Source organism: Poecilia mexicana, unplaced genomic scaffold (assembly GCF_051168715.1).
Source record: "Poecilia mexicana isolate PSO_F unplaced genomic scaffold, ASM5116871v1 scaffold_2, whole genome shotgun sequence".
Lineage (NCBI taxonomy): Eukaryota > Metazoa > Chordata > Actinopteri > Cyprinodontiformes > Poeciliidae > Poecilia > Poecilia mexicana.
In genome coordinates this window covers 23,849,903-23,994,081 of record NW_028263371.1, presented here as the reverse complement: position 1 = coordinate 23,994,081, position 144,179 = coordinate 23,849,903, and the positions used below count along the sequence as shown (strand labels likewise).

The window sequence follows — 144,179 nt, the reverse complement described above, 5'->3', positions numbered from 1 at the left end:
GTGTTTGTTCATGTTAACTGACTCATTTTCCTCTGCAGTAAAAATGTGAAGTGTGTTGGCTTTATAACATAGATATTGTCTGCCACTGTTTCATGGACACAAGAGAGAAGGAGCTTGTTGCAGCTGGGAATCCTGGGAAAATCCGGGATTTATCCAAAAGAGGATAAAAGACGCCTGGAGAAAAAAACCCGGGTTTGGAGACACCTATCATCATTCTGGGGAACCTTTAAAGACTCAGAACAGGAGTTATGACTGTAACTCGTCTCTTCATGTTGGCCACAAGTGCAGTAAATATATCATAAAGTATGTTAAATATGTGCAAAAAATATGTGAAAATCTATTTGTACAGATACACTGGAATAACTGTCCTGTTACATTGTTGTATTCAATATGTAGAAATTTCTATGTGATTGTGTGGATAAGATTTTTCTATTATTTGATTATTTTTTATTAATTTAATTGTGATCTGACCAAAATACAACATCTGTCTGTTCTGTCCAGAAATGATGACAGTAATGTGCAATGTTAAAGAGGGAAAATATATGTATAGGGATTAAAGAATATATCATAACAGTTCACTGGAGTTTAAGTCTTTCTTGACAATAATTATGATCCCAAAGCTTGAATGTGGTGTGGTTCAAAAAATCATTCTAATGTTTTTATCCTCATAAAGATTTTACTATATCTAGTAAATTGGTGGCACAATTCTACTACTAAACGTTGAAAACATGTAGCTTTTCCTAAATTAAATGTTCCAGATAAATCCTAAAGCACTAATTGATTTGGGTGATTTGTAAACTTTCAGTTTCATGAAATTCATGCTGCAGTTCAAGATTCCGCCACAAGAGGGAGACATCCTTTAGCCAGAAAGGTAGATTCTGGGTCCACGTGATGCTCTTATGGGCTGTTTGTTATTATAAATGATGATGTCATTAGTTGTAAACAAGGAGATGCTGCTGCAGAGTTTTTTTTTTATCTTGTATTTGTTTCCAGTTTTGTTCTCATTTCATTTTCAAACTGGGACAGACAAATCCTCACTTTCGCTTTTAAATATGCAAATCTTACTCACCGATATTTGTGACACTATTGGCCAAAATGCGGTTTATTTTTCTGTTGTCTTTGGACCCAACAAGAGACAAAAAATAAACGTGAACATGTACCATAAAGTGAAAATTTAAGTGAATGTGTTTGGAATGAGGATGCTTGCGGACTGGACTGCCCCCCCCCCTTCCCCCCACAAATTTTTATTAAAAAAAAGAAAAAAAAAAGAAAAAAGTTTTTACAATATTTTGAAATTTAGTTTATACTTTTTTTTTGACAAACTTCTGTTGTAGAAAAAAATGAAGTAAACTACATTTACAGCGAACCCTTGTTTATCTTAGGGGTTGCGTTCCGAACATAATCCGTGATAGGCGATATCCGTGAAGTAGTTACCTTTATTTTTTACAATTATACAGCATAATTAAATACTCTAAATTGAAACCAAAGAACAAAACCTGTTTTCAGATCAGGGGATGTGCGTGTGCATCAATCGGGCCTTAATCGGAGTAGTGTCATTAAAGCGTCTCCTCCAACCTTCCCCGCGAGATTCACAGCTGTATCTACGGCAGAGCGATGGATCTAGTCAAGCCTCCGGTCGGGTTCTGCTGCCTCTGGCCAGTTTTTTTTTCCAGCATTGAAAGTTTCAGTTTCCATCTTAAATGCCGTAATTTTATTGGCACTCAGGTAGAGAAGAAGCGCGAAGACTGTTTTTACCAATCCAACACATTCTCACTCCCAACTCGTCACATATTGACGCTTGGGCAGGTACCCTCGGCGTCACATATTGACGCCGAGGGTACCCCCTTCGCGTCAATATGTGACGCGAAGGGTTCTCTCATTGAATGCTGTACCGTTCCCTAAGCGTCCGATACTGACGACTTAGGAACGAATAAGATGACGTGTCTATTCTATTTTTTTTTTAAAAAAAAACCTTTATTTACAATTTATGTGCTAGTTTGTACAGGATATTAAGAATATTTACTGCAAATACATGTCAGATGTATCGGTCACAATACTTTAATTCGGTATTTAAAAATAACTCCGTAAAATATAAAACCGGAGGAGTTTTGTTGTGCTTGTTCTTAGCTTGATTTAAAAGCCTTAAAAAAATAAAATAAATAAAAAAAACTATTTTTGAGTATGATATCAATGATTTACACCAAATAAATTTAAGAAAAATTAAGATGTGTTTTCGTTTGTGATTGCATGCAAACTGTTCTGTAAACCTTTTAATATGTTTGATTGAAATAAAAATAAGGACGGATCCCACAAAAACCCAAGAAGAAGAATAAGCTGACGTCATCATATGCGACACTTACACTCCGGTGAGTAGAAATCTGCATCTGTCAAAATGTTTTTGTACTCTAAAACCAAAAATAACTCCAAAGTGTTACGTTATAAAATTACTGATGATAGTTTTAGGACTTAATGGCAGTAGGACTGTGATGCGAATGGTTGAATGGTTTGTAACATTTTTTTTTGCCGGAAAATATACGGTGGAAGCTAGCTAAATTAGCCTCTTGGAGGCTAATTGTTCCTGTACACTGTACCTGTGCTTAATACGTTTAATTAGCCGTGATAAAGTCACATAATAATGTTTATAGTCATGCTTGTTGTTGCCACTTTGTAATATTGGAGGGTTGCTAAAAACATCAGTGCCCCTAGGCTGTGATGATCTTTAAAGTTCTGATCCCTGTCTGAATACACTGATTGCAGCTAGGTCATTTACTTGAATTAAAAATGAACTTGCGTCAGTACAGGCAAATTTCTTTCCTCCTGTCTGTTATTTATTGCTGTTGCAAGCCAGATGAAGTGAAGTAAAGAGCTGAGAACCTGATCTTTGAACAGACAGAGAACATAGCTGAGGAGCAGCCTGGGATGCTTACTGAGGAGCATCCAATGATGATACCAGAGAACCAGGAAGAGACTGTGATAGTGCTTGATTTGCTTGATTTGGTTCCTGTTTCTCATCCTGTTGTCCCATCTCTCAGTCTTTTCAGAAGAAGAAAAGACCCAGAAGCATCTCTCCAGCTGCCTCTCCTCCCACTTCGTTTTGTTTTCTTTAAATTCATGCATCCAACATGTCAACCTCTTTAGCACGATTCGTACCTGTGGAGATCCCAGTTAGAATTTGATTGTCCATCAGAATGTTTGAGGATCAAACCAGGACAGGCAGTCACTGTGGTCATGCTCAATGGTATGACTAACAATTCTTTGAATGACTCAAAACCATAATATAAAAAAACGATATTATCAAAATTTAAATAACTGTCAACTTTGGCTGTGTGTGAGTACTTTGATGTACATATCCCAGAAGGGCCGTCTGACTCTATTCTTGAGTGGTTATGCTATTCAACATTTTGGTGTAACTGGTTAAACACACTTGAATCAAATGGCTGAGGTGCCACCTCATTCATTCTGCATTCAGATCATATGAAGTCCTGGTAACATCAAAATTAATTGAGTGAGATGTTTTGTCCCAGAGAAACACCTAAAACTTGAAAGACACCTAACCTATTCTTGATGCCTGGTATTTGGACACCTATGTCCTATTTTATGTTTTCTTTTTTTTATCTCTCATTTTAAATCACAGTTAAGATCTCGGCTGACAGCTTCCTGAAATGATTTTTGAGCGGGAAGCCATAATATATGAGTTGGATAAAATGTTAAGGAAGGATCCCTTCAAGTGTCAAGCTTGTACCCCAGATGTGCTTTCAGTTTCAGTGGATGGAAATTGCAAGTATTACCATTTAAAGAATGCAGCAAGGTATTGTAAAATGTGTGAAATATAACAATTCTTTGTATATGTTAGTGATGTTCACTACCTTTGGACTATAACACCTCATGAAGTGTATTTTATTGCTTTGTTTTCAGATTGGAGGAACAGGCTATATTTCAGGACCTTTTCATTGCCAAGGATGAAAACGTAGGAACATTTGTGGACTGTATACACTAATCAACCAAAGATGTAAGACTGCAGATTGTAAATGTATAATAACAGTAACCTTTTAGCCTGTAATAACAGCTTGCCTGACTGAATTGTATGCATTCTAGATTTTGTGGTGGGCAGCCAGGGAGATCTCTCACAGATCCAGCAGCAAACTGGATGAGGAGGCTTGGAGTTGGCGGTGTGTAGACATGGAGTGCTGCTTAGTGCTCTTCGAGATAGTATGAGATATTTGCATAAGCTTTGTTCTTGCATCAAAGGCTGGCCAACAGACAATCACTTTTTTTTCCCATGGATGTAACATGTAAGTACTGGCCATATCTTGAAAACTAGCAAAAAGCTGTCCTGAGCTCCAACACCTGCTTAAAATTAAGCCATTTCTCTCAATTTTCCATGGCAAAGCCCATGAATGTAAGGTAAGGAACACTGACCAGGCATTGTATAACCTTGCTGGTACATACTGCATAAACATCTTTGACACAGTTGATGTTGTTTGTGTATGTTTGTGCAGATACAGATGGACAAAGCTTGTGCCAAGGCTCATCGCAAGATCAGAAAGGAGAAAACATCTTAGCTTTAGAAGATGTTGGTCACTTGAAGACTGATACAGACACAGAAGTTCTGTCTTTGGAAGAGATCCTGTCCGGTGACACAACATTGCCATGGCAACAATCACACAGTGGTAAGTAAATATACACTAATATGTTTTATACTGTCATCATACCTGACAGATAATGTGACTAGATACTCCAGGTGTTGACCTCAACTTACAAATTTAAACTTTTAATGAGTTGATTTGTCCTTTTCATAAATGCATTTCAGACTCTCAGTCTTCACACAAGAACAAGGGCAATCGATGACATCATGATGGTAAAGAGACTGGAAGAGGAAAAGAGGATCTTTGTTGATGGACCATCGTTGGAAATCTCTGTCGTCCTATGAAGACACTCTAAAGGAGTTTCCCACCTGTTATCGGTTGGTAAATTTAAAAGTAGGTTTTTAAGTAACGCATAATCATACTAAAAGTAAAAGCATCTAAATTTTGGATTTTTATGTATGTTCAACTTTAAAGGTTTGTCCTGTGACCTAACTGACGAAGGTCCAAGAGGTCTCCAGAGCATCATCCTCAGAGAGCTGCAGCACCAACAGATGAAGCTGCAGCAACAGAGTATTATCTACAGCTGGGGAGCCCAAAGTGGGTCCTGGAGGCCCGGCATCCTGCATGTTTTAGTTCTCTCCCTGGTTTAACACACCTGCATCAAATGATGGCTTGTTAGATGGCCTAAGAAGAACATTGACAAGCTGAAAAGGTTGTTTCTACCACCAGGGAGAGAATAAAACATGCAGGATGCGGGCCACTAGGACCGACTTTGGACACCCCGATCTACAGACTTTGTCAGGAGCAGAGAGCGTTACCTTTGACGACGACTGCAGTAGTGACTGATAATATTCATATATATATAGTTTGCTCATAAGTCACAAAGAGACACCTTACAATTTGTTCTTGTGCTTTCATGTTTCCAAATGGGAAGTGTTTTATCTTGATTCTTTTTTTAAATAGTTAATTTGTTTGTGCCTTTGTACTTTCTAAAAGGGCTTATTAGAGCTGTAATTACTTCCACATGCATGTCATTGAGTGTGTTTCTTATTCACTTATGTTTCTGCACATCTAGTGTATTTTCTAGGTAATAAGAGAAATTGTAGTTAATTTAATAGTTTTACTATTTTTACTTCAAGTGGAGTAATAACACTTGTGCTTATGTTGAGCAGTTAAATGGCTACAATGCTATGTTAAGCAGTCCGAGTGATTCTGTAGACATCTTTTTGGATCTTCTACTTTTCTTTTCTTTTTTTATTAATATGTGCAGCTCTGACTTATTTCTTAATCCAAAGAATACACAAAGTGTGTACTGGTGGAACAATTTCTTATCCTTGGTCAATTGAATGCGGTTCAGTTTGTCTGTCAATCTCTTTATTAAAAAGAAATAAGTTAAATAAAATTTCAGTACTTGTCAACTGCCAACTCTCCTGACCTGAACCCCAGAGAGAATCTGTGGGATATTGTGAAGAGAAAGTTGAGAGACGCAAGACCCAAAACTCTGGATGAGCTTAAAGCCGCTATCGAAGCATCCTGGGCTCCATAACACCTCAGCAGAGCCACAGGCTGATTACCTCCACGCTGCATTGAAGGCTGCAAAAGGATTCCTGATCAAGTATTGAGTCCATAACTGAACACGATTATTTGAAGGATGACTTCTTCGGTATTAAAACACATTTCTTTTATTGGTTGGATGAAATATGCAAATTTTTTGAGACAGGGATTTTGGATTTTCATGAGCTGGATGCCAAAATCATCAGTATTAAAACAAAAGACCTGAAATATTTCAGTTGGTGTGCAATGAATCTAAAATATATGACAGTTTAATTTTTATCATTACATTATGGAAAATTATGAACTTTTTCACAATATGCTAATTTTTTGAGAAGGACCTGTAGACCTAGTGTTATTTATGCATGTCTAGGTTCAACAGTTGACATGTGAAAAAGGAAGCCGACTAAGGTTTGGTAGAACTTGCTGTCGGTGTCATTTAGTTGAAATGCTTCAGATTTGGACCTAACTTCTTTTTTAAAACAGAGCGTCCCAACTTAGTGAAATAATCTTAACATTAACTTGGTATTTGGATGCATTTACAAACCAAAAGGGGTAGACCTCTATTTCAACTACAATAATTAGATGGACACAACTTAACTTACATTTATGCCTTTTCTCTGCAAGCTTATGAAATGATGAAATGAACCACAGAGCCCTCAGGCAGATCATTCTTTTTCCACTAGAACAGATTTAGAGTCGGGCTACAGAGCTCAATTCTAGAGAAAATGCATCTTTGAACCATTACTTTCATAAAGCATTTGAAGATTAAGCCATCTCTACCACTCAATTTGAGATTAGTGATGGAATTAGGGTTAACCCTAACCCCAATCTAACCCTAGATTGTTTTTATACAGTTTAACATAGTGTTTCTCTAGGAGAAAAGCACTATGTCAATCAAACATAATTTAGATTACTATACTAATGTAGTTTAAATTACAGTAGACTCAAACTGATTCAATATTAATTTACTAAACTGTAATGTTTCTGGGTTTCAATCTGGGTTTCCTTTCATACACAAAATAAGCTGCAAACTTTAACTTAAATAATTAACCTTAGACAGGTAAACATGCTATTCAAAATACTTTTCCATAAAACTTTTTTTATGTGTAAATAATGATCACACTGAATAAAACACATAATAGCTTCACACAGTTCTACAAGTGTGTAGGAAACGAATCTGTTACACAGTTCAACCTTGCGTCATGCCTTAAAGACAACACACAGGGCAAACTTGACCAGCCTACAATGACGACCAGCTTGTCAGGCAAAAAGTCTTTATAAATCCCATCATGACTCTTTCTGTATCAAACGAACAGTTTCACTACATTTTGAAGTAACATTTCTGAGTGTATTGTTGACCTTGATCTTATTTGGCTACAGACAAATACGGTTGTCATCTTTTTGAAAACCTTATTACCCCCCACCTCCCACAACGTGCTGATAGTGTTCCTTTCTTCTCTTAATCAGTCTGCCGTACGATGGCTGCGTTCCATTTCAGATTCCCGCCGATCAGCCGTACAATTTCTAGAACCAACTATGCGGAGCTGGGATGCTTATAAAAAGTCTATCTATCACAAATGCCATACACAATTTTAAACACACAAAATATACATTTGCATTTATATATCTATATAGATATATCTAGATATAGATATATCTATATAGATATATCTATATCTAGATATATCTATATATAGATATACCTGTCCTGATATATATCTACAGATATATGTATATAAATGCAAATTTATATTTTGTGTGTTCTTCAAAATTGTGTATGGCATTTGTGACATAGGTTTATTAAAATGTGTTGTTCTAATACAGTCAGTTGATCTGGATATTACAATGTATTTTTATCATGCTCTTCATCAATAACTTCACTTAAAGTTGCTGTGTTTAAAAATAAGTACAGCATTTGAAAGCAATTTTATTATAACATTTTGCAAATACAGTCTTGATTGACAAAATCCATGACACAAAAAAGATATTAAAATAATAGCTTTTTGAGTTAAAAAAAACACTTCTAATTAGTTATATTAAAATCAAGTTGTGCTTATTTTCTTATGTATTTTTATAGACTTTACTTTGTACATCCACATCAACATTAAAAACACTCAAAAAGAAGTGTGTACAATACCATGTTTAAAGTTTTTAAGACTTTAGGTCATATTTACTGAACAAAATCTACAAACAATTCTGTTCTAAATTTCAAGACTTAATACAGGCACAATACCTGCCTGATGCAGTGACTCAATCAGCCTCACTTAGTCTTTAACAGAACTTGACAAAAAAGTGTCAGTAAACAGCCCAACATAAGCTGACATATATTACAACCATAACATTCATTTCAGTGAATGGCCGAAAACAATATTACACAGAAAACTTCGTAAAATGGTCAAACTGAAGTAAAAAAAGAAAGAAAAGAAATTAATACTTTGTAATGCAAAAAAGAAAAAGCAACATCATGGAAGGACTTGTTCGCTGTCTGAAGGAAGTGGCACTTGGTGGACAGCAACATGAGAGGATTTACTTGCAGGTTCCCAGGTATCATCCCAGATTTTTCCGCTAGAAAAGAACAACAATAAAATCAGGATGTGGATTTTTTGTGCTGTAAGGTTCACAAATCTCTCTTTCTAAGATGTATACCTGACTTTAAAAGGAGGTAATGTAGCCAAAATATTTTCTATGCCGACATCCACCCAAATGCCAGCTAGTACTTACATCTTGTTTTGTCCTAAATATACAATATTATCTTGACTTATTAAGTGTTAAATGATAAACTGACTGCAGTCATTTTTACCACTACACAAACAATGAAAATCTCTCGTAGTGCTTGAGTTTCTTAGAAAAGTCTAAAAATTAAAACAGAAAAAAAGTGACAGTTTCAGATTAAATGTGTGGCTTATATTAATTATAAAAGGCACAGTGTTAAATAATAAGTGTTGAATCACCTTTAAAAAGTCCAAACATCAAAATCAGCATTCCTTTGCTGATAAACGGCCTAATTTCGATATTTGGAGTTCTATCTCTATATTTCTATGTTTCTGTGCAAATGCTGACTTTTTGTATGAATTTGTTTCACCCAAAGATGTTGTCACTTAGGTGGTATAAGTATTACTGATTCATGTTGTAATGCCCGTTTTTGTCCTCATAAAAAAATAAAGACAAATATAAAGACAGAAAAGGAGTCTGGTAGGTCAGTAATTAAAGCCACAAAGTTTATAAGTAAACAACTGTGCTTATTTTTTGCAGACCACTGCCTCCCTTATCACCCCTCCCCCCATCTACTCATCTCCACACGTGGCAATGTCTCTCAGTGTATCTTGGCATGTTTGACTGGGGTGGGGATGTACTGTCACAGGGTGGATTAGTTAAACTTTTAGACTTACCGCATTAGTTCTACGCCCAGGGATTGATTTTGGGTACTACATTACCACCAACCTAAATAACAAGAAAAGGAAAAAAACAATTTTAAAAACAAAAGAAGAAATGAAGTCAAAGCGTGTACACTTGAAAACTAAAAACTAGTGTGGTGACTGTCATATTTTATAATCCTTCTAAACGTTACTCTTCTTTACATGGATTTACACATTTTCTCAAATTAGTTTAACATTAACTTTAACCACTTTACACTGGCCACATAAATGGAAACTAAGCCCAAAACAAGTTGTCTTTGCTTACAAAGGGTCTCTATAGGTTTTCTGTTTCTGTGAGAATTTTGACATTTTAGGGCTGGACTCCTTAAGTCACGAGTTCAGTTTTCTTCTGGGTTCGATTCTCGGCCGGAGGTCTTTCTGCATGGAGTTTGCATGTTCTCCCTCTGCATGGTGGGTTCTTTCCGGGTTCTCCGGCTTCCTCCCACAGTCCAGAAACATGACTGTCAGGTTAATTGGTTTCTCTAAATTCTCCCTAGGTGTGAGTGTGTGTGTGTGTGTGTGTGTGTGTGTGCATGGTTGTGTGTTCTGTCTGTTTCTGTGTTGCCCTGCGACAGACTGGCAACCTGTCCTGGGTGTACCCTAGCAACACTCCCGACCACAATAGGGACAAGGGTGTAAGAAAATGGATGAATGTAAAGAAAACAAAACTTACGCTTTCTCTTCTTATAGTCTACCCTGACTTAAGGAGACAGCATGGTCAGCAGGTGACATGAATGCAGATGTTGCTGATCTACGGGCTGGGGGGGGGGGGGGGGGCACGGAGACATGACCAAGTGGGAGGAGAGGCAGCTGGAGAGATGCTTCTGGGTCTTTTCTTCTTCTGAAAAGACTGAGAGATGGGACAACAGGATGAGAAACAGGAACCAAATCAAGCAAATCAAGCACTATCACAGTCTCTTCCTGGTTCTCTGGTATCATCATTGGATGCTCCTCAGTAAGCATCCCAGGCTGCTCCTCAGCTATGTTCTCTGTCTGTTCAAAGATCAGGTTCTCAGCTCTTTACTTCACTTCATCTGGCTTGCAACAGCAATAAATAACAGACAGGAGGAAAGAAATTTGCCTGTACTGACGCAAGTTCATTTTTAATTCAAGTAAATGACCTAGCTGCAATCAGTGTATTCAGACAGGGATCAGAACTTTAAAGATCATCACAGCCTAGGGGCACTGATGTTTTTAGCAACCCTCCAATATTACAAAGTGGCAACAACAAGCATGACTATAAACATTATTATGTGACTTTATCACGGCTAATTAAACGTATTAAGCACAGGTACAGTGTACAGGAACAATTAGCCTCCAAGAGGCTAATTTAGCTAGCTTCCACCGTATATTTTCCGGCAAAAAAAAATGTTACAAACCATTCAACCATTCGCATCACAGTCCTACTGCCATTAAGTCCTAAAACTATCATCAGTAATTTTATAACGTAACACTTTGGAGTTATTTTTGGTTTTAGAGTACAAAAACATTTTGACAGATGCAGATTTCTACTCACCGGAGTGTAAGTGTCGCATATGATGACGTCAGCTTATTCTTCTTCTTGGGTTTTTGTGGGATCCGTCCTTATTTTTATTTCAATCAAACATATTAAAAGGTTTACAGAACAGTTTGCATGCAATCACAAACGAAAACACATCTTAATTTTTCTTAAATTTATTTGGTGTAAATCATTGATATCATACTCAAAAATAGTTTTTTTTATTTATTTTATTTTTTTAAGGCTTTTAAATCAAGCTAAGAACAAGCACAACAAAACTCCTCCGGTTTTATATTTTACGGAGTTATTTTTAAATACCGAATTAAAGTATTGTGACCGATACGTCTGACATGTATTTGCAGTAAATATTCTTAATATCCTGTACAAACTAGCACATAAATTGTAAATAAAGGGTTTTTTTAAAAAAAAAAATAGAATAGACACGTCATCTTATTCGTTCCTAAGTCGTCAGTATCGGACGCTTAGGGAACGGTACAGCATTCAATGAGAGAACCCTTCGCGTCACATATTGACGCGAAGGGGGTACCCTCGGCGTCAATATGTGACGCCGAGGGTACCTGCCCAAGCGTCAATATGTGACGAGTTGGGAGTGAGAATGTGTTGACCAATCATACAGTCAATCAGGACGCAGAACACTGTGAAAAAAAAAAACTGCACAAAAAAATCTGCGAAGCAGCGATACCGGGAAAGGTGAACCGCGTTATAGCGAGGGTTCAACTATATGAAATAATTTATAAAAAGCAACTGAGTAATTTGTAGACTGGCTGTATATCTGAGTTTATCTAGGTTTATCTGGGACTTCATTCTCACGCCTGGCCTCATAATGCCTCAACATTGAAAAGATGGATTTATTTAAATGTAGCAGGAAGAAGCCTGCCTCAATATTCAAAACACCTGGCCCCTAATCACCTCATGATGGGTGGAGAGTATATAGGGAGACTCTCACCTGGTTGCTTATGCTGGCATTTGCTCACGCGTCGTTGAGGAGGTTGCTTGGGTAGCGTGCAGGTCTTAAACTCTAACATCAGTAAGTAATGTTTCTCCTTCTGCATAAGACCTACAAATTCAGTGTTTGACTTGAATTGTTTAAATCAATGGCGCAACTACACATTATTCAGGTGGATGCGAAAACATAAATCGGCGCCCCCTCACCCCTCTCTCCCCCGAAGGAAGGTTGAAGGAGCGTGGAAAACATACGCTCGCTCCCCCCCAGACGACGTTACGTGAAGGGTAAAACCCGTTAAATTTACCTCGTCACGTGCGCGAGGTGAAGGTGAAGAACATATTGGGAACAGAATTTCTCACAAGACAGGGGGAACAGAATTTCTCACAAGACAGGGGGAACAGAATTTCTCACAAGACAGGGGGAACAGAATTTCTCACAAGACCGGAAAGGATCCTCTAGTTTGGAGTGAAGTCATCCAGCTTTGGTAGGTGATGATGGTTTCCTCTGGCTTCCATCTTCTGTAAATCACCTACTAACCTTATGATTCAATTCCAGCTCTGACACTGCTGCAGCTCGCTGGAGACCCTGCTGTTTTGTTTCACTGTTTTCTTCTATTTATGTTTTGCTTAGTTTACTTTGTTTCATTGATTGTCTCTTTTTAACATGAAACGATAAAATGTAATTCATTTTTTTGGAAAAGTCTTGTTCACCTTGGTCACGAACCTCGAGCCTACTGGCAGTCTATTTCCTTGGGTGCAATTCCCAAGGTGTCGTCGTTGACAACTTCTGATCTGATACTCTGTGAGGAGCAGAGTATCAGATCCCTACCTTAGTGTTGCCACATAAATAAGACAGTTTAGTCAAACATATGCGACACTTAACCTGCAGACCATAATATGAAAGCAAACTAAAAGTCAGTTTCAGCTGAATTTGGATTCAGATCAAAGAGAAACTGACAAGAACCGGATGAAACAACAAAAATGAAAAATTTATTTTCTGATATAAGATCAAAATGGTCCCACACTGCGGAAACCTTTCGTTTGAAGCTGCTCCATAGTTGATGCTGTAAAAGGTTAAGAAATCGTTTGGCAAATCTATTGACAGATTCGCTTCCTTATAGACAGTTTGGTGTGTTAATGTAATTTCGAAACAGTTCCTGTACTGGTCATGTGACTTGCTGAAACCGATGCGTGCACCGACACGGGTTTTGGTCTATGGGCTTGATGCATGCGCCGACGCATCGGCGTTGCCGGACCCATCACTAGCACTTACTTTTATGCAAGTGATTACACTTTTTCCTTCACTTTCAGTTGTTTTTATCATGTTGAAAAGAAATGACACTAAGTTTTTCAGAATCTTATTTTTTTTCCTGTTTTGTACTTCAAGTATTCTGTTTTTCTCTTTAAGCTCTTGTTTCCTGTTTTATTTTGATGGTGGTGCTTTCCATCCTGTCAGTGTCACACCAGATTCCTTTTTGTAATCAATCTGCCTTTTTCTTCATTCCGACTATTTAATTTCCTGGTTGTTTCTTTCTAAAATGTGTTTCTGCTCAAGTATTTAAAAAAATAACTGAGTCCTGCAGCCTGCTTCTTTACTGCTCTTGGGTCCCTCATTCATCCAACACCTTGTATTTTCTCTAATTTTTGACCACCACTTCTGCATTATCACTAAGTGGACTTAAATACCAAGTCATGTATTTGATAATGGTATTTTCTTTTATCACATCGATTTTGAAGGTAAAACATTTTTACATGTCAGACAAACAAAAATAGTCTAGTTTATGCTATTTGAATAAAGACAATCCCATATCTGTCAAGAAATCTGTAAAAAAAAAGAAGTATTTTTAGATGGGAATGTGGGTTATGTAAAACATTTAGGGTTGGATGAAATTCACCGGTCATTTTATAATTGTTGCACAATATGTGCCAGGATCCTCTTTAATTTGGGTTAATCTTGACTAAATGAGGCACAAAATGCGACAATCCTTTAACTGTAATTGTGATTGTTGAAAAGAAGCAACATATTGCTCTAAAATACGCTTTAAGGTTCTTTGTCTTAATTTTTGTCTTCACCAACCATTTAAGTTATTTTGAAATTTTGTGGGGAAAAGTATCTTGATTTATGGTTTTTCCAGCACTTCAGTTATACCTTTTAAATCTACAAAAGTGCCATAAATCAATGAAAAACTGGTAAATATTTCCATATGTTTTAGTTTTTGATGCAAAAACAGCAACATTGTCAGTAACAGCCAAAATTTTGAAATTGGTGCATTCCTGGAGTAAATGCACCAATCTATATCCATCTCGTATATAGATGGATAAAAAAAGAAACATATTTAAGCAGAAATGTTTGTCTGATAGCCTTAATTTTGACTGATTATGATGAACTGTGTGTTTTAATCTTAAATACCAAGTCAAACCTAAATATCAAATTTATTTACAGACAAAGATGAGGATTTGAACCCACATCTTTTGTACCTGACATCTGATGCCCTAACTTGTGGACCACGCAAACTTCTATGCTTTTGAAGTTTCTTGTGGCACATTTATCTTTTCTGCCATCAATGGTGACAGGTTGAAAAAGCAGGTGTACTTTGCAAATTTGCAGCAGGATTACAGAGAATTTGCATGGCATCAGATATCCTACATGATGTCTGATTCCATAACCTGTAGATCACAGGATCTTTCACATGTTAGAACTTTGTCGTAGTGCATTTGTCTTTTCGGATGTCAATGTTGACCAAAGAGGTTGACAAAACAGCCAATCTTTCTGAATTCCTTGGAGGAAGCTGTCAAACTTAAATACATTTTAATTTCTTTGTTCTGAATACAAAAAGTTAGATGGCACGATGAAGTAAAATAAAGGTGCAGTTATTAGATTTGTACACAGTTAACTACATAAAACCCCACAACAAAGAACATTCTTAAAAACTTTATTTTTTAAACACAAAAATACCCACATTACATGAAAAGAAATATGAAAAAAACATGAAATCAGTAAATTGTCCCAATTCTCTGAATAAATAAAATCACAGTAAAAAGCACTGAAGTGACACATCGAGTCCTAAAGTTCTTTAGAAAACTCAAAATAAAACATAAAATATGGAGTTAAAAAAGTAAAACACAAAAACAAACTGGGAATCAATGAATATGCTGAAAGATTTCATTCTTTAGGGATTTTTTAATGACTATAAAAAGATAAAAATGTTAAATCTTTTTTTCTTAATTGGCTGGATGTTCCTGAAAACTAAAATCAGTGTTTCTGTGGGACATCCAGTTCTAAACTGGTTTCTGTGATGGAAGCTGAAGTTTTTCTTCAGTTTCCAGTAAAGCTCTTGTTTCCTGAGCCTGAGCTTTGAGGAACATTTTCCTGTCAACAGAAGAAGCAGCAGAGAAAAGAGGTTTGAAGTGTCTTTATGATTCAAAGCTGAACTGAAAATGATTCCCATGTTTCCATCTCAGACCATTTCTGGTTCCAGGATGAAAATGAATCGGAGAGAAAAAAGATCAACTTTCCAGTTGAATCCAGTTCAGATCAAAACTCCATGAAGCCTCTAAATCAGGGGTGTCAAACTCCAGTCCTCGAGGGCCGGTGTCCTGCAGTTTTTAGATGTACCACAGGTACAAAACACTGGAATGAAATGGCTTAATTACCTCCTCCTTGTGTAGGTAAGTTCACCAGAGTCCTGCTAATGACCTAATTATTCTATTCAGGTGTGGTGCAGCAGAGGCACATCTAAAAGTTGCAGGACACCGGCCCTCGAGGACTGGAGTTTGACACCTGTGCTCTAAATGGAGCCCAGTTTGAATCGGATCTTTATTGATCCAAAGAGACAATATCAGACACTAAATGACAGACATGAGAAAATAAACAGGAGGATCATCTTGGAGGTCAGAGGTCATCATCATGATCCAGTCAGGGTCGCTTTAGACTCAAACTGCTGCAGCTTCAACCTCTGAGGATCAGCAGGAAACGGAGACCGTTCTCTACTCCAATCTAAATGTCTTCCACCTGCAGAGAGAAGGATGGAGAGATCAGATCAGTGAGTGTTTCCAGCCTCTCCAGCAGCAGTCAGTGACGCAGCACATCCAGTAGATGTTTCCAGGCTTCAGTCAGACTGATCTCAGAGCTGTGACCAAGATGAACCTGATCAGTTGTTTCCTGTTGAACTGAGAGAACAAGCAGATCTGAGATCAGATCTGCTGCTGCCACAGTTTGATGAATGAGGACCACTGTCTCTAGACATGTTGGACGGCTAGACGCTGGACTTCCTGGAGACATGGACACAGCAACAACACTCATCTTCACATCAACACAAACACAGGAACACAGCAAGCTGCTGCTCCTCTGATTGGCTGATTGTTGTCTCTGTGTCCAATCAGGAAGCCTGAACCATTCTCCTCCCACTGAGAAGCTGCAGCTTTACTGGGAACACTGGAGCTTTGCTTTGATGCTAACCTGGTTTAGTTCAATATGCTGACAGCAGCTGGACTCACTACAAACATTTACTTACTTTAAAGTCTTTACAAGATCCTTCAGCTGCTGAACATCTGAATCCTTCAGGTCGTTATTCGTCAGGTCCAGATATGTCAGATGGAGGCTGTTGGACTTCAGAGCTGAGGCCAGATAATCACAGCTGATCTTTGACAAACTGCAGTCATGCAACCTGAATAAAGAATAAAAGATGTGAGCTGAAGTCAACAGGATGCAGGTGAACCAGTCCAACAGAACCAGTTAAAGATTCTCATGAATATTAAAGCCAACAAGCTGCTGCTTCAATAAAGACCTGCTGACTTCAGCTCTTAAATTCTGTCAGCTCCATCAATAGAATCTCAGTTTCTGTAGCAAATCATTCAAGATTCACACAAAACTAACAAGTCAGGAGGAAATGTAAACAAATGGAGATTAATTCAGAGAAATTCAACTATATTAATTAAACATCAGCCAGAAAAACATGAAGTCATGAAGAATATTTAATATTAAACTGACTTTAGGAGCTGAAGCACCCAGAACCAGAACCTGGTACTGGGTCATGTTGTGTTGGAGGATTTTAGTCAGTAAAATCATTCCAGGTTCTGATCAAAGTGTTGAAGTCATTGATTATTGTTTTGTTCCTATCAGATTCCAGGAGCTGGAATTCACTTTTCTAGACTGGGTTGAATGACCTTTGACCTTTACAGTATTTCTACACACTGGAGGTCTGAATGCCGTTTTGTTCTGACCTCAGAACAGCTGATCCAACACAGAGGGACTAAATTAAACTCGATCCAAATCCAGGAACAAACTCAAATAATTTATTAGAACACAAGATATGAACTTTGATCAATTATATTCACAGAAATATTGATAATTATATAATTATAAACCTCAAAGTTTCCAGTCTGCAGCCTTCAGTCTGTAGAAAACCACAGAGCTCCTTCACTCGAGAATCTCCAAGTTCAGTGATGTACAGGTCAAGTTCTGTCAGATGGGTCGGTTTGGACTTCAGAGCTGAGAACAGAGATGTCCAGCTGGTGTCTGACAAACTGCAGTCACTCAATCTGAATAAAGAATAAAAGATGAGCTGAAGCCAACAGGATGCAGTTAAAACTGAAATATGAACAAATAAATAATAAAAATGTAGAAAATTAATTTCCCTGAATGTAAAAGAAACATGATGATGCGGGGTCCCTTTAATGAGCAGCTGGCCAAGTTAAGGAGGCAGATGAGGTCAGAGGTCCCCCTTGAGGTTGTCCACAGGAGCACCCTCACGTGAAACCAAACGAGCTGAATAATCAACGTCTGCTCTTCCAGCAGTTCCAAAGATCAGCTCTTGGTCCACTCTACTGGTACCGCTCAATAATTACAACATGGAGCCACATTGAAATATTTACTGCCGGGCATCTCAGAAAGTCAAACACATATTTTAAAGAGATTTATCACACAGAGGAAAAGATTTCAAGATTTAATTTTGTTTTAATGATTCTGGCTGACAGTTAAAGGAAACCCAAAATTCAGTTTCTCAGAAAATCAGAATCTCACATCAGACCAGTCAGAAATGGATGTTTGAAGCACAAATGTCAGACTTCTGAAAGTTTGTCCCTCTCTGCTCTCAGTATTTGGTTGGTGTCCTGTTGTAGGAATTACTGCATCAATGCAGCGTGGCATGGAGGCTGTCAGCCTGCAGCGCCTTACAGGCTCTGTAGGCTGTCAGCCTGCAGCGCCTTACAGGCTCTGTATTAGCCGACTGCTCATTTTTTTTATGTTACCAGTTTTTGTTAATCTATTTGTCGCACAGGGGAAAATATGATTGTTTTCTTTTTAATTTTTTTGTTGTGCTTTGCGTGTTTGGATCGTTTTGTTTTTTCTTTGTTTTTCCCTTTAATGACCCAAATGCACTGGGTTGAAGGCGGCCGTTTAAGGAGGCGGAGCGCACTGATTGCGTTCCGTAATCAGTGCGCTCAGGTGTCAGCAGAGGCTGATTGAAGCCAGAATAAAAGGAGCCTGGATGGAAGGAGAAGAGAGACTGATCCTGTAAGTGACAGAGACGGTACGCTGCCGAGCGAGGGGCGGACGGAATCCGCACGCCAGGCGCAGAACACCGAGAGGTGAACAGATGGCCCAGTACAGAGGATCAGAGCAGAGGGGAACCTCTGCCCGCGCCTGTAAGTAGCGCTCTGTCTCGATCAGAGAGTATTAGTAGGAAATGCATCTCTCGATGGTGTCTTGGTGCGGGGATGCTGGCGCTTTCCCTGCTTCTTGGTTTTAGCTGGATTGGTCTGAAAAAGGGCGTGGCAACACAGAAGAGAGGAACAGTGCTGGAGCGTCGCAGAGTCAGCTGGGGATCGACAAGTGAACACATTGTAGACGGATCGCCTTCACCTGGAGCAGCGCCATAAATGGAATCCAGCTGGTGGCCTCGGATTGGTGACTTCTTTTAAGGATAATTACTGAACTTTGGATTTTATTAAGAAGAAAAGAACTGTTTTTGTCCCTACTGAAGAGTGACGTTCTTTGAAATAAAATATTCTAAATTTGATCGTTCTGCTGTTTGGGTTTTTGAGTTGTTTGCTCCCCCTTGTGTCAAGAACAAAGTGTGGGGCCATATTGGTCACATATTAATGTTTAATTCCCAGTTTTAACTGTAGCTCATTGCTAAGTATAACAAATGTAAACAAGTTTATTTCAATCCATCTAATTTTAAGTTTTATAGTATCCTTTACAGCTCACATTCTAAAACTTGATAATTTTCTCATTTTGTGGTGATTCCAGTTACTGAACTATCAACTAGAAAATACAGTCTTTTCTCTGTCAGATTGATGTGGGTCATTTAGTCCAAGTTCTGAATCCTTCATCAGACGCTGCAGAAGATGAGTCATTTTTAAATTCATTTTCCATTTGAACCACATGAGAATTTCAGTGAACTGATGAAGCTTGTTGCACACAAAGCTTTACAAAGGTAAGATCTCATTTCCTGTCCTACAAAGTAAGATGTGTGTGTGTGTGTATATGTACTGCTAAAAAAAATAAAGGGAACATTTCACTTTAATTTTGTGTGGCTCCAAATCCATAAATTTGATTTCCATTGATTTTTGTGTGATTTTGTTGTCAGCACATTCAACTTTGTACAGAACAAAGTATTCAATGAGAATATTTCATTCATTCAGATCTAGGATGAACCACATGAGAATTGGTGGTTGAGTGTTCCCTTTATTTTTTTGAGCAGTGTATATTTGATAGAGAAAACAAACCTCAGATTCTCCACTTTAATGTCTGAACTCTCCAAGATCTCAAGCAGAGGCTTCATATCAGAGTCTCCACCTCCATTTATGTAGATCTGATTTATTTCCAGTTCAGTCAGATCTGGGTTGGACTTCAGAGCTGAAGCCAAAACTTCACATTCAGCCTTTTGGATCGAACAGCCACCAAGTCTGATGAGAGAAGAAATAAATTCAGTTCTAATGAAATCAATCTGGATCATAAACAGATAAAATATAACAGTGATGTCATCATCTGATCAACATCTGATGTTCAGTTTACTGAGTTTGACCCGACAGAGAGTCTGTGCAGTTCCTGACTAAAGTCCAGGTTCTGGTTCTGGTTCTGGTCCAGGCTTCATGTCCTCAGACCTTCAGCTCAGTCAGATGTTGAAGATCTTCTATCATCTGTGAAGGAAAGTTCAGTTTCTCTGCAGCATCAGAGCCTCAAAGGAGCTGCAGCAGCTGATGAAGAGGCTGACTGAGCTGAATGAAGGAAACTACTGGAGATGATGGAGAGGAGGAGGAACTGCTCACAGCTCTGACAAGTCACACTGACTTGGACTAGACCGTTTGGCTCCTTGAGATCTTCCATCAAGCAGGAAGTGAGTTATAAATGAAGTGAGCAGAGCAGGAAGTCCAGCCTGCTGTGGACCTCTGGCATCTCTGGGTTTGTTTAGCCCATATCTGCTGCTGCAGCATCTAGAATCCTCCTCATCATTAATAATAGTAGTATATTCTATAGAAACATGGCTCCCAGCCAGTGGCGCAACTGCACATTATTCAGGTGGATGCGAAAACATAAATCGGCGCCCCCGTCAGGGTGAAGGAGCGACGCTCACCCCCCCTGAGGAAACGATATGTGAAGTGTAAAAGTCTCTACATTTACCTCGTTATGTGCGAGAGGTGAAGGAGCTTGAGGCGCGTTGCAGTGTATGGGAAAACATAATCGTCGCCCCCTCCAGACGGGGTTTTGGCGCCCCCTCTGGTGCATGGGGCGCAGCACCATAATAAGCCTCTGCTCCCAGCAGCAGCTTATTAAATGCTGCCCCAGAGGAAACTGGGAGCAGACCAGACACATGATGCTCCCAGTTGTGTCTCCGTTCATCTGCTGGATTTGATGCTTTAACAAAGTAGAAAGTGGACAGTCGTCAACCTGCTTCAGCTAAAAGCTGCAGATTGTTCTGGTCGTCCTGCAGAGCAGCAGCAGAACCGGTGCTGCTGCTCCTTCAGGTCTGGACCGTCCTCTGTTGGTCTGAGAGGAACTGGGACAAACTGGTTGGAAGAGGGACACATGTCTCTGCAGTGGTCTGTCCATCGTCTCAGAGGAATAAAGGTTTGGATGTCAGAAGAAATTGTTGCTAAACTCCTAAAGAGCTGAAGAGCAAAACCCCTGGAGGAGCGTTTGGGTCCAGCAGCATCTTCATGGTGAAGCAGTGAAAGTTCTCCAGAACTAAAGAGGCTGGGATGTCTAAAGAGTTGAAGCTCATGTCTCTACAGGTCTTCATGGAGGACAGCTAACAGCTTCAACAAAGGCTGCAGATGAAGAGTTGATGAGGAAAATGGTTCCAGCTCTGGAAGCAGAGTTCTCAGAGCTTTGGGAGGATCTGACAGAAACTAGGACTTTTTCTGGAACCAGACAACAATCACCACATTTTGGTCTCAGTTACAAACTCAGAGGAAACTAGTGAGAGGAGGAAAAGTTAGTTCACAAAGTTTCTAACTAGTTTCCATGACAACAGCAATGCAGGGGTTTATTTTAATGTTTCCATCAAACCTAAATAGTGATTTTATAAAAAATAAAGAACCTAGAAGGTGAATATGGGCCACCAACCCAATGAGAGAAGATGAGTTTAAAATTTAAAAAGCGTATCTGGTTGATTAGATTTTTCAGAGAAAACAGATATTTTTAGGGTTCTCAAGGTTTTATTTTTATTTCGATCTGAAAACTGAGAAGCAGTGGAATATTTTTATCATGATCAAAATGTGTAACAACCAAAAGTTGCAGCACCGCTGTCATGGATAAGCTGAATCTGTAGATCTTTGAATGATTAAAAGATGAAGGAAGTAGTTAAAGGCCAATAACATCCAGAATCAACTTGGTAGAAAGAAGAAGAAACAGGAGGACAATAGTGCTGAATCAGCATTCGTACAATGAAAACATCTGGACTCACCGAGCCTTTCTGCAGTTCCTCACAGCTGGAACCAGTCTCCGTCGTCCATCATCTGATGTCTTGTACTTCTCCAGGTCCAACTCATCCAGAACCTCTGACATCTGCAGCATGAAGGCCAGAGCTGAACAGTCAGTCACTGAGAGTTTCTTCCCTGAATCCAGCAGCCGTTGGAGCTCCTGATAAAATGAGACGTCGTTCATCTCCATCAGACAGTAGAAGATGTTGATGCTTCTGTCAGCAGAGATTCTATCAGTGTTCATCTCCTTCAGGTTGGTGATGATTCTCTGGACAGTTTCTGGACTGTTCTCTCTCTGACCCAGCAGCTCTTCTAAGAGTCTCTGGTTGGACTCCACAGTGAGACCATGAAGGAACCGGACAAACAGGTCCAGGTGGCCATTTTCACTGCTGAGGGATTTCTCCATAACTTTCTTCATGAACTCATCCAGAGATGTTTCTTTGTATTTTTCTCCCAGGAACGTCATGATGACCTCTGACCTCCTGCTGGTGAAGCAGTGGAGCATGTAGACGGCAGCCAGAAACTCCTGGATGCTCAGATGAACAAAGCAGTAGACTGATTTCTGGAAGATCACACTCTCTCTTTTGAAGATCTCTGTACAAACTCCTGAGTACACTGAGGCCTCTGTGACATCCAGACCACACTGCTCCAGGTCTTCTTGGTAGAACATGATGTTTCGTTTTTCCAGATGTTCAAATGCCAGCCTCCCCAGCTTCAGAAGAACTTCCCTCTCAGCCTCCATCAGCTCCTGTGAACTTGTCTCATGTCCTCCATGGTACTTGTTGTTCTTCCTCTTTGTCTGGACCAGCAGGAAGTGTGAGTACATGTCAGCCATGGTCTTGGGCAGCTCTCCTCTCTGCTCTGAGGTCAACATGTTCTCCAGAACCGTAGCAGTGATCCAGCAGAAGACTGGGATTCCACACATGATGTGGAGGCTCCTGCAGGTCTGAATGTGGGAGATGATTCTGCTGGACAGCTCTTCATCACTGAACCTCTTCCTGAAGTACTCCTCCTTCTGGGCATCGGTGAAGCCTCGTACTTCTGTTACCCTGGAAACACATGAAGGAGGGATCTGATTGGCTGCTGCAGGTCTGGTAGTTATCCAGATGAGAGCCGAGGGAAGCAGGTTCCCCTTGATGAGGTTTGTCAGGAGAACGTTGACTGATGACTTCTGTGTGACGTCAGAAACCAGCTGACTGTTGTTGAAGTCCAGTGAAAGTCTGCTTTCATCCAGACCATCAAAGATGAAGAGAAGTTTGCATTTATCCAGCTGCTCTACTGGGAGCTTCTGGAGTGTTGGATGGAAAACATGGAGCAGTGAGAGAAGACTGTGCTGCTCACCTCTGATCAAGTTCAGCTCCCTGAACGAAAGCAGAACCACCACACTGACATCTTGGTTCTCTAAGCCCTCGGCCCAGTCCAGAGTGAACTTCTGCACTAAGAAGGTTTTTCCAACACCAGCGACGCCGTTAGTCAGAACCACTCTGATGACTCCATGTTGATCAGGGAAGGCTTTAAAGATTTCATGGCATCTGATTGCAGAAACATGGAGGTTTTGGATCTTGGAAGCTCTCTCCAGCTGCTTCACCTCATGCTGGGTGTTAACATCTTCACTCTGTCCCTCTGTGATGAAGAGATCAGTGTAGATCCTGTTGAGGAGGGTTCTACTTCCTGTTTCATCACTTCCCTCAGTCACATGTTCACATTTCATCTTCAGACTGATCTTATGTTCCCGTAGAACCTCTGAGAAACGCAGAAGAAAACTGTAGTAAACAACATGATTCTGTGATAAAGTTGGAACAAAACCATCAGGGTCAGTGAATGCAGGAGTTTTCAGCAACATCAACTCTTCTGCATCATGCCATCATTTTCCTTATAGAAACAGAAAAATGTTTCCTCCGTGCATTTCCAGCCTTTATGGAAGAAATCTGTAGAAAAAGCTCGAATCTGCCAAAGAAATAACTCATTGCATCGGTAATGTTCACATTTAAAATGACTTCTCAGTCAGATACTGGATTGGACTTTTTAAACAATTACAGACTGGAAATTGTCTGTAATTTGTTGGGCCAAATCGGATTTGGCCCAACAAATTTAATAAAGGTAATAACCCTAACAGGTTGTTATTGTTATTAAATTTTGCATTTATACTGTAAACGTATAATGTCGTCTGTGTTATATTGTCAGAGTAAATAAAAGTTTCTGTCTCTCTGACATTCCTTCCCTCTTTCTATTAAAACAGTTTTAAAGCAGGTTGTTTTTCACCTTTTTGTCTTCATGCATCAAAATCATCACCTGCTTTAAGAAAATGTTCATTTTAATTGTATTTATCACAAAAGGCTGAAAACAGAGCCACTTCCAAGCAAAGCCATAGGTTGTTGGGTTGAACATTTAATGCTGATAATGTGATTACAGTTACTGGCAGGGGTGAAAGTAGTTGGGGGTACTAAGACAAAAAAAAAGAAATATATACATACAAAAAAAAATCCCCTTCTCACCCACCGTGGGTGGTCTCTCTCTTTCATCCTCTGAGCTCGGGTCCTCTACCAGAGGCCTGGGAGCTTGAGGGTTCTCCTCCAGTATCTTGGCTGTGCCTAGAACTGCACATTTCTGGACTGAGATGTCTGATGTTGTTCCTGGGATCTGTTTGAGCCACTGCTCCAGTTTGGGGGTGACTGCCCCGAGGGCCCCGATGACCACAGGCACCACTGTGGTCTTCACCTTCCAGGCCTTCTCCAGTTCCTCTCTGAGGCCCTGGTATTTCTCCAGTTTCTCCTTTTTCCTGATGTTGTAGTCACTTGGTATTGCTACATCCACCACAACGGCTTTCCTCTGTTCTTTATCCACCACTACAATGTTCTCAATGCTACATCACATCTGGTGCTTATTCGGGTCACTATTCTTTCTCTCAGGTCAGCTGCTGCCTCATTCAGCTTTGGTTATTCATTACTGTGGCTGCATACCCAGTCTCTGGGCGGGTAGTTGTAGTTAACTCCCCCCTGTCCTGACATCCAGGCTCCTCCCCCTTGCCGTAGCATTTGTGTTGTACCTCGTCAATCTCAAGTTGTGATAGCAGTTGCCGTTTGCAGATGTTGGAATACTGAGCTACTAGTTGTTTAGCAGTCATTGTAGACTGGGTATGTCGAACTAACCATTCCTTCCACATCCTTTGCATGTAGCCTCTATGATTAGGGTTACTTGAGTAGTAGCATTCCAACAGATCCAGGTTTTCACTTTTCGCCCATTTCTGTCTTGTTCCAGTAGCCCATTTGTCATCAAGGTGCTCTGGTTCCCCAGCACCTGACGCAGACCTTGTTTGGCCGGGCAACGTCTGAGCCGGCATGTTATGTATATCAATGTCTCATGGTATGAGGCAGGCAGTAGCTCAAAGGGTCTTGCCAAAGGACCCAGACTGGATAGCGCAATCTTTGTGCAGTTATATATATATATATATATATATATATATATATATATATATATATATATATACATATATATATATATATATATATATATATATACACATACATATATATATATACACACATACATATATATATATATATACACATACATATATATATATATATACACATACATATATATATATATATACACATACATATATATATATATATATAAATAAAAGCTGGGTAGCTCTTGAATTGCTACAAAGTAAAGCTGTATTTCCTCCCTCAGCCCACTGGCTGCAATGTTGACACCTTGAGATGCCATGAGACCTAAACTCTGAACATTATGCCATGGAGTGCATCCCAGTTTTCCATGTCTGGCATATAACCATTCATTTTAGCTTTTAAGCTGGTTATATTGATCCTGTGTCTAGATAGAGGGATAATCAGTAGCCCAGCATCATGACCTGTTTGTTCTGAAGATCCTCCAGCTTCCACTTCTCTTCCTAACATGGCGCCTCCTCATTCTGACTCTCATACTGACAGGAGGAACCACAGAGCTCTGTTAGGTTAAAGCTCATCTTCTGTAATTGGGATGTTTTTCCTCCGACAGGTTCCTGAGGAATCACCTCAAACCAGATGTTGGACTGGATTTTATTTCAATGTCATTTGTGAATGTTAGAGCCTCATTTTCAACAGTTTAGCTATAAAGATTGAAAAAGGTTATAATTTTGGAGAAAATCTCATCAACATCAATATTTCCTCTAAATAAGAAACAAAAAATAGTTTGATAAAGGAAGAGCCTCTCAGACTCTGAGCCCGACAGCACCAAACAATTTTTTTATATTAGACAATTTAATTTCACATAATACCGTGTTTGATGTTTGTTGTAAATGACGTATAGTCACAAAGAACGAGGTAATTACTTCAAGTTTGTCGTTTATTGAATGTTCAGAAACTGCAGTGGCTGTGATGCGTCACAGAAAAGGTAAATAAAAGTTAAAAACAACCTGAAAAGGTGATCAACTCTAAACCACTCGCACCTTTTTACTCTCCGTCTCTCTCTGTCTTTTAAGCACACCCGTTGCCGTGGCAACCTCCTGCGCTCCTCGAGCCAAGCAGAGATTACGTTAAAAACATTCAGTCCATTACGATATTATGTTTTCAGACTTGATATTTATTTTGCGATTATTAATAAGCGCTCCCCTGAACACAGCGGTGGTTGATTAATTTTAAACTCCTGCTCTGCTAGTTATTTTGGTATTGGAACCGAAACGCGTAGAATTGCGCAACACCTTGTACAAAACAATAATCACTGAGATTATTATTGTTGTTGGGTCATTAATTTGAGTACTTTTTTTATTTTTGTTGTTCTTTAATAAAGTTATGAACGTTTTAAGCAAGTCAGAGGAGGACGTGCTGGTTTCAGCCTCCTGGCGGCGTTCAGTTTGTCACCTGATGCCGAGATCGACTCAAAACCTTCCGCGATCGACATATCGCACCTCTGCTCTAGCAAAGCACGAACAGTTCAGAAACAATATTATTAATAATACTATAACAATACTATTTATTAACTGATTTTTTCAGCTATAATTCATCATATATGTTTTACTTACAGTTGTGTATTAAAAGATAATTATCTCAACTTAAGTATTTTTTTTCTATTTAAGTTAACGTTGCTGCTATTGATTTATTAGGATGTACAGTTTTATCTTTCAAATATATTTGAGCTATCTCAGTGTTGTTTGAAAAATATTAACACCATAAAAAGCAACAAAAAAAAAACATTTCTCAGAACAAGTTTAAAAATATAGAAAAAAATCTATATGGAAATTGATAAATATTCAAGAAATATGGACTTTAAACAAGCTTCTATCTCTTGCTGAGATGTTATCTGTATATTTTCATCTTATTTCAAGTTTACTGAGATATTTGCAGTCAAAACTACACAAAATACTTGGAATGAGAGTTGCAAATATAGTCATTAATTTAGCAAACAACTACATAGACCATGTATCAAATTGTACTCTTTGATGGCCTCTCAGACCACTGCTATTTTAGCATCAAATTATGGCTAAATCAAACTAATTCTGATGGAAACAACATCCAGTAGAGGGCACAGATAGGTTTTAGGGCAGTCTGAGTTGTGGTTCACCATATTACTTCTCATTCATGGAATCAAACTCAGCAAACACTTTGGATTTTAAAGAGCTGAAGTTGGCTTCAAACTGAGCTTCCAATTCAGGAAATGGGTAAAAGGCCACCTCTACCCATTATGGCCACCTACTGTTTGAGCATTTTTAATCTGCTTGAGTTTAAAAGCTGAAATATTTACATTCTTGAAATATGGTCTAGATTATTCTACTCTAATAGCAGAATACTGTAAACTAGATTGTGATTAGAGAATTTTTGCCATAAATCCAAGTAAAAGCCAGGATCTGGCAGATAGGGGACAAGTCACTAGTCATCTCTCTGAGTTTTTACCTCTTCACTATAGCATGTAGTTAATGATTCTAGGAATTTTTCTCTCATTCACCTCTTGTGATTTCTGTGCCCGAAGGATACTTTGTCTTTATCACAAAAGGCTAAACAGAGACAACAGAGGTGTGGAAACCTTTGTTGCCTGCTGCAGCTCTGCAGCAGACAACATTCATCTGCCTGATTCTTCTCAAACACCATTTGGATCTCACAAAAAATCCACTTCCTGAAGAAGTTTTTCTGTAACATAACTCCTTACTATATTCTACATTTACCATCATCTGCCAGGCTGAACCTCAACCACACCTTGAACCAGGGAGCTTTTCAGTAACTTCAGTGACCTCTGAGGTTGCTCAAAATCACTTTCTAATGGACAGAAAATAATTTAAAACTCTACGGCAGAGTTTAAATCACTTTCTGCCTAATGAAATCCACCATGTCCTCCCTTTGTGGTCCCCATAGTGACCGTGGTCCAGACACATAAAAAGGGTTGAAATCAATCTGTATTGAAGCTTCACAAATCGAAGCTTTAATACAGCTTTTGTTTAGAAAAAAACCCCTACAAACTTGGTTTGTATGGGTTTGTAGGGGTTGGCCTGAATAATCAACACCACGACTGAAGTCTGTGTATTTTAGTTTTTGAAGTAGATCAAATTAAAGATGCTCAAGTTAGCAAGAAATTACGTGGAATTGTCCTTTAGTCATTTCCCGATTTGTAAGCTGCAATTGGAAGCTCCGATTTTCCAGCAGAACCTTAAAAGTGTAATAACCAATAAAAGCAGAACAAAAATCCTTTTTAATAAGGTCATATTAACCATATTGGCAGATGAGCAATTTGATGACCTGTAACTTTTGCCACCCGTCTTTTTTTTTTAATTTATTTTGTTATTATACACTTTATTTCTGTTATGCTAAATGTAACATTAATATCAGTCAATACCCGATTGGTGCTCTCCTTAGCCATCCTTTCTGCCATTTTATTCCCCTCAACCTCAATGTGCTGAAACCCAAATAAAATGATCATATTGATTCTATAAAGCGTTTGTTTTATTTAGAGCTGGTGACATGTTATGCTGCAACATGAACCTTCAGAGTAAGAGTCTAATTTTAAAATCGAACAAAATAAAATGTTAAATTTGTACATTTTTAAACCCAAATGAAATAACACAAAATACAACATTGCTAACTCTTAATGGTTTTTTCAATGTCTTTTCTTTACTATATTGAAATATTGTCTATTTATCACTTGTCATATAATTCTTGTGGCCATTTTTTTGAACAGACTCAAATTAAATGAGGAATTTATTAAGTCGAGTTACGAAGACATAAGTTCCAGTTACACCCGCTGGAAAAAGACAGACTGAGCTTAAATAACTGACTATAAAAAGACTTTTAAACCTTAAATTTCTAAATCTGAGCTAAATACGTGGATCTAGTTTCACAGAGATGACAGGAAGAAGCGATTGGAGATGTTCAGTCTCACCTGGAGGACAGCTGCTCTGATTGGCTGTCAGCAGTTCAGCTCCCGTTCTGGGTCTTTCTCCACACTGGGGGCAGGAGGATCCACAGCTTGTAGAGAACAGATCCATCAGAACATTCTGAGACAAATCACAGCAGGATGGATGCTCCTTCTCACCAATGCTGCTCCTGTAAAAACATTTCCCAGATAGCACACGATGTTAAATCAACGTTGAATTATAACGTTGAAGTCGACAAATGACGGTGGATCAACCATCAAACAACCATCCACCTCTAGCCAATTAACTAATGTTGAAACTGTGTCATTGAATCAATGTTGTTTTGTGGTTGAAATCTAATGACTGAAATGCCGATGTCTGATCAACGTCTGATCAATGTTGAATCAATGTGTAAGTGTGGCAAGCTCTCACTAGTCTAGCCCCTTCAAAGCTCTTTCGGACGCGACACGTTTCTTCTAGAAAAAAGAGGTCTTGAATCCAATAGTCATTCTCCAGTCTTTACTGAATCCAAAAGGAAGTAAAAATAACAAACAGATTCAAAATAAAAACAAATAGAAAGTGACAGTCAAAAGACTGTGTTCCTCTAATGGTGCCAGACTTCTATAGTGAGCATGCTCTAATCTTTCATAAACTAATTTGACAAAACAACCAATCAAAAGGCACCACGCAACAAGCTCAAGGACAATACAACCACAGATACCCATCTCTTTCAGACAGCAGAGCAAAAAATATCAAACTCACACCAAAACAAAACAACATTCTGTATCAAGCTCCAACAATGTACATATGGCTCCTACACCACAATGTATGGCGTTTTAGCGACTTCAACCAAAAATCAACGATTCTAACTATAATTCAACGTTGATTTAATGTCGTGTACTATCTGGGTTGGCTAGAGCTGGATAATTGTTTGATGGTTGATCCACCATCAGTTGTCGACCTCAACCAAAAACCAACAATTCTGACTATAATTCAACATTGATTTACCATTGTGTGCAATCTGGGCAGTTTGTTGCAGCCCTCATCACCTCCTCATCTCCCCTACTCCCTCCCAGGCCTCCCCCCACCCACCTGCTCCTCCCAACCTTGCCCTCTTTACCCCCTCTCATCCCTTCTTCCCTCCCCCACTCCTTGAGCTCTGGGTCAGAACATTTTATTACTAGGTGGGGGTTAATCATGTTTCAAATTAAGCACTACATGTTGAGAACAGTGGGTTGTGATTCCTTTCTGTACATTTTCTTACTTGTATGTAAATATTATTACTGACTGTGCATAATGTGTTGACACAAAAACATCTACAAGTCTCTACTAGGAGTTGTACAGTCCACCTCCCCAATTTTACACTAGTGGTTTGTCCCAACCAAACAGCCACTTTGCTGCTGCTTGTTTGCAACTCTGTTTCAGAACAGCTGAGTTAGATGACTGCATGTCTGTCTGCAGCCATCAAGAAGTGCAGAAGGTTGTTAATCATCCACAGATTCAATCCAGGTGAGGCAGAAGGGAAACACTTAAAATATGTAAGGCAGGTGAAACACTGAACTAAACCTGCTAATGACTGATTCAGTCTGTTGATTCTTGGATTGGTAACTGGTTAAATTGAACTGGACTATTGTTACTTGTGTGGGATCTTTATCAGCATATAGACACTGTTAAAGGAATTTAATCAACTTATTTGGAAATATTTGTAGTTGATGGAAGATTAAACCAGCTATTTGATGGAAGTTAATTCTGTATAAAATATAAATCATTTTTCCAACTACAGTATAAATCACCTTTTGCTGTATTTATTTGTCTCTGGTGTGTAAAATAAACCCTGATCCTCCCTGAGTTTTATTGTTAGGTTTTCTGATAAACTGCCCTTTATTTTAAATATTGATTTAATATCAGTATCATAAATCCTACACTATACTGCAGCTTGACAGGTAAATGTAGTTGTATACATAAACATTAAGATAAATATTAATTTAATAGTGAGTGTACATGAGGAACTATATGGTTTGTATTTGTTCTCAGACCTGTAACCAGTACACTGTTTAATCTTTCAAGAACTTTTTAAATGTTTATCATCTTTCTAACCGGCACCTTCCTCACTTTTATTTTTGTGTTTTTCAGCTGTTACTCTGCAGTTTGACTGAAAGCTGACTCTTGAGGACTGCAGCAAAACTGTCGAGAAGTGGCTTCATTACACGCCAGAATGAGAGGAAGACATCGCAAGGAATCAAAGTGTCAAACCAGTCAAACTGGGATTACCGCAACTTGTACTGTTTCCCTAGTTCATACAGTACAAAGCTTAACCTCATGGACTCTGTTCTTCTGTGGACAACAGACTGTTGTTTTGACAGTCAAAAAGGAGTCAAATATGTTTAAAGATCTGTCCCTCTTTTCTTTAATAAAATGTTATATCAAACCCATGTCGTCATTTTTAACCTTTTGTACACAGTTTACCCATCATCTGCCAATAATATAGTGTTTAACACCAGTGAAGAAACTTTTAGTGGCATGTTATGATGTAGACCTATCAGACCTAAAAATGTACATAAATCCAGAAACTGACTCTGGATCCCAGTAGAGAAAGTCGGATCCTTCAGTAATACCAGTAAACACGACCCAGTTTGCATTGATCTGAGCTCTTTATAAAGAGCCTTATACTGTGGCAGAGCTAACAACAAGTTATCTAAAGTCCACGTCTTTTATTAGTTGTATAAATTTGGGTCGACTAAATCTGACCTCATGATGATCCTTTGGACTTTGGTTCTGTTCACTTTGTTTTATTGTCCTAATTTATTGTTATAGTCTTTAGTTACAGTCCTTCTTCATTGAACCCAGTTCCTGTTTTATTCAGGTGGTCTGGTTCTTTTTATGGACTTGGTTCTGATTTCCATTTGGTTATGCTCATCTTGCCTGTTTCTGGGTTTCTTTGTCACCAAAAAAATTAAATCAGATTCTGTTCAGTCCATCTGGTTTGTCTGAATAGAAGCTAAAATTATGTTGAAAGTTGATTTTTCTCCAGCTGACCTGATTGGTTGAAGGTGTTGAAAATCAAATAGATAATTAAAATAAACGATCTCTACAGTCTAATATTATTAATCTTCACATTTTCAGTTTAGGTCACTAATAAACTAAAATGGTTTAAATTATATTTTTGTCTCTGCATCAGTTTCTAATCAGAAATTAAAGTTAAACCTGGTTGGTCTCTGTAGAGTCACATCCATCAGGTAGAAACGGGTTTCTTACTCTGGTTCTGATGATCCAGGTTCTTTACTGAACTCTGGAGGTCTTCGTTTGGAGTCATCACTTCTCATGGATGGACAGCTGGATCCTGGAGGTTCTGCTCTTCCTCTGTGGTTCTGACCTCTGAAACACAAACATGTTGTTATTCAGATCACATCAATCAGTGAGAAACTCTGCGATAAAAACCAGAGAAGAAGCTCTGAACACAAACTGCTGCAGGTCTGAAGCTCCAGAGTGAAACATTCAGACTGATCTGTTGAGTCAAACTCAACATTTTCTCCAGAACTGGTTCTACTGGTCTGGGTCACATGGGTCACAGCAGAACCTGCAGGACAACAGGTTCATGTCCCAGTTTGATGGAACTGATTAGGTCATATTTCTAGGAATTATTCTACAAAGTACTTCTATAGTATTCATTATTAGAACTGCAAAGCCCAGAATGCACTGCACAGCATCATATTGCTACCATCTAGTGGTGGAAGGTGGAGAGCAGAGAATCTGGGGCCTCATGCATAAAGCGTGCGTGCGCACAAAAAATGTACGGTCTCATTTTTTATGCACAAGTCTGCATGTATAAAACTTATAACTTTGCATCAAAGTTTGCGTAAATATACGCAAACTTTTTCCCTGGCGTGAAAATGTGCGGCAGCCACGCAAACTTTTTCTGTAAACAATATCAAACTGCAAAGCATAAAAACTCACCTAAATACACTGAAATCTGACTTCAGTGTCAGATTCAGTTATTTAGACCAAGAAGCATAAAACCCGATGTTTTTTTCATGATTTTAATATTTTATTGTTAACCGCATTTATCTTCAGACAATAACCTAACACACACAAAATAAAGAAAATAAAAAGACGTGAAAACCTCACTCGAATGTAAATAGTACTTTTCCTCAGTTTTTGTCTCATAAAGATGTAATGCATTGGTCTGTGCGGGGAAGCACATGGAATGAATCTATGGGGTAATTTCATTCTCACCAAAACAAAAGGAAAAAAAAACAGGATTGGATCAGCAGATTAACTCCAAACAGGTTTGATTATTTTTAAGGTGTAGCCAAGCTGCGCTAAGGTGGAGCATGGTAATTGTGGAGCTATTTGGTTCTGATGGAGAACGTCGCCAATGGAATGATTCAGAGGGAGCGATTGATCCCATTGATCTGCTGGGAAATGTTGATGGTTTCTGATAATTTAAATTGCCTGTACTGATCATCCTGGAGCTCTGAGCAGAATTTAAAGGAGTTGTGCGGTACCAATACAGGTCCAGCTGCAGCCATCCTTCAGTCGAGCCGCCCGCTTTATGAATGTGCCTTTATGGACAGAATGCATCTTTATTCTGTAAATGTACAACTTATAGAGAAACTTATGCTTTTCTGTTTAGAATCAATGTCCACATTCCCACTCAGATGACTTTCTGACTCTGTCTTTAAATCCCAGCTGAAAAGCTCTGCTGTTCAAACAGGAATTTGTAGATCTCTTTCTTTTCTTCTTTTTTTAAAACTTGGATCAACTGGACCCAGTTTTCCCAGTAATATAATCTGAGTCATTGCTCCTCATATTCTTGGTTGTTTTTGTTTTCATCCAACATTTTCATCATTGATTCATTCAGACCTTCATTCAACTGAACTTATTTACTGTCCAACATCCTTCATGTGTATTTAGCTTTAAGTTAATTTAAAATAAAACCTGTTACTTTTTATTCAAACACTGAGATCAACCAGTTAATATAATTTATATTTTACCTCTATAGAGTCACATAAATCAGTTAGGAACTGCTTTCTTACTTCATGCCTGAGGGTCCAGGTATGTTACTGAACTCTGGAGGTTTTCGTTTGGAGACATCACTCCTCATAGAGGGACTGATGGATCCTGGAGGTTCTGCTGTGTTCTTCTTTAGATCCAGATCTTCCATCTTCTGGACATCTTGAGAGAGAAACCAAAGTTAAACCCTGGTTGGTCTCTGCAGAGTGCCAGTCAGTCCCAGTGATCCATTTTCAGTAAGTCTCCTGTGAAGCAGAAAGCTGGTTCCCATCATGTGTTCAGAGGATCAGAGGAACCTGATTCCAGCACAACCTCAGATATTTCTGGGAGCTAAACAGCTCTTAAAGTCATATGGGCTTCATCTTAATAAATCTGGAATTTTGACATCAAACTTCTAAGTATTTCAATCAGCAACAAAGAGCTTCTGCTAAAAACAGAACAAGAAAACATGAACCAGCAGAAATCACCTAGTACTTTATTGGTTCCAGTCTGACTAAAGAACAGGGATTTCTCTGTGTCAACAGGTTATTTCTCATTGGAAAGGACAGAAATCACCTGTGGGGTACCACAAGGTTCAATCCTGGGACCCCTCCTATTATTGATACTTTCCTGCTTAGTCAGGCTATATAACAAAAATAATCAGATTATTTACAAAGACTAAATGACACATAGCTATACATTATGATGTCACCAGGTGACTCTGAACCATCCAAGTACTGAACACAATGAACACATACTTAGAATAGATAAATATCTGGATGTGCCAAAACTTTCTCCAGCTGAACAGAAACAAACCTGAAGTTATGTTATGATCTAGAGTCAATGTACACCTTCAGTTATTACAGCTGGAAACTAGAGATACCAACAGATTTTGACCTTCAGAGTTACATAAAGACAGTCAGTCGGCCTTGTATCACCTGAAGAACATTTCCAGGATTAAAGACTAATGTCCCAGCAAGATCTAGAAAAACTCGACCATTCATTTCTCTTTAGTTGCATTGGTTACTGCAACAGGTCTGCCTAAAAAATCAATCAGAACACTGCTGCTGGTGTTCTGACTAAAACCAGGAAGCTAGAGAACATCACCCAGCATTAAAGTCCTTCCACTGAGAATAAACTTTAAAATACTGTTAATTTATAAATCACTGAACAACTTAAAGACCTGCTGTTGCTGTATCAACTTTCCAGACTCCCCAGGTCTTCTGGTTCTGCTCTGCATCCCCAGAACCAGAACCAAACATGGAGAAGCAGCATTCAGCTTCTATGCTCCACAAATCTGGAACAAACTTCCAGAAAACTACAAAACAGCTGAAACACTGGATTAATTTAAATCAAGTCTAAAAACCCTTAGCCTGTTTAGACTTGCTTTTGAAACATAATAAGAAAATAAATTAACTATATTCTGGATTACAACATTTTATAACTTTTCTTTATTTTTCCACTGTAATGTTGCTTTTTTTATATTATGTAAAACTTTAAACTGCCCTGTTGCTGTAATGTCTCTTCTAATAACTTTGACTTGTCCGCTCCTCCATGATGCCATTTTCAGGTCTGAATTGGATCCTGCTCCAGGTCTAGAAACATCCAGACTGAGGTCAGATGTAGTGAATGAAGGAGTGAACATTTCTTATGAAGCAGTAACTGTTGGTCCTGAGCTCAGCAACTTGTTGCCATATTAAACTGGCTCCTGTTAGACAGCAGCGGTTCTGGAACCGTTCAGGTCCAGATCTGGTTTATAGGAACATGTTCTGTAGAGTCAGAACCTCAGAGACCAGATCACAGAGAAAAACCAGTGAAAACTTCTCTTTCAACATTTTATCAATCTGAACTTCAGCATCGCTTGAGGAGCAGACCAGAAGCTGTTACCATGGTAACAGTAGCATGACTTCACAGCAGAACCTCAGAGGACACAAACTGGACCAGTTAATCCAGAACCAGCTGCACTTCAGCAGGTCCATGAAAACCTTCAGTTTGTATCTGAGAGGCTGGAGCTGCTGGAAAGTTTTGACTTCGCTTTCAGATGGACGGAAGAGATCAGTGAGTTTCAGAAGCAAAGATTGGGTCACAGCAGGCAGGAAGAAGAACCATATGATCAGAGAGAAAGAGTCAAAAGACAACACTGAAGAACTGAAAGCAGAACTAAAAGCAGAAGGAAAAAAGGTTCTGCAGATCCTGACTTCTGAGTTTCCATCTTTAATCCAAACATTTGGATCAGAAGACTGACTTCTCCTTTATTATCAGAATATTGTTGACTTTATTATTTCTGCTCTGTTTGATCCTGATCACTGACCTCCATCTTGTGCCTTCACACAAGAAGACACAAGATGGAGGTTTGGGAGGAACCAGGAACACTGACTGAGCTCAGAGCTGAAGAATTGGGACCAACAGGTTGGCCTGGATTCCAGCAGCCAGAACAAACATTTACCTTCATGCTTCTCTGTCAGCCACTAAATATTTCTGAACAAGAATTTGTTGTTTATCTGATCAACTTCCTCCAGAAGACAGTTGCTGTGAATCTGCACCATAAGCTGAACTGATCGAACTGATTCAACATCAACAACATTCATGTTTGTTTTCGTCCTGCTTTGTTTGCTGGAAATCCAACATGGCCAGACATTGTTGTAGAATGGGGAAATTAAAATCTACACACTATAACTCCTTGGTTTTCGTTTACTGCCGTCATGTTATCTGAGGTTTGGACTAATATACAAGTCATCTAGAGATAATTCACCATGAAAAAGAGGGTAACACTTTATTTGAAGGGGGTTGAATAAGACTGTCATGACACCATCATAAACATGACATAACACCTGTCATGAACATGAATAAGCCTTCATGAATATTTATGACTGTTGTCATAAAGCGTCATTCGGTAAATTATGACACTTTTAATATAAAGTTGACATTATTTAAAATGTCTTTGTTATGACAACTTGACATTAACCAAGAAATCATTACTGATATAAATTTGTTATAAAAGTATTACTGATTGCACTTTAAAAATTAGGTAACTTTATGTTATTAAAGGTAAAGTTTAAACAGTAATGATTTCCTGGTTAATGTCAAGTTGTCATAATGAAGACATTTTCAATAATGTCAACTTTGTATTAAAAGTGTCATAATTTACTTAATGACGCTTTATGACAACAGTCATAAATATTCATGAAGGCTTATTCATGTTCATGACAGATGTTATGTCATGTTTATGACAGTGTCATGACAGTCTTATTCACCCCCCCTTCAAATAAAGTGTTACCAAAAAGAGCAACAAGAATAATCCAATATGCTGGGTTCAGAAATCAGATAAAGCTACTGTTTTTAAAAACCAAAATATTCTAAATTTGGACATTTAGTTGAAATCAAAACACTACAAATATTAAATAAAGCAAAACAAAGTTTACTACTGGAAAACATTCAGTGAAAGAGAAGGAGAAACAATTTAAGAGGAAAATTAATCTAAGAAACAATTATCTAAAGCTGAAATGAAACAAATGTTTGTTAAAAGGTGTTGAGCAGGTTTATGGAAATGAAGCCTGAACTAAATTACATCAATTTAAAATAAATCTATAACTCAATATATTTAAACAATATCCTGTCTCATGTAACCCTAAATATAACAGAATAATTTATTTTTAGTCTAATTTACTGCATTTTGCACAAATTGTGTTTGTAAGAAAGAAAGAATATATTATTATTATTATTATTATTATTACTATTATTATTATTATTATTATTACTATTATTATTATTATTATTATTATTATTATTATTATTATTATTATTATTATGTTAGCTCAAAGAACTGAAGTGAAATGAATGTCTGATGTAATGATGCCATCAGCTCAGATTGACAGCGGTCAGAAAGGATGAAGTCTACCTCCTCGGTTTGCAGCTGCAGCCGGACATGGACAGGTGTCTGGTCGCTTATTAAATCAGATTAATTATTTATTGATAAAAGCATCTGAAGACAAGAGAAACATTTCAAAATCTTCCTGGATCGGAACCAGGACTGATTTTAACCCAATGGGAATAACTTTATCTGGAAATAGTTTTCACCTCCCCTCTACTGACAGCCCAACTGGTCACAACTGGTGAAGACCTACTGGTCCCAGTTTACAGCTGTACAACTGGAGATTCTTCCTGTCAGAGGTGGGTAGTAACTACTTACAGTTACTCAGTTACTTGAGTTACTTTTTGAAAATAACATTTCAGGAGTATTTTTACAACGCTGAACTTTGTACTTTTGAGTATTTTATTTTGAATTATCTCTGATATTGAAGTAGTGCAATTCTTGAGAATAATTTCTGGCTGATCTGCCCACCTCAGCCCTCCATTTCATTTCTCCAGTCTGGAAACAACCAGAAACACTGACTGAGCTCAGAGATACAGAACCAGGACCAACGGGTCGGTCCAGATTCCAGCTGGCAGAACAAATGTTTACCTGGTGCTCTAAAGGGGCGGGGCTTAAGTAACTTGTTCTGAGCTGCAGTCCTGATGAGGAAGTTGCAGACATGAATTATAGTGGTTTTGTTGTGGATCAGACCCACTGGTGTCCCAGTCTGTTTACTGGGAGAATCTGAGATGAGGCCACACCCCTCACTGCAGAAATTCTCTAATGATGCCTCTTGTGATGTCTTTAGAGGCTCGTTGTGAAATAAATGAACAGAAATACGAAGCAGGGCGTGTTGCTCTGCAGGAGACAAACTAGAATTTATTCACAAAGCTGAGCCAGAATCTACAATTTCATCCTGGAAACCAGTTTTTAATTATTCACATCAGCTCTTCCTCTAAAACCAGGATCAGTCAATCAATCAAATTTTATTTGTATAGCACATTTCAGCAGCAAAGCATTTCAAAATGCTTTACATAATTAAAAAAAATAAAAACAGCATGTGACATTGAATAAACAGTAAGAAAGAAAAAGAGATTTTGAAAAAAAAAAAAAGATTAGAAAAGATAAAAACATTAAAACCTGCACCTGGGACTTGGAGTTGCCAAAGCAGACACATTCCATCCTATTAGAAAGAAAAGATTGAAACCAATTAAGGGACAGATTCACCGAGACCGACTTCTGCATGAAGACAATGAAGGAGAGTTTGTAGAAATCTGCTGTCAGAGTTAGTTGGTTCTGATCAGCAGGAAACCAGAACCCAACCAGAACCACAGCTCCATGAAGCCAGCAGCTTGGTTCTAAAGGAGAACCGGGCCGAGTTCTGGTTCTGTTTAATCCACAGAGAGAAAACCCAGAGGGAGGAAAATAAGAAGTGAACACTCACCTGATCCAGACTCTGCTCTGCTGCTAAATGGAGTCTGAACCTGTTAGTCCTGATCCTGATACATACCTGACTGAAGCTGACTCTCCTGAGGCCCCACCCCCCATTCAGGTGTCATCAGGGGCCTCATGCATAAAGCGTGCGTGCGCACAAAATATGTGCGGCGCCATATTTTGCACATAAGTTGGCATGTAAAAAAATTTACTTTGCGTCAAAGGTTGCGCAAATATATGAACACTCTTTTTGGCTGCTGTCAAAATGTGCAGCCACGCAAACTTTTCCTGTGGACAATATCAAACTACACCCAGGTGAAAAAAATATATACTTTAGTACACTTCAAACATACTTAAATTTGTGAAAGTATACTTTAAGTATACTAATTATTAAGTGTACTACCTCTAAGTATATCTGAAGTATACGAACAATATACTTGTAACAATTTTGAAATTAGAACTTTAAACACACTTAAACATAATTGTACCAAAATACACTTTTAATATATTAAATAAAAGTATACTTTAAGTGAACAAAATATGAATGAATATATATAAATTATTAAGTGCCTTAATAATCTTTTACTATTTATTAAAATTGCATACAATAAAAAAATGATAATCATGATGTAATTTTTAAGAAAGTACTTTCAATCAATTGAAAGGTGTATCTTTGTTACACCTTTCAATCAATTTTGATTCAGAATCACATATTTCAGTACTGAATTTTAGCTGTTATAGGCAAAAATAGAAATGTAAGTATTTGAGCTGAAGCACTGGCAGTTGTCCAGCTACACTTCAAAAACACAAAATATCACAAAGTATAGATATACGAGCTTCTTTTATGTCAATAATTCCTTAATATTGATGAAAAAGTACTAATTCATTTGGAAGATTATTTCACAACATTTTCTGCATGTTGAATGTAATAATCTGCCAATGAAATAAATACGTTATTCCATTGGCAAAATTGAATAAATACATGTTATATTCTATAATGTAGGACTGAAGCAAATATATATTTTGAGTTTTAAAAATGTTAATTTTTCTAAGAACAAGCCAGTTTATCTCTCATACAGTCTTAGAATAATTTAGAGAAACAATGAAAATGTATTTATATATATAATTTTATCATTCCTTAAAATATTGTTTTATTGCTAAAATTATATTAGGCATAAACTGGGTTGTTCTTAGGAAAATTAACATTTTCACATTATAATAATAAACTATTCCTCCAGTCCTGACTCTTATGGAGAGGGAAGAATGCCAAATGACAATAAATAGCTTATTAAATAATTCAGTGATTCTTGAGAATAGGGACAAAACAGGTCCTATGGATAAAGCACAAAATTTGAATAAAATATACACAAAATATAATTTTTTCAAATATCTGACGAAACTAACCTGGGTCATGAGAGCACAACAATGCATATTTTCCTGGTGTTTCCTGAATATTTTTTTTATTTTAAACATTATAGTAGCTGGATGGTGTCTGTAAAATCCCTTGTCCAGGAGCAGAACTCAATACATTATAATAGTTTAAAACAATTAAAGGGATACTAAAATTATATATTATGACAATTAAGTATAAGTGGTCATATAAATAATTATGATGGTGGCGCAGTTGGTAGAGCTGTTGCCTTGCAGCAAGAAGATTCTGGGTTCATTCCCAGCCCTGGTCTTTCTGCATGGAGTTTGCATGTTCTCCCTGTGCATGTGTGGGTTTTCTCCAGGTACTCTGGTTTCCTCCCACAGTCCAAAAACATGAGTCAGGTTAATTGGCCTCTCCAAATTGTCCCTAGGTGTGAGTGTGTGTGTGCATGGTTGTTTGTATTGTTTGTCTCTGTGTTGCCCAGACTGGCAACCTGTCCAGGTGTACCCTGCCTCTCACCCAGAACATTAGCTGGAGATAGGCACCAGTACCCCTCCTGACCCCACCAAGGGATAAGGGTGTAAAGAAAATGGATGGATAAATAATTATAAAAGTATCAATGAATTGAATTAAAAATAATTTTTATGTTTTCCAACTCCGTTGAAATTTGTCCCTAGTTTTTGTCAACACAGTCAGAAATTAAAATAATGTAAAAAAAAAAAAAAATCAGGCATTATTGGGGGGCACCAGAACTTCTGAGGACCCCATCTTGTCGTCTTTTCTCTTTCTTTGCTAACATGGCTAGTTAGCTCTGGTTAGCTTAAGTTATTCTTTAGTTTTTTCTTCTGTTTTATTCCTAAATTACAAGTCACAACCATGATGTGTCAACTCCATAACTGACAATTTACAAAACTTTGATGAAATTTTGTGAAATAAAAGCTTAATTTTTGTATATTGTAAACAGGGCCGTGCAGAGACCACTAAAAGGGCAGGTGCTCAAAAAAAAAAGGGCACATCTTACCGCATTCTAGGACAGAATATTAAAGTCACACAGCTTTCAGAGTTTAATAAACAATGATAAATTACAAAATTGTGAAATATACAATCAAAGCTAAGGTAAATCTCTATACAGAGCATACAACTATGCATATGTAAGATATTTTATTAGTAATTTCTTTCTGCAGGTCTATTTTATTATAGGAAAGTATTGCAAAATTCAAACCCGCAATTTAGCAAGATATGTAAATCAGAGCTGGAGGTTTAGTTCTGATTTACATATTTTGTCTTTACAGAATTACACTATTAAAGATATAAACAAGGCCCAATGCAACCTTTTAGTGACTGTAATCTATAAAACAGAGCTGCCTGTTTGCTGCAGTGGAGATGAAGATGGTCCATTCAGGAAAGCAGAGCTGCATCAAACTTTAAGGTGGAACTGCAGAAAAAAAAGAAAAAAACAAAAAAGCAAAAATTGAATTGTTAATACATGTCACTATGGGAAAAGCCTACTCAGTTTTGCTTACAACTTTTTTAAACACTTAAATCACACATTTGTCTCATAAAGTGAATTTTTTTGCAAAACAAACTTATTTGTGCATGTCAGAAATTTTTTCTTCATATTCAAAGTTTTTGTTTGACTTAAAGTTTTGCTTGTGATTCTCACATGACGTCGTGGGCAGGACCCAAAATCACAACAAAAGATTTCTGATGTGTGCAAATAAAAGTTTATGTTTGGCAAATAACTTTTTAAGTTCACAAGACAAAAAAAAAGGTTTTTAAACAAAATTTGTTTTTAAAAAATAAATCATTACAATTCCAAAAGTTTCGATTACAATTTTATTTTACTTAACTGAGGTTAGTTTATTTTTCACCATTGAATAATTGGGGAAAAAATTTAACTACAAACTCTGCGAACCAGACCCTAAACTTAAAGTCTGGGTTGAGTTTTTCCCCTTCATTAATGACATACATTATATCTATCATGGTAATTCAGGGTGAGTTATTTTTAATTCTAAATGATTATCCTTGTTGGACTATTATTTAAGTGCTATTCTCTTTCAAGATACATTTACCTAAAGCTAGAATAAATGCAATGTACATTATGCAGCAAAGCAAACTAGAAGATCGGACATATCCATTATGGAGATGATCGGTTTTGGACGGGCGATGTGCCTCGTACAGAGGGAAGAAGCTTTTTATTTATCTAGCTTTGCTAGCAAAGTCGTAGCTAGCAGCTAGCTAATAGCACAACAACAACAGCCTAATGTCTGTATGATAAAAACACTGAATCGATAGATAAGAACAGTTTTTCCTCACCTGGCTGTCTCCTCCCGCTCAGTAGTTCTTCAGAGTAAACCAGACGCAGAGGCCTGTCAGTGTCTGTTGTATTTCATTACCTCTCTGCTTAAACCGCGACTCCGTGCTGAAGCAGAAACGACACTTTCAACGTTTTCCGTCATCTGACAAGTAGCAAGTCTACTCCACTTTATTCACCAAAAACCAAAAACTGATCTGTAATCTGGAACGTTCGCTATGATGAGCTCCAGTTAGCCGCCTTATCTCACTGCGCGAGAGGCAACTGCGTCATGCGTCACGGGCAAAAGGTCAAAGGTAACAAGGTGACCGGAAGGCTTATGTTGTACAAAAAATAAATAAATAAATAAAATAATTTTAGTACATGTTATTATGTGTCAGAAGAGGGCTTTAAAAATAATAATATAAAAAAAAAAAAAAAAAAAAATGACCAAAAGGGCACTTTGGGGCAAGGAGCAAAAAGGGCAGGTGCTCAAGCACCCCCAGGGTGCTTGAATAATGTTCTGACCTCCCTCCTCCTGTCAGTGTGGAGCCTGTTGGTGTCCGATGGTTACAGAAAGGTCTGAGGAAGTGTAAGTGTGTTTATCATTTGATTCACCACAATAAAGCAGCTCATATTCAACCATCTTCAAATCTGACCTGCAGGAGTCATCCTCAGTGTCGATAGATAATCAATAACTGCAGCTGGATTCTGTTTGTTCTCTCCATCAGATTCCTGTCAACTTGCAATTGGCACAGTGAGCAGAAGACTTGAACTGTCTGACAGCAACAGGAAGGCGACACGTGTGGAGGAGCTTCTGTCACATCCTGATCATCCAGACAGATTGGATGTTGATCAGCTGCTGTGCAGAAATCGTCTGACTGGTCATAATTACTGGGAGGTGGAGTGGAGAGGAGATGTCCGAATATCAATGAGCTACAGAGCAACCAGAAGGAAGGGATGTAGTGAAAACAGTCTGTTTGGGTTTAACAACCAGTCCTGGAGTCTGAGCTGCTCTGATCGTCATGGTTACTCTGCTTGGCATAATAAGGAAGTGACTCCCATCTGGTCCTCCTCTCTCTCACAGAGTAGCCGTGTATGTGGACTGTCCTGCTGGTATCCTGTCCTTCTTCAGAGTCTCTGATTCACTGATCCACCTTCACACCTTCAGCACCACATTCACTGAACCTCTATCCTGGATTCACATTGTGGATTAATTCCTCACTGATTTTGTTCAACAAATAAAGATCTTGTGTCTGGGAAAAACCAACAAATTGGAATATTCTAAAAAATGTTACAAACCCCTAAATTAGTTTATCTCTGATGTAATAATAATAAACCTGCATATTACATCAAGCAGGTGGTGATTTGGAGCAGCTACTGAAATACATCAACATTGACTTGCAAAAGTTTTCACACCCCTTAAACTTTTCCATATTTTGTCACATTACAAACATAAATTTCACTGGAGTTTAATGTGAAAGTTTAACACAAAGTGGTTTACATTTATGAAGTAGAAAGAAAATTATGCATGATTCAAAACATTTTACAAATAAACTGAAAAGTGTGGTTTGCAAAAGTATTCATCCCTCAGTTTTAGTCCAAACAGTTTCCTCCAGAAGTTTCCTGATGACAGCTAATTACTAAACAGAGTCCAGCTGTGTGTGATCTAATCTGATCTCAGTTCAAATCCAGCTGCTCTGTGACGCCTCAGAGATTCAGAGAAAACAGCAACATGAAGTCCAAGGAACATGGCAGAGGGGTCAGGGAGAAAGCTGTGGAGAGGTTTAAAGCAGACTTAGTCAATGAAAAGATTCCTCAAGCTTTGAACAGAACACTGTTCAATCCATCATCTGGAAATGGAAAGAGTTTGGTCCAATTATAAACCGTCCAGCTAAACGTCCAGCTGAACAAGGAAAGCGCAGATCAGAGATGCAGCCAAGAGGCCATGTTGACTCTGGACCAAACCAATCTGTCCACAGGAAAAACTAGTAGTTAGTTGGTCAGAGCAGAACCAAACTAAACGTTTTGGCCAAAACACTATGAGAACTAACGCTGCAGGTCACTGAACACACCATCCCCACTGTCAAACATGGTGGTGGTGGCAGCATCATGCTCTGAGGTGCTTCAGCCTGGACAGTTTGAGTATGTAGATCAGTGTTGCCCAAAGTGGGTCCTGGAGGGCCGGCCTTCTGCATGTTTTAGTTCTCTCCCTGGTTTAGCACACCTGCATATGATGAAGGCTCCATGGAGGCCTAAGAAGAACCAGGGAGAGAACTAAAACATCCAGGCCCTCCAAGGTTTGAGGTTTTTATTCATTTATTTTTCTTTTATCCATCATCTCAATGGGCTCAAGACTGACTTTTATAAAGAGGATCACAAATTTAATCTAAAATTTTCCTCCCCAAAGACCAAAATTGAAATGACTTTCTTCTTTAGACGAGAATAAACATATTTATTTTTCTATTAATATTGATATTTTTTCTCCTTCATTCATTTTTGTATGCAAATTTCTTCTGAGAATGTGAAAAATAACTTTATTCCTCCTGTTTAGCTGAACTGTGACAGACTGGCGACCTGTCTGAGTGGAACCAACAGGTTTCGTCATCAAACCTGTTCAGAATGAACTTTAAACCGGGTTGCTATGGAAACCCGATTTGCTGCAGAGCTGCTGCATCACCTGCTGCTCCCAGTTAGCCTCAGCAGCTGGTATTGGCTGGTTCTGGGTGGAGTTTTGTTTACTGTGTCTAAAACATGTCACAGATATTTAACTAACTCTAGAAAATATCACCCTGTGGATAAACAACATCATGGCTCCATGAAGCTAAATATGTCCTGAATGTTACTGAATGTCCTTGAACGCATCATGGCTGGTAGAGAAACTCAGGTGACTTCCTGTAAGTGAGGAAGGGAGGGGCTCATGTTTGACAGGTAGCAGGAAGAGAAGCTCTGAAGAACCAGTGAATTAAATCAAGTCTCTCAGAATTGAAGGTAAAATCACTTTTTACTGAAACTTCACTGCAGCTTAGTGAGTTTTTCTCTCTCTGAAGAGAAAAGAGTCAGAACTGTTTGATTCTCTGACAGATTTTTGTTCCAGAGTAACTTCCTGTCCCTGCAGCTGTTTACAGCGTTTGGTGTCAGCAGCAATAAATGTGTTTCTAATGATTGTTTCTGGTTCTGTGGTGAACAAAGTTACTCTATTTGTTAAAACAAAGGTTGCTGTGGAGATTTTGGTTCCAACTGAACCATAAAACTTATCAGTGTCAGAACATGGACAGACATGTTTGTAGTTCTTTACATCTGACATCATGAGGCGGTTAGATATTATGTTGCTGCTCTTGTTCTACACTTTGTTTCAGATGATCAAACTAAAATCAGACAAACATAACTTTCTTTCACAGAAAAAGTTTTCAAATAATGACTTTAGTTCTTAAGGGAAGAAGCCGTTCTTACCAAGCTGGTAATATGTGGACATGTTTTTATTTCCTTGCTAAATCATAAATTCATTTTGATTAACCAAAGTTAACTGATCATTTTATGCTGCATATAACATGTTAAAATGCAGCTTAATTTTATTAATGTTATAAAGTTCAACCTTTTTTGTGATGCTGGAGTAATGAATTCAAATTGTAAAAGTTATTTTTTTGGGGGGGGGAATTGATGTAGAAACATTAATTTTAATCCAAATTGTAAAACAACATAAACAGGCTTCATGTGTATCTTCTTGTTGCTGCCTTTAGAGAAATCCAAGTTTCTAATCAGACCTGCTGGCAGAAACGATGCAGCAACAGTGAAATGTCTCTTGGGAACCTTTTGCTCCTGCTTTGACATTTGTACATAATTTTTATTAACTTGTTTCCAGCTTTAAGGAAATGTGGTCAGAATGTTCCACCAGCTTCAGCCTCTCAGATTCAAACAGCTGAAGTGCAGCTGGTTCTGGGTTAACTGGTCCAGTTTGTGTCCTCTGAGGTTCTGCTGTGAAGCCATGCTACTGTTACCATGGTAACAGCAGCTGGTCTGCTCCTCAGGTGATGCTGTTATTCAGCCTGAAGTTTTTACTGGTTCTTCTCGAGGATCAGGTCTCTGAGGTTCTGACTCTCATCAGAACATGTTCCTCTAAACCAGATCTGGACCTGAACGGTTCCAGAACCAACGTGGCAACAAGCCGCTGTGGTCAGGACCAACATTCACTGCTTCATAGGAAATGTTCACTCCTTCATTCTCTACATCTGACCTCAGTCTGGGAGTTTCTACAGACCTGGAACCAGATCCAGTTCAGAGCTGAAAACGGCATCATGGAGGAGCGGACAAGTCAAAGTTATCAAGTTTATTAGCAAAAGACATTACAGCAACAGGGCAGTTTAAAGTTTTACATAATAAACAAAAAAGCAACATTACAGTGGGCTGCACAGAGGCGCAGTTGGTAGCTCTGTTGCCCTGCAGCAAGAATGTCCTGGGTTCGATTCCCAGCGTCCCCACCCACCCCAACAGTTTCCAGCAGCGCAGGTGAGAGACCCGGTCATTGGCCCCGCACCCCGGCCCAACGCTGACCTCTTCCGCTAGTGCTTGGTGGGTTTTCTCCTGTTCCCTCCCACAGTCCAAAACATGACTGTCAGATTAATTGGTCTCTCTAAATTCTCCCTATGTGTGTGTGTGCATGGTCTTTTGCCCTGTGACAGACCGGTGACCTGTCCAGGGAGACCAGGTGAAAAAAATATATACTTTAGTATATTTCAAACATACTTAAATTTGTGAAAGTACACTTTAAGTATACTAAGTGTTAAGTGTACTACCTATAAGTATATCTGAAGTATACTAAAAGTATACTTGTACCAATTTCGAAATTAGAACTTTAAACACACACATAATTGTACCAAAATACACTTTTAATATGTTAAATAAAAGTATACTTTAAGTGAACTAAATATGAATGAATATGTATGAACTTTTAAGTGCCTTAATAATTTTTACTATTTATTAAAATTGCATACAATAAAAAAATTATAATCATGATGTAATTTTTAAGAAAGTACCCAATCAATTTTCAGATGTGTGATGTAAAACCTTATAATCAACGGCATTAGCTCCATTTCATACTCCAGACCAGATGGTGGCGGTATTGCACACTCTCATTTATTTAAAAAACGCCACAAAGACAAGAAAAAACTTGAACACAGGGAAGATCATAGACATCAATACGTATTACTGTCTATGGGGAAGATAACAGACACTGTTCAAATTCGCCATTTTTACTCGGATAATATTGCCTTAAAAGTAGAGAGGGCCTTGACAATAGTTACTAATTTTGGTAAATTCAAGCTGGTGACGTCCTAATCCGAGTTAGACGACAACACAACGGGACAATAACCGATGGAAATGAAATGTGTGTCACAAAAGGAGCCCGGGGGGAACGAAGGCTGCTAAGTGTTACTAGCTGGTGGTAAGTTTGCTTATTAATTATCTTCATTTATTTATAAACAGTGCAGTAAAGATATACAACTTACGTTGATTTCTTAAATAATTATTTTATCAATTTTATTGTGACTTGTATGATTGTTACTATAGTAATCATTCAGCTTCATGTTGTAACTGCATGGAGGCTGTTTGTTGCGACTTATACTTTAATTCATATGTTGTGAGGTTGTTGTTCTAACTCGTTCATCAATGATTTTATCTTCATATGTTTGCAGTCTAAGCAAATTAAAATGAAAGAGGAAGCCAGAGAAATCAGGTGTTAGAAAACTAAAGACTTTCTGTCTCAGAAGAAGCTCTGACTCCACCAGATCACCAACCAGCTCTGAGGATGAACCTCCACATCGTCTTCATGATGTAAGCTTGTTTTTTCAATGAGGAGCTAGCTACATTTTCAACAACAAAAACTGCTGTTACCAACACCAAGTGTTTAATAAACATGATTTGATTTAAAGGTAACTGGAAAGAATTTTTATCTTCTTAATCTAGCATTTATCTTAAATTTTTTTTAGTTGTTGACTTTCAGGGCCCTGTGATGGACTGGTGACGTGTCCAGGGTGAGCCCTGCCTCTCATCTGATGGCTGCTGGAGATGGGCACCACCAGCCCCCCTCACCACCCTGCAAGGATCAGTGTGTTCAGATCATGGATGGAAAGATTTTAAGGTAGTTTGTCTCCTTAAGGCCACACTTAAAACAGCTTCATAGTTAATGCCAACATCAACTGATTCTATGACATTGCTGACTATTTTTTTCGACTTCTAACATAAACAGGCAAAGAAGACACCCAGAAATGTTTTTCCACCTGAGGCATCCGGTCCCAATCATCATCAGTTCTGATGATGTCACATACATGGCGAGTCCACAACGTCTTGAAATTGTATTATTTTTTTATTTGCCATTTTCTGTACTCTTTAAATACAAATGCTTTCTCTGTTTAATTGCTCTATTGTTCTTTTTTGTAGGATTCGGTAAGGTGCAGTGAACGGGAATGTTCTGTCGTTGATCCTCACTTTCATGTTTCATTGTCACACTTAAATTTTCATGTTCATTGTCTTCACTTTTGATGTGTAAACTGATAATTTATGTAAAGTTCATAAAGTTGTGAGTAAAATTGGACAATTTTAAAATGTCAGTAATAAAACAAAATATTTTAATTACCTTGGGCATCTTGTGTAATTAATCTTTCCATGTAATTTTAGCCTAAAACAATGCAAGTACTGTAGTGTAGTTATGCATGTCATGTACAAAGTATAAAGACATATGAGTAATTAAGATTGTACTTTATTAGCAATAGCAGTAAATCAAAAATAAAAATTAAGTGTAATTTAAATACATTACTTATATATTAATAGTATATTAAAAGTATATTTTTAATATAATTCTATGACAGAATTAGTACACTCAATCTAAAAATGAAGCTCCTGAATATTACATTTAAAAGTATACTAAGTACAACTTGAAGTTGTTCCTAAAAAGTATGGTGAAGTATACTAAGTATACTAAAAGTTGTAATTTTATACAACTTAGGTACTACTAAAGTATACTAAGTACAAAATTAGTTGTTCCAAAATAGTACCGTTTAAGTACATCAATCAAAGTATGCTAAAGTATGTTAAAATTTAGTATACTAAAGCATACTTTTTTTTTCCACTTGGGCATGTACCCCGCCTTTCACCCAGAAATTAGCTGGAGAGACACCAGCAACCCTCCCAAAGCCGGTAGGGACAAGGGTGTAAGGAAATGGATGGATGGCAACATTACAGTGTAAAAAAACTGAAAAGTGATTAAACAAAATCCAGAACAAAGTAAATTTATTTTTCTAGTTATTACAAATCAGATCCAACTCTGAACAGGCTTAAGGTTTTTTAGTAAAGTAAGTGATTCAGCATGGAAATAACAAATAAACATGAGGAGAAAAGAAAAGAAAAATGAGAGACTGGATAACACTGGTGGTGATCAAAAAATTAGAATGTCATGAAAATGTTGATTTAAATCAGTAATTCCAGTCAAAACTTGTATATTATATTCATTTGTTATGCACAGACTGATGTATTTCAAATGGTTTTTTTTCTTTAAATGTTGATTATTATTGACAACTAATGAAAACTCCAAATATAGTATCAGAAAATTAAGACTCTTGGAGGATATTGATAGTTGAGTGGAAGGAAAAAGTGCCTTCTTAAAGTGATGCTGAGTTTATTTAGTTTGCTCCGTTGTTTTAGTGCAGAGATACATCCATCAGGATTCTTGGTTTTCTTTACAGTCAAAGGCGGATAAAGTTCTGGTCCAGATGGATCTGAAGTCTGGTTCTGAGCAGAGCTACTAGTTACATTTACTCTGTTACTTTTACTCCTTTACTCCTCTTTTGTAAAAATTTACTTTTAGGAGTATTTTTACTACACTGTACTTTTCCTGAATACTTTTATTTTGAAGTATTTTTCCTGACTTCAGTAAATTTTCTGGCTCCTCGACTCGCTGAGAGAAACTTCACTGAATGAAGAACAAACTTGTTGTAGACCAAAATTCACCAGACCTGCAGTTTCTGCTACAATTTATACGTTTAATTTTGAAAGAAACTGATTCATAAATATATTTACCTCATTTTGTTCTTCTGAAAATACATTATTTATATGAATTATTTTCATTTAGTCTTTAAAATACCACATTTCCTTCCAAACTTTATATTTTAATGTAATTTTTAAATATGAATCGATTTATGTTTTGATCAGTGACTCAGAACATGAGAAGCTTTGTCACCAAATCCTTTTTTCCTCTAGTAATTTTTCAGATGCTCCTTTTTCCTTTTCCTTCAGTGAACCATGCTGAGGTTCTGCTGCTCTGGACCACATTTGGTCTCAGTTTTATCCTCCGTTGTCTCTGCAGCTGGAAGGACTCAGTAGTTTTTCCTTCCAGAAGAGTTGAACCCTGAATCGTCTCCTGTCATGAAGTCGCTGCACAGCCAGTTAAAATGCTGCTTCTGATGGCGTCCAGGACGAGTTGGACCCGTTTGATTGGGCCCAGAGGAGGAGCAGAGCGGCCGATGCTGCAGCACCTGGTGTCTGATTGGCTGATGGAGATCGCTCCATCGTTTGCTCTTTATTCTCTCACTTTCTCTGCCGTTGGTTGGATTCAGCAGATGGTTGAAGAGTTTTCAGCATCAGTTCTGCTCTCATTGCTGCTGGATGGATTTATGTCTTGAACCCTGTAATGGTACCAGGTGAGGCTGAAGGCGTTTGGTCCCATTGGACCCACTGGTTCCTAGCAGGTTCCTTCTTCTGGTTTTCTGACTCCACAGTGACGACGGTAAATCCGGTCCTGTGGCGACTCAGTTGCTCAGCAGGTGAACATCAACATTTTGAATCATTCATGTTTAAAAGTCAAAGAGCTGTGCTCTGATTGGATCAGAACCGCTCTTCATTCAGAACCAGGCTGTGGAAAGATGGCGGCAGCAGAAATACTTTGTTGCTGCTGATCTGAACTCCAGACTGACTTTTTGTTTTAAAAAGCTCAGCAGCAGGGGCGGATCTAGAAAACTATCTATGGGGTGGCAAGAGGGGGGCAATGATTTTTTCAGGGGTGGCAGCAGGGGTTCTTAACCTGGGTTCGATCGAACCCCAGGGGTTCGATGAGTCGGTCTCAGGGGTTCAGTGGAGCCTCTGCCACGGAGGTAAAGAGACACTGTGTAAAGTCGTGATGACGCGCCCCGCTTTGCCATCACTTGCTGCAGAGGATCAGGTTACATTGCTTAACCAATCAGCGCTGCGGAGGAGCACTGATTGAAGGAGTTCCACTCTCAGCGTGGATTTGAACTTGTGTCTTTAATTACTTCAGCAAAACTCAGTTTTTACCAAATTCTGTAGCTTTCGGTGTACTTTTAAATCTGCTCCTTAGTTGCATCTTTTCAGGGTTGCTACTGCCTCTAGTGGCGTGGGGGTGGTAACACAACTAATATATTACATTCCTAAATCAGACTACCTCAAAGTCTTTATTATTTACTATTAATTTTTCATTCTCTTAAGAATGTTGAGCTAATTAAATGATCTAAACAAGACCTTAAAGTGGGTCCAGTTTCTCTCGATGGCCAGCCTGTTGAAACTGTGGCAAATTTTAAATACCTTGGATCGTTCCTGGACAGTCAGCTCAACTGTGCTGAAAACACTGACTATATTTTGAAGAACTGTTCTCAGAGAATCTACCTTTTAAGAAGAATTAATGATCTTGCAGCGACCCACGCCTATGTCTTGAATTTTGGGAAAGAAGTGTTCAGTGAATGCGCATATGATATATGATACTGGTGGGTTCGGTACCTCAAGTTAAGAACCACTGATAGGTGATATATATATATATATATATATATATATATATATATATATATATATATATATATATATATATATATATATATATATATATATATATATATATATATATATAATGTAGTAGTTGCAATAGTGGATCCCTCAATGGGTTCAGTCCCATCCAACTATCGGCCGATAACCTGTCTCTCTACAACATGGAAGCTCATGTCAGGCATCAATCATAGCGGCTAAGATAAGCGGGCACATACATGAGCACGGCACAGAAGGGCATCGGCATAAATAGCAGAGGAGCCAAACACCAACTCCTTGTAGACCACACAGTCACCTGAGACTGCAAAACCCGACACACCAACCTGTGCACCGCTTGGATTGATTACAAGAAAGCCTATGACTCAATGCCACACACCTGGATCATTGAATGCTTAGAGATGTACAACATCAATAGGACTCTAAGAGCCTTCATTGCAAACTCGATGGGGCTGTGGAAAACCACCCTTGAAGCCATCTGCAAACCACTTGCACAAGTGTCCATCAAATGTGGCATATACCAAGGAGATGCTCTGTCCCCACTGCTGTTCTGCATAGGCCTGAACCCCCTCAGCCAAATCATCAACAAGACTGGCTACGGATACCGACTCAAGAATGGGGCCACAATCAGTCACCTCCTCTACATGGATGACATCAAGCTATACGCCAAGAGCGAGCGAGACATCGACTCACTGATCCACACCACCAGGATCTACAGCACTGACATTGGGATGTCATTTGGACTAGAGAAGTGTGGCCGGATGGTTACAAAGAGAGGGAAGGTCGTCCGCACAGAAGGGGTCTCACTCCCAGAGGGAACAATAGCAGACATAGAGCACAGCTACAAGTACCTGGGAATACCATAAGCAAATGACAACCTCGATGAGGTCACAAGGAAAGGAGCCACAGCCAAATACCTCCAACGAATAAGACAAGTCCTGAGAAGCCAGCTCAATGGCAAGAACAAGATCCATGCAATAAACAGCTATGCCTTACCAGTAATCAGATACCCTGCCGGAATAATTAGCTGGCCAATGGAAGAGATGAAGGCCACGGATGTTAAGACTTGGAAGCTACTAACCATGCATGGAGGGTTCCACCCCAAATCCAGCACCCTGAGACTGTACACAAGCCGTAAGGAAGGAGGCAGAGGACTAGTGAGTGTGAGAGCCACTGTCCAGGATGAAACATCCAAGATCCATAAATACATCAAGGACAAAGCCTCAACGGACGATGTGCTCAGCGAATGTCTCAGGCAATGGGGAACAGAGGACAAGGTGCTGGAGGAACCATCATGGGAGGACAAGCCCCTACATGGGATGTACCACCGACAAATAACTGAAGTGGCTGATATCAGGAAATCCTACCAATGGCTGGACAAAGCTGAGCACAGAGGCCCTCATCCTGGCTGCACAGGAACAGGCCCTAAACACCAGAGCAATAGAGGCTCAGATCTACCACACCAGACAAGACCCAAGGTGTAGGTTGTGCAAGGAGGCCTCTGAGACAGTCCAGCACATAACAGCAGGATGCAAGATGCTGGCAGGGAAAGCGTACATGGAACGACATAACCAAGTGGCGGGCATAGTGTACAAGAACATCTGTGCAGAATATGGACTGGAAGCCCCGAGATCGAAGTGGGGAACACCCCCAAAGGTGGTGGAGGATGACCGAGCTAAGATCCTGTGGGACTTCCAGATCCAGACAGACAAGATGGTAATGGCGAACCAACCGGACATTGTGGTGGTGGATAAAGAACAGAGGAAAGCCGTTGTGGTGGATGTAGCAATACTAAGTGACCACAACATCAGGAAAAAGGAGCATGAGAAACTGGAGAAATACCAGGGCCTCAGAGAGGAACTGGAGAAGGCCTGGAAGGTGAAGACCACAGTGGTGCCTGTGGTCATCGGGGCCCTCGGGGCAGTCACCCCCAAACTGGAGCAGTGGCTCAAACAGATCCCAGGAACAACATCAGACATCTCAGTCCAGAAATGTGCAGTTCTAGGCACAGCCAAGATACTGCGCAGAACCCTCAAGCTCCCAGGCCTCTGGTAGAGGACCCGAGCTCGGAGGATGAAAGAGACCACCCACAGAGGGTGAGAAGGGAATTATAATGTCTCATTTTCATGTTTAGCATACATAGACCCAACATTGGATTTAATTTACTTGATGATTTACTTGTTGCAAAAATATTTAAAACTTTCATTGTTTCAAAATGAGCTTCATGTCACACTGAGGATTAAATATTATTTCTTAATGTAGTATAGTTAATTATTTTTACGTCTTTCATACTGCTGCTAATTGATATGTATTCCTGGATTGGACAGCGCCTTTTAGTCGCTATGTGATGCTTTGAATTATGTCCAAAAAAACCATTCTATTACAATGCAGGACGAGCAGAAATCTGTCACAAAAATATTAGTAGCGCCATCATTTATTATCAGATATCTATTAAATACAGCTTAAAATAAAGCCGAGAAAATTGATGTTTGCTGCATAAATTCTCCCTGAAACAAACCTGTAAACAGTTTGGTTTCCGTTAGTTCTGTCAAGATGCAAGAAATGGCAAATTTCTCTTATATTGGTAAATCGTTTTATTTTAAATATGCTGTAGGAGCCGTAGTTTGATGACTGTTATAAATATCGCCACGTTTTACGAACAGAGGGGATTCAGTTTTTGTCACTAGTTTAACTTTTAGGAATTGTAGCGGCTGCACAGCGCCGCAATAAAGGCACAATAATGCTGATAAACAGGTGAAGAACAAAGCTAGATAAAAACCACTTCTACTGTATTCTGCTTTTTCTTGCTCTGGGCTTTACCCTACACCCGTTGCCATGGAAACGGACAGACAACAGCTCAATGAGCAGATAGAGCCCAGATTACCGATCTGAGGAATCAACACCAAAATCAAACATTTCCCACACACACACACACAAAAAGCAAAAACACCAAAACATTACATCCAGTCTGTTACATTATGTTGTCAGGCTTAATGTCTATATTGCGATATTAATAAATTTTTGCCTGAACACAGCGGTGGTTGATTAACTGATTTAAACAGCTGCTCTACTGATGACTTGGCGGGTTGTTTAGTGCTAACGGAACCAAAACACACCGAACATGTTAAAGTTATCAAAGTCAATAGCAGGCTAACAACAGTTAGGCTAGTATAACTGACCCACTGCTCACTTTCTCAATGTTTTCTTTAAATTAAAACTTTTTTCCCACCAGTTAAATCTGAAACCCGTGAACCTTGTTGTCCATGACTGTCATAGGGTTGAATTAACCGCTAAATATTGCTGATTGTGGTATTTTCCTGACCACCGATATTCTTGACTCAATGGGCAGCAATTAAATGGCGCATGCGTGGCGCACGATAAGTCACGTAATGTCCAGTCCAGTAATGTATATAACACCATGTCAATGGTGCTGTCTCGCGCTCTGTCCTTCTCTCTCACTTCCCGCTACTCAGCACCTGCGGTTACGATGTGTTGCATTCAATGTTATCGGAAAAAAGAGTTCCATGCGTTGCATGGGTTGTTCCGTGTTTTTCCATTTGATTTTTACCCAGGAAGCACTTTGGCAAAACCGTGAGTGAAACGGTCACTGGGACTGACTAGTATATATATTCCATTGAGGGAAAGCAATGTCTTTAACATTAAATAGACCTTTCTCAGCAGGCGAGGGCGCACTTTCTCCATCTAAGCCACACCTCCAGACCCGGGCCCCCATCCAGCTGCACCCGAAGCCCCCCCATAGCTCCGCGCCTGCCTTCAACTTCGGTAAATAAACTCTTAGCCTCCCAATTGTTGTTGAAAATCCTACATTAAGAATCTACCTTTCTTTTTTTAGCCTGAGCTGACATTTTGAGGGCTAAAGTCATCTTCGATAATGTTCAATCACTGCACGTCTTGTATGAATTAGAAAAACAGAAACTTGAGAATAAAAGCAGAGCAGCTTTAGTCCATGAATGAGGTGAAATTAGAAGGTGTGTTTATTTTGGTATTATTTCCAGTTAACTTTACAAAGCAGCCAGAGTCAACTAAGGGTTTGTGGCCGTACAATGCCCAGGTCTGCTCTAAATGCTTTATTGAGGAGCTGAACTGAGGAGTTTGTTATCTGGTAGTTTGTCCTTCTGTTCCTCTCAGGCTCTGTGTTCATTGATAACTTTACCTGATAAAGGAAGGAATGAAAAAGAGGAAATCTCTGCTGCTCGGCCCTGAGTTCAGGAAAACATCCTCAGAGTTCAGAACAGGATCTGTTAAAATCCCGTCTGCCTGCTGAGGTTGATCTGGTCCAACAGTTCTGGAGGAGACAGAGGAGCTGTCCTACCCACAATCCTCTCTGCTGGTTTAATCCGTTAAAATCAGATTTTACACTCAAGTTACCAAAGCAGCATGTAACGTTCTGCTGTAAAAATCCTCCTGACATCAGAACAAACACCAGACCTCCAGAGTCTGCAGAGAAAGTTTGCTGTTTGCCAGCTGAGGTCATCATCAAGGTCAATCCAGCTGTTTGAAGGAGTGTGTGATGTCATGATGGTACACGACCACCAGGAGTCGCTCTCCAGCTGAGCTGAGATCCAGCAGCATCTCCACTGTCTGATCTGTGTTAGCATGGAGCTGCTGAGCTTCACACTCCTCCACTGCTCAGCTGTGGGTCTCTGAGGGAGAGTTTGTAGTCAGGAGACTGAGGAGAACAGAAAACTGTTCTTAATTTCAGTTCTGTTTCATTTTGTCCTTTAAAACCCAATAATGTCTGATCAGAACCAGCTGGTTCTGGACCGTATGAACCCATGATGTCACTGCAGAGATCAGGGACCATAAAGCTGCAGAAATGAATTAGCCAATTGAAATAGAGTAGGAGGGATCATGCTGTTAGGGTAAGAGAATACAGCACTCTACTTGTGGCGTTTTCTACAGAAGAGTCAAGCAATGTATGGAGATCAACAAATTCATCCTCTTACTGAGGGTCAAGGACCACCACTCGTATATGAAATCCCAATATCTGTGTACCCGGAACCGGACTGTGCAGAGGATAATGCCGCCGAGGGTTGTTCGACCTCTGATGTACCCGGTCCATCGACAACGTCTTCAAGGGGGTTCTTGACGAACGGATCATCTATTCTATGTGAGACCCCGTTCCCAATCTCTGAGTACTCACCTCGTCTACAGGATGCTCCTAAGAAATCTACATTTTATGTGTGTTGGGTGCAGAGGCCGCCTTTTTTCACAAAACTGAAAGATGACTGGTCTTTGGAGCCTTATAGTGTTTGGGGGTCTTTCGGCTATGTTTTTCAGTATGAAAGAGGGGAGCTTTACCTGTACCAATTGGATAAAGATGAAGAACTTGCACCGCTAGCGGCTACGTGCAGCCTTACTTCCAACAATTGGGCTGTGTTAAAGTATATATTCCCCTACTTCAGTGAAGCCGGTGAGTCAGTCATGGAGCATGATAACGAAGATGACTACGGAAACCTGTTCAGCTCTCGACCTGCAAAACGTGGTAGAAAACAGTGTTTCCCGAGCGATGATGAAATAGCCAGGGGAGCTATTCTCATTAGCGCAAAATGGGAGTCGAGGAGTACCGTGTTTCCCCGATAGTAAGACACTCCCGATTGTAAGACGTATCGGGGGTTTCAGGGGGGTCGGCTAATATAAGCCGTACCCCGAAAGTAAGACATATGTCTTACTTTTCGGGGAAACACCTCTCATCTAGCTGCGCGCCGCCTCCTGCCCACGTCCGCACCGTCCCCCTCTCCATACGTCGCCGCGTCTGCCACCTCCCTCTGATCTTAATGAGCGCCGCCTCCTGGTTGTTAATAAATGTTAATTTTATGGTTAAAACAAAAAATTCGACAATTTTTTTCCAATATAAGACATACCCCGAAAGTAAGACATAGTGGGGCTTTTGGGGATAAAAAGAAAGTAAGACAGTGTCTTACTTTCGGGGAAACACGGTACTACAACAGGTCGGTGGACTTTACGAGTAAGTAGATGAAAGAATGACAAACCGGAGTTACCAGATTTGTTTGTTCTGGAAGCTATCAATCTAGACGTCGGTGTATTCAGGATAATGCTGGCTCTGCCACATGATGTCTGGGCTCAGAAAATGATTGAAGTTGGGGATCGTATTTCTGACCTGTTTCGGGACTCTCGTTCCTGGAGCGAGATGTTATCGCTGAAGAAAAAATTGGTATTTGAAGTCCCTGTTGTCTCACGGGGACCCACCCTTCTGAGGATAACTCCTGACTCGTCGTTTCATTCCAGCTGTTCAGATTCTGTTGAGGCAGCACAATATACAAGCGGAAGATCCGGTCATCAAGATCATCGCAGAGACACTTTTACATGAAGTGAAATCGGCATTCAGGATCTAGACAGCAATTGCAGAGATGTATGAAGGCATGAGTACTGATGAAAAACTCAAAGAGCTCCGTTCTGTTTCAGAGTGCTACTCTCAGGATAATAATTAACCATTCATGTGTTGATCTCCATATAGTTTGCTTTTCTTAGTTTAGCTATTCTTTAAATGTTTGATCTCCATATAATTTAGCTATTATTCTTTAAATGTTTGATCTCCATATAGTTTGTTTTTTTCTTAGTTTAGCTATTATTCTTTAAATGTCTGATTTTGAATCTACTGTCTTAAATTTGAATGCGATCTATTACTTTTAAATGAAATTAAAGAAAATAAATACATTCTGCGTCCTCGAGTTTGATTTTCTCACTACTTAAACCGCGGTCATCAGAATAAGTGGGTATGGCAGAGAGAAAGTTAATGGATGATGTTTATTACAATCCGGCCCATCCTGGTAGCTTTGACGGAGTTCAAAGGCTGCAAAGGGGTGTACAGCATGAAACTGGAAAGCAGTTTGCAATTAAAAGAGTTCAATACTTTTTATCGGAGCAAGACACCTACACGCTGCATAAATCTGCAAGAATAAATTTTCCGAGAAACAGAGTTTTTGTCACGGGGCCTTTAAAACAATTTCAAGCGGATCTTTGTTACATGAAAAACTTAGCTGAACAAAATGATGGTTATAATTATTTACTAACCATCATAGATATATTTTCAAAAAGAGCTTTTGTAGGTGCTTTAAAGAGGAAGACTGCTACTGCGGTGGTGAAAGCTTTTGAATCAGTTTGAATCTGAAGACAGTCAGATTCCAAAGAAACTGCAGACAGATGCAGGTAGAGAATTCTTTAACAAAAACTTTAAGGCCTAATATGGTATTGTGCATTTTGCCACAGCTAGCGAGACAAAAGCCTCCATCATTGAGAGGTTTAATCGTACACTTAAAACAAGAATGTGGAGATTTTTTACCGCTAACAACACACGGCGTTACATCAGCGTCTTGCAGGACTTGGTGAAAAGTTATAATCATTGCTACCATTCCAGCATTAAAATGACTCCTATGCAGGTGAACGAGAAAAATGCCTTTCAACTATTCCAGAATCTGTATCTAAACCCACCAACACCTACTGCAAACCATCAAGGGGTACATTTAAAGAGGGAGAGCTTGTTAGAGTATCCAGGGCGTGCGGTATGTGTGAAAAACGGTACGAGCAGAGCTTCACGGACTAAGTATTTACAGTCACTGAAAAGATACCGCGATCTCCACCCGTGTACAAACTCAGAGATTTGGATGATGAACCAATTCGAGGTACGTTTTACTCATACGAACTTCAGAGGATAAAACTATGTAAAGACAAGATGTTTCAAGTGGAAAAAAATTTAAAACGACGCACTGAGGGGAATTAAGCAGGTCTTTGTATGTTGGAAAAACTGGCCTGAGAAATTTAATAGCTGGATCAGACAGTATGAGCTTCAAGATATATAAGGGGGACCAGCATTACATCTTACACAAAACAGTACCATGGAACCCATGGGAGAAGATGACAGCTTTTATGTCACTTTACCAAGCAATGCAGCTCTAAATGTTTTCAAGAATAACACCATTTCAAGTTACTGCGTAAATTTAGCGCGGCATATTAATTTAGAAGGAGCATGGCGGGTGGCTTTAACTGAGATTTCTTATCCACACACTTGGTATAATGTTCCAAAAGAATCCGTGTTCTTTGAATGGAGGAAGACGGGGAAAGAAAAAATTTCTCAGCGGAATATCACACCCCGATACTACGAGACAATAACACAGCTAAAAAACGAGATTGAGTCACACCTCAGACAGATAAACATCTGTATTTTTTTCACATGAATATTGTTGAAAACAGATTATACTTTCAAGAAGCAGATCCTGAGTATTCTGTTAAATATGAAAGCTGTCCTTACCCGATGGACAGGAAAGCAGGTTTCTACCACTTTTATTGTTACAGTGATGTGATCGAGCAGCAAATAGTGGGAGATGCATATGCTCCCCTTCTACAGAAGGCAAGTTCTTCTACTTTAGAAGAACTTGCCTTCTTCTAAAGTAGAAGGCAAGTTTGGTGATATAATAACCCAAAATTTTAATCTGCCCGACTATCTTCCTGTGGCTCGTAAACTCATAGAAAACATTGAGATAGAGCTTAAATCAGACCAGAACGTTCTGATCAAATTTACCTATGGAAAGACAATTGTAAAATTACATTTCCGACCTAAGAGGTCACAACGAAGCCTGAGATAATATCCTACTAATTATATAGAGCCCTATACTGTATATATCACAAGGAATGAAGAGATATCATTCATACTGCTTCTTCACCGCACTGTGTGAGAAGCATATAAGGAGACATCAGAGGAGGATGAATTGCATAAATTTGTGAGAAATATGGTTCTGATAAACCCGAGAGATGACCCTCACCATTTTGTACACTATTATCAAAACCAGGCCGACGGAGCGCTACCTAGTTTTTACGGATCTTCAGTCATCTATGGTTGTGGAACAGGGTCTATTTTTTCAAAATTATTTCATTTTGTGTCACCATTAATTAAGACAGGATTTGCAATCACTAGACCTCACTTGAAAAAGGTCGCCACAAACATTGCCTCAGACGTCATAGGTAAAGCCATGAGTAAATTCACGGGTACACCCCACCAGAAAGGATCAGGGATTATGGTTCTGTCTCGGAGAGCGAGAAAGCGCCCGCAAGGACAGCAAGTAGGGAGCTCACAAATACGTAAGGTCCATAAAAAGAAGAAATCATAAGGAAAAAGCAAGGCTAAGAGGAAGAAGTCTGCTCGGAGCAGGGATATATTTCACTGAAAAAAAAAAGTTGGAGAAGTATGGCTCTCTTACACCAAAAGTCACCCGAATGCACCTTAGTAGAGTTGGATTTATTTTCAGTTCCCATGACCCAGCTATCCATCGAGGATAAAATCTATTCGGAAATTTTACCACTATCAGCTCTTACCGATACCGGTCCAATTGAATTTTTCATTCCAGGCGACGGTGAAAAATATATGGACTTAAATGACACCCTGCTTAATATTTGGATCAAGATTACCAATGCAGATGGCAGTAACCTAGCAGCTGATGCAGCAGTGGGGCTTGTGAATTATCCTCTTAATTCAATTTTCAGCCAAGTCGACACTGTACTGGGAGATCGGTTGATTTCACAGTCAAGCTCCACACATCCGTATAAAGCTGTCATAGAGATGCTACTCAACTTTTCTGAACAGTCATTAAAAAGTCAATTTAGTGCAGGACTTTTTTACAAAGACACGGCAGGTGAACTGGACTCGATAGTAGTGGCCGACGGTCCAAACCTCGGATTAAATAAAAGAGCTTCCTTCACAGCACGTTCCAGAGAAGTACACCTGATCGGTCCCATTCACTTGGATATATTTTTTGTGAAAGATTGTTACTTAATTCTGTGGATATGAGAATTAAATTAACAAGAGCTAGTGATGCTTTCTGTCTTATGGGAGCTAATGATTCGACCTTTCGACTGAAAATACTAGGCGCCTCTCCTTTTGTGAAAAAGGTTTCTGTTTCCCCAGCTGTCCGTCTTGGTCATACCTCAGCCCTGATGAGAGGTAATGCCCTCTATCCTATTTCACGTGTTCAAGTTAAATCATATTCCATCCATGAACGTTCAAGGATATGTACTCAGGAGAATCTCTTTTTAGGAACCATGCCGAAATATGTAGTATTAGGTATGGTTCATCACAAAGCTTTTACAGGAAGACAGAACCTTTCACCTTTTAACTTTAAACATCTCGATGTGGAATATTTAGCTCTCTGCAGAGACGGTAGACAAGTACCGGCAAAAGCATTTCAACCCAGATTTAATCATGGCTTACAACATCTTCAGCGCAACAGGTTATCATTTAAAAGATTCCCCTCTGAGCTTCACTTGCGAGGAATTTAATGAAAGATACTGTTGTTGCGCAACCCCCCCCCCTTTCTCTCTCTCTACTTCCCCTTCTCAGAGGAGGGAGATGTGCTACCAGCTCTCCGTCTGAGTTTCCTAAATCTGCTGGGATTTACCCTGCCCAGAACTGAAGTAAACTCTGTTTAAGCTGGCGTCAAGAAAGACTAGCCTGGTTTCTAACGACCTCCATCCAGATGTCCCACCCTTTTTCACCCTGTGAATTAGCCAGATCGAGAAGCCTGCAATCAACTAGTTTCACAGAGCACACCTGTTAACGGTCGCTCTTTCTCTTTATTAGGCCCGAGCAGCTAAGCACTGCGAAGGCCTATTGAAATTGTGCTGTTTGGCAGAATGAATTGGGGGGCCAATTCATTCTGCCCCCCAAATGAATTGGCTTTTTGGGGGCTTTATCATATTCAAAAACTCACCAAACTTGGCAGGCGCATAGAGCCCGTGTAAAATTTACGTATTTTAAGGGCCTCGGAAAAATCGCAAAGGAAACGGCTGAAGGGCGCCCCCTAGGAAATTTCAAAAGACCCTTTCCTATTCACTTACTTTATCGTAGAGACTTAAATTTGGTACACTTGTAGAGCTCCCCAAGACACTCAGAATTTACAATTAATGTCATAGTGCAAGTATCACAGAATGTCGGCCATTTTGGGTTGAAGTTCCGATTTTTACCCGATTTTGGCCGTTTACAGCTGTTGCATTTGATCGAACTCCTCCTAGAGATTTTGATCGATTGGCTTCAAACTTGGGTCAGATCGTTCATAAGGCATGGCCGATTCAAAGTTATCAAAGGTTTGTGTTTTCGGGCCTGCTAAAGGGGGGTTTCCTGGGGTCAAAGGTCACCGATTCGCCATGAAACACGAAACTGTTATAACTCTTACATAAAAGCTCACAGAGGCACCAAACTTTCAGTGATTGATCATCATCGGATGCCCTAAAATACCCAATGGTAAAATGATGACATCACTTAGGCCACGCCCCCTGAGAACAGGAACTGTCATTATTTACGTTGAACGGTTGCTATCTGACCCCTTTGACCTAATCAACATGAAACTGTGTCCACAGACAGAAAACATGTTGGTGTATTGTGGATTCCAACCCCATTTCTGTTCGACGGAGTAGGTGGGCGTGGCGGCGTGGCGACGTGACCTGTAACGCCGTCGCCATACGTTTGGCTATAGATTCCACAATTTTGAGCTGAGCTGCACCAAACTCACTAGGATCGATCTTTGTGGTCCCCTCAACAAAAATGCATAAAAATATTTGGTGGGCGTGGCCTAATTTCTCTATAGCGCCCCCTAGAATATTTTAATTGATCAGCCCCAAGCCATGCTTTAACCTAGAATTATAAAACTTAGAACACATGTGTATCATGTCAGGACCTACAAATAAGTCTCTTGGAGCCATGGTCCAAACCCAGCAGGAAGTCGGCCATTTTGGATCAAAGCTGCCATTTCCTGTTTTTCATAGACATCGTATCTGATCGAACTCCTCCTACAGCTTTCGAGATACAGACTTCAAACTGAGTCAGCAGAGAGTTGAGACATTAAAGGTCAAAAGTTGTCACAGGAATTTTTGTATGTCAAAGCATGTGGGCGTGGCTAAGTCCCAAACTTTGAAGATTCACCATGAAACATGAATGTGAAATAACTTCCAAATGCCAGGTCAGAGCTGCATCAGACTTTCTATGTCTCATTATAGACCAGCCCTCATCACAGTTAGGTGGTCAATTGATGACATCACCTTAGCCCCGACCACTTCCGACATCAACTCGCCTGTTTTTTCTACTCTATGTCTTACTTTTACTCTCTACTTCATATGGATTTAATCCTGTGCAGACTGACATAAAATGACATGATGATGAACTCTGTCAAAGCCTACTGACCTGTGGGGGCGTGGCCAAATGGCAGTCCCTCGCCATATGCATTCGATCGTCTCTTATTCACACACACATCATCCGATTTGCACGAGACTTTTTATGAGTGTCACTTGTGAACCTCTAAGGAGCCCAATAGAGTTTAATTGTAATCTGACTCCACTGCGCCCCCTAGGTTAATCAAACAGCTGTATCTCCTCGCTACATGGCCCAATCTGCTCCAGATTTTTGGTGCATTGCCAGGGAGCGCTGCCAAACGCATGAAAGCATATTGCCTGGTTTACGGGTGCGCGAGCGTCGGCGGTGGCTGGCGGGAGGCGGTGCTGGAACATCTGCGGTGGCTATAGGCCTGAGCGGCGCTTGGCTGCGAGGGCTGCTTGAGGCTCCGTGGAGCTTTAATTACAACTTGCACTTGTTACTGAACCAGGTTGGTTTCAGTGACTCTGGTGAGTCCCAAGGGTGTTGTTTTAGTTTTGGCTAAAAGCAACCTATAAAACATTTTCCACTTTTTCCTCCCAGAATCAAACTTCATAGCTATTTTACAACCATCAAATAACTTTAAGGTAACTCATTAATTGAATGTCCACAACATCTTTTAGATTTTCCTAATGCTAATTATTTTATTAGTAAGGCAATTTTGCAAGGGTCAGTACAGCTTAAATCAGTAGCAGAAATAATCAAATAAGTAAAATCGGTAACACTTTATTTGAAGGGGGGTGAATAAGACTGTCATGACACTTTCATAAACATGACATAACACCTGTCATGAACATGAATAAGCCTTCATGAATATTTATGACTGTTGTCATAAAGCATCATTTGGTAAATTATGACACTTTTAATACAAAGTTGACATTATCCAAAATGTATTTATGACAACTTGACATTAACCAAGAAATAATTACTGTTTAAACTTTACCTTTAATAACATAAAGTTACCTGATTTTTAAAGTGCAATCAGTAATACTTTTATAACAAATTTATACCAGTAATGATTTTTTTGGTTAATGTCAAGTTGTCATAACAAAGACATTTTGAATAAGAGTTAATTAGAGCAGCAGGTCTCGGGCCTCAGGGTAATTTCCTCTTGTGTGTAGCGGTCCTCAGCTTCTTGTCTTGCAGCTCTGTAGCTCATTTCTCCTCGTCTCACGATCTTTCTGGTCCATTGAGAGGTAGACGAGCTGGTCTCACAGAAGGAACACACCAGTTCTTCCTCTTTGCCTTTGTTCATTGCCTTTGTCTTTATCTTCATCTTTGCCTTGGTCTTTGTCTTTGGGGTCTGAACCCAGCTGATGAGAGAAGTGCAATTTGAAGCCACATGTTGTGGGGCTAACGAGTTGGTCCCCATGCGCAGAACAGTCTTTGGCTCTGTGGCCCCGTCTCTTCTTCAGCTGCAGAGTTCTTTGTCCATCTCGATCTTGGCTCGAAGCTGCCTGAAGGATCCAACCAAAGATTCCTCTTTTGCACCCACGTTATAAAGGATTTATCCATCCTTTTGGTGCATTTGCATTGGCTAGCTTTGTTGCTGTGCCTGTTTCATTGGCTGAATGCTTGGACAGATGATCTCATATCCATCACCTTGGAGACCTCATGACCTGATCTCTGTTCTAATGACCCAGAGTTGCTCAACAGTCCTCTTACGTCTGTTGCCCAGTTACACATTTTACACCATTTCCAGTTCAGTGTTAAAATCACATTTATAACCTTTTAGTTTCTCTGATTTAGTATTCATTTATAATATTACAATAACCATAACTTATTAGTTACTGTTATTATAATCATTATGTGAGTTATTACAGACATTTCTGCAAAGAAACCAAGCATAATCCATTATTCTAATTATTTGATACCAAAGTTACAGTTACTTGTTTCACCTGTAAGTACTTCCATAAGTGTAAGAGTAAGTGTAAGTATTCTTATAGTCAAACCAATATCAACCACTGGTTAAACCAATATTAATTATTGGCTTAATTATAATAAGTTATTATTCATTGAAGTATTTTACTCTGGGTTTTATCCAATTACTCAAGATATTTAGATTTTATTCTTGAGACCTTTAATGCTTTGAAATAAGGAATAGTCTGAACTATTTTTATACACATGCAGGCTGGAAACTTCCTCTTTCTTCAGGAAACCTACTCTTCCTGTTCCATGACTCTCTTTCTGCCTATGATTTTTTTTTATGATTAAATAGAAAAAAGTAGAATTAAAGCAAAGTTTGCAGAACACAATAACAACACATTAATTTTAGTACCGTCTGAGTCTACTGTTGGGTCTTGATGTCACCCGTTGAATCAATTTTAAAGGTAACTTTATTCATTGTCACTGTAGCGGCTAAAATCCTATATTTTAGGCTACTGGTGGTTGTTGTTGAAAGGCGTTGGTTTTACGTGCGCTCAATTAAGATTCAGCATGCCGATCTTCCGTTTGATATAAAGTTAAGTCATTTATTTCCAGTACAATGTCCATTGTCTTACTGTTTTCCTTAAGATCCACATAAATTCGACATACATCCAAAAACCAAGCACAGTAGAAAACTGTTTGCCTCTACCTATTAACAACACCTGAACAGAATCATGATTGACCTTAAATAACCCATCCCCCATCAGACACTCAGAACTCAAAATAAAATACGCCCCCTGGTGGCGATAAACACCAGAAAGGATAAATGGCTCCTACACGCCAGCCCCTAATTGCGTGTAGCAATTATCAAACTTAAATTAAAAGGAGCCACAAGTAAAGACATACCTCTGTACAAATATACATAAGATGCAAATCAGGTTTACTCATTCATTATCCTTTCAGTTTGTAGCTTCACATAATAGACAGATTTTTGTTACAGGTCTTTCAATGATGTTTGTTTTCGTTTGAAGATGAACCACTCGTACCAGACCTTTTTTATCTGGAAAAGTTTTAATAACTTTCCCTAATATCCATGACCCTCGAGGTGTTGTAGAGTCCATAACCACCACCACATCTCCAGGGATGAAACTTCTCCTTTTCTTTGTCTACTTTTGTCTTTCTTGTAACAACGGTAGATATTCTCGAATCCAACGCTTCCAAAAGAGATCTGAAATGTATTGGTTTTGTTTCCACCTTCTTTTAGCGTAAAGATCCGTTTTGTCAAAGAGTCCTGGCGGGAGAGCTGGTTTTCCCTTCATAAGTAGCAAGTGGTTGGGTGTTAAAGCCTCAAGGTCGTTGGGGTCCTCCGATAACTTTGTGATGGGACGATCATTAAGTATTGCCTCTGCTTCACAAAGTACAGTGTGAAATCCTTCGTCGTCCAATATTTGTTGACGGAGCACTGAGTGCAGAACCTTTCTGATCATTCGGATGAGGCGCTCCCATGCCCCGCCACAATGTGATCCAGATGGTGGGTTAAAACTCCATTTAATCCCTTTTTGTGCCATGGCTTTCTCAATTCTCCCATTATTTAGAGAGGCTAGTGCTTCTCGTAGCTCTCTTTCTGCTCCTATGAAATTGGTGCCGTTATCTGATCTCATGTGTGAAACTTGCCCTCTTCGAGAGATGAATCGCCGCAGTGCATTGATACATGAGTCGGTATTTAAAGAGTAAGCCACTTCAAGGTGCACGGCCCTGCTCGTCATGCATGTGAACAGTACTCCATAGCGTTTTACAACACTGCGTCCTCTTTTCACATCAATAGGCCCAAAATAATCTACACCAACATTTGTGAATGGTGGTAGATCAGGGACCACCCTTTCCTCTGGCAAGTCTGCCATTTGTTGTTGACCGGTTTGTCCTCCATACATTCTGCAGAAAGAACATGTTGCTATGACCCTTTTCACAGCTGAAACTCCATTTGTTATCCAAAATTTTCTTCTTATGACTGAGAGGACATGATTTCTTCCTCCATGACCAAGCTGCAAGTGAAAATGTCGGAGGATAAGGTAGGAGATGTGCTGGTCCTTTGCTAGAATGAGAGGATGTTTAATGTTCTCAGGGATGGCTGCTTTACTCAGCCGACCTCCAACACGCAGAAGCCCATCTTGCAGTACAGGGTCCAGTTTATAAATTGGGCTGCTTCTGGGTATTTCTGAGTTGCGAGATGTTAATGCAGCAAACTCATCAGGGAATCTCTCCCTTTGGCAAAAGGAAATTATGGCTGTCTCAGCTTGTGTGAGATCTTCTAGAGACACACTTTGATTTCCCAGCGAGTTTTTGAGAGCTTGCATTTCTTTTGTCAACTCCAATGTTGATGTTTCAGTCGTGACTGAATTGGTCAGTTGTAATCCCTTTCTTCTCTTACTTAGTTTCAGCAGAACTCCCTTTAGCTTGAGGAACCAAGCAACTGCAAGCTTCAATTTTTGCCAGTCGGAGAAGAATGATATTAGTTGAGAAGTTGCATTTGAATTAATGACTGTAGCGTTGATCAAGGGAGTTTTCTTTAGTTCTGGGTCATCAGTAGTCATACTGAAATTCATTGGAGACTTGGGCCATTTATCTTCAGGTTCCCACAAAAATGTAGGACTTTCTATCCATTTTTGGTTCAAAAGGCTGTCAACTTTAAATCCACGGGAAGCATCATCAGCAGGGTTTAAAGATGAAGGCACGTGTCTCCACTGCTCAATGTCTGTGTTGTCTCTAATGATCGTTACTCTGTTAGCAACGAAGGTTTGAAACCTTCTGTCTTCATTTTTGATATATTTTAGAACTGATGTGCTGTCAGTCCAGAAGCAAGCCTTCTCCAATGGCAGCTGAAGCTCTGACTGAAGCATGTTATTCAGTCTAACGGCCATAACAGCAGCTGTGAGCTCTAAACGAGGAATAGTCACAGGTTTGAGTGGAGCTACTCTGGCTTTGCCAAACAAGAATGATACATGAACTCTCTTGTTGCTGTTCTGCATTCTGACATATGTAGCTGTACCATACCCACTCTCACTAGCATCAGAGAAGTGGTGTAACTGGGCATTAATAACTTCTCCAAAACCTTCAGGTTTGATACATCTGCTGACTTGGAAGTCAGCCAATTTTTCCAAGTCAGTCAGCCACCGGTTCCACTGATTTTGGAAGATTAGAGGTATAGGATCATCCCAGCCCCACTTCATCCTGCATAACTCTTGTAACAGCAGTTTGGCAGGAAGAATGAGAGGTGCTAGGAATCCTAGCGGATCATAAATGGAGCTGATGGTGGACAACATACCTCTTTTAGTGGAAGGCTTTTCTTTGACCTTCAGCTTGAACTTAAAACTGTCTGTTTCTGTGCACCATTGTAAACCTAGTGCTCTGTCTAGCGGTAGCTCATCACTGTCTAGATTCAACTCACAAAGAGTCTGGGACCTGAGCTCTCCTGGGATACATTGGAGCACTTCTCGGCTGTTGCTAATCCATTGGGTTAGCGTAAACCCTCCTCTGCTGCAAATAGCTATTAGATCTTCGGCCATGGTAACTGCACTTTCCTCTGATGGGAGACTTTTTAAGAGGTCATCCATGTAAAAGTTTTTGTTGACTGTTAGTACAACATCTGCTGAGAAGTTGGACTGATTATCCTCAGCAGTCTTTCTGAGAGCATAGCAAGCACAGCTCGGTGAGGAGACTGCACCAAATAAGTGGACAGTCATACGGTATTCCTCAAGGTCTTGTTCTAGATTACCTTGAGGCCACCACATGAAACGTAGAAAGTCCACATGCTCCTCAGCCACCTTAACCTGGTGGAACATGGATTTTATGTCTGCCATTAATGCCACATGTTCCTGCCGAAACCTCACTAGAACCCCCACTAATGAGCTAGTTAGATTAGGGCCCTGTAAAAGCTGACTGTTAAGAGAGACCCCTTTATACTCTGCTCCACAATCAAACACTACACGCAGCTTATGTTTTTGTGGATGGTATACACCATGATGGGGTATATACCACACCTTGCCTTTTGCTGTTGTCAGCTGATGCTGTGGAACCCTTTCTGCATGTCCACTATCAATGGCATTAGTCATGAAGTTTGTGTACTCTTTATGGAAACCTTTGTTCTTAAATTTTCTTTTCAACCCATGTATGCGCCGCAGGGCAACAAAAATGTTGTTTGGCATGAAGAGTTCTTCCCTTTTGAAAGGCAGTTTCAGTTTGTAATGTCCCTTCTCCACTTGTGCAGAGCGATCCATTATGTCTAGGAACTTTTGTTCCTCTCTTGACATTTCCTCTTGTTCTGTAAAGGACTTTTCAATAAAGTCATAGTTGTATTGACTGATCAGAAGCTCTTCAATTTTATCAATTGTAGTTCTGTTGACATGAACTGAAGGGTAGCCATTTTCAAGATCATTGTAATCTTCTGCTGAAGCATTTACAACCCATCCTAGGAGACTTCTGATTGCATAGGGCCCTTCACCCTGACTATTAACCACCTCCCAAGGTTCCATTAGTTTAGATGCATTGGTTCCCACCAGTAGATCTACACCAGCATGTATGCGAGGAAAGTTGATGTCCTTTAAGTACGACCATTTAGACAGTTCCTCCTCACTGATGATGTTGTCGGTGGAGACTGGCATTTCCTTTTGTGTAAACACAATGGGAAGCTGATAGAAATGGCTTCCATTTATTTCTGAAATCTCCAGCCCTTTAATGATTGAAGTTGTCATTGTTTTACTCTGACCCATTGTCCGGAGATGAATCTGAGTCTTTCGACCTTGAATGTTGAGTTCATTAAGAAGTCTTTCAGAGCAGAATGTATCGGTGCTCCCAGGGTCCAGAAAAGCGTATGTTTTAATGATTTTAGTTCCCTTTGAACTTTTCACTTTCACAGGCAGGATAGGAAGAATCCCTCTATGGTGGCCAGCCCCAGTATGACCACAAGTTGAGGAGGTTTTACAGCCCTTTGCTGCCTGATCCAACTCCTTCTGATGGAGTCTTTCCTTCTGTCCAATGTGCAAAAAGCTGGGATGCTTTTGGTTACAGTGTTTGCACATTATGCGTTTAACACAGTTCTTGCTTAAATGTCCTGTATTCAAACAACCAAAACACAAACCTTTGTCTTTTAGAAAGTCTAGTTTTTCCCTGTGTGACCTCTTTTCTAATTGCCGACATTGTTCCAATACATGTCCATCCTGTGTACAATACAGACAGGATAAGTAATTTGATTTGTCAACAACAGTTACTTCATTTTTAAGAGAAGGCATGTTACCGTCATTAACAGAAACATGGGTGACAAAACTGTTTCTTTTAAACTGTGACTTTATTTGAGGTTTGCTAGATCTTATGATCCCCCTAGCAGGTTGTAAATCCTGTATATCTCCAAAAACTGGATCTGAGATTATTCTAATCTGGTGTTCAATAAAGGCAACAATATCTCTGAAACATGCTCTTTGACTTGTTCTCTCAAAAATCTCATTTGCTTTTGTTCTCCATTTTTCTCTTAGTTTAAAAGGAAACTTTTGAACCAAGATTTTCATGTTAGCTGGCATGCTTAACTCATCCAAATACTGCAGTTCCTCCATTGCATTGCAGCATTCACGAAGGAACAGTCCAAACGCCTTTAATGCTTTTGCATCTTCACCTTTAATGTTGGGCCAAGCAGTGACCTTTTCCATGTAGGCTGCAGTAATATTAAATTCATTGCCAAAATGTTCTTTGAGGAGTTGCTTGGCTACAGCATATCCTCTTTCTGCAGTCATGTGAAGGCAGCTGCGTATGAGGTCTCTTGGTTGCCCTCTAGTGTACTGTTCAAGGTAGTACAAACAGTCTCCTTTAGAACTGGTCTTTGCTTCCACACAACGTTCAAAGGCTTTCATAAATGAATTGAACTGCAAAGGATCTCCATCATAGATGGGAATTTCTCGATGTGGCAGCAACTGGCTTGATTGCATTTGAACCAGAAGAGCCGTTATGTCATTCTGTTGTTTCAACACATTGTAGAGATCTCCAGCAGGTTGATTTTGATTTGATGGAAGCAGACTTTTTTGAGTGGCAACATTGGGATCGGATAAAATAGAAGCTTTAGAAGTTTGAACAACAGGGGGAGCTGTTTGTGACACCAAAGTATTGAAAACAGTGTTGTCCACCTCAGGTGGAACATGCTTTTCATAGGCTGTGGTTAGATCTGACCCGACCTCGAGTCCAACATCTTGTTGAAGCTTCTTTGCAGGTTTTGTAACCAATTGTGAAGCTTGAGGAAGGAGTAAAGTCGGTTTGATCTTGGGTCTAGCACCTTTTCTAACATATGAATCCATTCCATCAGAATGCTTGGATGTAATGCTGCCTTTAGTGCTGCCCTCTAACACCATTAGCTTGGCATTAGCAGCAGCTATTTTGGTGTCCATCTCAAGTTGTTCCTTTCTTTTCTTTAGCAGGTATTCCTGTTCCTCCAATGCGTGCTTCTCCTTTAAAGCAGCTGCACATGCCAGGAGTGCAGCTCTTTCTGCTTCTGCTTTTATTTGTTCAGAAAGCGTTGACGATCTGCTGGTTGTTACAGAAGAACCCCTTTGACTCCCAGTTTTTCTAGAAGATCTTACAGAAACATTTGAAATGCTGTCATGAGGTTCAATCTGCAGCTCCTCCTCCATCATGCCACCACTGACAGCATTTGGTTCAGCTTCCTTATTATTTTTACTCTCATTTTCTTTCATATCATCAGGCACACCAGTTGAGCAACCTTGTGCCTCAGTCAACCATTTATGAGTATCAGCAACAAAATCATGAACATTCAACATTTTAGCTTGAAACCATACATCATGCTTCTGTGCTTCATCCACAGGCAATAAACCCAACAAAACCTGGTGTACCTTTTGTGTTTCTTCAGACAAACCCAAAAACCTTTTAAATTCTCCCTTAATGTCATTCACACACCCTTTGTCATTTTTCAACACTGTAATAGTTTGTCTTAACTTTGTGAGCTTATTTAACTTTGTTTTTCTTTCACTTTCTAAGTTACTGATTTTCACCAACAAAGCCTTGGCTGTTAATTTCACCTGTCTTTTTTCAGACTCCCATTGAGGATTTTCCTCTTGACCCACAATGTTATTTGGACCCTCCTGATCCATATCAACGTTTTCCTCTTCTGCCATAATGGCCGACAGTTTATAAGAATAGCAGACAGTTTATAAGTTTATTTATTTATTCGCAAATTGTAGATAGATTGTTTATAGAGAGCTCTCTTTGCTTTAAGCAGTCTTCAGTCTGCTACCAATGCATTGGATTTAAGTTTGAACCTTTGTGTGCGCACACATAATAATAATGGCCATTCATAGATATCAGCGCTGACTCACATACCCCAATGATGCGTTGGCCGGCATTGATGATCTTCGTCCCGATGTCCGCTACAACGAATCTCAGTAGCTCCAATAGCTCGATCCATACAGCTCTGTTCCCAAGCGTGCGGTGTGGATCGCTCCCGTGCGGCTCCGGTTCTGGTTCCGACGACAGGTGTCCCGATCGTTCCTCTGCGGGTCCGGTTCCGACGTCAGGTGTCCCGTTTGTCCCTCTGCGGTCCTGGTTACGACGGCCACTGTCCAGCGGCTCCAATAGCCTGGTTCTGTGCGGCGTTACTTGTCCGGCGGCTCCAATAGCCTGGTTCTGTGCCGTTACTTGTCCGGCGGCTCCAATAGCCTGGTTCTGTGCCGTTACTTTACGGCTACGTGGAATCCCAATGCAGCAGGATCCGTGGATCTTCCAAACGAGGCAGTTTTCTACCTAAATGTAGCGGCTAAAATCCTATATTTTAGGCTACTGGTGGTTGTTGTTGAAAGGCGTTGGTTTTACGTGCGCTCAATTAAGATTCAGCATGCCGATCTTCCGTTTGATATAAAGTTAAGTCATTTATTTCCAGTACAATGTCCATTGTCTTACTGTTTTCCTTAAGATCCACATAAATTCGACATACATCCAAAAACCAAGCACAGTAGAAAACTGTTTGCCTCTACCTATTAACAACACCTGAACAGAATCATGATTGACCTTAAATAACCCATCCCCCATCAGACACTCAGAACTCAAAATAAAATACGCCCCCTGGTGGCGATAAACACCAGAAAGGATAAATGGCTCCTACAGTCACTATTAAACCAAAATCTCCAGAATGGGGAAGTGGGATGATCTCGACTTTTCTCGACAATACACTCTATTTGTATTTAACCTGAACGCAGGTGAAGACAGTGATGTATTATCTGTTGTATCAAATGGAAATTTGAGGTTGGAAATGCGCTTTAGAGTCCCTCTCCCTCACACCACTACACTGATTGTCTACGCGCCTTACGACTCCATTCTGGAAAAAAATTCAAGAAGGCAGGTTTTGGTGGATTTCTATTAAATATGAATAATCACCAGCTGGAGAGTTTGCTACATCATCTCTTAGGAGATCTGTTTTGCGGTGTCTGGGAATGCGATCAACTGTCTTTACTTGTGCATGAGTACACAGGACCTGCCTACTTCATCGTCAACACACACCCGTCGGATATGCCGGGAGAACACTGGCTGGCTATGACTCTGGAAGACAATAAGCAAGCATCATTTTTTGATTCGTATGGATTTCCTCCTCATTTCCAATTTTATCCATCAAGCATTGTAACATTTTTAAGTCAATGATCTTCAGAAATATTTTATCATAAACAGCTTCAAGACACCATGTCCACTATGTGCGGCCAGCACTGCGTTTATTACCTCTGTCAACGAGCTAGAGGGTTGTCGCTGGATCAAGTATTAGATTCTTACCACAGCGATTTGGTTAAAAATGATGTAATGGTATCAAATTTTGTGAAAAAGTATCAACGATGTATCAGAAATCACGCCTCTTGCTTCTTTAATCATTGTACATGTTCCATGCAGATGTTTAGAGTGTTACAATTTGTTTGAGTAACATATATATATGTTTTTCCATTGTAATTTTGTGAAATATTTTATTTTTCAGTGTAGTTTGTGTGAAAAAAATTGTACGCATGAAATCTGTTCAATAAATGTTTTATTTAAAATAATAAAAAAAAGAATCAGTATTTTCTATCAAATGTCTCATGGGGAAAAATTAATCCATTTTGAAGGTGTTTTACTCTCCCCACTTGTGATTTCACTGTATCCATCAAATGATGGAGAAAGGATAATCTTCTATTTTTTTTTTCTTCTTGAGGTGGTTTTTATACTCTCAGGCTCTGTCTTGAAATGTAGGTATTCATCACGTACGTGTGGATTATTAACTGAAGAAACTGGAATATTTACAACATTCAGAGCATGAAGAAAATCATCCCAGCCTTTAGGTGGGTAACGACGGTGTTTTATTTTAAATGGTAGCAAAAGTGTTTTTAGTAAATCAACCAAATGAGATCCCTCACTCACATGCCTCTGATGAACAAATTCTCCCCTGGGTATCCATCCACTATTACTCTTTGACAGTTTTTTCAAAATACATTCAGCATTTTTACAGACTCTTTCAGGAAGCATGTTTACAACTTCATTCGCTGTTCCATCTTATTCATCTTGAGGAATAAAATATTCTACGTGAGCTCCTGGTTCTATCACACGTCCATCCTTATCGCGGTCACGCTGTAGATTGACAGTTAACTGAGGTTCCTCTAACTCTCCCTGTTTGATTAGAGTCAAATATCTTTGCAGCAGAGCCTCATATTTTTTAATTTTCTCATATGAAGTTAGTCCTGATTTATCCAATATCGCTCTCATCTTTGAATCCAAATCCTCTTCAGCCGTTTGTCTGATAGAAGTCTCAGGTTGATTCAAACGTTTGAACTGATGGGGTGAGATCACATACATCTTTTGAGACATTTTTATCTCTTGATAATCCCACCCACCAGGTTTCCGATCAAGGGTGCAAGAGCTGGTAAAATTGGGGAGAATGAACCCTCCCCTCTGACGTTTGAGAGCTGTGTACGTTTCAAACCTGCTCGTTTGTCAGTTGTCTGATGAGCTTCTTCTCTTTTTTCAGTTTCTAATGTTGAGAAGGCGACAATTTTATGTTGCCTTTTAATATATTGAGCGTGACCTCACACAAAGTTTTTAGAAAGTCAGGTGAGCAGTGACTGAGGATATCTTTTCTCTTCTGAGGAGTTGAGTGATACAAACCCCGAAGTAGGGGGACATTCCTTTTTATTCTTGCTGACATAACTTACTTTGTTTTAGGTACACAGTGAAAATGCTGGGTTATTTTCATAACCCAATTTCTGGGTTGAAGGTGTTGGGTCATAGGTTGGGTTAGTTTGACCAAATATTGGGTAAAAATTCATAACTATAGAGTTGGGTCAGAAATTTACCGGAAGTCTACAGCTTGAACACTTCTGTTGGGTCAGGAGTTGGGTAGATTTACCCAAACAGTTGGGTTAAAGACGAAACTTGGAAGAAGCCACGCCCCTCTTCACAAGCCTCCATTTTCAACAAGACTGTGAACGTTGCATATCGGGCTTCTCCTCTACTTTGAAATAAGACATGGTAAGTAAAAAGAACATAAAGTTTCAACGTGAATAGGATTTTATGAATAAATATAATCTTTTTCGAACATATTTGATATTTATTTTTATGGTTATTTAAAATATTTATTAAGGTAGGTTGCTCTGACAAAGAGCTTCGTTGTTGCTACAACACGGCTGTTGAAAAAAAAAGATGAAGGGGAAGGGCACAATTTGTCAAGTAAACTAAATTCAGTTTAATCATATTTGTTCATAACTTAACATAATCAAAAAATTTTAAACCGATTTAGTTTTAAAAGAAAAGATAGTTGATAGTTTGTCCCCTGATTTTCGTGGGCGTAGTTCACTAGCAGGGTGCAATATGCACGCGCATCCTCAGTGGGCTGAAGGTACGTGTTCGAACACCAGTAGTAATGGCGGAGGAGGGCGAGCAGAGCTATTAATAAAGTGGGTATATTATGCTTTTTGAAAATAAAATAACTTTTACAAAGTTATTAGGCGATAGATTTGTTGTGTAAACCTGAATTATGCGCTCGGTTTATTGACATATAGCTTAATTACAAACATGCTCGGACGGTTTTGGACTTAACCGCTCCCCTGCAGCCGCTCGCTCGCCCGCTTTGTCAGTTGACCGGGTCATAGGGTGCGGCTCGTTAAGCCGTCTCCCGGCACATTGCTTTCAAACTCCCGCTGGTTTTCGGCAACGAGTTAAAAGCAAAAATAAGACAATATCTTATGTTAATGTTTGCTAATTTTATTATTGTTACTATTAACTACAAATACATTTATTTAAAGTTGGTGCTGAAAGTTATTCAGCACTAAATTCGTGTTAAGTTTTACTTCTAAATTAAATTATATGTGTCATTTTATTTTATTAAGTGCTATATTTATTTTTAGGAACATAAAAATTACTCTGAACATTTGAAATTGCTGGCTATTTACAAGTTATTTACAGTGGAGACAGCTATAAGATTGAATTCAGTCATTCTTAAAGTCTGATTTGTGATTTTGTCTATTCTGATAGATTTTGTAATTTTACATCCAGGATCTTCAGGAGAATTACGCGAAACCCAAACTCCTTGTTCTCAACGAAGACCTTCTGTATGGCGAAGAACATGAGTCTGCTCCCTCAAGGTATTGAAGCTCAGAAGAAATGTTTTCTAAAATGTTTTCATGCTTTTTAGTTACTGGAACATTTTAACACTAGCTTATGTTTGATCCAGAAGATGATGTAGCCCTGCACCTGCTGCCAGTACTCCTCCCTGCTCCACCTTACTAATTTGGGAGAAGAGTTTCAGACCCATCAACCTGGAAGTTCAGGAGGCTTCATTGATATCCAGCCTGTAAGTCAACATTCATCTCTGAATCATGCTCAAATTGTTCAAATAAATGCATCACACTCAATAGTGAGGTTTTGTGTTAAACTAGAATCAGTCAGAAATTAGTTTTTGAGAATGTAGCCCTTCACCTTTAAATTCACTAAAAGCCCTTTTTGTGTCTCTCTCTTGTTCTCAATGAAGATCTTTTGTACGGCCAAGAAGAGAAAGGAGCAGCCATCTTCTCAACAACATAAATTTTCTCCCGTAAGGTATTGAAGCTCAAGAGATGTTTTCTAAACTGTTTTTAACATTTTAACAAAAGCTTATATTTGCCAGACAGACAAGATGCTGTAGCCCTGCAGCTGCTGCCAGTTCTCCTCCCTGTTCCACCTCACACATTTGGGAGAAGAGTTTCAGACCCATCAACCTGGACGTTCAGATGGTTTCATTGATATCCAGCCTGTAAGTCAACATTCATCTCTGAATCATGCTCAAATTGTTTGCTGTTTAAATAAGTGCATCACTAATGGCCTGTTTTTTCTGTCTTCTCTCTCCATCAGGTTGGGACAAACCTGGTGTCGCATCTACAAAATGCAAAAACCCTGTATGTCCTCGTGCAGGGAGACAGGCAAAAATGCTATAGTGTTGTTAAAAATGCTCCTTGTTTAATGGCTGAAACTTTTACTTGTAGTTTGCTTTAAAACAGACTTTTTACATGAAATGTTTTCTAATGCGCAGTAACAGATACTTCTGGAGTTGTAGCCAATTGAGTTGAAGTGATTTAACTATATACTTTTGAAACAACTTTTGAAATCTGCTGGCTCTACATATGTATCACATGGGAAAAAAAGAAGCTTTAAATTCAGATTGTTTTTAATCCTGTTTTTATATAGTGAAATTTAAAAAATATTTTTTTTCAACCCAACTATAGTGGTATAATCCTTGTGTTGGGTTATGAGTTTCAACCCAATTTTGGGTCAATTTAAACAAGTCAATTTAACCCAAACAACCCAGCGTTGGGTCGGTCCATATTTGACCCAGCGCTGGGTTACGAATTGGGTTATTTTAACCCAGCAGTTTTTACTGTGTACATACACAACTAGCCACTGTTGAGGTAGTAAACCCGATCTCAATCTGAATTGTTCTGGACAGGTGGGAGTAAGGTCAATGATTAAATAACCATGAGCCTCTGTGTTTGCATCTTCAAAACTTTCTAAGAAAAACCGCTTTGCTCATGGGAAGACTTGACATGCAAGAATATTTACTTGTAATTTGTCTCTCGGATTCTTAAACAATACCATATAATTACTGTTCAAACTTATAGTGCGGCTGTATTTTCCGTGGTGAAATACATTCTGAGTCAACATTAATACATTCCAATTTCTATGATGTCTGAATTCTGTGAACAATTTGACCACTTCAGGATGATCTGAGGCTTGAAAAATGACATCGTCCAAAATTATTAAAAAAAATTTATTCACCGGAAACAAGTCTTCATCCTCAAAAGAGTCAGGTAAACCCTTGATGAACTTTATCTTTTATATTCATTTTTTGCAATTCAGCTGGAAAGAATTATAAATCCACACAACGGCTCCAGGTTCACGATCCTTTACATGAGTACAATCCATCAACATTTTCTGTACAAAGTATGTTTTCCCACAGCCACTAGGACCAACAATTTGACATGAAAAAGGAGTCAGGAATCTGGTGTTGAATAAAGTCTCTTGTACACTACCCGAGTGTGACATTTTTTAAATCAAATAACAGAAAAAATCAAATAATGTAGAAAACAAGATAACATAAAATTCTTCTTTTAAAAATCAACAGAGAAAATCAACATAGAAAACAAGATAACTGGAAAAATTATTTCGTCTTTTAATAAAAAATCAAATAAGGAATAGAAAACAAAAAACAGCAACAAAAAAGGGTAAATAATTTTACTTTCCCCCTGTGTATATGGGTGAACAATTGGTATCCAAAAGGTAGGGATGTCCCATCAGGAAAAAGCCTCCGCTTGTCATAAACCACCCGAAACTTTTTCTGAAATGTGCCATTTTTTAATGTGAAACACTTTTTATCCCGTCTGATGGTGTGCTGAGGTACCTCTATAATGCCATCTCTGGATCCACTTAAGTAACCTTCCACCAACTCTTTGATGCTGTCAAAATTGACCCTCTCGCTGCATTCACGCGTCTGAGTAATGCCTTTAACACGCATTACCACCTTTTTCTGAGTTTTCGTCTGATAAGCATAACTTTTGGGTCCAGCCGCCACAAACTCCTGAATTGAATCACCCGCGAACTCATCAGTAAGGTCGCCTAGGTAATTTCCGGTTTGCAGAGGGTTCTGACCTTCTTTCATCACGTAGATGAGACTGTCAGTATGCACGTACAAAACCCTTTCCTGTAATGGCTCCATACAACTTAAAAGCTTCAATCGCGCGTAAGCAGTGGTGAATGCCGCTACAAAAATGTTATTTACTTTGTTCAGACGAGTGACACATTGTTTGTTGTAGCTCCACTGTAACATGCACGCACCATCGCTCAGAAAGTGGAAATACTTGACGTTGTATTTACCTGAGAACAAAAACTTGAAAAACTCATCTGGGATCATTCAAAATACTGGTTTGTGTCAGATCATGTCTTTGTCCGAACTTGCCCCAGAAACTGTTAAGGGACACCTTCATCACCTGTCTATTAGCAGGATTAAAAGCAATTTTTTCTGGGTCCAGCTGGATACCTTGATGCAGTTTGTACTCTCTCACATACCTCTCTCTACTCTCCTGATCAACTGCGTCAGCTGGGTACCCTGACGCTTCCAGCTTACCCTTCAGAAATGTGTGAATGTAGCCTTGAAAGATTGTGCTACTTCTTTCAAAATGCCACACTTCTATGATTTTCGCCACACGATAGCCAGATTGTAATGCTTTCTGAAACTCAACAGTCACCCAGACACCTGTGAGAGCCCTTTCTTGATCACTGTGGGAACAGGAAGTTGTCTGATTATTTTTTTCAGCACAAGTACGACAGAGAGTGAAAACCAGTTTACCGTGAGATGTCTTGCATGGTAGAACTGGAAAATAGAGGCCTCTAGGAGGGTAGACAACAGCTCTTATGAACTCAAAGCAAGGGCGTCGGTTCGGTCTAAGTTTTGGTGGGGACCTTGGTGGGGACCTTGATCCCCACCCCCTTGGCAGCACAGTGAAATGCCCAAGAGCACCGAACATTTTTGAGAAGGGGGGGGAAACCACATTGGCTTAATAACCCCCTCCCCCCAACCATAACCATATCATACATCTTGTGTATACAACCAGATACAGTCATACTCAGCAGATCAGTTCAAAAACACTTTACTTTTTCCTTTACAAAATTCAGCAAACGTTACAAGTAAGATCAAAAGAAATATCCTCTGGATACTCCCTGGTCACTGGCACTCACACTGACTGCCTCCTATAGAGCAAACAAAGCGTAACCTGGTTTGTATTCACACTAGCTTAACTTAATTTAAGACTAACACTTCAAATGCCATATTTACTGAGATAATTTCACAGTATATTTCATATCTGAGAACTAACACCTCACCTGGAGCCCTGAAGCTCCAGCCACCTCTCCATCGTTCTGCTCTGCCCCTTGCTCTGCTGTCTGAGCATCCTATGTGAAAAAATATTACATAATTAACAGACCTATTCTACCTCACATTCAGTGCTGATCTTACTAAACACCGGACTTTACAACAAATGCGTTGCGTGATAGATATCTAACTTATGGGTCCACTCACTGTACTTACAGCCGACGTAGCGAAATAACTTCTAATGTCTGTCCTTTTCTTTTTTGGTGGCAACATGGTCTCGGAGACTCAGAAGAAGACGTGTGTGCCCAGCTAGCCGCCGCCTTTTGCAGCTAATCAAAGAACGTCCGACGATTCAACTGACTCCCCCACCCCGACAGCACCATTCCGACACGGTCTCGGAGGCTCATAATAAATGTCAAACTAAGAAGCTTCCGTTCCGCGCACCGCCTGTTGCTGCTAATCAAAGATCGTAGATCCACGTTCTTTGAGCCAATATGGCAAAAATTGGTCGGGACTTTTTCATATCCCGTGAATATTGGTCGGGACATGTCCCTACCGTCCCTACCCAAACCTACGCCCATGACTCAAAGTAAGCGTTAGGGTGATCAAAATCTCGGTATATCATTGTAGGATGTCCCAGGGGATGGGGGAGCTGCAGCTGACATAGGGATACAGTGAGGTGAAATCCACATAGTGCACAGTTTTGTCAGGACCTGCCATGTGTCTCAACTTGAAAGCGGACGTTCTCCCTCCAAAAAGAGCCTGTCACGGTGCCAGAGGCTCTGGTGGATAAAATTTTTTGAGAAAGTTAATAACCCCTGGATCAGATCGCTTCATTTCAACCCATTCATGCTCCCACAGAATCACGAGACAAATGCCAAAATTGGACTGCAGGATCCTGTCTTTCTCAACACTAGCTGCATAAATCTGTTCAAATGCAACATTTCTCAAAGGACATGTATCATGAAGAGCAAAACATTGGTTACAAATGCCTTCATACAAGCAGACATGATGGTGATGGATTTAAAGGAGTCTACACTGGTCTCCTTAAAAAATTCATCTCTGAATTTAACGCAGGCTTGATCAAGAATATGGACATCTGTTTTATAGTAATGAAGCGCTTCTTTTGCAAAGTCAAAGACCTCTTTGGATGTTTCTCTGTACCAGTCTGAAAACTCTTGCTGTTCAGAAGGATTCATGAAAACAACCCCAAACAATCCGGTGGAGGGAACTGTCCTACATACTGCAGATGCTCCTTTGAGGAGAATAAGTGAGGAAAAAAACCTTTGGTGTGGTCAGTGAAACCTAATACTTTTGGCATCGCACTCAACTTCATAGTAAGAAATGAAAGGCTGTCAATGAATTTCAAACTGTAATCAGGGTCTGTAAAACAAAGAATTTTGCTTCCCTGCATGATGATATGAGGCTTTATACCTAATTGTATCGTGGCATTCAAAAGAAGGTAGCTGTCGTACCCCCTCAAGTTGTGTGCTATAAAGGTACAACCTTTGTACATCGGCCTTCTGAAATGGAGAAGAAATTTCCGGGCTCAATCAAAACCATATGAAAACCACTGGTCACCTTTCAAAGTGAAAGGGGATGTGGACACCGCTTTCATCGAAGAATGATTCAGTCATAGAATATTAATTTGTCATCTAATTCATCAATTTTAGCTACAGGCTGGATATAACACAGGTGTTCACCGAGAGTTACATCTGTGCCTGAAGGTATTTTTTCCCTACATATAACTCATTTTGTTCCACAGACGTGGTGTTTTCTGCTTGGTCATAGTGATATAGTACACTCTTTTACAGAGTGTACAAAATTTGGTTGTCTCACATTCATTTATAAAAATACCGGCACGTGGTTTGAAATGGGGTTCCTTATGTTTATCAAAGCATGAAGTGTTAACGACAAGTCCTGTTACCGCGACAGTGTACAGGATTGTACTCCTGACTACCACATGGGAATTTTCGGCAGACATAACAATGCCCCTTACATTGATGCGTGCTGGAATTCTCATAACCTTTAAAGCAGTAATCACAAAAATGTCTCACCCCCATGAAACCCTTAACATTTTTAATCCCATAATAATGGTTTCCATGCAGCAGGAGGAAGCAGGTATTTGAACAATCTTGGAACCCGGTCTCAAATTTAGATAGAGCTGAATTTTTTGATGTTTTGTGAAAGACTACAATTTTTCTTTGTAAAATGTTTTCAAATTTAGCAACATCACTGAATGTGACAGGAGTCTGTTCACTAAGATCAGCAGCCATTGAAATTCTCTCCCCTTCTCTACAGTCTGTCTATCTGTAAAACTCTGATTATAGACATGCGCCAGACTGATGGCGAAACAAAGTTGATTATCACTGTTGTCTACAATAAACAGGTGGTGTCTCTTCTTCTTAATGAGTTCACAATCTAAAGTTTTCGCCGCTTTACGTTTAACACCACCAGAAGGATCCCTCACAATCTGAAGAACATATTCAAGGTTTCCAAATGAAGGCAAGTCAGCATTTGATTGCACAAGTTCATCCAAAAATTCAATAAATGCTGGTTCTATTACATCATCTCCGGTAACATCAATATTTACATGCTGCGCAACATTATCCCCAACTAGTTCTAACTGGACAACGTCGTTACGTCTGGCTAATGAACCTGCAACATCTGCTAGATCAATAAGAACATGCATAACATCTGTATAAAATGAAGCAAGGTCTGGTACAGATCCTGGGCACGGAGGTGGAACTCTAAAGGGACATCTTATTTCTACGTTATTAAAACGCTCGCGCTCAACTGGTGGTGGTGGGAGATCTGACCCATTCTGAGTGTGGTTAGGTAAAAGTTTATCGCTCAGATTACCACGCTGCTGATCAATGTGATCTCCGGCGCCTGCTGCAGGAACAGTAGCTGATGCGGAATGCACTGCTTCAAGCTGATGTGGATAGGATAGCGTCATCTGATGCAGAGGGAGGTGCTGTATTTGACCCACTTTGCAGAGTATTTCTTGGAGACGGTGGTATATTTAATCGTTTTATTATCTCATCAATTTGTCTGAGTGGGTCCGGGGGTTCAGATTCGTTTGAAGCAGGTGACCTTAATGGACTGTGAGGCGGACTATGCATGGGACTGTATTTTGTAAAGGTTGCAATGCAGATGTAAGTCTGTTCAAAACACAAATTGAGTTCTGAATTAATGTTGCGTAATCTGATACTTGAGAATTATTGTCTGAACAAGGTGAGGCCGGCTGACTAGTAGGATTTTGCGGCATGGTATTTGACCCATTTTGTAGAGTATTTCTTGTAGAGTGCGGTATATTTAATCATTTTATCATCTCATCAATTTGTCTGAACGGGTCCGGGGGTTCAGATTCGTTTGAAGCAGGTGACCTTAAAGGACTGAGGCGGAGTATGCACAGGACTGTTTGTATTTTGTAAAGGTTGCAATGCAGACGCAAGTCTGTTCAAAACAGATTGAATTCTGAATTAGTGTTGAGTAATCTCATGATGACCCTCTTAATTCTTGTACAACGTTTATTCCCAGGGGACCATCCCTACCAGCTCGTTCACCCATATTTATCCAGATAGTGAGCACAAAAGACACTGGGAGAAATACAGTACTCATTTAACAATCACCTTTTACATCGCAGGAAATAGCTGTATCAGAATCTGGCTTGCTTCAAGAAGAATTGTGTCTCTGGTTTTATTAATCCGGTCCAAACGATTCTTCTTCCACTCCTGGATCGAATGCTGCCTCTGGCTGGGGCTTGATTCACGAACAGCAAAGCCTCTGAAAAAGATAAGAAACAGAGAGAAAAAATTAACATCTATCGCTGATAAAGAAGTTGGGGAAAAATAATAAGGTAGAATGTACCTGAAATTAATTCATCAGTGAAGTATGCTCTGTCCAGTGCTCGTGGAGATAAGGCTGTAAAACAGAAGTAATAACATTCTTAGTACATTTAACGATCTAGGTAATGATAATTATTATTATTATTTTTTTTACAGGTTGAAAATTAAATAAACTTACCAGGAACCCTTACTGTCTGGTGGGGGTTGATACACCGCGGTTAGTGGGATGTGAGCTAACCCCGTTAGCATCGCTGCATTGCTGGTTAGCAGCAGTAGCAGCAGCAGGATCAAAGGCACGCTGTCTGCTCGTGAGGGAGGGATGGGCGGTGCGCTGTCCGATGGTAGTGGGGCCTGAGCTAGCACCGTTAGTCGCATGGCGATGCTGGGTAGCCGCTGGAGTGCGCCGCTGTCCGTCTTCGGTGCTCGAACGAACACACTGTTGAGCAGGCTGGAAGTCGTCTTCCGAGTCATACACGCTAACCGCAGGGCTGAGAGGAGTGCTTGTTAGCTCGCTGATAACTTGCCCCTGAAGTCTTGATCTTCTTAGGCAAAGACGGTTCCTGGATCGAGCCTCCCTCTCATCCTCGGTAACAATCCGGTTGTCCTGTAAATCTGTATATTATAATTATTAGTTATCTTATTTGATTTAAGGGGTTTGTTAAAAAAAAAAAAACGGATATACTGACTGGTGAGAAAGTCGGCTAGGATGGATTCATCCAGTTCCGGTCCCGCTCCCGGTTCCTTTGCAGGGGGATCTGTAGACAAATTACAGCATGAGATTGTAACGCCCAAACATCCCTGCTTTAAGAAAAGAAAAAAAAAGTTCTGCTACTTACTGTTGTTGAATATATTGTTGAACTGGGAATCAGAAAGGAGGGCCATTATTTAGATTTTTTTTCTTATAGAGAAAATAAAATAAAAGACAATTAAAACTCAGATGTACCTTCAGCAGGATCTCGTTGGTAACCACAGGGTTTCAGTAAAATAGCTGAGGAGCTGTGCAACCAATATAAATAGGGAAGGTGTGGGGAACCACCCACCGCCTTTTGTTGACCTATTAAATCACACTGTAAATGCTTCAACACACCCTCATGGGGTAGGGATGTGCGAGGTGCGGTATATCGCCGGTTGAATTCGGGCAATGAGAGCTAAGGTGCCAGATAGACTGGACCACTTCAGGGGCCCAGTACCGCGCGAGCTGAGGTGACAAGTCTAAAACGATTAAAAACCGTTATTTGACAAAAGAAACAGAATACACATATCTCACTGGCTGAGTACAGCCGGTCTGGAGCAATACAGACAAAGCTAAGGTGATGTATGTCATCATACTAGCAAACTGAATGCAGGACTGATTTGCTTGCTGGTATTAGGTGTGTACAGTCAATTTCTCTCATAAATTTAATAGCATTCTTTTAAAAAAAATGTCTGTGTACTGATGCATTGTTCAATAACGCTTGCAAAATTGCTGATGCCATTGGTTTTTTTTTCCTTATATCTAACCCCCTTCAAGTTGCAGTAGAAAAAATACAGAAAAGGCTGAATTTATGCTGTTTTGAGTGAGAATCAGCCTAAAATATTTGTGACAGGTCAAAATAATGTACAGAGCCTTAAAACTTGCAAATAATTTTAAAAATTACAACCCCTGGCAAAAAGTATGGAATCACCAGTGTTGGATGAGCAGTCATTCAGACATTTCATGCTGTAAAACAAACTCGGATCAAAAACATGATACAATATTAAGGTCATTCCAAAGTGCAACTTGTTGGCTTTCAGGAACACTCAAAGAAATGAAGAGAAAACATTGTGGAAGTCAGTGAATGATACTTTTATTGACCAAACACAGGGAAATAAATATGGAATCACTCAATTCTGAGGAAAAAAGTATGGAATCACTCACCCAGCCAGCATGCATAGGTGGGCCCCACTTGGGTTTGATGTGGGCTACATGGGTTATGAGTGGGCATGGGTTTTATCTGGGCTAACTGAATGGGACCGATATGGTAACCTAAAATGGGACCCACTTGGGCTGGCCCATTAGGGCTAAACATATGGGCCCCATTCAGCATTAATGTGGGCTAACTGTGAATGGGGCAGAAGTGGGCAACACTATGTGGGGCCCATGTAGTTTCAGTATCATGGGCCCAACATGGGAAACCCATGTGGGCTGACCACATTGAACCCACATGTGATAAGTATGGGCTGACCGTACATGGGTTGGACCTGGGCATGCGTATGTAGGCCCCATTCCTTTTTTATGTGGGCTAACTGGGGATGGGGCAGAAGTGGGCAACACTATGTGGGGCCCATGTAGTTTCAGTATCATGGGCCCAACATGGGAAACCCATGTGGGCTGACCACATTGAACCCACATGAGATAAGTATGGGCTGACTGTACATGGGTTGGACCTGGGCATGCATATGTAGGCCCCATTCCTTTTTCATGTGGGCTAACTGGGGATGGGGCAGAAGTGGGCAACACTATGTGGGGCCCATCTAGTTCCAGTATCACGGGCCCAACATGGGAAGCCCATGTGGGCTGACCACATTGAACCCACATGTGATAAGTATGGGCTGACCGTACATGGGTTGGACCTGGGCATGCGTATGTAGGCCCCATTCCTTTTTTATGTGGGCTAACTGGGGATGGGGCAGAAGTGGGCAACACTATGTGGGGCCCATGTAGTTTCAGTATCATGGGCCCAACATGGGAAACCCATGTGGGTTGACCACATTGAACCCACATGAGATTAGTATGGGCTGACCGTACATGGGTTGGACCTGGGCATGCATATGTAGGCCCCATTCCTTTTTCATGTGGGCTAACTGGGGATGGGGCAGAAGTGGGCAACACTATGTGGGGCCCATCTAGTTTCAGTATCATGGGCCCAACATGGGAAACCCATGTGGGCTGACCACATTGAACCCACATGAGATAAATATGGGCTGACCGTACATGGGTTGGACCTGGGCATGCGTATGTAGGCCCCATTCCTTTTTTATGTGGGCTAACTGGGGATGGGGAAGAAGTGGGCAACACTATGTGGGGCCCATGTAGTTTCAGTATCATGGGCCCAACATCGGAAACCCATGTGGGTTGACCACATTGAACCCACATGAGATAAGTATGGGCTGACCGTACATGGGTTGGACCTGGGCATGCATATGTAGGCCCCATTCCTTTTTCATGTGGGCTAACTGGGGATGGGGCAGAAGTGGGCAACACTATGTGGGGCCCATCTAGTTTCAGTATCATGGGCCCAACATGGGAAACCCATGTGGGCTGACCACATTGAACCCACATGAGATAAATATGGGCTGACTGTACATGGGTTGGACCTGGGCATGCGTATGTAGGCCCCATACCTTTTTTATGTGGGCTAACTGGGGATGGGGCAGAAGTGGGCAACACTATGTGGGGCCCATGTAGTTTCAGTATCATGGGCCCAACATGGGAAGCCCATGTGGGTTGACCACATTGAACCCACATGTGATAAGTATGGGCTGACCGTACATGGGTTGGACCTGGGCATGCATATGTAGGCCCCATTCCTTTTTCATGTGGGCTAACTGGGGATGGGGCAGAAGTGGGCAACACTATGTGGGGCCCATCTAGTTTCAGTATCATGGGCCCAACATGGGAAACCCATGTGGGCTGACCACATTGAACCCACATGAGATAAATATGGGCTGACCGTACATGGGTTGGACCTGGGCATGCGTATGTAGGCCCCATTCCTTTTTTATGTGGGCTAACTGGGGATGGGGAAGAAGTGGGCAACACTATGTGGGGCCCATGTAGTTTCAGTATCATGGGCCCAACATCGGAAACCCATGTGGGTTGACCACATTGAACCCACATGAGATAAGTATGGGCTGACCGTACATGGGTTGGACCTGGGCATGCATATGTAGGCCCCATTCCTTTTTCATGTGGGCTAACTGGGGATGGGGCAGAAGTGGGCAACACTATGTGGGGCCCATCTAGTTTCAGTATCATGGGCCCAACATGGGAAACCCATGTGGGCTGACCACATTGAACCCACATGAGATAAATATGGGCTGACTGTACATGGGTTGGACCTGGGCATGCGTATGTAGGCCCCATACCTTTTTTATGTGGGCTAACTGGGGATGGGGCAGAAGTGGGCAACACTATGTGGGGCCCATGTAGTTCCAGTATCACGGGCCCAACATGGGAAGCCCATGTGGGCTGACCACATTGAACCCACATGTGATAAGTATGGGCTGACCGTACATGGGTTGGACCTGGGCATGCGTATGTAGGCCCCATTCCTTTTTTATGTGGGCTAACTGGGGATGGGGAAGAAGTGGGCAACACTATGTGGGGCCCATGTAGTTTCAGTATCATGGGCCCAACATCGGAAACCCATGTGGGTTGACCACATTGAACCCACATGAGATAAGTATGGGCTGACCGTACATGGGTTGGACCTGGGCATGCATATGTAGGCCCCATTCCTTTTTCATGTGGGCTAACTGGGGATGGGGCAGAAGTGGGCAACACTATGTGGGGCCCATCTAGTTTCAGTATCATGGGCCCAACATGGGAAACCCATGTGGGCTGACCACATTGAACCCACATGAGATAAATATGGGCTGACTGTACATGGGTTGGACCTGGGCATGCGTATGTAGGCCCCATACCTTTTTTATGTGGGCTAACTGGGGATGGGGCAGAAGTGGGCAACACTATGTGGGGCCCATGTAGTTCCAGTATCACGGGCCCAACATGGGAAGCCCATGTGGGCTGACCACATTGAACCCACATGTGATAAGTATGGGCTGACCGTACATGGGTTGGACCTGGGCATGCGTATGTAGGCCCCATTCCTTTTTTATGTGGGCTAACTGGGGATGGGGAAGAAGTGGGCAACACTATGTGGGGCCCATGTAGTTCCAGTATCACGGGCCCAACATGGGAAGCCCATGTGGGCTGACCACATTGAACCCACATGTGATAAGTATGGGCTGACCGTACATGGGTTGGACCTGGGCATGCGTATGTAGGCCCCATTCCTTTTTTATGTGGGCTAACTGGGGATGGGGAAGAAGTGGGCAACACTATGTGGGGCCCATGTAGTTTCAGTATCATGGGCCCAACATGGGAAACCTATGTGGGTTGACCACATTGAACCCACATGAGATAAGTATGGGCTGACCGTACATGGGTTGGACCTGGGCATGCGTATGTAGGCCCCATTCCTTTTTCATGTGGGCTAACTGGGGATGGGGCAGAAGTGGGCAACAATATGTGGGGCCCATCTAGTTTCAGTATCACGGGCCCAACATGGGAAACCCATGTGGGTTGACCACATTGAACCCACATGAGATAAGTATGGGCTGACCGTACATGGGTTGGACCTGGGCATGCGTATGTAGGCCCCATTCCTTTTTCATGTGGGCTAACTGGGGATGGGGCAGAAGTGGGCAACAATATGTGGGACCCACATGGGCTGACTGCATTGAACCCACATGACATAAGCACGGGCTGACTGTACATGGGTTGGGCCTGGGCATACATATGTAGGCCCCATTCCATTTTTATGTGGGCTAACTGGGGATGGGGCAAAAATGGGCAACACTATGTCGTGCCCATGTAGTTTCAGTATCATGGGCCCAACATGGGAAGCCCATGTGGGCTGACCACATTGAACCCACATGAGATAAGTATGGGCTGACCGTACATGGGTTGGACCTGGGCATGTGTATGTAGGCCCCATTCCTTTTTATGTGGGCTAACTGGGGATGGGGCAAAAATGGGCAACACTATGTGGGGCCCACATGGGCTGACTGCATTGAACCCACATGACATAAGCACGGGCTGACTGTACATGGGTTGGGCCTGGGCATACATATGTAGGCCCCATTCCATTTTTATGTGGGCTAACTGGGGATGGGGCAAATATGGGCAACACTATGTCGTGCCCATGTAGTTTCAGTATCATGGGCCCAACATGGGAAGCCCATGTGGGCTGACCACATTGAACCCACATGACATAAGCATGGGCTGACCATACTTGGGTTAGACCTGGGTAGGAAAATGTAGACCTTAATCCTTTTTCATGTGGGGTAATGGGAAAATTTAAAAAAAAATCTGATTAGACAATGTGGTTACCCTGTCACTTTTAAAATTTTCACTATATGTCAAAAGCAAAAGCTGCAAGAGCAAGATTATAAAAACTTTGAAAAAAATTATGAGATGTCAGATTGATGGCCTTTAGCTAAGGAAATTGTTACTCAGTTGGCCTGTATTGGAGCTGATAAAAGGTAAATTGTTGAAGCAATTGTATAAGCTTTCTACAAAATGAAAAGCTCTCCTTGGATGGTTACCTCATCTTGGAGGTCATAAAGAGGTATTGTATTTGAACCATGCTCACTACATGATTTCTTTGTCTGGCTCATTTACTAACACCGACATTACACTAGGCTTCCAGAAGACCAAAATATGCTTCAATGCTTTATTTTTTAAACCAGTTCAGTATTGTTCAAGCTACACTTTGAAGTCCTAGCATTTTTTCTTTTTATTATTTTACACTAGAACAGTCCAGATGTCCTAACATTTTTGTGACATTATCTGTTTTAAATATGCATAATCTTCTGCTGCTCACTCAAAATAGGTAGTAGTGGACTTTTGTCCTTGCTTCTTTTTTTAAATGTAATTTAATTTTATTTTATTATCAATAGGATGTTCAGACATCCAAAGTGTTCATTGCAGCTTTTTCACAGAAGGACTTAATTCTTATTTGGAGAAATAGTTCAGATCAGATCATCGTGAAAAATATTACAAAATGTTTAGAAAATGAATTCAAACAAAACTCAAGTGAGAAAGACAAGAGTAAAATTTTTAGCATCTGTTTTTTCATCTGTAAACATTTTCCAAGTTGTCAGCATAAATAAAATAAAAAAACTAAATATTTCTATTAATTATTATTTTTATATCTTTTAATCTTTTTTCAATAATCTTTTTAACCTTTTTGTTCATTTTTTCTCTGGCACCGTTGCCAATAAAGGTTGGTGAATTGAAGTAGACACTTTACACATCCACTAAAGAAAGTAGTTCCAAAACACATTTGAATAAGGACGACTATATTTATTTATTTTTATTGAGAAAATTTGCGAGTGCTACATCGGTTTTACATTTGTTAAACCGATGTATTACTCTCAAAATTAATCTCGTGTTTCTTGGAGAACGTACAATTGTTAACGGCGGATGGATATGCGGTTTCAAAATCAAACGTAGTCCCATCAGTCCGTTGGCGTGGAGTCTGCAGGTTCCCTGAAGAATCTGTAAGTACACTTCTGTCTGTTTTGTCTGTATTGTGTCAAATTTTAGGGAGAGATTTTAAATCGTTAGTTAAAACATTTGTTGCTCGTAATGGTTCGGATGACCGGAGTACCCCGAAAGACCTAATTAGTTGTTTCTTCTTTTTTTTGTTTGTTTTTCTTTTAGGTGATTTTTTTAATATTGTAAAACACACACAATAAGTCATCTGCCATTATTGAGGTAAGAATATTTGGATGCAGAGCGATTTCAAACTGTTCTGGCCCAGATCATTTTCAAATACGCTGCGGCGCCATTCACCGGTAAATTTGAGCGCCAACGCGGCAGAATAAATCGGTTCACTAATGAATCTACGTTGCTAGCGGAGGTTGCTTTTAAAGTACCTTGACACGATAAAACCACTTACATTATTTATAAAGAGTAACTACTTCGCTTTCATTCTGTGTACATGGGTTTTTAACAATCTTTCTCGCAGCCAATTAAGCCAGCATGCATAGCTGGGATCCATTAATTGTGCATTTTTAATTTTTTTTTTCTTTCATGAAACTGCATTGAATCGTGTCGTTGTGGGCTAGATAGGTAATGATGGATGGGCATGGGTTTTGTCTGGGCTAACTACACGAGGCCCATATGTTTAACCTAAAATGGGACCCATATTGTCAGCCCATTTGGGCTAAATGTAGACTGTATTCAGCATTATTGTGGGCTAACTGAGAATGGGACAGAAATGGGCAACACGAAATGGGGCCCATGTGGTTTCAGTATATTTGGCATAAAAGCTTTTTTCTAAATAGAATGAAGGCATAGTAGTAAATATTTTAAAATCATGTTTGTTTTATTGTGTAAGTGACATTTTAAAGCGTGTTATTCTGTCATCGTTTCACTGCAAAAAAACATGACAAGTGGGTGTTTAGGTCTCAACTAGCCATTTGTTTGGTCAATGCAAATGGGAGCTTTAGATTTACCAATGTTTTAATACTTTTTAAAAAATTTATTTTCTACAGACTACTATGGAGAAGCGTGAAGAAGGCTTGCAAGGGCAGAAGTGACATCAGATCTTCAAACAGATAATGATATTCCAGAAAAGCGACGTAGAAGGTAACGTGGAACAGGGACTTCTGTAACACACAACTCTAGATCAGTGGTTCTTAACCTGGGTTCGATCGAACCCTAGGGGTTCGGCGGAGCCTCTGCCGCGGAGGGAAAAAAACTTGTGTAAAGTCGTGATGCGCCGCTTTGCCATCATTTGCTGCAGAGGATCACGTTACATTGCTTAGCCAATCAGTGCTGCGGAGGAGCACAGGGATGGGGCAAGGAGGGGGGAAGCGGGGTTCGGTGAATGCGCATATGAAACTGGGGGGTTCGGTACCTCAAAAAAGGCTAAGAACCACTGCTCTAGATCTTCTTTCTCCCTGGTTGTCATTTGAGCTGCTCTCAGTTCTTTTACCCATTTGGTTCTCCTTGCTTTACTTTTTCCTTCTAATCCTTCAAAATTTATTGACTTAAATTGATACAGACATTAACAATTGGCATTTTGTCCATGTATAAAAGTAAGCTTATAAGCTATATATGTGTGAAACAATAACAAATCAATTAATAAAAACTAAATGTATCATGCGTCCTGATTTTAAAATGTTGTCTTGTAATTGTCATTATACTTAAGGTTGTCATGGTTGCAGAAATTGGAGGAGGGTCCTTAGATGATGCAGTACAACAAGCTGTGTGATTCCTCATGTCCCCTGAATTGGCCCTCCAGTTCAACCTGTTTGGCCGACATAGGAAACAAGTTCCGGGACCTGCGTCTCTGATGTTTTGTATGGTAAAGATCAGTTTTTATATTCACTTTTTTTCTTGAACATTTGTTAATTTTGGTTGTCTTATGCCTTTTGTTCATTTTTAGTAATCTTTTTTTTTTTTTTTTTTAGATTAAAAACTGAGACTTCAATTTTTGGTTTAATTCACATAGTATTCTTTCACTGTGCTCTCAAGAACTTAAAGATTTGATTGCTGACAAAATTTGAAGGTAATATTGTTTGCATTTCAAACAGTATTAACAAAATATACAAGACCATGATAGAACCTTTATGTCAGTAGTTGATTTATATACATTAATATATTTTAAATTTACAATAAGAATATAGTGTGTGTACTAGGGATGCTCCGATCAGGTTTTTTGCTTCCAATTCTGATACCGATCACCCATGGGGCCCATCGCTGCCGATCATCTGGATTGGCTGTTATTTTTTCACTTTAGGCATAAATGATAACATGTTATCTGGCAAAATTAAAAAGTGCGCAGTGTGACGGAAAGAGTAGATCAGCTGCACATGCAGGCTGCAAATGAGATACAGGTGATCTGCAACAAGAGGCCGTGATCAGCGATCACCAATCAAACACATTTTCACGGAAATTAACCGCTTATGATTGCTGATCGATCTGCACACCTCTATCTACATAATAATAATGACTCGAGAGTGCTTTGATTTTGGCAGATCCCTGCAAGCATTTCTGCCCCTTGAAGGGGAAGAGATGCACATTTCATTAATGTTACATTGTACTAAAAGTAAAACACTAATGCAATTTCTACCTTTGCTTGTTTTTTAGGGGCACTTAAAAGAAATGGATCCATCCACGGAATCACACAAAGATACGGAAAAGGCACTCGAAGTGGGTTACTGGAGCCCCGGACAGAGGTGGAAATAGAAAAGTTAGAGCGACTAGGGAGGCAGCCAGCTCAGACTCAGGTGGGCAGGTTCCAAGATGGACAGTTACAATGATGTATGAGAGCTTTCAAGTGTGGCATATAGGTTATTAAAAATATTTGACAAAAATGTAGTGTGAAAGAGCTATGTAGGTGTGTGTGTGTGTTGATATATATTTATATGTATTTATATATAGATGTACAGATCTATCTATATAGTTGCATATCTAGATATAGATCTATATACATGTATGTATCTATACATATTTACATAACTAGATGCATAGTTATCTAGATAACGAGATGTAGAAATATAACTATCTAGATATATAGATCTATATATATAGAGATAAATATATATTTACATAGCTAGAAATCTAGTTACATAGATAATTATATATCTACATATAGATCTATTTTTATACATTTGTTATATTAAACTAGTTTGTTATTTTCAAATCTGCAATATGAATAATTTTGTAGATTTCTTTTACCAGTGCATTTCTTGTGGCATCATTTGCTCTGTGTTAATAAAGTTCTTATAATTGACGAGTTAAAAAAAACTGACAATATTTTAAATTACCAAATAAAAACCTTGACCAAAAGACATTTTTCATCTCTTTTTTTTTTAATGCAGGTTTTGTGCTAAAGCATTTTAATACTTTGGTTTGTTGATTAAGATTGTATATCTATTAATGTAATTCACTTTCAGGTTAGGTGAGAAAGACCCCATTGTTCCTACAGGAATGAGGCATCTGGGCCCCACTGAAAACCCAGTCAGCAGCCATTTAAATCTACCTGGGCAAACCCATATGGGGCCACCATGGAACCCGTGGACAAACCCACTTGGTACCCATATTCTAGCCCAGTTTAGCCCCAGTTGGGGCCCAGGTAAAAATGAAAGCTCCCAAGTGGGGCCAAAATGGGCCTCATGTAAGTTACCCATGTGGGCCCCACTGAAAACCCAGTCAGCAGCCATTTAAATCTACCTGGGCAAACCCATATGGGGCCACCATGGAACCCGTGGACAAACCCACTTGGTGCCCATATTCTAGCCCAGTTTAGACCCAGTTGGGGCCCAGGTAAAAATTCATGAAAGCTCCCAAGTGGGGCCCAGATGGGCCTCATGTAAGTTACCCATCTGGGCCCCACTCAAAACCCAGTCAGCACCCAATTAAATTACCTGGGCAAACCCATGTGGGGCCACCATGGAACCCGTGGACAAACCCACTTGGTACCCATATTCTAGCCCAGTTTAGCCCCAGTTGGGGCCCAGGTAAAAATTCATGAAAGCTCCCAAGTGGGGCCAAAATGGGCCTCATGTAAGTTACCCATGTGGGCCCCACTGAAAACCCAGTCAGCAGCCATTTAAATCTACCTGGGCAAACCCATATGGGGCCACCATGGAACCCGTGGACAAACCCACTTGGTGCCCATATTCTAGCCCAGTTTAGACCCAGTTGGGGCCCAGGTAAAAATTAATCAAAGCTCCCAAGTGGGGCCCAGATGGGCCTCATGTAAGTTACCCATCTGGGCCCCACTCAAAACCCAGTCAGCACCCAATTAAATTACCTGGGCAAACCCATGTGGGGCCACCATGGAACCCGCGGACAAACCCACTTGGTGCCCATATTTTAGCCCAGTTTAGACCCAGTTGGGGCCCAGGTAAAAATTCATGAAAGCTCCCAAGTGGGGCCCAGATGGGCCTCATGTAAGTTACCCATCTGGGCCCCACTCAAAACCCAGTCAGCACCCAATTAAATTACCTGGGCAAACCCATATGGGGCCACCATGGAACCCGTGGACAAACCCACTTGGTACCCATATTCTAGCCCAGTTTAGACCCAGTTGGGGCCCAGGTAAAAATTCATGAAAGCTCCCAAGTGGGGCCCAGATGGGCCTCATGTAAGTTACCCATCTGGGCCCCACTCAAAACCCAGTCAGCACCCAATTAAATTACCTGGGCAAACCCATGTGGGGCCACCATGGAACCCGTGGACAAACCCACTTGGTACCCATATTCTAGCCCAGTTTAGCCCCAGTTGGGGCCCAGGTAAAAATGAAAGCTCCCAAGTGGGGCCAAAATGGGCCTCATGTAAGTTACCCATGTGGGCCCCACTGAAAACCCAGTCAGCAGCCATTTAAATCTACCTGGGCAAACCCATATGGGGCCACCATGGAACCCGTGGACAAACCCACTTGGTGCCCATATTCTAGCCCAGTTTAGACCCAGTTGGGGCCCAGGTAAAAATTAATCAAAGCTCCCAAGTGGGGCCCAGATGGGCCTCATGTAAGTTACCCATCTGGGCCCCACTCAAAACCCAGTCAGCACCCAATTAAATTACCTGGGCAAACCCATGTGGGGCCACCATGGAACCCGCGGACAAACCCACTTGGTGCCCATATTTTAGCCCAGTTTAGACCCAGTTGGGGCCCAGGTAAAAATTCATGAAAGCTCCCAAGTGGGGCCCAGATGGGCCTCATGTAAGTTACCCATCTGGGCCCCACTCAAAACCCAGTCAGCACCCAATTAAATTACCTGGGCAAACCCATATGGGGCCACCATGGAACCCGTGGACAAACCCACTTGGTACCCATATTCTAGCCCAGTTTAGACCCAGTTGGGGCCCAGGTAAAAATTCATGAAAGCTCCCAAGTGGGGCCCAGATGGGCCTCATGTAAGTTACCCATCTGGGCCCCACTCAAAACCCAGTCAGCACCCAATTAAATTACCTGGGCAAACCCATGTGGGGCCACCATGGAACCCGTGGACAAACCCACTTGGTACCCATATTCTAGCCCAGTTTAGACCCAGTTGGGGCCCAGGTAAAAATTCATGAAAGCTCCCAAGTGGGGCCCAGATGGGCCTCATGTAAGTTACCCATCTGGGTCCCACTGAAAACCCAGTCAGCACCCATTTAAATCTACCTGGGCAAACCCATGTGGGGCCACCATGGAACCCGTGGACAAACCCATTTGGGGCCCATATTGGCAGCCCTCTTTTTTCCCATATGGGGCCCACATGGGTATGCTGGCTGGGTCAAATTGGAGGTAGAAAAAAGGACACACCCAGTCTATTTCCTTTCCCTAAATGGACACCTGCCCCAGATTAGATGTGCCCGTTAGTGTGCAGTTCAAAACACCTGCAGTCATGACACCTTGGAGGGCTGCTGGACGAAGTGGAGTGGCGAGAACCATGACTCCAACAAGAGAAATGTCCCTTGAAACAAAAGAGAGGATTGTGAAACTTCTTGAAGAAGGTAACCCTTCACGCATGGTTGCTAAAGATGTGGGCTGTTCACAGTCAGCTGTATCCAAGATATGGTCCAAACACAAACAGCATGGAATGGTTGTTAAAGCCAAGCGTACTGGTAGACCAAGAAAGACATTAAAGCGTCAAGACAAACAACTAAAGGTCATTTGTCTTGAAAACCAAAAAAGTACAACTAAACAGATGAAGCATAAATGGGAGGAAGCTGGAGTCAATGTATGTGACCGAACCGTAAGAAATCGCCTAAAGGAGGTGGGATTTCAATACAGGAAAGCTAAATGAAAACCAGCATTGACACCTAACCATAAAAGAACAAGATTCCGATGGGCTAAGGAGAGGCAATCATGGACTGTGGATGACTGGATGAAAGTTGTCTTCAGTGATGAGTCAAGAATCTGCATTGGACAAGGTGATGATGCTGGAACTTTTGTTTGGTGCCGTTCCAGTGAGATTTATGAAGAGGCCTGCCTGAAGAAAACAACCAAATTTCCACAGTCCTTGATGATATGGGGCTGCATGTCAGGCAAAGGCACTGGGGAGATGACTGTGGTTAATTCTTCTATCAATGCACAAGTTTACATTGACATTTTGGACAGTTTTCTCATCCCTTCAATTGAACAGATGTTTGGAGATGATGAAATAATTTTCCAAGATGACAATGCATCGTGCCATAGGGCAAAAACAGTGAAGGCATTCCTTGAAGAAAGACACATTCAGTCGATGTCATGGCCTGCAAATAGTCCAGATCTCAACCCAATAGAAAACCTGTGGTGGAGATTGAAAAAAATGTTCCACAAGAAGGCTCCAACCTGCAAAGCTGATCTGGCAACTGCTATCAAAGAGAGTAGGCACCAAATACTGTTTGTCCCTCATCAAGTCCATGCCTCAGAGACTAAAAGCTGTTATAAAAGCCAAAGATGGTGCAACTAAATACTAATGATGTATTTTGAATGGTCTTTTGTTTATGTGTTTTTCATGATTCCATACTTTTTTCCTCAGAATTGAGTGATTCCATATTTATTTCCCTGTGTTTGGTCAATAAAAGTATCATTCACTGACTTCCACAATGTTTTCTCTTCATTTCTTTGAGTGTTCCTGAAAGCCAACAAGTTGCACTTTGGAATGACCTTAATATTGTATCATGTTTTTGATCCGAGTTTGTTTTACAGCATGAAATGTCTGAATGACTGCTCATCCAACACTGGTGATTCCATACTTTTTGCCAGGGGTTGTATGTGAAAATCCTATTTAGGAGCTGATAACCAGCTCATTATTACAAATCACCTTGAAAAAGGAGATATGAAACTTTTTTTATTATGACGACATACAGTATAAGGTTTTATAATCATGAGGAGGGAAAAAAGGATACAAGAGGTTTTTTTTTTTAAAAAAAAAAGCTTTACTGATACGTCAGACATCGACGTTCAGTGTCTTGAGTCCATACTACTTTCTAAATGCTTATTTTGCTGTAACTACATCTGCTTTTTTCTGTTATATATTTACCAGCTTTTGCATTAATAATTCATTTTTCCCGTTTTTTTTTTTATCTGCAAATATGGTGAAAAAATTGGATCTATGGTGACAGCTTGTCTGGACCGCCACATTTGGTGAAAGGAGCAGAATACACATATATCAGCAGCTGAGTACAGTCAGTCAGAGCTAAGGAACCAGCTAGTCTGGAGCACTTCAGGGCCCAGTACCGCGCAAGCTTAGGTGACAAGTCTAAGACAATTAAAACCGTTATTTGACAAAAGAAACAGAATACACATATCTCACCGGCTGAGTACAGACAGTCAGAGCTAAAGAGACAAGACTACACAGCTTGCTTGCATTTGAGGCTTTTATCCCAATGCAGGGCAGGCTGTACACTCGCGGGCAGGAGAACAAATCTCCAGTCATATACTTCAATGTCCAGTTGGTTGATCGGTAGAGTTTTTTTAGTTTTGCACATCTTCATACTTTTTTTTCTTCAAGAGCTACTTGGTGAGAAAACTATAAAGTACAGAGCTGACAACTTTATAACAGCCCCAGACGAAAATTACAATAGGAGCCACCACCCGTTGCGGTCAGAGGTGTTAAATTCATTAACATTTAAAACCCCGCTCACCCCTGCCCCACCCATCCCTGAAACCGGAAGTCCCGCCCTCCTGTCAGTTTGACAAAAGGGGGTAGCTAATCTTAAAACGGAAGTCCCGCCTCTAAAACCGGAAGTCCCGCCCACATGTCAGATTTGATTGATAGAAAGGGTGTTCTTAATTTCTCTAGCTGCAACACCAGCTGCTTCATGGGCTGCAGGTTCTGGAGGTCAGAGACAGAAACATGGACTTTCTGTCCAAAGCAGAAAAACTTCAACTGATCTTCAGTTCTGGAGAACCTTCGTCATGATGATGGAGAGAAGCAGGGATTAATCTGCTCACCTGAGAACTAAACACCTGAGCAGGAGCCAGACTCCTTTCTGGAGGAGCTTTCTGCAACTGATGCTGCCATCTAGTGGTAGCAGCTACACATTACAGTCAGAAGCAACAAGCAGGATTTAAAGATGTTTTCATTTTAACCTGAAGCAAATCAGATCCTAGAAAGACTGACAGCCAATGCAGAACCTTAAAAGGAATATTGTTCCTCATGAAGTAAAATATGATGTATTAATATCATATTTTATGTCAGATAATACATATGTGAGATAAATAAATTTTTATAGTCAGTCAGTTTACATCAGTATGTAAACTAAGGAAGTCATAATATTTATGGGTTATTATTTTGTTATGGCATAGTTTACATGAATATTCTTTTCTGCTGGGGAGTGTGTATTAATCAGGTATTTTTAGCTTAAATTTCAACTTCATAAGAGCAAAGTACATTATTCATGTTCAATCTTCATGTTTTCCAGGTAAAAGATGGCGCAGCAGCAGGAAGTGGATTTTGGTAAGTGATGAGAAGCAGAAATGAAGAATCTTAAAGGAACAATCTGACCAATCACAGCCTGTGTTGCTGCCATGTGATGAAGCTCAGCCTCAGTGTTTCTTTATTGTTTTCATGCTTCCTGTTCAGTGAAGCTCTGGTGGAAACATTGTGAATTTCTGTGAAAACTGAAGGTAAAAACTGAACTCGGATGGAAACTAAAATGGACCGAAGTGAAGAACAGGCCAGCAGCTCTGATACTTCAGGAATATTTACTATATACACTGATTTATTTATCCAGTAGGCGCATCATTTATTACTAATTTATTATCTCAGATGGAAAGGCTTGCTTCATCTTTTGTTCCCAAACTTGGTGACAGAGATGCTAAAGCTTAGAGATGGAGATGAAAGAAAAGTGAAAATGTTAATCAGTCAAAATTTTCATCACAATATTCACCAATAATATCATTATTTCCTGTTTTCCTAAAATAGTGCAGCTCCATATTTAGAAGGTGTTTCTTTTATTGTTCTTCCTGCAGTGAGGAAAGAAAGTGTTGAAGCAGAAGCTTCATTTGGTCTCATGTAGACATAATCAGTGGTCGTCACTCAAATATGAGGCAGAAACACAACAGCAGGTTTAGACCTGAGGAGCTGATCAACAGATTCTGAATCTCTGGATGGAGCAACATGAATAGTTGATCTTCATCATGTTTTTCTCTCAGATGTCAGTTTGAATTAATCATGTTTCTGATTTCTGCCTGCAGAGAAAATACTTTTCAAAGCTCGTAGTGAGTTTGTGGAGAGAGTTTCTGAGGATGTCCTGAAACAGCTCCTTGATGACCTTCTATCAGATGGGGCTTTTACTCTTTCAGAGATGGAGGGAATAGTGCAGAAGAACCAAACCAGAGCAGACAAGGCCCGCGATACCATAGATGCTGTGATGAAGAAAGGAAAGGAAGCCTGCAGATTGATGATCAAACGTCTTCAGCTCATAGATCCGACTCTGTCCAAACAGCTGGGTTTGTCCTCTTTATCTCTTGCTGAAGGTGAGACACACAGTTAATTCAAGCTGCTTTTACAGCCTTTACTGTGTTTGATTAAACTCTGACCCCTGTGAACTACAACTAACTTAAAGGTCAGTTCACAAATAAAACCTGAAAAATTTCAGTTTTTATCACAGTCGCAGAATAAACTTTTTCAGGAAAACCAAACATTTCCTGTTCAGATATTGTCTTACAAAACTGGTCTCTGAACTTTGATGCCACCTGGTGGTATTTAGCATGAATAGCATGTGAGAGCTGGAGAACATGCATCTATGTATCAGGACTAATGGACAGTAGAGATTTCGGGCCATAGGACTCGGCATTAAAAATAATATTACTTTGAGACTTGAGTGTATACAGGAGAACCTGGATCATAATATCTCTACCTGCATTAGAGAAAACCATGGTTTTAATGATCAAAATGAAGGAATTAACCAGAATAAATGTTTACTAACATTCAGCAACGTTCAGTCTACCTGAACTTTGACAGCATAAGAGTCTGAGTCAGCATGAAGACAGCCCAGAACAATGTTACCTTTACTCAGACTTGTTGAGGTGGAAAGACTGTTCATGTTTTTTGCAGTGAAACAGACCATAGAAAATCTGTGTGTTGATTTTAAAGACATCAGGGTCACACAGACTCTGTCTGGTTCAAGTCCCAGCTGAAAAGCTCACAGTGTCTCCAAATGGAACAACGATCAGTCAATGAAGAAATGTCACATTTTCTCCATCCTCACAGACTGAAGTTAGAATTATTTTTTTTTTAGATTAGACAATTACTTTTTATTAATTTATAAAAAAAAATTATTCATAAAACTTTATCGCAAATCCCTTCTGGGAACATAAAAATAAATTGTATTCCTTATATTTAACTGAATTATCTCCTCTTGTGTCTCTTTTTCCAGATTTTAATTTTCAGTGTCAACAGGAGCTTAAAGCGTCTCTGAAGATGAAGCTCCAAAGTCTCTGTGAAGGCCTGACTGAACATGGCAATAACATCCTACTGAACCAGATCTACACAGAGCTCCACATCATAGAGGGGTTAACTAGAGAGGTCAACCAGGAACATGAGGTCAGACAGATTGAAACAGCATCCAGGAAACAAGAAACAATCAGAAGAGAAGACATCTTTAAAGCCCCACCTGGGAGTGATCAACCAATCAGAACAGTGATGACCATGGGAGTGGCTGGCATTGGGAAAACACTGTTAACACAGAAGTTCACTCTGGACTGGGCTGAAGGCAGAACCAACCAGAACATCCAGTTTATATTTCCATTCACTTTCAGAGAGCTGAATGTACTGAAAGAAGAAAAGTTCAGCTTGGTGGAACTGATTCATCACTTCTTTGAAGATATTAAAGATGCAGGAATCCGCAGCTTTAAAAAGTTTCAGGTTCTGTTCATATTTGATGGTCTGGATGAAAGTCGACTTCCTCTGGACTTTGATAATAATCCAATCCTGACTGATGCTACAGAGTCCAGCTCACTGGATGTTCTGCTGGCAAACCTCATCAGGGGGAAACTGCTTCCCTCTGCTCTCCTCTGGATAACCACACGACCTGCAGCAACCAATCAGATCCCTGCTGAGTGCGTTGGCATGGTAACAGAGGTCAGAGGGTTCACTGACCCCCAGAAGGAGGAGTACTTCAGGAAGAGATTCAGAGATGATGAGGAGAAGGCCAGCAGGATCATCTCCCACATCCAGAAATCAAAAAGTCTCCACATCATGTGTCACATCCCAGTTTTCTGCTGGATCACTGCTAAAGTTCTGGAGGATGTGATGAAGACTAGAAAGGAGGGAGAGCTGCCCAAGACCCTGACTGAGATGTACATGGAGTTCCTGGAGGTCCAGCTCAAAATCAAGGAGGAAAAGTTTCATGGACAACGAAAGACAAAGTCTATCTGGAGTCCAGAGAACAGGAAGCTGATTGAGTCTCTAGGAAGACTGGCTTTAGATCAGCTGCTGGAGGGAAACCTGATCTTCTATGACAAAGACCTCAAACGGTGCGGCATCAACAACAAAGATGCTGCATTGTTCTCAGGGGTTTTCACTCAGATGTTTAAAAAGGACAGAGGAACGCACAACATCTCCGTCTACTCCTTTGTTCATCTGAGCATCCAGGAGTTTCTGGCTGCCGTCTACATGCTCCACTGCTTCACCACCTGGAGGAAAACAAAAGTGATCAAGACGTTGTTGGGAAAATATTATTTTTTCATATCTCTAGATGAGTTCATGAAGAAAGTCATGGAGAAATCCCTCAGCAGTGAAAATGGCCACCTGGACCTGTTTGTCCGATTCCTTCATGGTCTCACTGTGGAGTCCAACCAGAGACTCTTAGAAGATCTGCTGGGTCAGACAGAGAACCATCCAGAAACCATCCAGAGAATCATCACCAACCTGAAGGAGATGAACACTGATAGAATCTCTGCTGACAGAAGCATCAACATCTTCTACTGTCTGGTGGAGATGAACGACGTCTCATTTTATCAGGAAATCCAACGGCTGCTGGATTCAGGGAAGCAGTTCTCAGTGACTGACTGTTCAGCTCTGGCCTTCATGCTGCAGATGTCAGAGGTTCTGGATGAGTTGGACCTGGAGAAGTACAACACATCATGGAATGGACGACGGAGACTGGTTCCAGCTGTGAGGAACTGCAGAAAGGCTCGGTGAGTCCAGATGTTTTCATTGTGTGAATGCTGATTCAGCACTATTATCCTCCTGTTTCTTCTTCTTTCTTCAAGTTGATTCTGGATGTTTTTGGCCTTTAACTACTTCCCTCATCCTCTGGATGATTTCAGCCATTCAAACATCTAAACATTCAGTTCATCCAGGACAGCTGCAGCTTCTGGTTTTTATACATTTTGATCAGTTAAAAATATTTAACCTTTTATCAGTTTTCAGGTTGAAATGAATAGAAAAAGTTTGTAACTGAGACCAAAATGTGGTGATTGTTGTCTGGTTCCAGAAAAAGTCTTAGTTTCTGTCAGATCCTCCCAAAGCTCTGAGAACTCTGCTTCCAGAGCTGGAACCATTTTCCTCATCAACTCTTCATCTGCAGCCTTTGTTGAAGCTGTTAGCTGTCCTCCATGAAGACCTGCAGAGACATGAGCTTCAGCTCTTTAGACATCCAGCCTCTTTAGTTCTGGAGAACTTTGACTGCTTCACCATGAAGATGCTGCTGGACCCAAACGCTCCGTCTCCTCCAGGGGTTTTGCTCTTCAGCTCTTTAGGAGTTTAGCAACAATTTCTTCTGACATCCAAACCTTTGTTCCTCTGAGACGATGGACAGACCACTGCAAAGACATGTGTCCCTCTTCCAACCAGTTTGTCCCAGTTCCTCTCAGACCAACAGAGGACGGTCCAGACCTGAAGGAGCAGCAGGACCGGTTCTGCTGCTGCTCTGCAGGACGACCAGAACAATCTGCAGCTTTTAGCTGAAGCAGGTTGACGACTGTCCACTTTCTACTTTGTTAAAGCATCAAATCCAGCAGATGAACGGAGACACAACTGGGAGCATCATGTGTCTGGTCTGCTCCCAGTTTCCTCTGTGGCAGCATTTAATAATCTGCTGCTGGGAGCCATGTTTCTATAGAATATACTACTATGATTAATGATGAGGAGGATTCTAGATGCTGCAGCAGCAGATATGGGCTAAACAAACCCAGAGATGCCAGAGGTCCACAGCAGGCTGGACTTCCTGCTCTGCTCACTTCATTTATAACTCACTTCCTGCTTGGTGGAAGATCTCAAGGAGCCAAACGGTCTAGTCCAAGTCAGTGTGACTTGTCAGAGCTGTGAGCAGTTCCTCCTCCTCTCCATCATCTCCAGTAGTTTCCTTCATTCAGCTCAGTCAGCCTCTTCATCAGCTGCTGCAGCTCCTTTGAGGCTCTGATGCTGCAGAGAAACTGAACTTTCCTTCACAGATGATAGAAGATCTTCAACATCTGACTGAGCTGAAGGTCTGAGGACATGAAGCCTGGACCAGAACCAGAACCAGAACCTGGACTTTAGTCAGGAACTGCACAGACTCTCTGTCGGGTCAAACTCAGTAACCTGAAGATCAGATGATGATCAGATGATGACATCATGATGACATCACTGTTATCATATTTTAGTCTGTTTATGATCCAGATTGATTTCATTAGAACTGATTTTGTTTCTCCTCATCACAGACTTGGTGGCTGTTCGCTCTATAAAGGGGAATGTGAAGTTTTGGCTTCAGCTCTGAAGTCCAATCCAGATCTGACTGAACTGGAAATAAGTCAGATCTTCATAAATGGAGGTGGAAACTCTGATATTAAGAATCTGTCTGAGATCCTTGAGAGTTCAGTCAGTAAACTGAAGAAACTGAGGTTTGTTTTCTCTATTTATTCAATAAAATCATTCATTGACACTTTAGTCCTCACCTCATCCAGGCTGCTGCTCATAGAAAGCTTTGAGTTTCTTTGTTGGTAAAATGTTCTGGTTCTGCTGGTTTGGACTCTTTAAACCAGTTTGACTGGATCAGATGTTAGAATCAGTTCATCATGTTTCTTTTACATTCAGGGAAATTAATTTTCTACATTTTATTATTTATTTGTTCATATTTTAGTTTTAACTGCATCCTGTTGGCTTCAGCTCATCTTTTATTCTTTATTCAGATTGTGGAACTGCAGTTTGTCAGAGACCAGCTGGATGTCTCTGTTCTCAGCTCTGAAGTCCAACCCGACCCATCTGACAGGACTGGACCTGAGCTTGGCCAACCTGGAAGGTTCTGGACTGAAGGAGCTCTGTGGTTTTCTACAGACTGAACGCTGCAGACTGGAAACATTGAGGTTTGTAATAGTATAATTATTGATGTTTCTGTGAATAATTATATATAATTGATCATAAATCAAAGTTCATATCTTCTGTTCTAATAAATATTTTCTGAGTTTGTTCCTGGACTTGGATCCAGAGTTTAATTTAGTCCCTCTGTGTAACTGAGTTGGACCTGCTGATCTGAGGTCAGAACAGGACAGCATTTGGACCCCCAGTGTGTAGAAATCCTCCTCATGTCAAGCAGGTCAAAGGTCAGATCAAAAACAGAGAATGAAAATCTCCCTTTATTGAAGTTCCACTAATCCCATACTTACTTTAAAATATTCTGCTGTTAGTTGATAATCATCCAGTCCAGGTGTTTTAATGTTTAACTAGAGCAGATTAAAGATGCTGGTTGTAGTGAATAATTAGGTGGAATCGCCCTTTATCCTTTTCCTGAATCTGAAGCTTAAATCAGAAACCAACTTCAGCTTCGTCTGAAAAAATCCAGACCACTGAGTTTTTCTCTGAGCTCAACAGGCTGCAGGTTCTTCAGGACATCAGTTTTCTGGTCCAGACATCAGAACCAGCAGAGACAGCAGCACATGAATCTGGACCAGGTGTGTTAGGAGGTTCTGCACATGCTCAGACTGAAGGTTCACCGTCTGACAGAGAAAGTCGACCAACTCTGGATGAAATGGTTCCTAGAAACAGGGAAGCTTTCTGGGGACTCGACTGCCTGCTCATATGGAGCTTCAGCTCATGCAGGAGTTTTATGTTGGCAGGAAGCAAAACAACATGGAAGCAGGTGATGAGTTTCCATTTTAGTGTCAATTCCACTGATGGAGCAAATTACAAGTCAGTCGTCCTCCAAACCACTGAGAGCAGCTTCCAGAGGAAATCTGAGTTTGTTCTGACAGTCAGACTCTGTCAGGATGACCACAGTCTTCTGGCTGAGTTCCTGACAAAACTTTAATTCAAAAATAAAAAAAACTCAAAACTCAAAAGTGATTACAACAAAAAGTGAAGCCAACTCAAATAGTCAACTGATGCACCATCTATTCTAGTTTACGCAGCCCAAAAGGATCAAAAAGTCAAAATGCAGTTTTTTGGGGGTTTTTTTCATAGTTCAAACAAAAGTCACCACAAAACATCAGAAATCTCATAGCACAAACACATGAATTTACCTGAGAGAGGGAAATGGACAAGAGATGGAAACAACAAACAAAAAAGCAAAGACATCTTTGGAGAATTGGAAAAGCAAATCTAGTTTCTTTTCCACCTGCACCAATTTTTATAAGAAAATTTTCTTTTTAATTTATTCAAATAAGGTGTATCTTTGCTCATCCAACTAGAAGCTGTCTCGGACCCTCTTAAAAGTTAGAAACTCCCTACAACTTTTTATTAAATGGGTCAAAATATTCTATAAGGAACCAAAGGCTTCTGTCATAACAGCACTATCTCATCCTATTTTAATTTATCATGTGGGACCCGTCAGGGTTGTTTTCTTAGTCCATTGTTATTCATTATGTTTATTGAAACTTTGGCAGTAAGCATTAGGATAAATAAGGACATCAAAGGGATATTATGGGGACAACAAGAATATAAACTGCTTTTATATGCAGACGATATTTTATCACTTATAACACATCCACTTACATCTTTGCAGCACCTAATGGACACTATACAGATGTATTCGAAGGTTTCAGGGTACTCAATAAATTGGGCTAAATCTGAAGCCATGCCATTATCCTCTTTATGTAATTCACAGATGGTCAAAGATTTTAAATTCAAATGGGTACCTGAAGACATGAAGTATCTTGGGATTAGACTCAGTTGGGTGTTGGAAGCGTTACCTTCACTAAATTTTAATCCGGTGCTTTCAAAAATTAAAACAAACTTTGAAAAGTGGGAGAAGATAAAACTAACACTAAGGGGTAAGATTAATGTTGTAAAAATGATTATCGCCCCTCTGTTTAATTATGGGCTTATGATGCTTCCTATTACAATTCCACTCGATATTTTTAAAAGGTATGAAAATTTAATTAAACATTTCTTGTGGGAAGGTAAAAGAGTGAGAATAAAACTAAAAAAATTGTATGCTCCTAGGGAAAAGTGCAGCCTACGACTTCTGGATCCTAAACTCTATTGCTTGTCATTTGAGATGGCAAAATTAGTTAAACACTGGGAAGGTGAGAACGGGCAGGAATGGTTACATATTGAAAGTAATATTGATTTGTCGTTTGACCCTAAACACAAATGATCTCAAAAGATTGACACAACAAACCCAGTTTATGTTCATTCTTGTAAGGTTTGGTCAAAGGTACACAAACTGCTAAAGCTTCTACATCAGATAGAGAACTATGCGTCTCTCTGGAATAATCCTGCTATATGTATTGGTAAAACTCCTGTGTTCTGGAGGCAGTGGCATTCACGTGACATATGCACCATTAGTGATTTGTACAAAGACGAGCAATTCATGTCCTTCAATGAACTTACTCACACATTTATTTTGGAAGGTAGAGCAAATTTTTGGAAATATCTACAGATGAGACATTGTGTTACCTCAAAATTTAAACAAATTGTAGAAAATGATATATTGAATTATATTAAGATGGCGTGTGAACGACACTCTGCCTCTCAATTTTATAAGCTGCTAAGTTATAATTTGAGTAGTGAGTCGTCAAATATTAAACTCCTATGGCAGAAAGATTTGAGAAAAGAGTTTACAAAAAAAAGATGGTCAGAGTGGTAAATATGTAAAAGAGGCCAGAAGTAAATTTACACAGTATAAGGTGCTACATAGATATTATCATACATCTACTAGGTTACATAGAATGAAAATAATGTCAGACAACATGTGCTGGAAATGTAAGAAAGAGTTGGGCACATATTTGCATTGTTTTTGGAACTGCTCTCTGGTTTCACCATTTTGGATTAAAATTGTGGAGGCTCTGAGTGCATGGCTTGGCTCAGAGATCCCTCAGACTCCAGAACTGTGTTTACTGGGAGACACATCTCAAATGCCGAAGGAGTTTTCACAGTTGTGGTGGTCGGTCTGGTGACAGCCTGCAGGATCATCTTAAGACATTGGAAGACCACAAAGTGTCCCGAGCTAAGTGAATGGATTAAATCATGGCTTCCTATGAAGCCGTGCTCAATAACATGGAAGGGAACAGGGACATGGAATGGGAAAGATTTTGGGACTCATTGAAAAGAACTACGGCGATAAGGCGCACCTAAAAACTTTCAATTTCCTCAAAAGTCGACAGTGTGCCTTATAAACCGGTGCGCCTTATACTGTATATGGACCAATATTGAGCCACAACAGGACTAGCAACTACGGTAAGCAGCCGCCGACTTCATTTTCGCCCGTAGAAGAAGAAGCGTGCGGTGCATGCTGGGATAGTTGTCAGAATGCTGGTTTGTTAATAAAGTTTGACTGACCTATCTACCTACCGACCTGATAATCAGGTCATCTGCAGGTCATTTAGCACCACGTTCTCCACAAACATGCTGTGCGCGAACAGAGAAGGGTGACCATCGTCCAGCCACACCCCGGCCCAGTCCCAGAAAGCTCTCCTCGCCGACCGGAGTCGGACTGTTTTGTTGACATTCTTTATGTCAACAAGTGGCTTTAGACCAGTGGTTCTTAACCTGGGTTCGATTGAACCCCAGGGGTTCGATGAGTCGGTCTCAGGGGTTCGGCGGAGCCTCTGCCGCGGAGATAAAGACACACTTGTGTAAAGTCGTGATGATGCGCCCTGCTTTGCCATCACTTGCTGCAGGGGATCACGTCACATTGCTTAGCCAATCAGTGCTGCGGAGGAGCACTGATTGAAGGAGTTCCACTCTCAACATGGATTTGAACTTGTGTCTTTAATTACTTAAGCAAAACTCACAGTTTTTACCAAATTCTGTAGCTTTCAGTGTACAGTGATCCCTCGCTATAACGAGGTTCACCTTTCCCGGTCTAGCTGCTTCGCGGATTTTTTTTGTGCAGTTTTTTTCACAGTATATTGTGTTCTGCGTCCTCATTGGCTAAACAGTCTCCGAGCTCCTTCTCTACCTGTGTGCCAATAACGTATTTAAATATAAGTAATACAGATTGGCCATTCAGGAGATGAAAGCTGAAAACTTTCAATGCCTGCTGGAAAAATCTGTGGCCAGAGGCAGCGCAAAACCGACCGGAGGCTCGGTTGACGAGATCCATCACTCTGCCGTAGATACAGCTGTTAATCTCGCTGGGCAGGTTGGAGGAGACACTTTAATGACACGACTCCAGATCACATTAAGGCCAGATTGATGAACAGGTTTTGTTCTTTGGTTTCAATGTAGAGTATTTAATTATGCTGTATAATAATTGTAAAAACTAAAGGTAACTACTTTGCGGATTTCACTTATCGCAGGTTATTTTCGGAATGCAACCCCTGTGAAAAATGAGGGATCACTGTATCTGCTCCTTAGTCGCATCTTTTCGGGGTTGCTACTGCCTCTAGTGCCGTGTGGGTGGTAACACAACTAATATAATTACATGACTAAATCAGAATACCGCAAAGTCTTTATTATTTACTATTAATTTTTCATTCTCTTAAGAATGACCTAAACAAGACCTTAAAGTGGTTCCAGTTTCTCTTGATGGCCAACCTGTTGAAACTGTGGCAAATTTTAAATACCCTGGGTCATTCCTGAACAGTCAGCTCAACTTTGCTGAAAACACTGACTATATTTTGAAGAACTGTTCTCAGAGACTCTACCTTTTAAGAAGACTTAGTGATCTTGGGGTGCCCCAACTAGAATCTAGTTGGGTCACCCCTATGTCTTGAATTTGGAGGAAAAAAAAATCATATTTTATTTATCACTACAGAAGGGTTCAGTGAATGCACATATGAAACTGGTGGGTTCGGTACCTCAAAAAAGGTTAAGAACCACTGATTTAGACATTCATCCAGGGTGCTTCGACTAGGGTTACCAAGGCACCAGCCCCTATACATTTAAAGGGTCGGGGTTCGGGGGAAGAGAGACAGAGACTGTGGCAGCAGCATGTCGGTTGATCTGTGTTACCCAGAAAGCAGTTGGGCACAATATCGCAACACCAACACCGTGAGTGAAACAATGACTGGGGCAGACTACTATATAAAGTACTCTGGGACCACTTCTTTATTATTATACATTCACATTTGTAGAGTATGGAACAAATCATGTCCTGTGTGGCAACTGTAACTGTAGCGTCTATTCAATGCGCCTTGTAATGTGTTGTGCCTTGTATATGAAAAAAGTTTTAAAATAGGCCATTAATTGAAGGTGTGCCTTATAGTGCGGAAAATACGGTAATGTATCTGGATGAAGCTTGATTTTCCCGGACAATTAACTTTCTCCCAACTATTGAATGTTTTTGAATTAACACTGTAACATACGATACATATGATAACATACATATGATATATGGCTGTACCCTGGGTATTGAGGTGTGTGGGGGGAGCACCAGCCTTTTTGTTTTGTGTTTGTGTTTTATGTGAGATAATATTCAGAAAATCAATACAATTTAAATTACAAAAAAAACTCCCTACAACTTGTTCCAAGATCAAAGACCAGTTGTCTCCTTTATCTAAACAAAGTGGGAGCAGAGCTTCTCCTCCACTGGCCTGAACTCATGTTGTTTTATGGCTTTTCACAGATCAGTGTGAAGCTGGAACTTCTCCTGATTCTTTCCCACACAAACAAAGGGCAGATCAGAAGATCTAGCAGCCAATCTGCTGTAACTACATAACATAAAGGTCAATAGGGCAGAATAAGTTATTAATCCAACAACTATAATTAGACTATTTCAATCAAGACATGTTGTTAATAACTAGGAGAGATTACAAATTATATGATATGCTTTACAGATATTCTATGTTCATTCAGTTTCCACCAGCTTCCCTCCCACCATCCCAGCCGTTGGGTTCTAAGACTTTTATGACGTTTCTGTGAATAGAGCAACTTTTGTCTCCCAGGCTCCTTCAAAGAAAACTGCCTTCCTGCTTATATGCTAATTTTATGGCCTCCTGTCCTCTTTGATAAGAAAAACAGACCTTAGACAGAGCTTCCTTCATGTAAGTTGAGAACTTACCCATCAACAATTTTAGATTTAAACCATCAACCCAAACAAAGCTACATTTAGAATTTTGTTGAAAAGAACCATATTCAATCTACTTATTGACATGTGGTAAGATTAACTGTATTTAAACACAAAGAATATTCAACTTTCCTCAACATGGTACAGAGCAGTCAGCTGATACAGAGCCTGTAAGGAAACATGGAGAGAGAAAAAACATCCGACTGAGTTTAAGATCCTGAGAAACTTTTAGAAAAACTTTGAGTTTCTTTGTTGATAAAATGTTCTGGTTCTGCTGGTTTGGACTCTTTAAACCAGTTTGACTAGATCAGATGTTAGAATCAGTTCATCATGTTTCTTTTACATTCAGGGAAATTAATTTTCTACATTTTATTATTTATTTGTTCATATTTCAGGTTTTACTGCATCCTGTTGGCTTCAGCTTATCTTTTATTCTTTATTCAGATTGAATGGCTGCAGTTTGTCAGAGACCAGCTGGACGTCTCTGTTCTCAGCTCTGAAGTCCAACCCGACCCATCTGACAGGACTGGACCTGAGCTTGGCCAACCTGGAAGGTTCTGGACTGAAGGAGCTCTGTGGTTTTCTACAGACTGAACGCTGCAGACTGGAAACATTGAGGTTTGTAATAGTATAATTATTGATGTTTCTGTGAATAATTATATATAATTGATCATAAATCAAAGTTCATATCTTCTGTTCTAATAAATATTTTCTGAGTTTGTTCCTGGACTTGGATCCAGAGTTTAATTTAGTCCCTCTGTGTAACTCAGTTGGACCTGCTGATCTGAGGTCAGAACAGGACAGCATTTGGACCCCCAGTGTGTAGAAATCCTCCTCATGTCAAGCAGGTCAAAGGTCAGATCAAAAACAGAATGAAAATCTCCCTTTATTGAAGTTCCACTAATCCCATATTTACTTTAAAATATTCTGCTGTTAGTTGATAATCATCCAGTCCAGGTGTTTTAATGTTTAACTAGAGCAGATTAAAGATGCTGGTTGTAATGAATAATTAGGTGGAATCGCCCTTTATCCTTTTCCTGAATCTGAAGCTTAAATCAGAAACCAACTTCAGCCTCGTCTGAAAAAATCCAGACCACTGAGTTTTTCTCTGAGCTCAACAGGCTGCAGGTTCTTCAGGACATCAGTTTTCTGGTCCAGACATCAGAACCAGCAGAGACTGCAGCACATGAATCTGGACCAGGTGTGTTAGGAGAGGTTCTGCACATGCTCAGACTGAAGGTTCACCGTCTGACAGAGAAAGTCAACCAACTCTGGATGAAATGGTTCCTAGAAACAGGGAAGCTTTCTGGGGACTCGACTGCCTGCTCATATGGAGCTGCAGCTCATGCAGGAGTTTTATGTTGGCAGGAAGCAAAACAACATGGAAGCAGGTGATGAGTTTCCATTTTAGTGTCAATTCCACTGATGGAGCGAATTACAAGTCAGTCGTCCTCCAAACCACTGAGAGCAGCTTCCAGAGGAAATCTGAGTTTGTTCTGACAGTCAGACTCTGTCAGGATGACCACAGTCTTCTGGCTGAGTTCCTGACATGAAGGAGACAGAAATAATATAAATGTAGCCCTGGGGTTTGAGAACCACAAGAAGTGGGGGTTTATGTCTTTTGATAGGTAACTGGGGTTGAGAATGGGTAAGGGAGTTACATAAATGTATATTTTGGTGATTTACCTATTGTAGAGTACGGAGAGGGATGAATTCCTATGTCTGAGAGTAACTGAGATTTACGAGGGGAAGTGAAGTGTACGGAGGGAAAGAAAGGAGAGAGAGAGAGAGGATTCTGGGAGAAGAGAGGAGAACGAGAGCGGAAGGAGAGAGAGGAGAAAAAAGAAAGAGGGATTGGAACAATACGGGAAACAAAAAATTTGTGTTAAACATAGTTGTTGAGTTAGAAATAAGATTATACTCGGGGGATAGTTCACAATTGAGTATTGGGAAGTGTGGACCTGTTAATGAGGACTGCTACTAATTAGAGGACACTGCAGCGGAGCACGTGTTTGGGGTAACGCAGCAAGATCGAAGCAGCAGTGACTGTGAAGATGTCGGCGGAGCGAGCCGGTTTCGTTTGGTCCATCCGGTTCCAACAAGAGGAAAAGTAACGAGGACTTCTGCGGTCGTTTCAGCAAACTCAAACATCAACAGGCCTGCAACAGAAGCGTCAACGGGTATTGGACTGTATGTGTGAGAGTGTGGGCCCTGTGTGCGGAGGTGTGTGAAGTTATATGCTGAAATGGGAAGTTGGTGTAAGTTTAAGAACTGTTGATGTTTGTAAATGTATATAAGGGGTTATAGAGATTGATATGTGTTAAATTCCTACCACCGTTCAGGGTAGAAGAAGCCAGGTTAATTTGTGTGTTGAAGATAAATAAGAAAAGCAACTTTGTGCATGGATGTCTGGATTATTTTACTGGGAAGGTAACAGAATGACAACAGTAGTGGAGTAACTACTCATATGAGGAAAACCTGCGTGGTATCTACCCGAAAATCACAAACCCAAGTAGCCACCCCGCGAGTGAGTTAAAGTTCTGCCTTGAGAACAGGTGATGGAGCAGTGGGTTGCTACATAAATAAAATGGAGGCACCGCTGGGATAAATTTGATTTTATTTGCGTGAAAACAGTATTATACCCAGACAACCGGTTTTCATTAGTGATTAGTCTTGTTTTATTTTGGTGAAAAGACAGGATGGCTCAGTTACTACATTGGTGTAAGGGAGAGGGAATTAATCCATTACATGCAGTTTTGGTTAAAGATATCCCTGAAGATACAGAAGTTAGTGTGATAGAAGAGACTTTACAGACTATCAAAGCTCTTGGACATGTTAGAGTTAGAGGAAGAATGTATGATCCTGTGTCTCAAAGTCTGACAGTTCTTTGTGAGTGCAGGGCAGGGGTCCCCAAACTACGGCCCGCGGGCCGGATCCGGGCCGCCCCGTCATTTGGTACGGCCCCCTGAACAATGCCGGATCCGGCCCGCCTGCTCATACCAGAGAGCATTCAGTGTTTTTTTTCATATATTGTATTTTCCGGTTTATATTTGTATTTTTCTTAAACCACCAGGGGGCTTGAGCAGATGTGAAACTAACTTTCCCTCAATGGAATATATACTAGTCAGTCCCAGTCACCGTTTCACTCACAGTTTTTTCCATTTGCATTCTGGGTAAAAATCTATCTAAAAGCGCGAATGTGTCGTCCCCCTACCCCCCCACCCCCCCGCTCGAAAGTTTCAAAGACAGAACAGCCATTCTTCTCTCCCCCCCCCCCTCCCCCCATGGAAAAGAATTTTCTAAGGTTTCTTTCTCCAAAAACTAAGACCGGCCCCCGACCAGAGAAAGGAACAGCTATGTGGCCCTCGCAGGAAAAAGTTTGGGGACCCCTGGTGCAGGGAAACAGTAAATGCTAAAGCCATTCCTGCTGAGGTAACACCAGAAGGTTGTGATACTCCTTGGAATCATTGGGCCATCAGGGGTGGAGGAAGAGAGTACAGTTCAAAGGGAGACAGATTCTCCGCAAACACCAGAGCTAGAAATGAGCCAAAATAACTTTTTCCAAGCTTCTAGTCCAGAGGCTATAATCAGAGCAGTCGGTGATGTCTTGCAGCTCACTTCAAGATCCACTAGTGACAATGGCAGCTACAGACGACTTCGAACCTTTTCCGGCGTGCTTCCCACACCTCAAGGGGTAGAGCACTTGGAGAACTGGCTGGAGCAAGCTAGACTGATGATTGAGGAGTCTGATAAGCCGGACAGAGAAAAAAAAGATGAGGATAATGGAGAGTGTAAAAGGTCCTGCCATGGAGATCCTTCAAGCTGTGAGATTTAACAACCCTGATGCAACGTCCACAGAGTATCTAAATGTTATTGAAAACACCTTTGGCACAATAGAGACTGGCGAAGAGCTCTACTTTGCCTTCAGAATGATGTGCCAACACCCAGCTGAGAAGCTATCAGAGTTTCTCAGGAGAATGGAAAGAGTTCTAAATAAAGTGGTCCAAAGAGGGGGTCTGCCTCCCTCATCCAAAGACAAGGCATGTATTGAGCAACTCATCAAAGGTGCCACACAATATGACATGATGATGCTAAGTCTTAGGCTACGAGAGAGGAGAAATTCTCCACCTAAATTTCTGGAGCTCCTGAATGAGATCCACATTGAGGAGGAACATGAGGCGTCACGCCGTTGATTAAATCCTCCCAAGTCTGTCCATGTCAAAAGTACTGCTGCAGCAGCTATGGACTCAAAAGATCTAGCTGTGGAGGTTGAACAGCTGAGGTCACAGGTTAGTGAACTCAAAGCTTTGTCCCTGTCGCAGCATTCACATTCTCCTGAACCACAACCTGCAGTTAAAGCAGAAATAAGCAGCTCAGAAGGGAATGGGAGTCTGAGAGCAGTTACCCATATAAAGGCTACATTCAAGTAGACTTGGAGTTGTCTGAGAAGAAATCACACAAAGGGAAATTGGTTCCCATTCTTGCTTTAGTATGCCCAGAACCCCGATGCTCAGACACCATTCCAGTTCTGATTGGCACCAATGTTAGCAAAGTATGGTCCCTCCTAGAAACCATAAAGCAGCCAGTTCAGACCCCATTTATGCTGCACGAGTTGGTGTAACAGAGCGAGAACTCGCAGATCCTGTAGGTCTGAACTATAAAGAGACAAAGCACAACAACGTTACAGTGGCTGATGTTAAATGGGTAGGCCCAGGGCCATTAATGATCCCCGCTGGTGGTGAGCACATAGCCATCTGTAAAGTCATTGAAAAGAAGAGAGTGGGAGATAGCATTCTCATCTCTGAGCATGCAGCTACACCTGCACTCCCACCAAGCCTGTTTGTGGAGCCCACAGTTTTATTCTCCAAGATGTTGGATAAAGACAAGTTTTTGGTGTTCATGCGCAATGAGTCTCTGAAAGAAACTGCCATACCCATTGACACAGTAATAGCTCATCTTCATGTAGCTGACACAGTGACTGAGATTCCAAACACCAAGACACAAAATCCTAAAAAACTTGATCCATCTCAATTCAATTTTGAAGATTCCTCTATCCCGACTGAGTGGAAAGAGAGACTAAGGGAAAAACTCTCTGAACTATCCCATGTATTCTCAGCTGAGGAGTGGGATGTGGGGTTAGCATCTGGAGTAGAACACTACATAAGGCTAACTGACAACACCCCTTTCAGAAAGCGGTCACGGCGTATAGCACCTGCTGATGTAGAGGACCTTCGTCGCCATCTCCAGGGGCTTATAGCAGTTGGGATAATCAAAGAATCCAGAAGTCCTTATGCCTCACCCATTGTGCTGGCACGAAAGAAAAATGGACACATTCGCATGTGTGTCGATTATCATACACTGAACCGCAGAACCATTCCCGATCAGTACATGGTGCCGCGCATCGATGACGCTCTGGACTGTTTGTCTGGAAGTAAGTGGTTCTCAGTGTTAGATTTAAGGGGCGGATATTACCAGATTCCGATAGCTGAGGAGGATAAAGAAAAAACCGCCTTCATTTGTCCTCTGGGATTTTTTCAGTTCGAAAGGATGCCTCAGGGAATAACTGGTGCTCCCTCAACATTCCAGCGGCTCATGGAAAAAGCCGTTGGGGACATGCACATGCTGGAGGTTATCGTATATATTTATGACCTGATTGTTTTCGGGAAAACTTTGGAGGAGCATGAGCAGAGGCTCCTCAAAGTCATCGACCGCTTAGGCGAAATTGGACTGAAATTGTCACTTGATAAATGCCAGTTTTGCAGACCCCAAGTGATACATGTTGGACACGTAGTGTCTGAACGAGGCATTGCTACAGATCCAAGCAAAGTGGAGGCAGTTGCCCACTGGAAGGAACCCACTTATCTTCCATCACTCCAGTCCTTTCTAGGATTCTGTGGATATTACAGACGTTTCATTAAAAACTATTCAATCATCGTTAGACCACTAACAGAACTGTGTAAGGGATATCCGCCAACTCAGAAGAAGTGGAAATCCACAAAGTCTCCTGAGAAAACCTACTATAAAGTCAGTGAACCTTTTGGAGAAAGATGGGATGGGAGCTGCATAGAGGCTTTCCAGCAGATCCTCAAATGCCTCACCCGAGCACCAGTGTTAGCATTCACTGACCCGTCAAAGCCTTATGTGCTGCACATAGATGCTAGTTTCCATGGCTTGGGGGCGGTGCTAAACCAAGAGCATCCTGAAGGACTGAGGCCAGTCACTTTTGCCAGCAGAAAGCTCAGTTCTTCAGAAAAGAATTATCCAGTGCATCAGCTAGAGTTTCTGGCACTCAAGTGGGGTGTGGTGGATAAATTCCACGATTACCTGTATGGCGCAGAGTTTGTTGTAAGGACAGATAACAACCCCCTTACATATATACTCACCACCACCAAACTGAACGCCACAGGTCATCGCTGGCTTGCAGCTCTTTCCACCTATAACTTCACCCTGCAGTATCGGCCAGGCTCTAGCAACATTGATGCAGACACATTGTCGCGAAACCCTGTTTCTGATGACAGAGATGAGTTCAAGGGTTTAACACCTGACAATGTTAGAGCACTCTGCAAGCAGGTATCCAGAGACCAGTCTGTTGAACCATTTAGTTGTGCAGAATCTCTATGTGCCCCTCCCACTGCCTGCAAAGAGAGGGGAGTAAGCTTGTGCTGGTGGATGGATTGCTCCATAGAAAGATTAATAAATCACCTAGTACAGAAGTACTGCAGCTGGTTCTACCCAGAAAACATGTTCCCATGGTGTTCAAGTCTCCACGATGAATCGGGTCATCTTGGAGTGGAAAAGACGCTTGAGTTGATTCGCAACAGATTCTACTGGCCTAAGATGGGGTCAGAAGTGGAGCAGTATGTGAAAACTTGTGGTAGATGTATTACCCGCAAAGCTTTGCCACAGCGAGCAGCTCCTTTAAATCAGATCACCAGCTGGGGACCACTAGATCTGGTCTGCATTGATTTTCTTTCTCTCGAGCCTGACTCGAAAGGATATGCAAATATCCTTGTGGTGACTGATCACTTTACAAGGTACGCTCAGGCATTTCCGGCTAAAGACCAACAAGCATCCACAGTGGCCAAGATTCTGTGTGAACGTGTCTTTGTTCACTATGGACTTCCTGCACAGATACATTCCGATCAGGGACGTGATTTCGAAAGCAAGCTCATCCAGGATTTGCTGAGGATGTTGGGGATCCGAAAGTCCAGAACATCTCCCTACCATCCTCAGGGAGATCCTCAACCTGAGAGATTTAACCGAACATTGTTGTCCATGCTCGGGACTCTGGATCCCGCTCAGAAACAGAGATGGAGTCAGAACATCAGCCAGTTGGTGCATGCCTATAATTGCACCCAGAATGAAGCAACCGGATATTCACCCTATCTACTAATGTTCGGAAAGGAGGCTCGTCTTCCTGTGGACATCTGTTTTGGAGTATCAGATGAGACTGGGAAAGGCCCAACTTACCACCAAAATGTATCCAAGCTGCGGAAAGATCTGGAACAAGCTTATCACCTTGCTGCACAAGCTGCTGACAAAAATCATCAACGAAACAAGAAGGCACATGACAAACATGTGAAAGAGCAGATCCTAGAAGAGGGAGACCGTGTGCTTCTGAGGAAATTTGGTGTCACCGGTAAGCACAAGTTGAAAGAGAGATGGCAAACAGTCCCAATCATTGTGTTGGAAAGAATGCCTAACTTGCCAGTCTACAAGGTGAAACCAGAAAGAGGACTTGGGGTTGAGAAAACGGTGCATCGCAACCACCTGTTACCCATTGGTCATCTTGTCCGACTTCCAACTGATGCTGAGACAGAACAAGTGCGGAAACCTGTCACTAGGAGCCAACAGAGACGGTCTGAAGAAGATGTGGCACTCTCTTCTGATTCTGAGTATGAGGAGGTGAACACAGCAGTCCCACTACAATTCGACCTGAGAGAACTTTTGAGACAAACAGAGAGGAGAGCTAAAGAACCCTCGACAGTCACAAGTGAAGTTCAGATTACGTCGCCCCACAAGACTATTGATGATGCTGGATTAAGTCCCAACTCACCTAACAATCAAGACTCATTGCTCTGCTCTGATCTAGATTTAGAAGGGGAAGAGAGGGAAAGTGATGAGGTAGTAGGTGATCGAGAACATGTCATTATAGAACGCTCTAAGCAAGTGAGGAAACCAGTCATAATATTAAGCTATGATGAACTAAGACAGCCATCAGACCAGCCAGTAAGTGTTGTTAGTTGTGGAGTACTTCTTGGAAGTGGAACCGTTAAGGTACCGAGACATCCTTCTTGTTCTACTGTATGGTGTCACTCTATGGCACTATGTCCTAACTGTGTTAGTTCTAGCTTACCCCAGTTCCCTACTTTTATTTGGGTTGTGTAACTTTGATGTTTGACAGGGACATCAAACAGGTTTAAAGAGGGGAGGGTGTAGCCCTGGGGTTTGAGAACCACAAGAAGTGGGGGTTTATGTCTTTTGATAGGTAACTGGGGTTGAGAATGGGTAAGGGAGTTACATAAATGTATATTTCGGTGATTTACCTATTGTAGAGTACGGAGAGGGATGAATTCCTATGTCTGAGAGTAACTGAGATTTACGAGGGGAAGTGAAGTGTACGGAGAGAAAGAAAGGAGAGAGAGAGAGGATTCTGGGAGAAGAGAGGAGAACGAGAGCGGAAGGAGAGAGAGGAGAAAAAAGAAAGGGATTGGAACAATACGGGAAACAAAAAATTTGTGTTAAACATAGTTGGTGAGTTAGAACTAAGATTATACGCGGGGGATAGTTCACAATTGAGTAATGGGAAGTGTGGACCCGTTAATGAGGACTGCTACTAATTAGAGGACACTGCAGCGGAGCACGTGTTTGAGGTAACGCAGCAAGATCGAAGCAGCAGTGACTGTGAAGACGTCGGCGGAGCGAGCTGGTTTCGTTTGGTCCATCCGGTTCCAACAAGAGGAAAAGTAACGAGGACTTCTGCGGTCGTTTCAGCAAACTCAAACATCAACAGGCCTGCAACCAGTGTTGTGTTCAAGACCACCTAACCCGAGACCAAGACAAGACCAAGACCAGAGTGTATCGAGACCGAGACAAGACCAAGACTTTTAGGGTCCGAGACCAAGTCAAGACCAAGACCGAGGAAAGTCGAGACCGAGTCAAGACCAAGACCAGCTACAGCTACATGACACAATAAAATGTAAAATATGATCGAAATTGCTTCTCAGAATAATCTGAAAGATCCATATTCCCATAAAAACACCTAGATATTAAATACTTAATACATTTTACCAATATTAAATATTCCATTTCTGTGTTACAATGTGTGATGGTCTCGTGCCATCCCTAAAAACATAACACCCTGGGAATTTGCCCATATTGCTCATATAAGAATCCACCACTGTTGCACCATTAAACATAGCAATTGAGGCAATGCCCTGACGGTAAATAACACTCAACTATGAACACTGACCAAGGAGCAACAAGCAAGAAGTAACCAAACAGAAGGCGCTCATCGTGACTGTTTTCACTCTCTATCCCAGTACATGAAGCCAGGTAGTCTGACACCATGGCAGACATTACAGCTGCCACTTTGAACAAAAACAAAGAGCAATGTGCATGCTCTGCGTGCTCATTCGTTCTTGTGTTTTAGTTATTTGTTCATTTAAATATCAACGTACATAATTAAATAATGATGCAGTGTACACAGAGCATTACTAGAACAAAGAACGGGTGTTCTGTCAGGTCAGATCGTCATACGCTTAACACGAACTCACGGTGTTCTGTCAGATCAGCATACGTTGTCAGATAGTCGTACGCTTAGCTCAGACATGCATATGCTGTCATTACCATATGATTTTATTTAATCAGCAACATAGAATCATGACGTAGATCATTATACACTTGGTTATTAACAGTTGTATGGCATCCAGCTGCAGCCAGACCTACTTTGAATACACTTTGAAACCACGACAACGCATGTATATCTATCTAGTTATCATATTATGTCATATTATAAACAATTTAATGACTTATTTTCGTCATAACTTGTTGCGTATACTGACAACTCCATTGACGGTCGGACTTCTTAAGGCGCATGCGCTGGCATGGTACTCACTGCATGTATGCTAGGAACATAGAATCATGACGTAGATCTGTTATTAACAGTTGTATGGCATCCTGACTTAGTGGTTAAGTGAGTTTTACACGGGCGTGTGTTGTAGCTGACTCCAGCTGCAGCCAGACCTGCTTTAAATATACTTTGCAACCATGACAACACATGTATATCTATATAGTTATCATTGAAAACAATTTAATGACTTATTTTCGTCATAACTTGCTGCATATGGTGAACTGACAACTCCTCTGACGGTCGGACTTCTTAATGCGCATGCGCAGGCATGGTACTCACTGCACGTATGCTATTCTGCCAGTGTATGGTAATCTGATAGAACAACGGCTCTCAGTGAGTGACACTCCAGTCCTATCTAATAAATAAAGAGCTGTGGAGAAGAATCGACTGTTTCTGAATGTCACATCACTATATTGCAGACTTTTGGACATAGCGTTGTCCTATATATGCGACAAGTCAGTCAACATCTCCGCACAATAATTCAGGCAGTGAGTGACTTTTTTTCATCACAAATTCTTATGTGTCTCTGTACAGCTAGCTTTGCTAACATCACGTTAACGGGGCTTACCTTCTTTGAGCTACTTTTCTAAGTGACGAAAATAGTTAGACGTTGTCCCCATCGTCTCTGAAAGCGAAGCGCTGCTGAGTTAGCTCTGGCCATCGGATTTCTTACTATTTATGCAGCGCTATTATATTACTGACGATTAGACAAACATTTTCTGCCGCTGAGAGAAAACCACTGCGCATGTCCTGGAGCGCCGCGTGCGAGTGAAAGGTGGGGAGGGGGAGGGGGAGGGGGAGGAGGGAGAAGGGAGTAGCGCCGCGCGCGAGTGAAAGGTGGGGAGGGGAGGGGGAGAAACACGTAGTTGCTTGGATTTTAATCGGTGAGTTTTGCATCCACTGAAGACAAAGATGTTAACAAATAAACTGGACAGTATGCTGCACGTTTAGTGATATTTTCACAGTTGCGGTCTCGACTGGTCTTGAAATAAAATGCCGAGTCCTCAGAGCCCGAGACCGAGACAAGACCGAGACCAAATGCGGTCGAGTCCGAGACAAGACCGAGACCATCAGAAAACGGTCTTAAGACCGGACTCGAGACCAAGACCGATCTCGAGTACCACAACACTGCCTGCAACAGAAGCATCAACGGGTATTGGACTGTATGTGTGAGAGTGTGGGCCCTGTGTGCGGAGGTGTGTGAAGTTATATGCTGAAATGGGAAGTTGGTGTAAGTTTAAGAACTGTTGATGTTTGTAAATGTATATAAGGGGTTATAGAGATTGATATGTGTTAAATTCCTACCACCGTTCAGGGTAGAAGAAGCCAGGTTAATTTGTGTGTTGAAGATAAATAAGAAAAGCAACTTTGTGCATGGATGTCTGGATTATTTTACTGGGAAGGTAACAGAATGACAACAGTAGTGGAGTAACTACTCATATGAGGAAAACCTGCGTGGTATCTACCCGAAAATCACAAACCCAAGTAGCCACCCCGCGAGTGAGTTAAAGTTCTGCCTTGAGAACAGGTGATGGAGCAGTGGGGTGCTACATAAAGATCATTAATTAACAGTCCTGCAGTAATACTGACTTTGTGAAGGTTATGGTGTTAAAGTCATTTAGTTCAAACATCTTGATTCAGCTCTTATTTTGTAGGACAGGAAGTGAGATCTTACCTTTGTAAAGCTTTGTGAGCAACAAGCTTCATCAGTTACTGAAATCATCCGCATGTGGTTCACCTGGAAAATAGATTTAAAAATTACTCATCTTCACAATCAGGTTGTTCTTTATGATAATGTTCCCATTTCTGCAGCGTCTCTGATGGAGGATTCAGAACTTGAACTAAATGACCCAAATTAATCTGATAGAGAAAAGACTCAATATTTTCTAGTTGATAGTTCAGGAACTGAATCACCACAAAATGAGAAAATGATCAACTTTCAGAATCTGAGCTGTAATGGTGTTGTAAAACTCTGAATTAGACGGATTGAAATAAAACGTTTACATCTGTCATACTTAGCAATGAGCTGCAGTTAAAATACAACCAGCAAGAAAAACATCATTATTAGATTAATGACCAAAAACTGGAGACATAAAATATCTGATGATAAATGAAGGTACAGAGCAGTCAGCTGATACAGAGCCTGGAAGGCAGTGGTCCCCAACCTACGGCCTGCGGGCCGCATCCGGCCCGCCTCCACATTTTGTCCGGCCCCCTGAACAATACCAGAGAGCATTCAGATGTTTTTTTTCATATATCGTATTTTCCGGACTATAAGCCGCTTATATGTGGATTTTTTTCAACCACCAGGTTCACTTCTTTAGCAGGAAGTGAATCATTGGAAGTCAAAATTGGAAATTAAAGAAAGCGGCAATTAAAACGGAATTGGGTTTTAATAGAGAATTGAAATTTGACAATGTTGTTGATCAGTTAAATAGCATTGAGGGGAAAAAGAAGATTTTTCATTTTTTTAAATAATCCTGGGATCATTATGACAATTTGAGGTATAGATATTAGGATCCAGTAGATGACAGTAGTGCAACAATAATGGATGCAAGCTGCTGTTGAAATCTAAAGAAGAAGAAACAGAAGAAGGAGCCCATTTTCATTTAGCACATGCTAGAAGCAGACACGAAGGATCAGCACTTTTACTGTTACAGTTACCGTTCGGAAACTACCGTAATCAGTTCAGGTAAATCTAAACTTGGCACCTTTTTCTTTTTCAACCGTAATAAACATGATGTTCAATTGACCTGTTATGACTCAGATTTTGGGTGTCTGCCCCCCTCTACTGCTGCTGCATCGATGTGGAAAACCTGGAGCGGCGGAGATATCTGAGGCTTATATTTGTGTTTACTGGTTTAAAAAAAACAACTTTGGGGTTGTGGCTTATAGTCCAGAAAATACGGACTATAATCCTTCCTGGATTTATTCTGTGAAGAACCCAGAGAGGGTTATTTGATTGTGCTTTCTGGAAAACAATACATTTTACATTTAGGCACTCCTGCAATCGTCCCAATTTTTCTGTTACAAACTGACTCCGGTCCCCCACCAGAGAAGGGAAAAGTTATGTGGCCCTCACAGGAAAAAGTTTGGGGACCCCTGCTGTAACGAAACATGGAGAGACAAAAAACATCCGACTGAGTTTAAGATCCTGAGAAACTTTTAGAAAAACTTTGAGTTTCTTTGTTGATCAAATGTTCTGGTTCTGGTGGTTTGGACTCTTTAAACCAGTTTGACTGGATCAGATGTTAGAATCAGTTCATCATGTTTCTTTTACATTCAGGGAAATTAATTTTCTACATTTTATTATTTATTTGTTCATATTTCAGTTTTAACTGCATCCTGTTGGCTTCAGCTCATCTTTAACTCTGTATTCAGATTGTGGAACTGCAGTTTGTCAGTGACCAGCTGGACGTCTCTGTTCTCAGCTCTGAAGTCCAACCCGACCCATCTGACAGAACTGGACCTGAGCGGAACCAACCTGGAAGGTTCTGGATTGAAGGAGCTCTGTGGTTTTCTACAGACTGAAGGCTGCAGACTGAAAACATTGAGGTTTATAATTATATAATTATTGATATTTCAGTGAATAATTATATATAATTGATCATAAATCAAAGTTCATATCTTCTGTTCTAATAAATATTTTCTGAGTTTGTTCCTGGACTTGGATCCAGAGTTTAATTTAGTCCCTCTGTGTAACTGAGTTGGACCTGCTGACCTGAGGTCAGAACAGGACAGCATTCAGACCCCCAGTGTGTAGAAATCCTCCTCATGTCAAGCAGGTCAAAGGTCATTAAGCCCAGTCTAGAAAAGTGAATTCCTGGAATCTGACAGGAACAAATCAATGATCAATTATTGATGCTTCAACACTTTGATCAGAACCTGGAATGATTTTACTGACTAAAATCCTCCAACACAACATGACCCAGTACCAGGTTCTGGTTCTGGTTCTGAAGTCAGCAGGTCTTTATTGAAGCAGCAGCTTGTTGGCTTTAATATTCATGAGAATCTTTAACTGGTTCTGTTGGACTGGTTCACCTGCATCCTGTTGGCTTCAGCTCATCTTTTATTCTTTATTCAGGTTGTTCAGCTGCAGTTTGTCAAAGATCAGCTGTGATTTTCTGGCCTCAGCTCTGAAGTCCAACAGCCTCCATCTGACAAAACTGAACCTGGAAGGAAATGACCTGAAGGATTCAGATGTTCAGCAGCTGAAGGATCTTGTAAAGACTTTAGTGTAAGTAAATGTTTGTAGTGAGTCCAGCTGCTGTCAACATATTGAACTAAACCCAGTTAGCATCATAGCAAAGCTCCAGTGTTCCCAGTAAAGCTGCAGCTTCTCAGTGGGAGGAGAATGGTTCAGGCTTCCTGATTGGACACAGAGACAGCAATCAGCCAATCAGAGGAGCAGCAGCTTGCTGTGTTCCTGTGTTTGTCTTGGTGTGAAGATGAGTCTTGTTGCTGTGTCCATGTCTCCAGGACGTCCAGCTGGACTCCAGCGTCCAGCCGTCCAACATGTCTAGAGACAGTGGTCCTCATTCATCAAACTGTGGCAGCAGCAGATCTGATCTCAGATCTGCTTGTTCTCTCAGTTCAACAGGAAACAACTGATCAGGTTCATCTTGGTCACAGCTCTGAGATCAGTCTGACTGCAGCCTGGAAACCATCTACTGGATGTGCTGCGTCACTGACTGCTGCTGGAGAGGCTGGAAACACTCACTGATCTGATCTCTCCATCCTTCTTCTCTCTGCAGGTTCTGAGCTCTGTAAAGTAGAGAACGGTCTCTGTGTCCTGCTGATCCTCAGAGGTTGAAGCTGCAGCAGTTTGAGTCTAAAGAGACTCTGACTGGACCATGATGATGACCTCTGACCTCCAAGATTTTCCTCCTGTTTATTTTCTCATGTCTGTCATTTAGTGTCTGATATTGTTTGTCTCTTTGGATCAATAAAGATCCGATTCAAACTGGGCTCCATTTAGAGGCTTCATGGAGTTTTGATCTGAACTGGATTCAACTGGAAAGTTGATCTTTTTTTTTCTCTCTGATTAATTTTCATCCTGGAACCAGAAATGGTCTGAGATGGAAACATGGGAATCATTTTCAGTTCGGCTTTGAATCATAAAGACACTTCAAACCTCTTTTCTCTGCTGCTTCTTCTTCTGTTGACAGGAAAATGTTCCTCAAAGCTCCACAGATAAAAAGATGCTTTACTGGAAACTGCAGAGAAACTTCAGCTTCCATCACAGAAACCAGTTTAACCAGTTTAGACCTGGATGTCCCACAGAAACTCTGATCTTAGTTTTCAGGAACATCCAGCATTTATCTGATTAAAAAAAGATTTTATATATTTTAATCTTTTTATATTTATTATAAAATGTAAATAATGAAGTTTTGCATCATCATTGATTCTCAGTTTGTTTTGGTTTTTCCATTTTTACCTCCATGTTTCATGCTTTCAGTTTTCTAGAGAACTTTAGGACTCGATGTGTCACATCAGGCTCTTTACTGAGATTCACTGATTTATTCAGACCTCAGAGAATCACTGGGATAATGTGCTGATTGGTTCATGTTTGTTTTTATATATATTCTTATGTAATGTGGATTCCTGAGTGTTTAATCACCAAATAAAGTTTTTTTTCTTTTAATCTGTTTTTTCTGTGCAGCTGACTGTGTACACTTATAATAACTGAACCTTAATTTTAATGCTCCAGGCCATTTTGCTTCTTTGTAAGTTTTCACATTTAGTTTCAAAGCTTAAATTAGTAAAAGCAGAAACATCTCAAGTTGATTTCAGCTTTAAGCTACTAATTAATCCAGCAGTTTATTTTTACATTATTGAGACTGAAGATGTTTTTAAAAAAACAGATTAGAAGCATTTTTTTTGATCAAAACTCGATTAATCAAACCATCTATAGAATTAGAATAATAACTTGTATAAAACTCATTTCTGTCTGGCTAATGGTGCAGCAGATCCTGCAGGGGGCGCTCTGGGGCCTCAGTGTTCCGGTCACAGCTCCCAGATTCCTGAATCTTCTGGTTCCTTCCTGAAACGATTTCCTGCAATAAAATGTTGGCTGAAAATGAGCTGAAAACTGAGAAAAAAACCTGAAAAATTCAAATCTGACCTCAGAGTTTCACAGCTCAGATCACCATGGAGACCAAGAGAGGAAAACATGGAAGTAAAGGTGTTTAATGTCACCTGGAAGGGGGTGGAGCCTCAGGAGAGTCAGGGGGCGGAGCCTCAGGAGAGTCAGCTCCAGTCAGGTTTGGATCAGAACCGGTTCAGACTCCATGCAGAGCAGAGTCTGGATCAGGTGAGTTTTCACTTCTTGTTTTTCTCTCTGTGGAGGAACCAGAACTCGGCCCAGTTCTCCTTCAGAACCAAGCTGCTGGCGTCATGGAGCTGTGGTTCTGGTCGGGTTCTGGTTTCCTGTTGATCAGAACCAACTAACTCTGACAGCAGATTTCTACAAATTATCTTAAAGCCGCAGTTTCCAGTTGCTGAGCTGAACTGGTTCCAGTATCTTTGCTGGTTCTGCTGCTGGTTCTGTTGTGCTCTGGTGGTGAGTCCATTGGAAGGGGGACCCATGTCTCCTCTTTGGGCTCCATGGGTAAAAGCCAAGCCACCAGCAGCTCACGTCCTTCCTGTGCCGTTCATGGCAGGCCCCTTTCTTACAGTTTTTGTTTTTTATGGGCTGAGTTTTTCTGTTTTATTCCTGGACTCTGGCCCTCCTTCCTTTTGTTTTGTTTTTGTTGTGGACTTTTGTGGTCTTCCTCACCACCTCTAGCTGGAAATCATGACTGAACTCAGAGGAGCTCCAAACAGGAAATTGGTCAGAAAAAGATGTAAACATTCACGAGTCTAGCCTCCCAGAAGAATATCGAAATCCTCATCTTCAATCAGCGAAATGAGATGCAGGTGATCAGTTTGTGTGATCGGTAACAAGAGACCGTGATCGGCGATCACCGATCATACACTTTTTCACGGAAATATGCCGATCGATCGGTACACCTCTAGTGAATAGTTGGCTTACAGTTCATTTCCGATGAGAAGAGAGTTAAAATTGTGATAACTCAGAAGAACAGAAAAAAAACTGGATGATCTTTTTGTTTGTTACAAGTGAATGGATAGATTGGATATTATCGAGACTAGCAAAGTTGCTATGTCCAAGGCAGGTACAGATTATATGTGCAGCTTTTCTTGAATGATGTGTATGGAACTTGTGGAAAAAGAAAATAGTGTAAAGTCTGTATGTACACATATTGTCAATAAAAATGTGCAAATAAAAAACAAAGAATATCGAAATCCTCGTCTTCGATCAGTGAAACTTATTTTTCTCCTTTGATAGTCTACCCTGTGAGAAGTTTCAAACTACAGTCTGTAATATTTTGCCACAAATAAAATCGCAGGCAAATGGGATCACAATTATGAGTCCAGCCTGTATTTTGTATTTTTGGTCCAAAAAATGTAAACATTCAGGAATCTAGCGTTGCACAACGATCTCATTGAGCTCGTCATTCTCTCCTAATCTTAAATGGTTAATGTTTCATGTTGAAAATCGATAGTTACTTCTGCACCATCTGGAGCTATTAAATTTACTGGTTCCCGTCTGATTCGTACTGGATTGAGTGAACTGTACCAAATAGCTCCACAAATTAAACCGTAGCCAAATGCATGCAGTCAGTATAGCTGCAGTCAACCAGGTGCTGTGGTGGCGCAAGTTTTTTGTCTGTATATATGAATGAACACTAGAGATAAAACAGATAATAGAAACCATTTTCATATTTAGAAATGAAAAACAACCTCCAAACACTTGACTCCTTCATATATATGTATGCACTTAAGTGCATATATATATATATATATATATATATATATATATATATATATATATATATATATATATATATACAGAGAGAGAGAGAGAGAGAGATAGTTTTTTCATATTTGTTCCATGTTAAGTGTTGCATTTTTAGTATTCCCACTTGTCCAAGTGGGAATCTCTGAAGGTGCTTTAGGTTCCTTATCTTGTTTTTGTTTGCAGCTAAAACATCAGATGATTAACATCATATCTTTCTCTCTTTCTCTCTGATTGTTGCTGCAAACTTCAGTGGAGAATTGATCACAGCTGCTGCGCGTTCACGTCCCGCCCACAACCAGAAACAAAGTCAGGAAATGGAAAGAGCTCTTATTTTGACAAAATAAATGACGTTAAATATGTTTATTTGCAGGTTTACTCAGACAAATTATACATCTGTCAAGAAAACAAAGGAGTCGGTTAATTGAACTGATAACATACGTTAGAACAATGAGGCAAATCCTTTGTTTCTTTGTTACAAGCTCTCATCCAGGCTGTTACATTCATTACTTGGCGTTTTTGTACATTCATGGACAGAAACATGTTTTGTTTTTCTGCAGTTCAGTGGGACTTTGATCAGGGGATTGTTGGACAAGGTGTTGAAACTTGGAAATAAAATAATCTAAGGTAGGTTTGATTCGTTTTTATCAGGATGTTTTCAGAGGTTATGAAGAGCTTTAAAAACCCAACCTACTGCAGAGATGAGATGTTATCCCACTTTCTCAGTCAGGAGAACATCTGATTGGCTGGTCAGTGTCCTGCTGCTTCTCTCCCATCTCTGCAAGCTGCAGAACTGAACTGATTCATCTAATTCATCTGGGAGGTTAAAGAAAGAAATAGGAAAAAACTGCATCATATATGGTCTATTTCTGATGTAATAGTTAACAATACAAGGTTTATAATTACCTGACTGATATGAAAATGCATATTTCACAAAATGCTAAATAATAAATAATAGCACTTCAAATTGGACCCATATGGTTAGGATAAGAATCGGGTCCCAGATGGTTTTTACCACAGATTAAGAAACTGACTGGGTTTAACGTAGAACAACTCAAATTACGTTTGTTTGGCCTGAAATATCAGTTCTGCTTTCTTGTTTAAACAGCAAAATATTCTTATAAAACGTGGAGCAGGTTTGTTTTGACTTTCAAAAGAAATCTGTTGCATAACTTTGAATATTTCTTCCTACAGTAATCACTGCGTGTGAAGTATCTGGTGTTGGATCATGAAAAGCGTCAGTCAGTCCAGAATCTGAAGACTCTTTGTGTCTTGAAAGCCTCCCATTGGTGCTCCAAGGAAAGGGGCGTGGCTTGTGAATCCAGGTGAGATTGGTTGTCAACATGCGGCAAAGTGATGCAATCTGAAACACAGGGTGTGATTTAATAAATAAAACTTTGTCGTGATGTCTTTAAATATCCCTTGAATTTAGTCATCAAAAATTCACTATCATGATCACAACTGGAGAGCAAAAGAGGTGAAAATGATGATAAAAGTCCCTTAAGAGTTTCTGAGCATCATGAAAACAATGTGCTGATCCCTCACAGGTTTACTTGCTGCTAATGTTTCAGTTGTGAGCGTAGATTCCTCCAGTTCTGATGCTGCTGATGATGGGAGACGATACTGGATGGTGGCCCAGCCTGATGGGCTTTGCTGAAACCCAGAGCAAATAAACCTTGTTCAGGGACTGAGGTTGCATTTTTAACAAAGATAAGTAAAAAATAAAATAGTATTCTGGTTTATTTATTCATAATTCTGCAGAAGGAGTCTTTAAATGACACATTTCCTGTAAACTAGAGCTCTGGTTCAGAGCTGAGAAGACTACCTATGTTCAAAGCTAACTGGTGCAAGTAGAAATTCAAAAGTTACATGAAATTCAATGTCAGCTGGTCTGTAAATAAAGAGAAATCACCGATCTGAGCAGAATATCCCCTCCTGGCCATGTTCTTGGCTCGGACGGCCTCTTTGATGCGGTCCACCTCTTTCTGGTAGCGCTTGCGGTCCCTCATGGCGTTCTCCTTGGCCTCCTTCAGGGCGTTCTCCAGAGCTTTGACTCGCTCGGCCGTGGCCCGCAGACGCTTCTCCAGCTTGGGCAGCTCACAGCGAAGGTCTGCGTTGTCTCGCACCAGCTGAAGACGCAAACCAGAAACCATTAAATTAACCTCTGAGCCCTAAAAGCCACTGGAGGCTCAACCAGGATGGAATAATTCAGCCATTAGCCTGAATGATGAACGTGTTCCAGTTCACCTGCTTGTGGACCTTGGTGAGTTGGTCCAAATTGTTTTCCAGGAAAGAGATTTTCTGTTTCTGAGCGACGTTGCCAAGCCCCTCCTCGCAGTCCAGTTCTGTGCTCTGGAAACCAAAAGCAGCAGGTCAGAGAATCAGAGCAAAGCATCAGAGCAAAGCAGCGATTTTAAGATTTACCTTCTTAACTCGAGCTGTGAGATCCTGAACAAACAGTTTGCGAAGGTTGTGCAAAGTCTGCAGTTCTTTGGCCTGAAAAAGGAGAAAATATTAATTTTCTGACTCATTCAGTTAATCGACCGGAGCGCATAACAAAAAATAAACATGACAAAAAGCGTAAATCTGTCCTATTTATTGTCTTCTGGAGTCTGAAAAACATTGAGTTTGATATATGTGTCATGATTTGTGGGATGTTGGTGAGGAAGAACACCGAGCAGACCCAGGTTGAAGTGTAGATGGCAGTTTAATGAAGAATGAACAGCTCAACAGTCCAAAACGAGGCAGCACATTGAGCAGAAGGCTAGGCTAACACTGGTAGCAACTGATCATAAAAAATAGACTGGATACAGGAGCTGAGCCGACACAGGACTAGACAGTTTGACTGTGACGACTAACGACAGGTTAGCAGGGGTGAAAGTAAGGGGGCACGGCGGGGTACTGCCTACCCCTAAAAGATTAAGCGGGGGTACGCAGTACCTGCAAGAGAGGGGAGCGGCTGTCTGCTGTAAAACATCAATGGGTTCTCTGTGCAGCCGTGACTGATTAATTTTTCAAGAACAGTCTAAAACTCGACTTAATCGGTTAATAAGTAGCTTTTTTCTCATGTCATATTGTTTCTGAACTGTTCGTGCTTTGCTAGAGCAGCGGTGCCAAATGTCGATCTCAGAAGGTTTTGAGTCGATCTCGGCATCAGGTGACAAACTGAACGCTGCCAGGAGGCTGAAACCAGCACGTCCTCCTCTGATTGGCTTATCAAAACGTTCATAATTTTATTAAACAACAATAACAACAAAAAATCAACAAAACATGTTCAAATAAATGACCCAACAGAAATAATGATCATTATAATTTCAACAAGGTGTTGCGCAATTCTGTGCGTTTCGGTTCCAATACCAAAATAACTAGCAGAGCAGGAGTTTAAAATTAATCAACCACACTGTGTTCATATTAATATTCTCAAAATAAATATTAAGCCTGAAAACCTGATATATAATGGACTGAATGTGTTTAACGTAATCTCTGCTTGGCTTGACAAGGAGAGACGGAGAGTATAAAGGTGCGAGTGGTTTAGAGTTGATCACCTGTTGGTTGTTTTACCTTTGTTTACCTTTGCTGTGACGCATCACAGCCGCTGCAGTTTCTGAACGTTCAATAAACAACAAACTTGGACTAATTACCTTGTTAGTCTGTGATTATACGTCATTCACAACAAACATCAAACACCGTAAATATGTTTCATTAAGTATTTAACAAACAAATGGCTTCTACCGCAATAATTATGTGAAATTAAATTAATTGTCTAATTAAAAAAATAGTTTTATTGCTCTCTGGCATCTTGCTTTGAGCTCAGAGTCAGAGAGGTTTTTCCTTTATCAAACTATTTTCTGCCTCTTATTTAGTGGAAATATTGATGTTGATGAGACTTTTTCCAAAATAATAACCTTTTTCAACCTTTATAGCTCCTCTGTTGAAATGAGACTCCAACATTCACAAATGACATTGAAATAAAATCCAGTCCAACATCTGGTTTGAGGTGATTCCTCAGGAACCTGTTGGAGGAAAAACATCCCAACTTCAGAAGATGAGCTTTAACCTAACAGAGCTCTGTGGTTCCTCCTATCAGTATGAGAGTCAAGGTGAGGAGGCGTCATATCAGGAAGAGGAAGTGGAAGCTGCAGGATCTTCAGAACAAACAGGTCATGATGCTGGGCTACTGATTATCCCTCTGTCTGGATTAATAGAACCAGTTTAAAAGCTAAAATGAATGGTTATATGCCAGACATGGAAAACTGGGATGCTCTCCATGTCATGATGTTCAGAGTTTAGTTCTCATGGCATCTCAAGGTGTCAACATTGCAGCCAGTGGGCTGAAGGAAATATAGATTTATTTTGTAGCAATTCAAGAGCTACCCAGCTTTTATCACTTTGCAAAAACATTAATCAGTGTAGCGTAATTGAATCTGCGTTGTGTCTTGTGGGAATAACAGCCAAACAACAGCTGATCTTGAAGGCACCTTTAATATCCCTGCATTAAACAGCAGAAAAAGAAAAGTCAAAAACAGGCTCTTTCTCTGCACGGTGCTTCACAGCGCCTTCTCCCACACGGGATTCGAACAGAAAAAGCGCGCGTCGCACGTGTGCAACTTAATGTATAACAAAGCCCAAAGATGAGCATAATAATTTTAAACAGTACATGAATAACAAAAAAATAAAAATTAGACAAAATATTCAAACCAAAAGCAATGAAACATCACATACCTGCATTAAACAGCAGAAAAAGAAAAGTCAAAAACAGGCTCTTTCTCTGCACGGTGCTTCACAGCGCCTGTTTAACAAAGTTTGAATGCCGAAAAGCACATTATTTTACAAAAACATAATACTTATATTTAAAATACACTTATTATCCCCAGAAAACAAAACTACATACCTTCTCCCACACGGGATTCGAACAGAAAGAGCGCGACGGAGATCGTGGGAAAACCTTTCATGAACTATAGTGGTATGCCCCGTTAATTGTTCTTCCCAAACCCCAAACTGACACTCAAAACAACAATACATGAACTCAATATGTTTAACAGTAGAGATAACAATTTACCTTTTCCTTTATAAAACGCCAAATTTAAATAAAAATAATAATTTTTGAAACAGGAAGTTACCCGCTGTTTACAATGGATCTGCCGTCTTTTCAAAATAAAAGCTGGTACTATTCAGATGAGTTCCTACTGGAATAGCGTTGCACTTGGCAATCTAGTGTAATAACATCACACTGCTACATTCACCCCCACTGTTTTACACTAGATTGCGGGCATCTTACCCAAATAACAAAAGAAAACAACAAGCGTACAAAGATAATCTTACAATTTTTTTTTTTTTTTTTTTTTTTTAAATCTGACCATGACAATACACGTAACCCAGGTATACCCTCCATACAAAACCAAAATGGTCGACCAGCAAAGAGCTATTCAATAAAGAATTAGGAGAGATGAGGGGTAGCTAAGTCCCCACCTCACCATAGAAGACATGCCACTTACACATCTATCATAGAGTACACCCAAAATCACCCCAATGTGTCCAGTGCAATGGACAACCTAAATAAAATCATGACCAGACCCCATTATAATAAATCCCAATAAAAGAAAGAAGAAAAACAATAAATAACACAAAATAAATGGCCCTATGACAAAATCTTAACTCTTTGTGTGGACATTGTTTGAATCAACCTGTTAACAGGTTTGATAAGTCTTCCCAGTCTCGTCCGTATCCCGTCCCCTGGAACAACCGAAAGAGTCCTTGAAGGTACAACAGTAGCGACTGAGTCACATCCAGACACATGTGAGCCACTAACGGCCTTCGTTGAACCTATGGTGTCACTTGAGGGTAAACCTGCGCTGACAGAGTTTGAAAGCTGGTCACCATTGTGATCCTCTGAGTGTGAGCTCTCTGATCTATGATCTGCCCCATCCAAGATGCTCTGATGGTCCCCACAGGCAGACATGATCCCTGTACCCTGAACGCTACCATCATTCACTCCAATAGCTTCAGAGTCACTAGCTACTGTAGCTTCACCTGTGGTCATCACCACACTGGACCCTGGAAGGGAGGAAACCCAGTGAGCTGTTCGAGCATCACTGTCACGCTCACCTGGACCCGCATCATCTGACGACCCACTTTCTGAAACTGTGTTTGAAAAAGAACCCTGAGACACCGAGTCATCCCATGATGGCAAAGGCAAAAAGTTTACAGGCATGATCAGATTCCTATGAACTGTCCTAACCCGTCCTGTGACAGGATGACAGATAACATAAGTGTTCAGTTCACTGTTCTTATGAACCACAATGTAAACCGTGTCCTTCCAACGGTCAGCCAATTTCCGTTTCCCCCGCTCCCCCTTGTTAGCCATCAAAACTCTGTCTCCCTTCTCCAAAGAGTGTCCCTTAACCTTTCGGTTATACACCTCAGCTTGTCTCAACTGTTGCTTCTCGGCGTGCTGCTGAGCCAAAGTCATTGCTTCTCTGAGGTCCGTGCCCAATGACTGAACATACTTGTCCATGTCAGCAGTCTCGCCATCTAAGAGAACACTTCCAAACATCACATCAACAGGTAACCTAGGAGTTCGCCCGAACATTAAAAAGAAAGGCGGAAAACCTGTTGTTTCATGTACCGTGCAATTATAGGCAAATGTCAGTGTGTTCAGCATCTGGGGCCATTTTTCCTTTGCCCGAGGAGACAATGCACGGATCATGCTACCCAGAGTGCGGTTCAGACGTTCAGCCTGGCCATTTCCCGCAGGATGGTATGGGGTTGTATGGCTCTTACGAACACCGGCCATCTGGAGTAGCTCGGCAATGAGAGAACTTTCGAAATTAGCCCCTCTGTCAGAGTGAATACAAGCTGGAAACCCGTATATGGAAAAAAAATTATTCCATAACACACGAGCCACTGATTTGGCAGACTGATTTGGACATGGGTAAGCACATGCAAGCCTGGTAAAATGGTCTGTCACCACTAGAACGTCGATGGACTTGTTATTGACATCCTCTGCGGACCAGAAGTCAATACAAACTAATTCCAGTGGTGCTGATGTGACAACAGAAACAAGTGGAGCCCTGGCCTCAGGTTCAGGTGCTTTGCTCAAGACGCATCTCTTGCAATGGCTCACATATTCTTTGACATCATGTTCTATCGAGTCCCAGTAAAAGCGCTGTCTCGCAAGCCAGAGTGTGCGCTGCTGACCTTGATGGCCTGCACGATCATGCACCCCTTTCAACACCTGATCTCTCAAAGCAACTGGTACCACATATTGGAACACTTTCTTCTTGCTCACCACATGTTTAGAAACACGGTACAACACACCCAGCCGAGTCGTGAGTTTACCCCACTGTCGCAATGTACGGTTTGTCTCCCGCGATTCGTGAATGCGCTCACGTCGGGATGGTCGACTTCCTCTGTTCACATAAAAAGAAACCCGGCTGATCACAGGATCCTGGCACTGCTTATCATACAACTCCTCATGAGTAAGGACAGGCAGTGGGCTCTGCCCCACTGGCAAAAGTTCCTCCAGGTGTTGTGTGTAGCAGGTTGCCCTCATTTTTGCACCTTCACTCCAACAATGGTGAGACTTAAATAAGGCTGACACCTCATCATGAGAAACTCTTCCAGCATTGTCCTTAATGTCCCCACTGCCTGTGACAGAGCCCTGGATTGGAGAGGTAAGTTTAAGCTTCCCATCCACAGACTCTTCCTGAGAAAGGCGAAACATGTTCTGAACATCTTCCACCAACAAACCTCTGGCCTCTTCCAGCAAAGTGTCATATGGAGTCCTCGTCAAACGGTGCATCATCTTGTGCCTAGCAAATGGTTCCCTGCTCAATGCATCTGCCACAATGTTTCGTGGCCCTGGAATATACTGAATGTCAAAATCAAAGGGGGCCAGCTTGGCCACCCACCTCTGTTCGCAAGCATCCAGTTTCGGCTTGGTAAGAATGTACTTCAGAGGGTTGTTGTCAGTCCAAACAGTAAATTTGTGTCCACGCAGCCAATGACTAAACTTATCATGAATAGCCCATTTCATGGCGAGAAACTCAAGCCTATGAGCTGGGTATTTGGACTGTGCATGATTCAAGGACTTACTAGCAAAGGCAATGGGCCTCGCAATGTTGTGGCCATCTTGTACCTGTGACAGCACAGCTCCTAATCCGGAAGATGACGCATCAACCGAGAGCAGGAAAGGCCTTGTAAAGTCAGGGTGAGCAAGAAGAACCTGCTCCGTCAACAAAGCTTTCAAAGTCCTAAATGCTTCGCTACACTCCGGGGTCCAGTCAGCCGCAACAAGCTTACGTGACAGGGCTGGTTTCTTTCGGCCCTTTCCCCTCCGTGGCTTGGCAGTCCCTGTAGTCAGTTGGAATAATGGCTTGGCAATCACAGAGCAGTTCTCAATGTAGTGCTGATAATACACCACCATGCCAAGAAAAGAGCGAATCTTCTTAGAAGATGGCGTGGTACCGTCAAGTTCCATAAGATCTGCTTCTGACACACTTTTGATTGCCTGCACTTTATCAGGATCTGTTGCAATGCCGTCTCTCGTAACAATGTGACCCAAGAACTTGACCGACTTTCTCAAAAACTGACACTTGGACGGAGACAGCTTTAAGTTATGTTCTTTTAACTGCTGGAACACCATCTCAAGCCTCTGCAGGCTTTCCTCCTCAGACTTCCCGAAAACCAACAGATCGTCCAAGTAACAAAGAAGGCTTAAAAAGTTCTGGTCACCAAAGATCGTGAGCATCATTCGCATGAAAGTAGCCGGGCTGTTACACAGACCCTGTGGCATGCGATTATACTCATGTAATCCGAGAGGAGAGGAGAAAGCAGTGTATTTCTTATCATCTTCATGAAGTGGGACATTGTAATATCCCGAAGTCAAGTCCATTGAGCTAAAGAATGCGTTACCTCCCAAAGCTGCAAGAATGTCAGCTTGATGTGGTAACGGGTGCGCATCTTTGATTGTACGGGCGTTCAACCACCTGAAGTCCGTACACAACCTCAAGTCACCATTTTTCTTCCAGCAAAGAACAAGTGGAGAAGCATACTCACTGCTCGACTTTCTGATGATTTCACGTTCTTCCATGTCATCCAAAGTTTCTCTCAACTTTTGGTAGTGAGCAGGAGAAAGCCTACGATAAGGCAGACGAAAAGGGCGTTCATCAGTAAGTCTGATGCGATGACAGAATTCGGCAGCCTTGCCGCAGTCCAAGTGATGTCTTGAGAACACATCTTCATACTTTACAACCAAATCAGTCAGCTTCTCTCTCCAATGTTCGGAAACTTCACAGTCACCGACAGACAGATCATGTAGCCCCAAATCCGCTAATATGCCAGGTCCACCTGTTGTCTTAACACTGCAACACGACTCAGCTGTAAGGCTGCCATGAGAGCTGTTCACTCTACCCACATTCTGATGTACCCTCACCTCCATCCCACCATCAAAATCCTCCAAGGCAATGCATGGATACACATCAGCCACCTTAGAGTTCCTTCTCAACACAACCGGCGACATAGTAGGATTGATGATCTTCACAGGAAGCCACCCTCCTCCCCAAAGTGGAGTAACTACTCTGCCAACCATCACACTACGGTGTACGCAGCGTGAAGTGCTTGGTTCAACTACAACAGTACTCCCCACAGAGAGTTCAGTCTTAGGTGGGAGGCGGCCCCACACCACATGCTCACTCATAGGCTCAAGAGTCACAGCCTTCTTCAGTTTGACAGTCCCAACTTTCTCTGGGATTTCCTCCCCCCTCCACCTTTCAAGATTGGCCAAAAATCTGACAAACTGACTATTTGCATCCAAACAGGTAGAGTCAGGTCTACTCAGTATTCGCCAATAGGCCTCATCAGACTTAAACTGTTTGATGAGCGGTTTCATCACATTGGTGCCAACAATGAGCTCATCATTCTGACCTTCAACCACCAAGACTGGGACAACATAGTCAAACCCAAACAGCTTAAGTTTCAGTTCACAGATGCCCACCGGTACAGTCTGTTTCCCCCCACACCCAACAAGAACAATGTTAGTGGGAGGGATTACATCTCCCACCATCACTCCTGCCTCACATAGCTGAGGGATCATGTCTGCACGTATAGATGTAGCCATAGACCCACTATCTAACATCCCCCGCAGCTCAATCTTGTTCCCAACTAGTACCGTAGTGAAAAACAGGCCGTCACTGATAGGCAGTTTTGCCACATTCTGGAAAATGACAGTTTTATCAGTAGATACTGTGTTGCAAGCCATCGTGTACACAGTCTGAATGTCATCGTCAACATTGGGGGAAACACTACAGAGGCCCACACCATCCCCCACTAAATGAGGGCCATCTAGTTTTCCTGAGGCAGATCAGCCCGTCCCTGACCAATCGGGTGCATTTGAGGTTTCTGAGTTTGAGTACAGTGAACACTGATGTGCTCCGGAGAGAAGCATCGGAAGCATAATCTGTGCATCCTACAGTGTGACCTAGTGTCATGTTGCAGGTTACCACAAACCTGACATTCCCGTGAACGTCTAGAGATCTGCTTATTAGACCTGTTGTTTACAGTTTGAGTGTTACTGATCAGCGCTGTCTCCAGCAGACTCAAGACCCTGTCCATTGCATTGTTTTCAATGACTGTTTTGGAGCACTCTGGCTCTGGAACACATCTAGAATCGGGCAACACAGTTTGTTCATTGCCAACCACCCCCTCGTGTGAAAGCTCGGTAACCGCCACTTTCTGTTTTCCGCGGCTCCGAACAACCACATGGTCTCTTAAATACTCATCCAAGTGGTCTTGCACTTCACTAGCTGTCCAGTCGCGAGAAGGCTTGGTTTTAAAAACCAGCGCCAATTCTCTGTCAGGACAATGACGAATAAACATGAGTACCAGATGTGAACTCAGGTCAGTCATTGATTCCCCCTTACTAGCCAAGCACCGTTCAGCAACCTCTGCAGCTTTGTTAAGCCGTATCCAGTAATCAAGAGGTCCCTCATTTGTGTATGGTGTGGTAGCGTAGAAATCAGCGAGAGGCAGATCTGAATGAAAGGTGTCCCCAAAATGTTGCCTGAGAATAGTAAAGATAACAGAAACATCTGTAGCCTTTGCATTACTACGCATCCAAACTTTAGTGACATCTCTTGCCCTCCCCATCAATCTGTTCATAACCACTTCTACCTGTTCAGCATTAGTGGAAGGTTTCTGTCGAAGGTAGGCCTGCATGAGATCTTCCCACTCAAAAACAGAGCATTTATCAGATTTGTCACCCCTGAAGTAGGGTGGAACATCAACATCAGAGCGTAACACAAGATTAAGTTTTGATGCATCAATAACAGTAGTACAACCTTGAAATGACTGTGAAGTGTTCTCGTTGTGATCTGGAGTTGAGTCAGGTTGAGGCTCCAGAGTAGAGTTCTGCATCAACGACATCTTGATGGACTCACCTATTTCTGACCCAATGGACCTGATTAGATCAGTTAATTGGGTGGAGGCAGTTTCTCCAGCAGGTGAAAACACAGAAGATGAGAGAGTCACTGGGCTCAAGCCTGGAGTGAAACTTAAAGATTGACTAGTCAGTTCATCAACCCCCTTTGTCCTCCCAGACCCAGAAAATTTCGAACCCAAAACCCCTGGACTTTCTGGAGTAGACTGCATAGCAGCTGCTAACTGCAAAACCCCTCTCCCTCTACCCACGGACAATTCCCCATATCTAGGAGTTGACATTTTAGTCGCATTCTGACCC

The 144,179-nt window shown here is 40.8% G+C and overlaps 4 protein-coding genes and 4 long non-coding RNA genes across 11 annotated transcripts in view; 4 read left to right on the top strand and 4 right to left on the bottom strand.

Moving 5' to 3' along the window:
* Positions 1-573, top strand: part of LOC106910328 (plakophilin-4-like) — a 34,127-nt gene extending 33,554 nt beyond the window's left edge. Inside the window, exon 21 of the mRNA XM_088013048.1 lies at positions 1-573. This exon is cut by the window's left edge and continues 1,270 nt beyond it. The gene's annotated coding sequence lies outside the window, so the exon portion shown is untranslated.
* Positions 574-3,353: 2,780 nt separating this feature from the next.
* Positions 3,354-6,004, top strand: LOC148160627 (uncharacterized). Its single transcript, XR_015765415.1, has 4 exons — positions 3,354-3,808; positions 3,916-4,670; positions 4,811-4,963; positions 5,061-6,004. It is a non-coding gene; the product is annotated as an uncharacterized LOC148160627 (long non-coding RNA).
* Positions 6,005-8,054: 2,050 nt separating this feature from the next.
* Positions 8,055-9,639, bottom strand: LOC106928333 (uncharacterized). The gene is made up of 2 exons (XR_015765416.1): positions 9,530-9,639; positions 8,055-8,705 (listed from the first exon to the last, which is right to left on the bottom strand). It is a non-coding gene; the product is annotated as an uncharacterized LOC106928333 (long non-coding RNA).
* Positions 9,640-14,937: 5,298 nt separating this feature from the next.
* Positions 14,938-39,636, bottom strand: LOC106911847 (NLR family CARD domain-containing protein 3-like). 4 transcript variants are annotated; one of them, XM_088012945.1, is made up of 9 exons: positions 39,579-39,636; positions 34,326-34,464; positions 32,545-32,664; positions 29,316-29,479; positions 21,932-23,690; positions 19,752-19,931; positions 17,388-17,561; positions 16,535-16,687; positions 14,938-16,032 (listed from the first exon to the last, which is right to left on the bottom strand). In XM_088012945.1, exons 2-9 carry the CDS (start codon positions 34,451-34,453, stop codon positions 16,008-16,010), a joined length of 2,703 nt encoding a protein of 900 aa, XP_087869071.1. In that variant the 5' UTR covers positions 34,454-34,464; positions 39,579-39,636; the 3' UTR covers positions 14,938-16,007. The 4 variants fall into 4 exon arrangements, with proteins under 4 accessions (XP_087869071.1, XP_087869064.1, XP_087869066.1 ...); XM_088012938.1 differs by lacking the exon at positions 39,579-39,636 and adding an exon at positions 39,281-39,527; XM_088012940.1 differs by lacking the exon at positions 39,579-39,636 and adding an exon at positions 39,281-39,309 and having other exon boundaries at positions 34,326-34,547.
* A 4,111-nt stretch (positions 39,637-43,747) lies between these two features.
* Positions 43,748-44,507, top strand: LOC148160626 (uncharacterized). Its single transcript, XR_015765418.1, has 2 exons — positions 43,748-43,825; positions 43,965-44,507. It is a non-coding gene; the product is annotated as an uncharacterized LOC148160626 (long non-coding RNA).
* Positions 44,508-46,142: 1,635 nt separating this feature from the next.
* On the top strand, positions 46,143-130,231 carry LOC106913541 (NACHT, LRR and PYD domains-containing protein 3-like). The gene is made up of 10 exons (XM_088012909.1): positions 46,143-46,224; positions 102,504-102,538; positions 103,279-103,560; positions 104,463-106,224; positions 107,731-107,910; positions 108,199-108,372; positions 114,900-115,073; positions 127,969-128,142; positions 128,672-128,824; positions 129,342-130,231. Exons 2-10 carry the CDS (start codon positions 102,511-102,513, stop codon positions 129,346-129,348), a joined length of 2,934 nt encoding a protein of 977 aa, XP_087869035.1. The 5' UTR covers positions 46,143-46,224; positions 102,504-102,510; the 3' UTR covers positions 129,349-130,231.
* Positions 130,232-132,793: 2,562 nt separating this feature from the next.
* On the bottom strand, positions 132,794-136,714 carry LOC148160625 (kinesin heavy chain-like). Its single transcript, XM_088008051.1, has 5 exons — positions 136,691-136,714; positions 134,870-134,941; positions 134,693-134,797; positions 133,991-134,574; positions 132,794-133,808 (listed from the first exon to the last, which is right to left on the bottom strand). The coding sequence occupies exons 1-4, from the start codon at positions 136,712-136,714 to the stop codon at positions 134,311-134,313; spliced, it is 465 nt and encodes a 154-aa protein (XP_087864177.1). The 3' UTR covers positions 132,794-133,808; positions 133,991-134,310.
* Positions 136,715-136,908: 194 nt separating this feature from the next.
* LOC148160624 (uncharacterized) lies at positions 136,909-140,140 on the bottom strand. Its single transcript, XR_015765414.1, has 2 exons — positions 137,337-140,140; positions 136,909-137,234 (listed from the first exon to the last, which is right to left on the bottom strand). It is a non-coding gene; the product is annotated as an uncharacterized LOC148160624 (long non-coding RNA).
* Between the last annotated feature and the right edge of the window lie 4,039 nt (positions 140,141-144,179).

Coding starts and splice junctions, on each gene's coding strand:
- LOC148160625 (XM_088008051.1), bottom strand. CDS start 136,714: ATGGAGAGCATCCCAGTTTTCCAT. Junction 134,942..136,690: donor AGAGCATCCCAGTTTTCCAT/GTCTGGCATATA, acceptor CTCCTTTTTCAG/GCCAAAGAACTGCAGACTTT. Junction 134,798..134,869: donor TCACAGCTCGAGTTAAGAAG/GTAAATCTTAAA, acceptor TTTGGTTTCCAG/AGCACAGAACTGGACTGCGA.
- LOC106913541 (XM_088012909.1), top strand. CDS start 102,511: ATGGCGCAGCAGCAGGAAGTGGATTTTG. Junction 103,561..104,462: donor CTCTTTATCTCTTGCTGAAG/GTGAGACACACA, acceptor CTCTTTTTCCAG/ATTTTAATTTTCAGTGTCAA. Junction 108,373..114,899: donor TGCAGACTGGAAACATTGAG/GTTTGTAATAGT, acceptor TTCTTTATTCAG/ATTGAATGGCTGCAGTTTGT.
- LOC106911847 (XM_088012938.1), bottom strand. CDS start 39,311: ATGTGTCTGCTTTGGCAACTCCAAGTCCCAG. Junction 32,665..34,325: donor CCTGGACCCTCAGGCATGAA/GTAAGAAAGCAG, acceptor TTTGTGTTTCAG/AGGTCAGAACCACAGAGGAA. Junction 29,480..32,544: donor CCTGGATCATCAGAACCAGA/GTAAGAAACCCG, acceptor ATGTTTTTACAG/GAGCAGCATTGGTGAGAAGG.